This window comes from Gymnogyps californianus, chromosome 4 (assembly GCF_018139145.2).
Source record: "Gymnogyps californianus isolate 813 chromosome 4, ASM1813914v2, whole genome shotgun sequence".
Taxonomy (NCBI): Eukaryota; Metazoa; Chordata; class Aves; order Accipitriformes; family Cathartidae; genus Gymnogyps; species Gymnogyps californianus.
In genome coordinates, this window is record NC_059474.1 from 8,374,718 (window position 1) to 8,508,629 (window position 133,912).

The following is a 133,912-nucleotide window of genomic DNA, read 5'->3' on the forward strand; positions in this document are numbered from 1 at the left end:
CCATCTCCATAGGAATCAGTTACATTTTTAGATGGACTGCTTGCAAAAGGCATTAAAATTAGTCAGTAAAAGCTATTGTCAAGAACTAACATCAATAGAAGCACCGATTTTCTGGTGAGAGAGTGAGAAATGGAGAATGAGTCAGGTTTCAAACACCTGACAAGTCAAAAAGGGTCTTTCTGGGGAAAACACCTCCTCCCTGCAGATGACGATGAGGTTTTTCTTCATGGTTTGCCGCCGCCTCATTGGGTTGCTCCCCAGCAGGGCATAGAGAGGATCTGAAAGAAGCATCAAGTTACTCAAGCATTTAGGATGGGAAGACTATGGGAGAACAATGTTTGCCACACACCTAAAAGTGTTGCTACACACAGCCAATACTGCTGCCAAGTGCAGTAAGTTCCTCTGTGGGTTGCCCCGCTCAAACCTGGTTTCAACCTCTTAAAGGGTAACTCTCTTCCATTCATTTTATCCATGATCTGCTGTTTTCCTTTGGCTTTGGAAACCCACCTACCAACCTGCCCATCCAAGACAATCTTCCTCCCCCACAAACATCTCACCATGACGAGCAGCTTCCCCCCAGCCCCCCGTGAACCCCCAGTGCCTGTCGGTCCCTCCTGACCCCCCTGCCCCCAAACAATGCAGTTAAACATTCAAGAGCCCACCAATTTACATGACTAATTGCAGTTCAAAGTTTGCAGGGGTGGATTTCAACACTGCCTGAAGTCCCAGCCCCTGAAACTGTGCTCAGCCTTCAGCCAGATGAATTGCCGATCATATTTTTCCAGCCCCACTCCCACCTCTGCCCAAAACAAGGATGCAGGGGATCCATGTGACTGGTGCCCCAGCTGCACCGAGGGCAGAGCATCCCTGCATCCCACCCTTGGGCCACCTATAGCACTGCGCATTGGGGTTTTGATGGCAGCGGAGACACATGGTGTGCTTTCCAGGAACAGCTTTTATAGGAGCCATGTGTTTTGCAACCATGCAGGTGCGATGGCAAGGTGAGAGGTGCAGGTGCAGTGCATCCACCCACAGTATGCAGCTCCAGGGAGCTTTTGCCATTGGCTTCAAAGGGGAGCGCTCCTGGGCACCGATGCATGTTGGGCAAAGGACGAGACACTCAGCTGACATCTCCGCAATGACTGACAGGGAGCCAGCAAGCCCACAGCAGGGCCAGAGCCCAGCGGATGGGGTTAAAGGGAGACCAGCATGATCGCTGGGCTACAGGCGCTGCTTTTGCAGGTGCCCGTGCCAGCACGCAGCAGCGCATCGCTCTTGCACGGTCTCTTACTGCAGCACCCTGTGCTTCTCCCTGCCCCCTTGTTTCATAGGGGTCACTCCTGCTGCCCTCCTGCCTCTCAGCCCTGCATGACTGAGAAAGCCCTGGGAACAGGCAGGGAGGAGGGAAGGGACAGATGCCCTTCATGACTGCGAAAGCCCTGGGAACAGGCAGGGAGGAGGGAAGGGACAGATGCCCTTCATAAAAGGTCTATGGAGCATCCTGACCCTGTTTCAGCCCAGCCCAGGGCCATCAGTCCCTGCCCCAGCGATGCTGTAGGATGCCAGAGTGCAGCTCTGCCACAGCCCTCCCCACCATGGGCACCGTGGAGCCAGGACAGACATGCAGGCTGATGTCCCATCCCACCCCAAAGAGGGGCCCGACGCCCGGGGCTGCCCCACTCCCTCGCTGGGGGCACCCAGCCCTTGCTCCCCAACGTGCATCTCCAAACCTGAGACCCCATTTCACAGCCCAGCAGTGGGATGCAGCTGCCCCATGCTGGAAATCCCTATGTCCCCCGTGGGAGCTGGGCTGAAGCCAGCCGGCATCAGCTGCATTGCAACCCCCCCAGTTCTCTCCCAAACAAGGTGCGAACCTGGAGCTTTCCACTCCATTGCAGTACAAATCTGACACCAGGGCAGTAAGGACAGGCAGGTACACCACCCCACGAAGCCCAGCACGTTGTCAGAGGCATTAAAATGGCGGCAACAACACAGGACCAGCCAGCCTGCTGTGGTGGAGCCTGGATGCTTGTTGAAACATCACTAGTTTTTATACCTCCGTACCCAGTTTCGGACAAAGCCTTCCTCATTGCACTAAAGAGATGAGGGAGGAGGAGCGGGGCTGTGGGCAGGGGGAGTTACTCTGACTCCCTTACAAAGGCCATTTGCACTCACCTTGGGGATCCAGCATTTCCCCCCCTCCTTTTGTGCATGCCTCATCGTGGGGCCGAAGGTAAAGTTTTGGCTGGCAAATGGCAAGCCCCATCCCAAAGCATCGCAGGTACGTGCAACGGCCTGGCTAACGAGCAAGCCCATGTTACAAAGCCCAGCTTACCGCTTCGGTCGGTGGCCCAGCTGCCTTCCTGTGCCCCCCCCCTCCATCTGCATAACTATCCATGGGGGGAGCGGGGCAGCCCCGCAGCCGAACAGCTGGCCGTTCGCAAAATGGATTATATCACTCTTTTGTCCCCACGTCTGGCTCACTCTGCTTGCATATTCAAGCTTTTCCCCCGACCCGGGCATCTCCTGTGGTGGGGAGCCGCAGCGGCACTCGAGGTGCTCCCGGCTCAGCAATTCAGTTTGTTCAGGTATACAAGCACCCGGGTGAAGAAAATGCAAACAGATCAGTCGGGGCAGAGCCCTTAGTGTGAGGGAAGTTGAAAGGAGGGTGTGGAAATGAGGCTGGATGTTCCCATTTGCAAGTGGATTTAGGAACAGGTGTAACGCTGAATACTGGAGTGTGTGAAAACGCAGCATGAGACAAATTAACTAGCAAAAAAAAAAATACATTTAGGAGTCGCTCTTTTCCTGTCTGAGAGCCTCTAGGGTCACTGCTACCATTCTGAACAGCTCTTACGATGCAAGATACACATGTCTTCAGGAGTTCAAGGTCTAGATAGCTTTGTGTATGCACAAACAAGACTTACAGCCCCAGTCCTTTCCTGCTGATGGGCTAAAACCACATTCTTTTCCTGAACAGCAATAGTTTTAGGAAACTTTTCTTGCTGACTACTCGAAGAGACTGGTGTCTAAAGACTATCCCAGCTGTTCCCACTAGCCCTAAGGTAGACTGATAGAAATGCCTTCCTTTAGAAGGAATATGTTTCAGACCAAAAAAAAAATACAAGGTAGGACAACTTGCATTTGCTACAGTTCTGACATTGTGCCACAAGCTTTTTGGTTTAAATCATGATCTCCCATACTGGATTTTTTTTCTATTCAAGTTTCTCTATTTCTGTTGATTTCCATGGTTTTTCCCTCTTTGTTTCTGTCACCATTTTCTCATTTGCTCTAGATAGACTTCAATATAATGACATTTGAAAGCAGAACATTCACATTAGACAGACAAGTCAGACACACTCACCCTGCCCTACATGATGGAGAAGAGCTCCAAGATCAGGTCACCCAACATTTTCCGTTACAAGATCCTGATTTTAGACTTGTTTCCAATGACTTAAAGGTGTTCAGGCTGAAGTTCTTCCATGTCAGGTATTTGCTTTGGGTTGGTTCCTTCCATTTGTTCAAAAAAAGCTAAATTGGTTCAACACTCTTCATACAAAGATAAGGGGAAAAAAATACTATGCTTTGCTCAATTAAAAACAAAAAAACAAAACAAAACAAAACAAACCACCAATCATCTAGCTAAGAAGCCTTAGCATCTATAGGGACTTTGTCAGGGTTACCGTGATCATCACAAAGCTGGCGTCACAAATCAGCATTTGTGATTCCTGTAAAATTTCCTCCGATTTTGACCTTGCTTTAAGGGCTGGGAAAACACACCACTTTGTAAACTCTTATTTGAGATTTGAGACTTCAGCATCTCAACTCTAAATATTTCATACACGCTGGGCATGCGCCTGCCGTCCCAGCTCCCTGCTGCTGCCCGGACAACCCACACATCACCCAAACCTTTCCAACGAACCAGCTCTGGACATGATTTTCCAAACTGAGAGAGGATGATGGATGTAACTGAGCAGCATGGGGGACAGAACAACTTGATGGGGATGGGGAGGTGTTAGGGATGCTAATGAGTCAGAGGGAAAAAACAGAACTAGATCATCTTGTAATAGCCACACTTAAAAAATCCAGAGTAAAACCCAAGCTCCCTAGGAACGGACATTGTTTTCTTGGTAAGTAAAAAGCTATGAAGACATCTGAAACATGCATCTTACTTCCCTTCTGGTGGATCCATGTTATCAGACAATAAACAAAGTAGTAGGCTGTTAGCTCGCATAGTGAATGACTTTGTTGTGGGTCTTAAGATCATGACAATGCTGATGACCAAATCTGGAGAATTAGTATATTTTCATATCTTTTTTTCAGGGGAGGAGTTGTATCACGTAATGTTTTTAAAACTGTGTGTTAGAGGGAGATGAAAACTGCTAAGTCCCTCAGAATTAGCAAATAGCAGATGCAAGGCTGCCTACAGACTCGTAACTCGCTCTCATGCACCTTTCTGCATTATGCAAGATTCTCCATTCATGTAACGACCTGCTCCATCTTCCACGGGAACACGTCTCATTCAGTGCCTGGGAAGAGCCGTTGGGAGGATGAAGCAGGGTCACGCAGCAAAATCAGGTCGTCGTATGCTGGACCAAAGCCTCATTAGCTGCAACAAAGCAAAAGCTGCAGACAGTACAGGGCCACCCTCTGTCTCTCTTTTCCAAGATCTCCCTCTTCTTCTGCCTCAGAATTATATGAGAATGGATTTTGATGAATATCTGCTTCCCTGAGATGTGAGCAGCCCTGTATTTTGATGAGCAATCCCATTGCTACCGCACACGTCACGAGTAAGGGCTACAGCACTGACCTTTCCCTTGCTGGAGCTACCTAGCCATGAGCCACAGCTCTGACACTTCCAGAAACCCATTCAGACAGTGCCTCAAACCCCCACCTGACGCAGAGTAGCTGTAAGATGAAGCAAGGAAGAGCAAAGGAGAGAAAAAAAAAAAGAGAGAAGGCATCTGGGGCAGTTGAACATCACCTCAGTCCACAGCTGAGTGCTCTGGGAATATGTTCTCACTCCACGCTGCTGGAGGGAGGAGTTCAGCCAAGTCTGTTTTGGGAAGTGGGAGACAAGTTTTGAGTACTCAACGGAATAGCCCTCACTTTTTAAATTCACATCATCACTCACAGCAGGAGAGCTTACCTGAATCAGAACACCACAGCTCTTTGTCCAAACTGAGACATCATAAAACATTTAATCTTATGGTTTGGGTTTTAAAGAGTTTAAGAAGTGAAATGCTGCTCTAAGGAAGTTTTAAACTTGACTCCATAGAGTTCATGCAATACTTCCTTGGCTCAAATCGCTCACAGCATAGATCTCGAAGTCACTTTACAACAGCAAAAAACCATAAAAGCAGTACTGCCGGATGGGTCCAAGAAGCTGCAGATAGTGAAAGCACCCTCATTTTCCCCTACTAAATACCAGCTTTCGGCATACCGATGACTATTGTGCTGACCAGATGGTGGTGGGAGCAGTAACTTGGATGATGTTAATTACACACAAACTCCAAAACAACCGATGTCAAAACTCACTTTGAAAACAGACCAGAATGGGCTGCTAAGCATATGGCAGCAATGCTTCTCTAAAACTGTATTTTGTGCGCGTTAAACAACTAACAAGCTCCACCAAGGGGTCCAACGATAAGCAGCCACAGCAGCAGGGTCCCAGATCCCGACTATTTGATGCTCATCCCGTTATAACGCTGAGGAAAAGGTACAGAGATGTGGTGGAAGTGGCGGCCCACAGCTCCTGGACCAGGTCTTTTGCAGGGTGAGCACACGCAACACGTGCCACCAACTCAGCCAGCTCACCTCTTTTAAGGACAAGGCCTTGAAGGAAACATCCCAGGTGATCTGCTGAGCAGCACTGGATGATTTCTAATGAGAGGATGAGCCCTGCTGTGAAAGCCCACTCTGTGCAAGCACACGGATCTATACTCCGGTACTTTTAAAAACAAACACTGTATAGTTTGCAAAATAAACACAGTGAACAGATTGAGAAAAATTAGTCTGGCATCTGCCAACCACCAACGAGGACTTTCCAACAAACCTGTGTGTTTTCAGAGGTTCTGCAGAGGCTAGCTTTACACCAACGCATAATCAGCATCTTTACTTGCAATTTGAAAGTAAATGTAAATTCATGAGGCACCACCCCACCAGAATGGACTTGGATACAGACAAATACATACTTATGTTTTTCAGAAAGATGATTTAGCCCAAGCTTACAACATAGGGGCCTATATTCTAGCAAATGTCGACTCTGAATAGGATCTATAGATTACAGTTGAACCATGCACTGGGAGCTCCTACCTCTGCTCCAGAGGGCTTTCCTTGCCATGTTATTCTCAGCTCCTCTTCCTCTAGCAGTTATTTACCTTTTAACTTTTAGGCTTGCTTGGAGATGCAAGTCGCACAGATCCAAAGGAAAATCAGATGGGAAAGGACTGTGGGAAGTCAGCCAGCCTTTTCCCCCACCCCAAAGCAAGCTGAAATGTAACTATTGCTCCTGACAGATGCGTGCTCTTAACAGATCTCCTTTTGTGGAAGAGCTACTACCATCTCCCCACACATCTGTTCAGTGATTCCCTATCCTTATTTTTATTATATTTGGCCTTAGAAGAAACTATCGCTCATCCTACCTGCAATTTAAACCCAGTCTACCATATGATTTCAAGCTCAGTTCTTTCAGTGCATCCTCGCAAGTGCATTTTCCCACATTTTCAAGATACCAGTCACGCCACTCTCCGCTGCACTCTCTAGTCCTAAGTGCACCGTCTCAAGTTGCGTACTTACAGGTGCTCCTGTGAAGCGCAGGATTATCTTGAGTCTCACCAAATATATCGCCATTTGTGAACCTTAGCCTGAAGCTTGCTTTTCTACCACCATCAGGACAAACTGCCAGATCGTTCATCTGAAATAATGCTAACTAATTGGTGGGACTCTGAATTTGTGCAGTTTAACCCTACCTAAATTTAGTGCCTTGCTGAAAAGGATTTTGTCTTTCCTCACCATCTCCTCCCTGCCACAACTATTTCTATAAGTTGCCAAGACTATTTTGAATTCTAATGCTATCTTATCTTTCACATCTGTCCAGCTTCCTGTTGACTGCAAATTTAACATACGTACTACTTTGTTATCCAGGTTGCTAATAAAAAAGAAAGAGAAGTGACCTAGAGCAACTCCCACAACCCCATGCAAGACGGTCTTCCGTTCTGACACTGGGTGCAAGACAGAAGGAAACCACTCCCAGAGCAGAGCTGCTTACAGCCTAGCTCAGCCCACTTCCAAATACAATTCAATCTCTGAAACCACGCTTTCCCTTTTTGCAAACCGCCTTCTGTATTTGCCCAACAGCCACTACAGATTTTATCCTATAATCGAGTGCAACAAAGGTGCCAAATGCATCATCCGTGAATTTCTTTTGGAGTAGGATCTTGTGGGGGATGCCTGCCCCATCTGAAGCAAGTTTCAACCAATAACTTTTTACTCTTGGTTCTCAGGGGGGATTACATTAGCATCTGTAGATGAAGTGCACAGATTCCTTTCAGCAGATTTCTTCATTTGCCAGTGTTACTGCACAGCTGTTCAACTACTTATTTTCCTGTCATCCACTAATAAGAGCCTAAACTAGATAATTACTGCTTCCTACTTTCATGAAACTTGTTCTTCAGTATCTAAAACCACTCCTTTCTGTTTGTTCCACAAAAGGGCTATTGAGAGTTTTAACAGCCGGCTTACCAGGAGGGCAAGTCCTGTGTTACTATAAACAAATGTATCTGTACCTTCACTTGGGAAACCCCTTCCTACCCTAAGCGTGTGGGTGGGAATGTGGCTTTGTGTTGACTGAAAACAGCACACCTACAGAAGGGAACTGGAGAACCTTGCCTTTGAGGCTAGAGAAGTCAATTCACTGAGATCACAGCCAGACCATATTTCAGAGCTAGAACAAATATTATCTGGTCTTCTACTCTTGCCTTTGCTCTATCACCGTCTTCTTATTCATAGCTTCAGTTCTTGTTACTTTTTTCTTCTTGGCAAAAAATTATGCCTCCTTTCATTCATGTCTTCTGAGGTATTTCCTTCTTTTACTTCTTCCTTGGGGGAGGAAGAGCCAAATGGATTGCCACATTAGCTTTCTCATTCCATGCCATTACACTTTTAACTAGAGTGCTTTCAAATAGGTAAATTAGCTTTTAAGTGATCCCAGTTGTACTATTGGCCTTTGCTACAATCCTGCATTAAAGCTGATTCAATTTCACTTACCCCTATTACTCAATTAAGAAGAATACACAAAGAGAAGTGTAGTTCTGCAACTAGTAATTGCAGTCCAGGAGGGAGCTGAGTTGTTCCATTACCCACGATGACTGATTATCACACTATAGTGCATTGCCCATCCACCCACGAGGGGAACTGGCTGTACCTCACTTGCTACTTCTTGAAGTAGCTGTTTCTTGAAGAAGTACCAAGAATAGTGATCCTCAGTTGCATACGATTATTTCAAATAGCTTTGTATGTGTGTGTATGCCACCATCTGTATGCTCTGTGCTACACCAGAGCAAATACCTGTGGGGCAAGATGCACACTGTTAACAGGAGCTTCTGAAGGAACTGAAGCCTTTGCTCCAACAGCAACTCCTTTATTTACTCATCTAGAAAAAGGAGAATGATTTTTGTGGGAGACAGTGAAGCTGCTCACTGACACAATATAACATATCAAGAACCCAACAAGTCCTTGCAGTGTTCTTGCACCTTACTATGCATGTATACCAGTATCAATATCACAAACCATTGCCACTCGTAGTTGTATATGCAGTAAGAGTCATAAAAGCAAGAAAAAAAAGTTTAGAGCTTCTTACCAGCCACCCAAACTTCTAAAATTTTGTATAGATACTGAGTTATGTAAGCTGGTTCAGTAATTAAAGGCCAATTCTCTTTATGATCAAAGGCTGACCCTAATCACAAGGCTGGAGCCTGTGTCATACCTTGCCACAGCCTTCATCATATGCCTCAAGATATTTACTACTTATTTTAATCACATTCTATTAGCTGACTTAAAATATGTTGCTGTATTTTGGTTTTATGGCACAAGTTACAGTAGGAGTTGGCTCATTTAAGCAGACTAACATGATGCACTGAAACGCCATAATCTAAGCATCCCCATTTCTATCCAATTTAAAACCATTTCAAGATTAATTTCCCCCTTGTTCAGGAAAATCCTTATTGTAGCTGAACTAACAAAATAAGTGTGTGTTGCAATAGTCTGCAATGAATACAGTATTACGTTGAGGCTATTACAGTGTATGTAATTACTGAGACACACTTTTGGGATGCAGCATGAGTTATTCCCCAGCTCCCCAGACTAACTTGATGTCATTTTCTTTTCAGATGACCAGAAATCTGCCCGCCCCCTCCACCCAATTCTGCACATAAGAACCATATTACAGAATCTGCCACAGACTACACATTTTCCACTAGTAAAATTCATAAGCAGACACAAGTGCAAAGCAAAATGTCATTTTATTTAATTCAAGGACTATTTTCCTTCTAGTATTGCTGAAGGGATCACCTCCTGGGGAATTGATCATTACAAAGTCCCTGTCTAAAAGTTCAAGTGCTCTTGTTGTACATTCTTTTGAACCACAGAAAACATAATGACCAAGTAGGTGGGCAGCTACTTGCAGTTTTATCCCACCTAAATTAGCATTGCTTCAGGCTAGAAAACAATTCAAGTAGTAAAATAATGGAAAATGTTAACCTTTAAGGTCATTACCATATTTTGATCAAGAAGTCCTGAATGTATGAAAAGAACATTTGTACATGTTATGAAGGTTGTTTTTTTTTTAATCAGACACTGTCAAAGATGGCAGTTAAGTATTTTGGACCAGTTGTCAACCAGATATTTAAGAGTTCTATCTGAAGGTTTATTACCAATTTCGTTATGCAATTCACTTTTCACATTAAGCTCTTTAACAAAAGCAACATATACCCGCACCAGAATCACTGTAGACAGATTTAGTTTTATAGAATGCCCTTCTGAAAATTCATTTCAAAATAGAGATGCTTTTTCTCCAGAACTGTAAAAGCCATAAAAATGCAAAATATCTGTTAGGAAATTTTTACTCAAAATTATTCCTTAATGTTCAAAATAACATTTAACCTCCTACTTTTTCGTTGTCATCCACGTATCGATCAATAGACTAAACAGGTAACAATGGTTCACGTTTTTCCCCCACCTGAAACATTTCTTCTAACACAGGCCCAAGATAGGCAATACAGAGATTCAGGGACATGGATTATGCATGGCAAAGGTAATCCTCTATCATTTTAATTTAGAACAACTCTGATTCTAGCACATAACTTTGAGTCTCAGTTGTTTTCAATCTGCTCTAGGTCCAAGTCCCCACAGTCTAGAGGAAAGATGCCTTCTTCGGTGCTCTCACAATCACTTGTGTCCTCATCGCTTTCACATACTGCAGCTGCTTTCTTATAATCCCTTGTTTTGAAGCTACCTTGGCATGACCCATGATGCCTTACTTCATCCAGCTGTTCTTTCATCGGACTGGAACCAGGGGTGATGATGTTCATAAGATCATTTGAGTCACATGGGGATGACACAATTGTCTTCATTTGTGTGTCATCATCATCATCATCTTCATAGTCAAGGGAGCAAAGACTTTTGGAATTTTTTAAAGTCTGCAATCAAAAAAATACATGAACATATTAACAATGACTGTACAGGAGGAGCAGAAGAAATTCCTTAAATTTTTGAATGGATTGAGAGTATGAACTCAAAATCAGAGTGCCACATGTTTAAAGTAATCCTGGAAACGAGAGGCATGAAGAAAAAGGAAGAACAGGATTTACTTAGTATGCAGTCTGGTTTTGCACAGATATTTTGCCTATGTAGATTCCCATTAGTGAGAAAAACTACCAGTCCCCTTTTTTATGCAGAAAGATCCAAAAACCTAGTTTTAGTCAACTAAATGAGGAACTACAGACACCCAGTTTGATGTATTAGCTTTCTGGCAAATCCAGAGCATAGCATTTGGTAACATCAGCATTTAGGTCAAACAGCTGCACTGCAGCTTAGTCAACAATTAATTTCTCAAAGTTCCCAAGCATGCAGACAATGAGCCCTCAGGCGTCACCTCAGCGAGAGTCTGCAAGGCAACTGGCACATTTGGGTAACCTCAAAACAGGAGAAAACCAAGCTTCTCCTGGAAGTGTCTTGCTCCAGAGTCAGCTTAGTTTGTCTTGCATTTGGGTACCGTTTGAACAAGAACTCAGGAATTTGAACAATTCTGTTCAAATGAAAAGTATATTAAAAACAGAGGGGCACTCACCTTTATTTAGACAAAGGAAAAAGAAAAAACCTCAGTAAATGTGCTGCCTCTGTCCCTCAGAAAAAGGAATAAAATGCCTAAGCTCCTCATGTAACTGTAAGGGATGCTTGACTAGAATCCAGAAGCAGCATTTAAGAAAAAACAGAACCATACAGACAGCTGAACTTAGATTTTAATAAGTGAGAAACTTCTAAATTCTGCCTCATACAAGCACACAGTGAGAGGAGGGTGAAATAGTCAGGGCTCCTCTCAGAGGTGGTATAAAGGAGAATAAAGTTGTGCTAGCTTTCAATATCTTACTGGTTAAGTGACTCCAGTCTCTCATACACACGGCAACTGTTCCCTGTGGATCTACTTGTAATAGAACAAGACCAAACTTTCACACCCATTTTCAGCTTCCTCCCCCCATTTGTCATTTCTTAAGTATTTTATATTTGTTGATACATTCAGATGAAATAGGAACATTGCAACATTCCCAGTACGCTATATTCCAGATGCTGTTCCAGAGCACTGGATAATATTTCTACTTCACCAATGCACATCAGCAGCCACATGAGCAGCTTACCAATATCTTTGGGTGTTTTTTAAACAAGACTTCACAAATTCAGAAGAAATCTGAATTAGTCAACCTTGCCTGTATACAGCTGGATGAAGGCAAGTGAGAAAACCTCATTGAGGTGAAGTGATTTGCCTGATCTCTTAGAGTCAATGTTACATATGGAACATCTTGGAGACAAGCCCCCTGCCACTCCAAGTTCATACAGTTCCTTGGACACCCCTACATCAAATCTACATAGAAAGTTTATTTGAGGGAAAGCTCAGGTAAAGGTAAAAAGCAAAACATTTGAGTTTTGGAGTTCAGTCACAGCACAACTAGGCTGAGGAGTGAACAGCAGTACTGGTACGGGATGGTGGGTCACCATCATTGTAGAGTGGTATCTCTCCACAGGTAAGATACTGCAGCAGTATTCCCCAAGCCTGCACCACATGAAAACACTTCAGTGTGACACTCTTCACTACTGATCAGAGGTTTGTTATGCCTGTATCACACACAGCTCTTCTCTTGCTCAAACAACTTTCATATCTTATAATATACATTAGATGATTAGTCAGCAAGTCATAGGTTTCAGGCCAGAAGGATCTATAAGGGATAATCTAGTTTGCTTGGACAGACACAAACAAGACTTCATTTAGGGGCTGATTTATGCAACTCCAAGACCTGCATCCAAAGATCATTTTTCAGAAAAAAAAAAAAAAGACTGTTGACCACAGTTCTGTCAGGGGGAATTCACCAAAGTCTTTGTTAGCCATGGTTAAAACCCACATCCAATTTTGCATGTGACTAACATCAACAGAATTGATAACCCTGCATGATCAAAAAGCTTTCTAGTTCCAAATTTCACTCCCCTATGAAAACAGTTTTGGTATAAAATACATTCCTGTTTTCAAAACATTTCCATATAGGTCACTTACAGCTTATTCAAGCACAAACATTTGAGCTCCTTTTTATAACTAAGAGGTGTGAATTTCTCTCATATTTACTTAAAAGCAAAACGGTATATTTTTGAAGTAGAAAGTGTTAAAGGATATTTTAATCCTAATTCTATCTCATTGCTTTGAAAAAGAACACATTTCCTGTTGTGTATCTCCATATAGGGGACAATATTTTCAGTTCTTTAAATCTTATAGTAGGCACTGGGAAGGAAAGGGATCAAGTAAAGGAAAGCTTTGAAAGTTCTGCTTTCAATGTTTTAGAAAGGAATTCCCAAGTCCCCCTTCAAAATATCTTTCATTCAATTTACGGCTAGAAATTAATCCAACCACACAGCTGTCTTTCTAGAAGGTTTGTGTACATAAATGGAAAATTGCCTGTTAGCTGTACTGTGCTGAAACCACTTGAATGGGAACTTTTAGCTGGTTTCAACACAACAGCAAGTGCATTCAACTGGTTCTTTGTTCACCCACTTGTCACAACCGCACCGAACTAAAAATAGGTGGATTTATTATATCTCACAGCACAATCCCACTTCTTTCACAAGGCAAAAGGTAGAAATTGCAATGCATTCAAGCCCTCTGAACTGCAGCTTTACATGTTACACTGGTACAGTACCACACCTTTCAAGCACAATTGTGCTCAGTGGGGAGCCTGCGAGTACTTGCTCAATGGTCCTCATTTTATAAAGGATGCTGGACTAACAAGACAAAAGAGTCCACAGTTGGCAATGGATAGAACTCAATCAGCTAAAAGTATTCTTTTGTGTGATAGAAAAAAAAAAGAAACTCAGAGTTTTAAAAGAAGTGAGGCGATAAAATGTCTGAATATTAAGAAAAAAAAAAAACTTTGTACCGAAAACAATGGCGGGGAAGGAAATAAAAGAAATCTCTCTAGACCCTTGCCATACAAAGCAAACAAGAAAGGCCCAGAGTAGCCTGAAAGGAAGCTAATGTCTGTACTCTTTACTAAACCTCCAGTTCAGAAACCTGTAATACATCACTTTCCAAATATAAAAAGCAATAAAAAGGTTGTTTTTGTTTTACTAACAAAACTAGAGCATTTGCTACAGTAGTCAAGGGAAAAATAAGTCATTTATGTGCATGAAAACCTAGTATATAAAGGGAGCAGCAGTTCTCATGCTTCTTCCCCATGCCCCCATCATACACCGAGTCCACCCATTTTCCCCCTCAGTGTTGAATGGGGGTGGAAGATACAGCTGCTCTGAAGAGGTGCAGCTGCAGCAGCTGGCACAAAGCAAGGAGCAGAGGAAGCCTGAAACCACCAGAAGGCCTAAGCCCATCCTACTGCTTCTCAGCACTAGTCATCACAACAGGATGGGCTGCTCCCTGAAGCCATAGGCTTAGGAAGAGAAGGAATTCATCAGACCAATTAGACTAGTTGTCTGGCTTGCTTTCTGTCCCATCCTAAGACTTCTGCCTATGACTGCACAACACAAGATACACTGCTTTAAGAGATACCGACACAGAGGGTTTCTTGCCTGTTAAGGTCTCTACTGGGGATATAAAAGATGTAGGTCATGCAGTGGTCCTCGTGATGAGGAGATCCTGGAATAACAGCAACCAATCCAAGTGTAGAACACTGAAGAGGCAGTCCAAGCATGGGGCAACACATGGCTTTTTCTGTTGCTTCCCTGTACCTAGGCAGTTGATGGAGACGGGGAAGGAGCAAGTTAGATGGGCTGCATTTCTCCCTTTGAGGGCTTCACAGGTCCTTATTTCACTTCCTGGACTTATGTTTCCTATAGATTAGTCAGACTGGCTGAAAACCAAATGCCTTTAACTGATGGTAACTCATGCCACAGTTAAGTTTTAGATCAGAAGCACCACACAGCGCATGATGCATTCACATCTCAGACACTAACCTATTCCCAAAGAGGTTACAGTTTAGCCTCAGCAATAATGAAGTCCAACCATGGTACAAATTCATTACATTGAAGAGACTTCATTTCATGAAGTTAAGAGGGAGACTTAAGGAAGGATTTTAAATTACAAGAACAAACTGTCACAAAAGACTGGTCCTAAACAGCTCACTGAATCATGCTGAAAACTGCCTTCTCAACATACCATCACCTGACTGACGTCACATCCTACCACAAATAGAGGTGAACAGTGTCCCTCCTGTAAACTGAATTTTCACTTCGTGCATCTAATTACTTGCATTAATATCATTACCTGTGACAATTTAAGCTGGAGACATGTACAGTGCTTATTGTAAATCATTAGAAATGTCAGCTGGTTGTATAGATTAAAAAATATCCCATCACAGTGCTAATACCTGCATCTTCTACTATGCATAAAGTGAAAAATAGTAAGAAAAATGCTGTGTTTGTGTGACAAACTGTTAACCTTTCTGTGGAGTACAGCTCTTGACATTTGACTAACTTTTCTGTCTTAAATAGCACTGAGCATTTTGTGAACACTTCAGCATTCACAGATAACCTTAGCTTTAAGAAGCTTGCAGCTGAGAAGAAATACTGCTTCATCGGTCTGAAGTAGTGCTGACAGGAGGAAACAATATAGTATTCTTCATGATGTTGTATGCTTGAGGCTTGCTAATACACTCTAAAAGTTAAAAAACAAAGTTAACTGGGAAAGAATTTCTCCCTGCTCAAATGAGAAATCTAAACTGTAGAAATACATTAAGTTTTTAAATTCTCTAAAAAAATACTTCAGGTCAAAAACCACTGCAGATTTTTAAACTATGCATTTGAAATAAACCAAAAGAAAAGTAGGTTTTTTTCCTTGCATTGAGCTACAAACCAAGTAGTTAAAAATATTTCTATTTTTGTATTTTGTGGAAACAGAATCAAATCCCTAGATAATTTCTGACACCTTCACGGGCAAAATCTAATCTCTAATCAAATTCACTTTGGGAACCAAACATGCTGTTCACTTTTTGTAGCTCTGCAGTCATCCTTCATTTTCCTGGAAATTTGACATGTATTTTTATATTAAAAAATGCAATGCTTATTTCATCATCTATAACTAGGAAGCAGAAAAAACATGGAACACTAGATATGAATGAATAAGAGCAAACAACCTCTACCATTTTGCCATGTAATTAGACACTTAACTATAATAACCATTCCTTACATCAGAGATAAAATTACTGCTGCAGTTCTTGTAGTCAAATAAGGTAAATCCTATTTGCAAAGCCAAAGACCTAGTTAAAAATCAATACAAGCTGACACGCAGCAATATGGCTATGACTTGAAACGAAAGTTGTTCACAACTTTGTCTTTGCTGTATCTTCAAAGGTTATTTTAATTTTTTAGATGTAGGTGCCCAGGAAGAGAAGTTAACTGACATCAACTCATTTCACATCAGATGCTAAACAGAATCATGAAGTAACAGGCTTTCATCTTCCACTAGCTAGACTGTTCTAGATTTAAGCATGCAGTTTTCTGGTGTAGTCTACCACGAAAGTTGATCTATTTATTGGCCTAGATTTTTATGCTTACATTCTAAATTGTGCCACAGTATCCTTATAAGTTTTGTTTATAAGCTGTAAGAACTTGTGATTTAATTTGGCTTTTTATTTAGTGCTGTTAGTTGAAAAAATACTATGGCTTAATGACATAGAAATATTTAAGCAAAATGCTGAATTAGTCTAATTATACTCACATATGCAAGAATACAAAGCTGCATCAAATGAGATAACTGACAGAAACCATTGGAATAAAGTCTACAAATGAGAAAAACAAAATGCACAAAGACTGGGGGGGACTGAGGGTCCAGTTTTCTGCCTGAGCACCACTGCAGTCCACACACATTGGTCACCCGCACTGGTGGGGACATTTTGGGAACTCATGTACTGCAGTCTTCAGACCTGTACAGCAGCCTACTCGTTCAGCTAGGAAACTTTGTAGGACCCAATCAAAATCATTGCTATCACACCAAATTCCAAATAGCCACTTGTGAAGTCACAGGCAGAGCAGATCCCAAATACAGCAGGGATTACAACCACCATGGATTACGTTCAACCTGAACACCTACTTCCCCCTTGCCCCCGAGTCAGACAAAAATTATTCATGATAGGCACTCCACATATGAAATTAAATTTCAGACTCAAACTAAATATCCTCTCCACATCTTTTCCTTGTAGTGGTTTGCAAAGATCATCTGAACAACTGAGGAGAAAATCCACAGGCCCCCTTCAGAGCTATTAGCTCACCCTCTCATGTGCTTAGTGTGTACATGTGCTCAATTAAGTTCCAACATTAAGAAACTAAGGAATTTAAGCAGATTAAACAAAAGTTTGTCAGTCTAAAAGTGTTCCTCTAAACTGAATGTAAGCAGACAAGACACTACTGCCATTTTTTATTCATTCCTTTCTAAATTAAATTTTGGTCACATAGGGGCAGTTTAGTGCAGGAAACTCAGGTGCTGGGGGTTAGCAGTTTCTACAAGTCCAGGACTATTCATCACAGGGGTTAACTTGTTTGTTTGTTTTTAAAGACAAATTGGAAGCTAAGTGAGTTAATACAGTACTTCATGTAATACAGTCAATAATATGATTCAACACCAATACTAACATGAAGAGGGTGAACACATACAGCAATTTTCCCCTTACATAAAACCCAGGCCAACATTAAACTGCATTTTTAAAAGTTTACAGTATGGAATTTTAATTAAGATGTTGGCATCTTACATTTTCTAATTCAGTGGATTTGTGAACTGCAACCTTTTACCTTTCCTGTTTGAGTAAATATAAATCATGCAGGCTTTTATTATAAGAATGTGGAATTACATTCTACAAACATCAGGCCTACCTATTTCACCTGCATGTAATTAAGGAGAAAAAGTTTCAACTATTCTTAGTACCAGTCCAGCAAGCATAAATACCTACAGATGCTATGAATTATTCCATTAACTAAAACAGAAGAGGCTCACACAGTAGATTTAACTGTTCTGAACTGGCTGATAATCAATATAGTGTCAAACAAAGTGGAACATAATGACATTTGCTTTGTTCAGCTGAATAATACAGTACAAGACTTTGGCCAGGGAGAAAGAAGACTAAGCCAAACAAGACAGCTACTAGATACAGCAGCAGTGTTCATCTGAAATGCACTAATGCATTAGAACAGAGATTTCCTCAAAGGGAAAGCACCACCACAGAGAAAAGACTCAAAAGGGCATTGAAATAGCAGAAATAGTGGCCGGGAAGACACGTTCTAGCTCTGTTCTTGCTTAGGCAGCAGCTGCAGTCAGGGGTCTCTCGCAGGACCAAAGCAATTGCTCTCCCTTAAGGGAAACAACTGTCTTTGCACACCTTCATCTAGTTATTTCCCTACTCCCTAAGCACATCTCTAATACAGATAGTGGATTTATCCACCTTCTGGATAAGCTGAAGAGCTGGACAATGTGGAACTGGGCTTCTACTGTGCTTGAGCTGCACAAGCTACAGAGGCTTCAATCTGGCAAATTCACATCAGCCAACTGCATTAATGAGTGATGTGCGATGAACAAACAGCTGCACTGTTTGTGTTCATACAGGGATGACAAACACATCTGGTTTTGTAGAAGGGCACAGAGGGAAACAATGTAAGTACGTGCTCTCTCCCAGCAGAAATGATTCATGTTTTGCCAGAGTTGTTCCATCTTTTCCGATTCAAGAACTTTTACCTTTCCTTTTAGAAAAGAAACACAGGCTCTGAAAACAAGAAACAACATAAAGCGCATATTACCACCTTCATTAATAACATGAAAAAAATATTTTAGAGACTCAGTTTAAATAATGTCTAATTCATACAGATTTCAGAAAGATGCATCTAGTTTTCTGCATTTTAAACTGGGAAATAAGGAAGCACGCTCACATCATTAACAGGAGCTACACAGGCATCCCTTCATAGACATATACTAACACACTTCACAGTTGCTCAAAATGTTGATATCCCTGAACAGTACAAGAATATGACTGCTTGCAATATCACCTCTCAGTGTTCAGCATTCAGGATCCAAAACCAAACTCTGGGTAGCCAAAGCCTTCTAATGTATTATTCCTCTGACAGGGGAATTAACAGACTTGCATACTACAATCAGCTCTAAAACAACATAAACAAAGTTACCTCCAAATCCAGGAGTTTTACTAGGTTTCTAGATTTGTAACTAGATTCGTTCAAACAAGAAGAGAAAAAGCTGTAGCTGTGCTTCCACAAAACTCCTAATAAGCAGTCACATTTTGAAGTTCACTTTACCATGCCAAACTCTGTTCTCAAGTAACAAGGTTTAAGTTGACTGATTATGCACCAGAGTAACACAGGACAGGATTTGACCCTTTGTGGCTTCAAAACATGACCATATTGGCTTCATTTCCTGCCATTTATGTGTCATCTATTTTTATAGAGAACTTCTATTCCTGAGCAGTTTAGCCAAGGTCTTATTCCTTCATGACTTTGCTATGAGCTGCAAACAATTACTTTCACAACTGAATCACATATGCACCGATTTTTGCAGAGTACACCCATGTACCAACTTCTCTTAAAATCCTAGTATGTTCATTTTTTTTATCCTCAGGTCAAATACAAGTTGATACAATGGGTCAAATTTATAAGAAATTAGAGGAGTAAACTCCAAATCCTGATTCTAAGGCTGCCCTCATTAGTTACTGACAGATGTCAGCCTCACCTATATTATTGGGTTATGCTGGCACTCCATCATAACTACCATTTTAAGGGATTCTATAATTGGGCCATAAAGTTCACTTCTGCCAGGGAGGGGGGATGGGAGACAAAGGGAAACACGACCTCAGCTTGGGAACAGTTCCCCCTTCTTCACACCAATTTTCCACTACAGAAATACTGGTCCAAAACAAAGCCTTAAGATCTTGTTATACAAGTGCACATAGGCACGCATGGGTATATACCCATGCAGACAAAGTACAAGTGCTGGTACGAATCTTTTGCTCAACTCAACACCCACAATTTAACAATAAATTCTTGTAGGAGCATTAATTCAAACTGTAGGTGGACTCTCGCCACTAATTATTTCCAGAGACAAGTTAAGTTGAACACATTTGTTTAGAAAGAACAGAATTAGCACTGTTCACCTTCAATCTCTAATATGTGTACTACATTTTTCTAGCTTAGTATATGATTTTGGACCATTTTGAACATTTCTGAAATTATGTGGCTCGGGAAGTGCTCTTCACATCAAGTGGCAAGCCTACTATAGATTTTTTAATACTGAGTCAACTTGTGCTAAAACTTCTGTTTGGTAGATATGATTTGGACAAATTTGTTTATTGGTTCAAATACCAAAGCTGACAACACTTCAGCAGTAGATGCTTAATATGTTTTTTTAAAAAGGTTAAGTCAGGAAAACACATATGTGGTCCTTTATCCTTCAGCTGCACTGAAAAACAATACATGTTTTAAAATACATCATACCAAGTCAGAAGAGAAGCAAAGTATAAGCAACTTCTGTGTAAGACAGCCAACATTCAAAATCCTAAAGCACTGTGGTAACACTAAAACTGAGCTCTACTTCTCATTGTATGGCCACTTCAGTTTTCCTCTTTTTTGTAATAAAATCAGAGTTTGCATGAAAAAGATACACATTCAAGTATTACACACACTTTGTTTTAAAGACTGAAATTTGTTTATACTGCCACAACTCACAAGCTTCCTAGTGCACCATAAAAGCCTTTTAAGTTTTAGTCACATGATTACTACTGTAATGAAAACTGAAATCAGGAAACTCTTCAGAAGTCTCATTTGTTTAAAATTCAGTTTCTGGTAATACTTAAGTTTTATTGCAGAAGCATGTGTCATCATCAGCATACAAAGAACTGAGTACTTTCAAGTATATGAACAGATCAGCTATTTGATTATCTGCAGCTAACTTTAACACCAAACCATCACCTCCCAGATCACTTATGCAGAAAACATCTGCTTATACTGTACTCCATTAAAAGCTGCATCTAACAGCAACTTAAAAGAACCCAAACAAACTTCTCTTCAGTTTGTATATACTTGAAGAAGAGCACGTAAACAAGTATTTCCCATCCCAATGGAAGAACAAATTGACACTACTAATTCATGTAGATAAATTCAAATCAGTTCATTTTCACATGCTTGAGACATCTGTTTTGCTTTTATCACACCTATGTACCAGTATATACATGCAGCAGGAACTGATCTATGCAATGCAAGACTAACAAAAGACAAAGTGACAGTTAAACTTGAGACTTTCCAAAGTGTTTTTAATAAACCTCCCTGTAGAGAAAAACCTCAGGTGAATCAATTTGATTTAGGCCTCTTTCAGAAGATGATGCATCAAGTCAGAAAGTGACTGTCAAAAAGCAAGGGAAGTTTCACAACAGAAAATATTCAGAGTATGGAAGACCAAAGCCTAGTTTCAGAATGAAAAAAGTTCTTCCAATCTGGTACTATAAAGATGCACTAACCAATCTATTTACCATGTTGTTACAAGAATACTGAGTATTAAGAGAACCCCCTCTCCCAAAATTACCCTAAGTTAAACTCAAAGAGGTATAACTCATTTTCTAATATATTTTAAAAAACTGAGATTTCATTTTTTGCCAAGAGAGCTGGAAAAAAGTTCCCATATCAGTGATTAAATACTACTCAACTCTGCTGCTGCCACCCTCTTGCAATTTAGAGCAAGGAAAAAACCTAATGCCCTGCCACCTGCCAAAACCCAGATGGTAAAACCTGAGAAAAGTGCTCTCACCTCTCTTTAAACCCTCTGGTGCAGCTTAGGCACATTAACTATAAGTACCCTATATATAACACTGAATCATAGCTCTTAACTCAATATTGTATTGTATTCCAAACAACATCACCAATAATTTTAGCATAATCCAATTTTATGACAGGCTAAGTAATAATTAAAAAAGAAAATATCCACAGCTGGCTGAAACCTGGCTTGTGAGTTAATAGATGGCCCCTTTTCTCATAATGTCAAATGCAGCTGGTCTGGTACTCATTAGCTCTTTCAACAACGAATACTTACTTGTACATACAGGACCTTGCCAGAAAGGAAAAGCAAATCTGCAGCAGACATTAAGCTGCCCCCCCTCCTCTTACTAGCACACTGCTTACAGAAAAGTACCAAACATACAAAGCTAGTCTCAGGTATGACAAAGCAACACAGTGCTGAACAGCTCTGAGAAGCTCCAGCTATTTGCAAGACATTTGTTACAGAGCGCCATTTACAAAAGAGGGGGGAAAACCTCTATCCTTAATGAGATTTCCTTTCCTTCACTATCCTCAAGGCTTATACTCCCTCGCTGTCAGAGCACAGGGAACCTCCAGCACAAGGGCTCACTTCATTACATGCCATTTCGGGCCTAATTTCACATTGTGACCCACTCTGCTGATGCAAAGAAAGCAAAACGCCAGATGCTCTCTGCGCCTGCTACCTCAGTAGCATTTCATTCACTAGTCCAAAAAACTTCCAGGCATCCATTCAAAAACCAAGTACCCCCAGCCTGGTCTGTCCTGTCACAGGACAAAATGCTGGCTTGTCTTCAGCTCACTGTTGATGCTTGCCTATCATCTCCCAGCCCAGCCTACTCCTATCTCCTTTCCTTCTTCCCAAGCCTGCTGGAATCTGAACTTTAAATGGACGCCCTCCATGGCAACAATAGATAAAAAAGGAGCCTTTGATTGTTCATGCATTGCAGAAAAGAAAGGAGGAGATTCATCCTGGCTGCGACCTAGCAGGAACTCATCAAGCACAGCTCCCCTTCCATTGCAATGGGATGCCTTAGCCTGTTGCTACTCATTCAAGCTCCCTGCATCTATGTTTCCCATTCAAAGAGGATGAATTCTTCAGGTTTCCCCTGCTAAGGAATTAAATGTTGATCCTATGAATGAAGGGCAGCACCAAGCTTGGAAAGCTGCCAAAAGGTTCTGTAACACTTAGCAGTTTGGAGTTAATTTAACACTTATTGATATCTATCAGGATTTATAGCTGCATTATTTATAAGGGAAAAAATCAGAGCCATATTTAGACCTTGGTAATAAACTATTTTTAGCATCATCTGTTTTTCTAGTTTGTTCCCCTGCTTAGGCAAGAGCATACTTTTACCCAGTTCCCTCTTCCTTGCCTGTTTAAAAGAATCCACAGAGCCTAAACCAAAGCACAAGTAAGGATTACACCGAATATTTATTGTGCAGCAGTCCTCCTAATCATGTTTTGGAAATCAAAATTGCTGACTAAGGACAGTCTTGGGCTGATGCAACAGTATATGTTGTCATCAGTTACAAAACCGAGCAGATTTTTTTAATGCAAGGGGCAATGTGTTTCACACAAAGAAGGTTACTATCTGGAAAGAAACAACTCATCATTAACTGCATTAAGCCATCTGAAAAGTGTTCACACTCCTGGCAGTGCTTTTCTGGGCAATAGTTGCCAAGTTTCACCCTCATTAAACCCATAGATATTTTGTCACAAGTACATTCTGCCAGGCCAGGCTGCTATTAGAGGGGGAGACACAAATCATAAGCAGCTGCTGCAGGCACCTTGCCTCTGCAAGATGAGGTGTTTCAAGCTGCAGCTGCCACCCAGTCAAAAGCTCCCCCAAACCTCAGATTACCTCTTCAAGCTTACATTTATATTCTGCTTTTGGTATGGGACACAACACTGGTGGCCTCTGTAGCATGACAAGAGGGACAGAGTTGAAGGGGTTGCCAGTTCCTTGGATTCCAAGGGAAGCAAGTCTTTGGGTACTTGCATACTGATTAAGTTCTCAGAAATGCACTTGATCACAGCAATATATTTATCTTGTCTTCCTGACTCAAAGTTTCCTTTTTACCCAAAATAGTAGCACAAATATTTGAAAGCTTTACTGTTAATTGTGTCAGATTAAGTTTTACTTTAGAAAAAGGCAGAAAACTCATCTAGAATATGAGCTCATGGAGTTCTTACTCTTTGCAAAGGGCAGCAGTAGTAAGGGTTGCAAGCTAGTTTACTAGGGTTTGCAGCACAAGTCAAGCATTCCTGGGAAGCAGAAGACATGCAGCGAAAAACCAAGAATACATCTCAGCATGTAGAACATAGGTCAAAATTAAATTCTACAAATGCACAACAGACAAACATACAGCCATTTTAATGGGTTCCAACAAAGAGTCCTGAGGACTTTGAAACTTTCAAGCAATCAATATTATTGATTAATGTAACATTCATTTGGCACTGGCATTACACGACAATAGTTTTAGAGCGTGAAGGAAATATAACAGTACTGTCCAACTAGCAGCCCTTGGGATGCTTCCTTCCGCTTTACCACTTTTTTCAGTGGAGAAAACAGGGCACAGCACTTCTAACAGCAAGTACAACAAACTGCCAGGTAGATGGAAGGGCTACTTCGCAGTGTGATACAGAGTCAGGCCATTCGCAGGATCAGAGCCAGGATGCTGAAGCCTGCTCCTGGTGAGAAGCATCTCCATATGCCCTAGCAGCAACCGCTGCGCCCCATCTGCCAGACAAAGCTCAGTGGCTGCTACCAACTGATGTGCCGAGCGGTCTGTCCCTCTCACCGGGAGAAAGCTCCAAATCTGTGCTACTTTGACAGGACACATTTCAAAGGACAGTCTGCCTCAACTGAGAGGAGTTCAATAAAAACCGTTCAAAGGAGAGAATCAAAAGTCTGCAGTACTTTCAGTGGCCATATAAAGCACATGGACAGAAGCCAACATATACAGTAACTGTCACAGTAAATTTAAGAGCTATTGCCAAGTATGTTTAAGAGTAAAAAACTAAACTTGCAACTTGTAGTTCAATTCCCTAAGGCTGTTGCATAACCTGCAAATACATTACAACATGAGAACAAATACTGGTGATTAACCAGGAATGTAATCGGAGGATCTGGAAGTCTTCAAAATGCAGCTTGTTGCAAGCATTGTACCAAAACATCTAACTTTCACATGGGCAAGGATGCTCACTTGTTTGCACTCAATATCGGTCTTACATATAACCATGCACTTTGACACAGATTTGAAAGGTGTAACCTACCTTACTCCTTTTACAAAGTTTACACCTTATTAGCTAGCACATATGCATATTCAGTATGATTATACATGAAGACAGGACTACAGGGACACATGAATTAGAGTCTCAGAAAGTTAAGTGGAGAAGATGATGGCAAAAAGAGCCAGGATAAGGTTTGTTAGGATCTGCCCATCCACCCTTCCCTTACACACCAGATGGCCACGGAAAGACAACAGTTATCTGTCCCTAAAAATCAGTGATCACAAAGAAAGGACTTTATGATTAACTCTCAAGTCCATGCCCTTTTGAGAGATGGCTGGATGCCAGTGAAGGGAACTGTGGCAAGTCAGAAGAGTCTGTACAAACTCCATTTATATCCTAATCTATACAGTGATCTCTCCCCTCCACCGCAGTGCCTGGAAGCGGTCTAAGCAATTGTGATCCACAACTCCAACACTGAAACCCTTTCTCAGCCAATATTCTTACATAGCAAGCCTATGCTAAAGTGATCTACATCTGGTTCTAGCTCTATCAAATCATATATTGGCAAAAATCAGAAACCATTAGGAGATTTGCAATTTAACCTAGTTAAGTAGCTAATAATCTATAAGTGAAGTCTGAGTTTCTCTTCAACCCCTGATTTTAAAAATAATGCTCCAAAAGCATCAAGGTGGTTTTAACTAAGAACATGACTGAAAAAAAAAAGGGTCATACAATAGAAGTATTTAACCTCAATAAGCTTGTTACCGCTAGTTAGCATTTTGAACAGTATTACTTCAGTCATGATGATCACCATTCAGCAACATGCTTCCATGTCAAGGCCTCCAAAAGCAGAGCACAGGGGAAAAAGGTACATAAGCCTTTTCATATTTATTTATATATATAGAAAAAAAATGTGCTCTTTAAACAGTCACAAACAAATCACTGTCTCCTGAAGCTAGTTAGAATAAACATATCAATACTAGCCTACAAGGTCACTTACATTAACTCATTCAGTGTTAACTCCTCCTAACTTGGAGTGGTATCACCCTTGATAAAATGCTTCTGCTAGGAACATGACGTACACAAACTTCCTTCACCGTTTACCAATAGTTCACCATTTTCTACAATTGCTCTATTTTCAGAAGAACATGCTGGCTTATGTCCACTACAAACATTTGGAGGCCATTTGACAAGTTTGTATTATGCTTTAGTCAAGCTAAAGGTGGGATTCAAAGTCTTTAGCTAAGATTTAAGAAGTGGATGCATACTTCAGGTATTGCAAGTATGCATTTACATAAGGATTCCTCCTACCCCCCTTAAACAGTCAAGAGTATGACATTCTTACTAGATCTAAGTGTACCCTAAAGTTTAATCAAATTGTTTTTGAATCAGACTGTATCACTACAAGATGCAACAAAAACATTTCACTTGACATCCAGCTACCCTGTTGGCTTGAGGAGTTCATTTATCTTAAAACAACCGAATTCTTTCTGCTGTCCGCTCTTCCAGGGAGAGGACGCCTCCTTCAGAGCTCAAAACACCACAGCGAAGAGGTAAGCTAACCTGAATTTGGAACAGTTTTTTTTTCCAGGGATAAGGTAGCAACCAAACAGTTTGGATCTCAATGAAGAATTTGATAGCTCCTCAAAAGATGGGGATCAATTAAGTTCTTTCCAGTGTACTCAAGCCACTTAAGATCATTAATCACTACTTAACTACGTAGGGTCTATGCTTTCTGCAGTTAAAGTAGCTTGGGCTCAATAACAGAGAGGACAGAAAATTCTTACTTCTTCACACAGTTATTTTAACTCTCCAGGAGGTGTGCCCTCTACCCAGGAGAAGGGACAGCAGAAGGAATTCAGTTATTTTAGAATATGAATAGCAGAAGATAGTATTTTTCAACATAGAGTGTATATATTTAGTTATAAATTTGAGGTGAGCCTAGAAGTTAAACACACTCCACTGCAAAGTTAAGTATTTCTGTATCATATTAAATCCCATTAATCCATTCCTACTCACCTGACTTAATACACAAGTACAAAGTACTTAAATTTAACAAGCTTAAGAGCCATTTACCAATCCAACTGCACACTTGCATGCCCTGAAAACACACCTTCCTGTGCCAACTACATGAGCTTTAGAAAATTAAAAAAGCAAGGTTTTTGCTCTGGGACATGCAATACTAACAAGCCTTGGAAATTCAACTTAAAGTGATTTCTGGTTCTATAGTAACACACAAGTTACAAGGGCTACCCTATCCAAATAATATTTTTAAATGCTTAACACAATGACCACTTACAGCAATATACAATCACTTAGAAGTCTTGAAGCCCTTATCTTGATTCAGGTAAGTATCCTTAGAACAAGTACGGTGAATAACATCCTCAAACAAACCTGCTTAGGCAAGCTATTATGCAAAAGTAAACTCTAATTAAAAGCTGAAAGGGAAGGGAAAAAACTACACACTAAGTTTACATTTTAAAGATTTAGAGCACATTAGGAGACAGCCTCTGGATCAATTTTATTATTGTGCACTAATGAATTTCCAGTGAGGCTTTATGTTGACGATGCTTCAAGCACATCCAATTTCTGCCACTCTAAGCACACACTATAGCAGTTACAAGTAACCTTGAAACTCTACAAAATAGGACATGACAGTTAAGCCACAAGGCACCTGTCATATGCGTTTTAAGATCTTAAATAAGATCTTTCATACTACTTGTACATCATAACACTACTTTATCTTGCTTAATTTTTTTTAACATACTATTTCAATCTAAATACCCTTATAACATATATCTTTTTAAAAGGACAAGTTTTAACACACTGGCTGAAATTCAGTTGCCCAGCATTAGCTGAAGTTCAGAAAAATTTTACTCCTGCTAAACAATTTACACCACAGTATTCTTGTTGGAATACTGCAAAGATTGCAAAGTTCTCCTGCTTCTTACCGTTAACGTGCATTAGTCTAGAAGACAGCCAAAGTGCATACTGATCAACATAAAACAGAACTGAAAGCCGAGATAGTTAAAATATAACCAGACAAAGAAGAAAAAAAAAAAGCAGCTTCATACAGTATCAACAACCTAGCCTGAATACCTGGAATCTGCAAAACCCTTTCCCAGAAGGGCAGTAGCTTTGCAGGGCTTAAATTGCTCAACCCCTGATCTCAAAGGCTCTATTAAATTCTGTATTCATAAAATGTGTCAGTGTATTTGGTGGCCTAAGCAATCACATGTGGAAGTTTTGAGCTGTGACAAACTAGTCTACCTCTTGCATGAGAAAAGGGACCGTGTAGGCTACCTGCCTTCTAGTTCTACTATTCAGGCTAGGCTGAGACAAGGCAGTTTTAGTAATTTGTTTCTAGCTTCCGACCTGCTAAGTGTGGTATTGGAGCCTCTTGCTACATACATCCTTCCTGGGTAAGGGCAAGGTGGAAGGAGAAGAGACTCACACCCATGACCCAGAGCAGATAACCAGCGACTTCAGTGAAGCGCTAGAGCATCCAGAAGAGGGGACACATTGAGCCAGGCCCCAGTACGGAGGCAGACCTGAGTATCCACCAAAGCATGAGATCTACCATTCCTCCTTCCCCTTACACTGACATGTACAGCATGTTCTTTTCCTACTGCACTGAATCCTGTGCAAGAAGCGTCATGTCCTTTTGGAAATGAAATAAAATAAAAGCTAACCCTTTTTACTGATATAGGCAGTTACACAAAAAAAGCAGTTATACACAAAATTCTGCACGTAAAATTTCAACACTGATATTTCTGATCAAGGCAAACTATGTAATGATACCTAGAGCACTGGGGTACCGCAAATACTGAAAGAAGTTAACAATTTTCAACAGGCCTCCAAAATACAACTGAACATTTTATCCCACTGCATCATGAAAACAAACAGGCCCACCTTTGTGCTAGAAATACTTCACATTCAAACATGCTACTGATGTGAGCAAGAGGCCCCTTTTTTGCACCCCCCGAGATACTAAGACATGTTCCTTCTCCATTTTTAGAGAAAAATGGACATTACTAAGGGTTTACACCTACAGAGGAAGAACTGGAAAAAGGCACTAAGAGAAGAGTGCTTGCCTTCAGCTATTCTACTCATTGTCATTGTCCTTCAAAACTCACACCCTTCCTCACTTGATAAGTGTGCTACATAGGCAAGCCTCAATTTATTTGTATATATGTGGGGCCTCGCTACAACTTGTCCACTTAAAATAATGAGTTGTCAAACTGATGGTATGATTAGGGGAAAACACATTTTTAAAGACCAAGTTTCCTTTGGTGATACTGCAAAATAATTTGTGTGACAGAATGTTAGTGCTGTTTTCAAATTAAAACCAGAGGGTGTTTCCCTACTACAGGAGAAAGATGTTTGACAGTCTAAAGATCTACTTTGTCAAATTGTCCTGTATACCTTGTATTAAGCACAATTCAATTAAACACAAGTTCAGTTCAGATGAGTTTGCTGGCTTTCATGCAGCTGGAAGCAATAGTCCTAAGTCAGAAGAAGACAAATTTGTTCAAGAAGCTGCAAAAAAGTGAAATAAATTGATCTTCTCTCCCAGTTTCTGAAGTATTCTGCATTTTTGCTTCCCCTATTATCCTTCTTTAGAATGCCCTGAAGAAACAATTTTGGATCAAAAAAATAAAATGAACTAGCAAGAAGATTAGCTCTAAAATGTTTTAGTTACATTTAACAAAGTATTCATTGAAATTATGTTTTAGTTTAGATCAGTTTATCAGTTTTTATATATAATTTGAGCACTTCAGTACTTAGACATTTGGTTGAAGTTTACAAGCTTGCCACGTTAATAATGAAGTTATCAGCACACAGAACCTGTGTTGGCTGCTTAGTTTGCAGTTGGAGCAAGCAGAAACAGTTCCATCTTAAGAACTGAGGATGTCTTTGCTGTTTTCTCAAAGCTATGTGAAGGCAGTTAAAAAACTGGAAGTACTATTAAGCAAACATCCAGATTGATAGAACAGTCATTTCAAAGAGCACTGAATGAGCTAAGTTAATTTTTTTTTTTTTAATTACTGCAAGTTCAAGATTCTTAAAAAAAAAAGGACTATTAGGTGGATGAAGTGTGTCATACCAGTATTGCAACTTAAAACTAATGGAAAGCTACTTAGGCTTATGTTTCATACAGGGTGCTGCAGTTGAGACTTCAAAAAGCTTGGGCTAAGACAAGCTCTTCATATTTTTGCAGTTTTACTGTTAAAAGTCAAAGTACCAGTTTAGTCATTACAGGTTTATCAAAAATACACTGTCAGCAAGATACATCTTTTGACCTAGTAAAATTAAGCTTAATACAGAAAGACATATCTACTACTTATCCTGTTGATTGCTTGTACTAGAAATTATATTTCATCTCAGACTACCTTCTACTGCACTTCAGAGTTAAGAACTCCTGTTCAGGAGCTGCATTTTGTTCTCCATCACTTCATTATTACCACAGACCTAATCTCCAAGGTACCATCTTATTTGCTAGTTAATGCAAATATTTACTTGAACTATTTAATTACATATTTAAACTAGACAGGTGATGCCTGATCAAAGTATTTTCCTGAAAGTCAGATACACAACATAGCAGATGTGTTCACGTGGCAATGCAACCTCAAAATCTATGGTGTGATCTCCAATACTGGGAACAGTGCAGAGAAACTACGAACATGACAACAGCTAGTCACCTAGAAAAAAGCTGCAACACCTCCTGGTACCAAAACAACACGAGTCCTAACTTCATACTATGTTGCCCAAATACAAGCAGTATTTTTTTCCCCAAACTGATACTTTTAATCTTGATCTCTGAAGAGCAAATTTGAAACCAGCTCCTTCTGCTATGCGTACATAAAAAGGAATCAGATTAAGAGAATTATTCAAGAACTAAGAAAACCAAAGACTCCAGGACCTAAAGAAAAGCATGTTAAAATAACTAATTTTTTGGTCTCTGCCTGCACAGTAAGGTGGACAACTCCAAACATCTAGATAGGAAGAAACTAGCAAGATTTGAAAGAATTTTAGTCTCATTTACTCCTCTTCATTTTCTTTTATATAGACTTGGCTGGAAGTGACCATATTGACTTCTGCCATAAAGAACTTTAACAAAAATTATTTAAGCCTTTGCTTCAAAATGCACAGTAAAAACCTCATTCATCTGACCACTTGATTACTCTGAAATCCCCACATAGATTCCAGAAACACTCAAAATCCTAACCAATGGACTGCACGCTAGCATTGAGTGTCCTTCCTGCCGCTCTCTCCCTTCCACCGCACCAAAAAAGCCCCCAGACTTTAGAGGTCGTCTTGATACTGTCTACTCCCAGATAATTATTCTAAAATACTGAACAGATTTCCCTTGCTTTTTGCAAGTTTAAAACATTCGCATTTTAAAATGGAAATCCCCCTCCACACATACACACAAGTCTTCACCCTTGTAATTTTAGCAACAAAAACTCATTTCATATCAGACTGCAGCTGCATTTTTTGTAAGCCAATTTTATTCTTCCACCAAAAATCCACAGCAGTCATTTATACTAAAGTAGTCTTACAGATACAAGTTTGAAACAAGTTATTTTCTCCAGTATGTTTACATACCACACTGAATTCAGAAAGTCTTTCTGAACATCAAAAACCCCACAAAAGATGAGTTTTCTGCACTAATCCAGCTAAAATCTAGGACCTCCTTATCTTCTTTCTGTGTGTACTGATCTCACAGGAAGTTTCTTGGGTGGAGACCCGAAAAAGTTTTAAAAATCCTCTGAACTGTATCTGAATTACTAGTACTAGTTTGGTTTTCTTGCACATGCCCATTTCTGCTGTCCAAAGAAAAAAGACCTAAACCAGAATACAGTTCCAGAGAAAAACCTCAGCCCTGGCACGTCTTCAGCCCCTTAGAGCTGAAGAGATCACACACCCTGCTCAGCACTGCAATTAATTGCAACTCTTAACATATTCTACTTACCCTTGTTGACATAATCAAAACAGATTAAAACACTTTTCCATAAGCAAGATAGGCAAGGCAGCTAAACGACCAGACTTCAGTCCAAGGGGGCCCATAACAGCATGACACAACTAGTCTTGGAAGTTACGCCTTATCCCAAAAGGAAAAGGGTTAGTTCTTCAAAGCCATGCTATGACATATCGCTTGGCATAAAAAGTCAAAATATAGTCTGTATTAAAAACCCTAATAGCAACAAACTTGAGCTGCCTACAAAAAATAAACTAAGTGTTGAACCTCAATTACTTACTCTACGGAACTATGTAGAAAAACAAGTCCAGAAGAGAATAATTGTTTCTTAAATACTCTCCTCAACATCCATCCAGAGGTCATCATGATCAGATAGTGTTATAAGAACTATAGCTCTTCCAGTTTAACAGCACCGGCATGTTTACCTCAAGTGTGGCACACAAACCTGCTCTCAACTCTTATGCTATCTACCTCAACGACCACCTAAAACATCATACATTAGTTTTGCCAGTCATAGTGCAGCAACACCAAGAACCTCATATAGAACTGAGACCTAATCAACACAAAGCAACTGCATAAAGATGGAGGTGGCCACCTGTAGATGATGCATCCGAAGACTGGTTAAAAGGGGGAAAAAAATGCCCCAAAGAGTACATTATACTAACACACTTCACTAGTTAAAGTTGAGTGGCATCAGCCACATAAGGGAAGGCTGGAATACTCAAGAACTTGACTGAAGTGATATCATGGGCACATTTATAGAAAAGCACAAGGTCACACTATCAAACTGCATCATGAGGAATTCATCAGTTGGAAGGGTCAGAGCAGGACAAGAAAAACAAGTGACTGCAGTCACCAACACAATACAGCCGTAAAAGGAGACAGAATAAAGCAAAAGCAGACCCAAAGCAGAAAAAAATTGCAGTGTTTCAAGAAAGGAGTCGGAAGTAGGAAAGGTTCACAGAAAGGCTACTTCAGAAGAGCCTGGTTTACTTAGCATAGGGAAAAGGACAATCAGCAATAACTGTTCTCTAAATGTGTATACTGTAGAGGGATCAATGGAGAGGAAGAGCTAAAGAACCAGCTCCAGAGAACACACTCACAGAAGGACAAGTGATATAATCAGCCATGAATAAGTTTAAGGGATCACTCAAAACCTTATTCTTCGCACCAGTTTTCTAATATAAGCAACCATGTTGGGAATGAACAATAAAATCCAGTTTCAGTTAAAACCCATGTTAGTTGGTGCTCACGTGCTAATCAAAGGAAAACAAAAACACATCAACTTCTGCTTTATTCACTTGCCTTTTGCAGTAAGTTGAAGCCTAGGAACCTGTGTAATCTCTTTCAACAACAGAATTAAGCTTGGCTATATATCTGACAGCTATTACTTTTTGGAGATTTTGATGTTTCTACAGTATTTAAGCCTAACCAAGAAGGTTGCGGAAGAGAAACTAGTAGGGTGGGGAGTGTTACACAAGAACAAGCTTATCATAAATCTCAGAATATATTTAAATAGATCACAAAAATATATTTTGAACACAAGTTGGTCAGTGAAGGGTGAAAGCAGCCTAGTATGAAAAAAATATTCTGAGAGCTGTATCTTAAATACAGTAAAATAACAAGGAACCAACATTTAAACAGCCTTTGTGACAGACTAGCACTCCTAGGCAAGATTTCTTTTCAGAAAAAATATGAATGGAAACATTTATAAAAGGAACCTGTCCCAAGTTCTCTACAACTGTATGGAGTACAGCAAGAGGAGAAAACTAATAACTTAAATGAAATAACTAGGAACTAGTGTGTTTAGTTGATCAATGAGCTTCCTAAAGGAAACAAAATGCACATTAAAACCAGAAAATACAAGGGGAGAAAAGGTTATCACTAAAAGTCATTCATGCATACTCAGCTCTGAGAAACAGTCCAGAATGTCTTGCTTATTGGTTTTCAGGCTTCTAACACCTAAAATTTAAATTGGAGAAGTAAATAAACCAGACACTACAATCTAATTTTTTTTAGAAAACACCACTTTTAAATTTGTTAGTGATACTCAAGCCCTTTACCTTACTTGTTAGGGAAAGGAGTATCATCCTATGCCTTACTCTATGTACACAAAGCCCTTTCAGATGGAGAAAAAAAAAAAATCAAAGTAGGTATGAATCACATTAAACAATTTAGATATGACTGATCTGGAATTGATGTGTAGAAGGGGAAGGAGCTTTAATGCAGAGGGAGTTAACAGCATTCATAGTTCACTAACAGTTCCACTGAGGTTTGTTCTTACAGATTAGAGGTTATTACAAATATGACTGTTTGCTAAAAATGCATTTCAACATCCTGCCATTCCTCTTCATTTCCTTCTTTGTAATCCTTAGTTTTACAGTTTCCAAGTATGAACTTCAAGGATCAAGTTATTTCTGCCGTAACTTAAGGTAAAACTACTAATATGCATTACAAACTATATTATCACCACAAAACTGGACTTGACCCCCACTCTGAAAGAATATAGATCAAATGATCCCCCACAGAAGGCACGATATGAAGTCTGTTTTGTAATAAGGGAAGGACTTTACCACAAGAAAAAAAAAAATACCAAGTATGACAGCAGCTAAAGAGGCCAAGCAATACTGTTTGCAATATTTCCCGTAAGATATCAAAGCAAAAAAAGGTCTTTTTTTTTTTTAAATAAACAGAGGAGAAATTCAAAGTGTCCCAAACCTGTCACTCGTTATGCTCTGCAGACAATATCTTGTAGCCTTAGTTTGAATCTCTTTCCTATTTAGGTCACAGTTCCTGGTACTCCCACAAGTTACTGTGGTGCTCTGACTGGGACAGAGAAACACCTTACACTGCCACTATTAGTCGCAGTGAATGTGGCAGTATATTGATTTTTGCTTTGTATGACTGGCAACTGCTTTTGCCACTACTCAGGAGAACAAGAATCTGAACTGAAGTTATTTCACAGGTGCACGAGGAACTCCCAAGGTAGAAGATCCAGCGTGTATCAGTAGACTCATACCTGAAGAAGAAATACCATTTATGCTTAAAAAGACATTTGAAACCAAAGGCCGTCTCAAGAGCATCAGTTTTACAAATAGTGCCGCTCAGGGAAATAATAATTGGAAGAGACAGGCATTGAGAGCTATTCATAGACCTAGAGCATAAACTAAAAAGGCTGCAGAGGACAGATTCCTTCCTTCCCCCCTCAAATGCCAGTACCCCCTCCTGAAGTAGAAAAGTATGGTTTTCTTAACCCATAGCTTTAAGGCACTAACTTCCAGATTGTCAAACTGCTGACAGGGGTAAAGAAAGAAGATATCCCCAAATTCTGTTTGGGAACAGAACTTTTGGGAAGTTTTTACCCTTTTGCCACCATCATCTGGTTGCTGACTGTGCCATACATCCTACTTGTGAGACTTATATCATGGCTCCCCATAGGTCTTCATATTTTTCAGAACATGCATTAATACAGAAAAAGCCAGAACCACACTAAGTGGATTACAAGTTAATAGAGTAATGTTAAAGATTCAGAACCACAGTCATAGTGGAAATGGGTTCACTAAAAAAATACAAGTACAAGCCATAACAAGTGCTGTTTCAATAAATGATGATCACATTTCAATAAAGATAATCACATTTGAGCCAATTTGGATACTGGAAGGATGACTCTTGTTACAACAGTAGTGTCCAGCAGGGAATTGTGGGTGGGGATGTGGAGGGAGTGCACATGGCTTCACAGATGCTTGATACTCTCAGGCCTGGCCCTCAAACACGCTATGGCTACGCTTGAGCCATCCCGCAATGTCAGGGTCACTAGATCCCAAGCCTAACTAGTCAGGGAACATCTCAGTAATTTGCATAAGGCAGCTTCTACAGTAGCCCAACATGAGCTCAGTGTATTTACACAGGAACTGCAGCTACTACCATCAGTTGGTCATGCCACCACACAATAGAGGATCAAAGAGAACTCAGTCCTACTGGATCTTTCTGGTAGAAGGTACAGAATACTTCTTACTGCCATAATGAAAATGGAGCAGGATTTAGCAATGTTCAACACCAGGAGGCACAGCTGGTTTTCTGGACAGTTATTCTCTACAAAGGAATCTAAACAGGATTTTGACACCAGACCAAAGAACTTGAAAAATCCCTAAACAGAAAGCAGCAAAGCAAGGCAGAGCAGCAAAGATAACTCAGAGCAAAGCCAAAAAGGGACTTACAGAACAGTAATATACAAGAAGCAGAACCTGAAGAGTGGCAAGCTGTGTAAACTACTTAATTCAGCACATGCCCTGGTCTCATACAGTAATATAAGAAGAATTACTCCTGCTTCCAACATTCAATTCTCTTGTCCTCCCTCCAAAGGAAAGAGAACTTACAGCAGCAAATAATGGTCCATAACTTCTTATAAAACATAAGCACATGCAGGCACACACAGATCCAGTAATGGGGAAAGAAGCTGGCAACACTTTGGAGGAAAAAAGTTTTTAGACCATGTGGAATTAGTCAGGAGACATCATGCTGGCTTGCCAATTTCCAATAAACACAGACATGTATTTTGTAAGGATGCTTAACTGCCATTTGACAAAAATGTTGATTCCTAGTAGAACAGTTCCATACTTCAGCCTTACGTGACTACAGAAAGGTTTGCTTTCTCAAGGCAGCTTTTCAAGTACCTACATTTTTTTATTTTTATTTTAAAACACAGCTGGGCAGAATAGCATCCAAATTCAACAGTAACAGAGGCAAAGACTAGAGGCTCTACAAACCATGTGTCAAACCATCAGACTAACCTCTTCAGGCAACAATGTTCAAGGTAAGAAAACTGTAATCTCTCTTTGAAAATAACTAGGTCAAGAAAATGCTCTGCTGCAGTTAGAAAAAAGCACAAGGCCACTTCTTAAACTTTATGACCTGTACAACTCTGGTTTTTAACGCAGTTATCAGTTATGTTTCAGCACAGAAAACTTAAATCTGTTCTTGACAGCAAGATCATTTAAGGTGCAAAATTGGAAAAAGCGTTCCCCTCTAATATTGCTCAACCTAAAAAGCTATTTCTAACAAATTAAGGATTTCATTAATTAGCAATTAGAGCTATAAGCAAAGGAGCTTTTTCCTCATAATGAAGGGGGAATTACACAAGATCTAGATTTTCCAAGCTCTGACACATCTGAAATGGAGCCCTAGATGGACAGCAATCCCCCCCCCCTTTTTTTTGTTGTTTTTTTTTTTTTTAAGCTATATAGGTAATTCATCTTGTTCGTGGCAGGAAGAGGTAAAAGCATCAAATTTAAGACTTGCATTATCTCCAAAAACTTGGCAAACTGCAGATTCATCCTCAGATATTTGTACTGACACCACAGTGAAACAAGTCTCAGTTAACTGGGCCTGTTTATTAAAACAGGATTAGAAAAAATAAGAGCAAGTTAAATTCAAGCCTGGTAGAGGCTGAAGGTGTTGGGACAACACCTGCTGGTTCTGCCTGAAGGATCTGTCATTGAAACCAACACTTGCTCCCATAAGTCTGAGACTACACAACAAGCCGCAGATGTGCCCTGGAGCTCTTAGGAAAAGCTTTCCTGCTCTAAGACACCTAGACACCTATTTTGAAAGGCCTTCCTTCTCAAAACGGCTGTTCCTTGGAAAAGTTATCAAAATTAACAGCTTTGGTGTCAAAACATCTTCATCAGTAACAGAAGACCACCAAGGAATTTTACTAGTTTTATACCAACTGCAGAGCTATACATGAACAACATCAGATGCACTAAAATAGCATGGATTCAGAATACCACTCATGTTCAGTAGAGCCATTTAGTGCTATGGGCAAGACTCTCCCATTTAATAGAAGGTGTGAGCTCTGATGATGAAGCACCCCACGCTACTCAAAAGCAGCCCAATACTGCCAACTGGAAACTTCTAGCTTGCTGAAGTAATTATTTGCAATACATTTAAACTAAGCTAAAGCTACATAAAGTTAATTATCTAAAAAATAATTAGGTGACCCTAACTCTACTTCAAGTTTAAAATAATATTTAATATATCAAGGATACTTCTCCTGCTCATCTAAATCAAATACGAAGCTAGTGTTACATGCACACCAATACAGGCAAAATATATCACTTGTCTCCCAAACTATAACAACGATTATTTTTTAATAGATTAACCTTTAATCGCTGCTGCCCTAGAATAAACTCACAAGAACTAAGTGAACAAAAAAACCCCAACGGGTAACCCTGTGAGAGCAATTCACATTGCTATTGTACCATGATATAAAAAGTTGGCACTTAAAGGCTTCATATATTAGATCAAATTATAAACTGGGTAGAAAATGTTTCTCTAAACTATCCCACTAAAAGGCAAAATACCTGTCAGATACCAAAGCTTAGCAGGACACTAGTGATCTATTACTCATTAGCCATCCTATAAATCTGTTATTTCTTCCTCATATGGAAAGTTCTTAAGGACTGTCATATTCTGAAGCTTGGCAGTCAGAAGATGACTGACTCACTTGCTCCGAGACAAAACGTTATTACCAAAATATAATGCCTGTTTCATACAGACATTGTGATCACCTTTGTATTTGAAAGAGGAAAACAAGGAAAAGGAATTCAGCTTCCCTTCCTCTGAGTCCTCCTCATACAAAACTCAAACCACAGGGGTGGCAAGGGGAGGGGAGTGAGGAAGGGGAAAAACAAATACTGAGGTGGTTTCTATACCCCAAAACTCCATAATTTCAAAGCAGATTAAATGACTGCACAACACTAACATGCTACAGGATGATCAAAGGAAAGCACAGCTTCAGAGAAGATAATGAATTATCACCAATGCCTTGCACACTGGCATTTGCTTAAGAACATCATTAAAATACCAATAACAAGAATTCAAGTATTTGAAGAATCCAAACTTAAAGTTACACAAGAGTGGATGTGAAAAGAATGAAGTGTTTTACCACTAGCACATCTTCATCTACATAACAAAATAAACAGAATAAAACTAAAGCAAGTGATGAAGGAGGACTTGTAATTCAGAACAAGGAAAGACACAGTTTAACACAGTTTAACTTTTTTTTTCTATAGAACTTTTTGGAAAAAGTTAATTCAAGTTCCCAATAAGCACTTTGAAGAATGGGGCACGGGGGAGTCTCAATCTCAGTTATATCCCAGATTCAAAAGGAATTTGGACAAAGTTGACAAGAAGTAGTTTCAACATCTCATTTTGTATTTGATTAAGGATGCCTTTTTTCCAGCTGTATTCGACTGTATAACTATCTGAACTATAAAGTTCAAGAAATTGATATAGTAAACATTAATTGCTATCAGAGATGCTTCTACTTTATGAAAAATCACTATTTTTTTTTAAAGGAAAAGAACAAATACTGAAAGCCTTGAAAACCAGGCATCCTTCCCAGTTTAATTTGTTGGACTCAACATGTATCATCAAGCAAAGAGGATCCAAACTCATCAACCCAGTCTCCCACTAAACAGTCTCCCACATCTTGCTTTTGTAATAATTGCACTCAAGTTAGCATTGTTCTGCCAGGAAACCCGTACAGCTTACACAATCAACTACATGTATTGCAAGCATAAAGGTTCACATAGACTGCTCAAAAGCAAAGTTAATTCCACAGGGCAGTGTCTCTGACAATTAAATCCACAGCATTTTTTCCCCCCATTTTGAGCTGAGTGACATGTTACTTATATGCACTTGGATAAAGCCCACAGGTTTTACGTGAAAAGCTCAGACAAGTCAGTTCAGTAGCAACACACCACAGCACCATCTGGTATCCTAAGCCTTATGGAGATTCATTGTCAAATTAAGTTATAACCTGACCTGCCTTTCTTATAGCCAAATTTTGGAAAGGTTTACACAATGTTTACCTCCCCCTGAAAGAATGGTATAATCCAGTATCTTACTTCATTTTAGGAACCTACACTCTTCTCACTTCCACAAGAATTCATCACAGCACACTGAAGAACTAAAAACCACGCTTAAGTCTCTGCACCTCCCCATCAACAGTAAAAGCTCCCAACATTTGCTCCCCCAACCCACCCTCTGAAGTTAGTCATGGCACAAAGGCTGTCTTCAGGCAATGCTGCTACACACATTTTGCTGAAAGACTCAGCTCTTTTGTACAAGAGTAATCCTGATTTCACCTGGTACAGTGTCTAAACTTCTTTTAGTAAGTTAAAACTTAACATTGCTTTGTTAGTTATTAAGCATAATACCCAGATTTAAAAAAATAAAATACATAACTCAAGATTTTCAAGCACTTCACATTAAAAACCATCTGGGAAGGGATGGGGGTAACCTTGCTTATAGAAAACGAACATCAGTTTTCAAACACTACAAGTGTTAATAAGAACTATGTAATTATAGATAAGCCTTTTAACTGATGTTAACAAAGTCACTCCTGAAATAGAAAAATTTAGAGACTTCCTACATTACTTTCACACAACAGATGTGCAGTTCATCTATTTAGGTTTAGAAGGATGAAAGAGCCATACAACTATTCCTGAAATGACAAAATCCAAACTCATAACACACTGTCAGATAGTAACATAAAGCCCAGTGGAAAATACAGATTTCTAACAAGGTTAAAAAGCTGTCTTTAAACTTAAGTGAACTACTTATGCCACAAATGCATACTCTAAAAATAGCCATAGTATTTTCAGGGAGGTATTAAACTATTTAAGCAAGTTCCTGCTCAAACAATGAGCACTGCAAGAGAGAAGCACTGGATGCTACACATGATTAAGAAGTTTAGAAGAATGCTAACAAGTACAGGTATATTTAAGCTACATGAATTCAAATATGGGAACAAATTCCTAGTTCAACAGGCCCAACATATCACATCCGAAGTGGAAGCATAGAGCTAGCAGAGGGAATGGCTTGCTTTCCTCAAGTCAGAAATCAGCATTGGCTTTTCTGTGTCAAGTTACTGCTCATCCCCCTTGGGGAATCTTGTTTGAGAAGGAAAACACCATTTGAACTAGACACATCCTCGTATAACCTCCCCCCTATTGATTTATAACAGCATAAAGTTGTGTTTGTTTGGGTTTGGTTTTTTTAAAATATGTTTGGAGTTTAAGTCCGCTTACTAGTTATGCACATCTTCACTGCAGATCACAGGAATAAAGGCTTTTTGTTCTGATGCAGTATACGTTAAGGAATTTTTTTTTTTTTTGCTGTTTTAAGTTTTGAAAACAGCAGTTGATTTTTTTTTTTTTACGTAAGAACTTCAACATAGGAAGCAGCATCCGTATAACACTTCACAAAGAAGAGTAAATAAAACTTAAGATGACTGAAAAGGTTCATCACTTTCTACAAGATATTCATTTTGATTAACCTATTTTACTGGAGTACTTTGAAGAGCTTTAAATTATTAAGAGACATAACTAATAGTGAAAGGAATAGTCTAAATGTTTGACTGGAAATGGAGATCTAGCTGAACACTTTAGCTGGTCCTACTCGAGTCCTCAGAAAGCTCTGCAAGAAGTCCATAAGTCCTTGACTATTATTTCTTAAAGCAAAAACTACTGGTCATGTGTAATTCCTCTATCTCTCATGAAAAAATATTCCAGGCAAAAAGCACAATCATTCCTCACATTTTCACAAAACAGAGAGGAATAACGGGATCCAGACTCCTAGTCTCCAGATACCATACTTAATATTTGTTATCCCCCTCTCACTCCTGCAGAAGTTGCTTTCACATAGAGACTAAGAGAGCTCATAAGTTTTCATTAACCAGAGGACCAGGAAGCTTAAAGTTTTATTTCCATAAAATATTATCATGACAGTAGGAAAGAGATCCAAAAATACATGCCACTATCTTAAGTGAGTCTGAATGAATTTTATAGCTTAAGCGAAACTGCCTTTGCTTCCCACAAAAGACTCTTTATCTGCTAAGGAAACCACATCCCTGGAGGCATTTAAAAGGCTACAGCAGACCAAATACTAGAAAAATATATATTGTGGGAAGTAATCATGCATCAAAGAAGAATTAGACAGGATGATTTATAATATCTTTCCTCACTCATGATTTCCACAATTGGTTTTTACAGATTAATAGTAAGCCAAATGTAAATAGTCACTCACACAAACTTCAGCTCAAACTGCTGTACGTTATTTTTCATTTAATTTGAGGATATGGGAGGCATAATCACACTACACAGTAGATGCATATTGCTCAGCTTTGACGAAGCCAGTTTAACCTACAATCCAAGCCAAAATACTTGGAAGTTTACTAGACATCTGTTATCCAGAGACAGGTGCAAAGAGTTCAAGAATATCTGTGCTGTTTCACCGATGGCAGTGGTGCTGGGACTGTCACTGGCCATCACTGCAGTTCACTCAAAGTCTCTCCCTTTCGTAAATGCCACAGGAGAGCATGCATCTCAAGAAACCGTTCCAACCTTCCACATATCTGTTCCTCTCCAAAGAGGAGTCCTTCCCGATCTCACCAATTCTCTAGCTTCTAAACTAGTTTGCAATGAATAAATATAATAGCTTGACCAACCTCTAGCAGATTGAAGTTGACTTGCATTTCATTACTCAAAGTCCTGCAGCCATAGCAGTAGTTTATGTTCACTCTGCTGAAGCCCAGAAAACCTACAAGTATCTTATTGTATCCATTTCCATTCAGACATTTGTCCTCCAAGTCATACGGTTGCCCTTAAAGAAAAAAAAACACTTGCCCTTTGGAAATGCTGAAGTCTTTGGCCTCTTGCATGTAGGGGTACATTGTATAGGCAAACAGCAGAAACATATTCCTTGAGGTCCATTGCTGACTATTTCTTTTCAGCTATAAATTAAGTTTATGCCTAGAATTACACGAAGTGGATTTCAACCACTGATTTACTTAGCCAGACAATTTTGATACCCAGCTCCCTTCCTCTGAACAAGACCACTGACCACTGAGCTTAAATTACTGCATGCCTTTTGAAATACAAATCGTGTTATCTTTTGCTTTCTTGGTTTATGATCACTTACAGAAATTACTATCACGGGAAGGGGAAAAAAAAAAAAAGGCCCCAGAACTGTTTTTCAAAGCAAAGGTAGGCCAGAATTAGCTCTATTTTTCAAATGGGAAGTTAAAGGCTCCCCTAGGAATAGGTATTAAATTTTCAAACAAGAACCAAAATTCTGTCCCTGGCTCAATTGCTTCATTCATAGCTGTTCTTTTTGGTCCTTAAACTTGCACAAAGGGAAACTACTAGTAAATTAACTAGCGTTGCATATTTACATTTGCTACCATTTTACTGATCCCAATCAACTCAGTCCAATTCTTCACTACATATAGCTTATCTGTACTGTATTTTCCACAAACCATATTCCAAAAGCCAAGGGCATCAAGGGTGCCCTAAAGCAGAAGATACCCCCATACAGTGCAAGGACATCTATCATCTATTTTATCTGAGAAGCAGCGGTGCACATCAATGCATCACTGAATTGCAAAGTGTCATCCACAGGCAGAAAAAAAAAAAACAGACCTATATTCTGACCAAGAGATGCTGTACTACATCTTCTTGCAAGAGTACCACAAGAGCTTAAGTGATTAAGACTTGGAATTGTATTAAATATCTTCCCCAAATCACACTACACAAGTGTAGTGTGCTAGGCAGAGAACAGCCTTTGCTGACTTAAATGTATCCACAAGGAGAAAATACATCCACCCCAAATAACCTGTTTGTTCCCATTTTGACAGGAGACTATAAGAGACAAGCTTTACATAAGCATCTCAAACTCTTTAAAGCAACATGCTTACTATTTAGAGAACACAATCTGAATGAACTTCATGAGCAAGTACTTAACCTACTTTAGCTGGTCCAGGTTACCCTGATATCAAGGGACTCTTGCTATCACTTCATCTTGCATATGCTAAAACAGCAGCCTGGGAGAAAGCCTAACACAAGTTAGCAGCTACTTCACTACACTACTCATGCATGATACTGTCTTTTCCATGTCCATACTTGAGTTCTACTTACAGCAGTGGCACTGCTTGTGCAGCTTGGGAACATTAATCCACTTTGTTGTAGCATAATCAAAGTGAACAAATCTACTGTAACTATGCCTAACAGGGCATACCTGGAAATTTTCTAGACAACAAGAATACAAAGAATCAAGGAGAATGCTTCAGAGCTTATTTTGCTTAAACTTAGTGAGGCCACAGTATGTCTAATTCATTTACCTGTCCGCATAGTGACCATTATAGCGACCTCAAAGAGCAACAAAACAAAATTAATGCCTAATAGTTCTCAGATCGCAACCACAGGTTTTGTTACCCTGGTTTAGATACTTAAATAAAATAGTTAGTATCACATCTCACCTTTGTATCTATTCACATTGGCTTCTGCAAACTGGCCCACACAAAGTAAAATTCAAGCAAGCAGATGCAGAGATTCCACAAAAGAGATCAGGAGTTACTAAGAAAGTCTCCGCAGGAAAAGTAGCAGTCATCTGATCTAAGATCAGTCGCAGCACTCCTGATGTGTTCTGCCCTTCATAGAATACTGCCTCCTCATCATACCCTTCAGGGAAATACATCCACCCCCACCATTTATCCCTACGTTGTATACGTTTTTGAACTGCTGTGGAAATCACTATCAACTAGTCCCTCTGCTTATCCTCATACCTAAGTGATACTAGTCTTGCTGTTTCGGCCAGAGTTGACAAGTCTTTGACTCAGATGCTATCTTCTGTGAGAAGCCCTCATTGATATATAGATCCACAAAGCCACTATGTCACTGTGACCTGAGGCATAAAGTCAATAATCATAAAGCAGAGACAATTTAAGCTCAGTTTACTTTAAGGATCAAAGTTATCCAAGTGTTTTGCTGATTCAAGACCTTAAACCCCAAGAAAGAAAATAAATCAAGCATTCGGGTGTTTGAAGAAGGTGATGATGAACAGTTTACAAAAATTAAACTGTTGTGGAGGTCCAAGATAACGGGTTAAAAAACAGATCATCAACAGAAGATAAATCTATCAGTAGTTGTCAGAGTTTGAACCACTGATACACGCTTTGAAGCCCCCAAGATGCACACTGGCAGAAGCCGGGCCATCATGCCGGAGGAAGTATCACACTGCACGTTCATCATTCCTGCATGCCTCAAAGCAGCTGTTCTGTCAGGCAGGGTGCCAGGCTACACAGAGTTTGGCCTGACCTGCCGTGGCACTTAGCATCTCTCTCAGTACCAGGAAAATCCACACGACTTTAAAGCACTTCTAAGAAGGCAGAAGCACCCTGTGCTAGGAAGTCACAACTTCAGTCCCCAAGTTCCTTCACTGTTTAGAGACCATTAAAACTTTTCATTGTGTTATCTAGTCTAATATTAATGCATGAGATGCCATAGCACTGAGTAGTTGAAACTACTCCTTACTTGGATAAAGCCACCTATTTTGTATTAGCTATTTAAACAGACCAAAGACCACTTCAGAGAACATGTTAAAGAAATTTGGGGTTTTTTTTAAACACTATATCAATAATTTTTTCTTTTTTTTCTTTTTTTTTTCCCTTTTTTTTTTTTTGCAACTCCATGCCACAGCATTGGGGGAAGAGTAGCACAAGAATGTTAAACACCAGAAAGACTTCAAACTACTGTGTGTTGTTTGATCTGAAACAGAATTAAATCTCACTGTCACAATAGAACTTGCTTACACACTGAAAAACATGTGCAACCTCTTGGCTGTTCTTTACTTGTCACACCTCAGGATCAACTGGTGTAATTCATGAAGCAGAACATTTGAGAAAGCTCAGCAGTTTCCTCCTCTCTTCAGTACAGAAACATTTCTAGCCTCCTACTGCAGTTACCAGTCTAAATGCCACCTTTACTTATTCTGTGGCAGCCTCTGTAATAGAGCTTATTAGCTGCCGAAGAGCGCAAGGCCAAAGAGGCCCTTTGCCATGCACAGTCATCTTGAAATACCAGGGTGATCAGATGCCTGCTGCAGTGAAGGAAGACCAACACTCCTCACTGGAGCCAGCTTCTTATTTGGGTGATTGTGAACAATACCAAGTAGGCATAGATACTGTATTCTGCTGTTGTACAACTCACACAGCTATTCTTGCATACATAACTGAACAGAGAAAGTAATTTTGAGTCCTTAGGGGCTGAAAACAGCTATCATATTTTGTTATCTTTTCCTACAGTCTTTTCCACTTGTTTTTACAGCTGTCTTCATGTTCTAGAAGGTCTGAAGTTTCACAAGTTTGTATTTTCAGCTTCGAGTCCAGAAAAAGATCCTTCCAGAATTTAGCACTATGAGAGCTAAACAGTGGTGTACACCACCTGATCATTTCAGTCTATTTCTACATATGTGAATTACTCATTTTACTAAATATTAATGTCTTGTTTTCCATGAGAATTGAAGATATGATATATTCTTTTCCAAGAGGGCATAATCTAAAACAGAGGGGGAGTAGAGTGAAGTAAAGCGTGAAGGTCTGCGGAAGAAGAAAATAAAATCAAAGTAAATAGAAAGAAACAGTTTATGGTGTTAAGAGCTGCCCAGTTTCTTTCCTTCTTTTAAATAAAGGCACAAATTAGAATATTAAAGAGGCAACAATAGAAGGAGCAAGCCATGAACAAGTACAGAAACTAAGGACAGATTAATAATCTGAATTTACTCACCTGTGAACTCTAAGCTCAAAAAGCAACGACAATGGGAACTTTGCTTTCAGAATTAGACTTTTGATTTTCTAGCATTTATATTTAGCAAATTAGTAGGGACTGAAGCAGCAACTACCAAGTACATCTTCCAGAACTCAGCTAGCAAAAAACAGTTCACTAATGCAAAAAAAAAAACCCCAACCTAACCCCAAAACACTAACCAAAACCATCTTTCATCCCCTTCTCCCTCCAAAGCTTCACCCAACCACAGCTATTCACCATCTTCATTCAGATACAACCGCACTTGCTTCAGGTTAAAGTAAATAAATCATTTAGTTCTGATAATTATTGTTTTGAGAGAATTCCTAGCTGAGAAACCTCGAGCAACTTTGGCAGGTGTCTCAATGCTGACCTCTCAGGACTCCAGAGCATTGGCAGAAATGGCTGCAGACCCAAAACTCCCCTCTTCACGCAGCTGTGGCTCCAATATACCACTGCAATGTAAAGTAAGAACTCTCCCTTCCCAGCACCTTCAGATCTATCATAACATGGGTCAGCTATGACTTAAGTTCTCTACCAGCAATACTAATTATCTAATTACTGACGTGGTTTTGAGCAACTATTTGATAAGTTTAGCTTTTTAGGAAGATTTGAGGACATCAAAATATTCGCAGTAAAGCTTAGAACAAAAATCCTTAAAAGCACTTGTTTTTAAACACAGGTCTTTCATAAACTGACTTAGAAGTGAATTTGAAATCAGAGAAAAAGTATTTTTGGAAACAATAAGGAGCCATCAAGATACATGAAAGAGAGGTCTTACTGAACTTCCCCTTATCGTAGTCCTGATCTTCACTGAGCTATATGCAGATATAGGACATATCCATATCTCCTTGTATGACACTTCAAAACAAGTCTTCTGTAGTATTAGCTTGTAATATTTTGCACAGCAGTAATTTTGTTTAGGTTTAGAGAGGAATGCTTAAGACCACAATATAAGCTTCAAAGCATGTACCTCTGCCAGGATTTGGGGCATGGGGAGAAGGTAGGCTATGAAGAAATATAAGACTTCTAACAATGTAATGGGTAAGCAAGCTGTCATTCTAAAAAAACCCCAACATTTCTTGAAAACTTAATTCAATTTTTACTTCAAATGTTTTCAGTACTTGCCTAGTTTTTAAACAGATGTTTTCATTAAAGTTTAGCATGTTTGGAAACTGATGTGTTTCCAAACTATATTTTTTGCCTTTGATTAAATACACAGTAGTATCTTTATAGGAAGATTCTACTGAAACAGCTGGAAAAACCCATCAGGCCTTGACACCGTAGAATGAACTTTGTTGCATAAACTACTCAGCTCATCACAAAAACATCATTTCAAAATAGGTCTTACAGAAAAAAGTGATCAAGACTGGCTGAATTGAATATTGGTCTCATGTACTCTTCAATTCAGCAGCAAATCTAAATAGCCAAAAATATTTCTACAGACATAGGCTATATCAGGTCTTCTCCATACACACTATTATATGGATTATTTAGAAGGTATAACATCTGAGCAGCTGAAACTATTCTGCCAGTCTGAAATACTGCATCTCACCTCTAGAGCCTGAAGAATGCAAACAGCAAGTCTAGCCAAAAAAGGAGCAAGTTTTAAATTTTACATTCAGTTTAAATAAAGAAACCTGCATTAGGCCACACAGGCAGTTGAAAGGCAAACCCACTAATATTTCTGGAGTAGATTAGCAAACTAATCTCAGCAGTGATTAACACAGAGAAACAGGTAAGAGCTGATTAGCTAACTAGTAAACTTGCATCTTAACCAAAACTCAGAACAGTGTCTAGTCATAGCTAGAACAGAACGGGTTACTAATCTTGTCAATAAGCAAACAGATCATCCTGTATGGCTTGCTAACCCCACAGCTTCATCAAAAAAGCCATATTTTAAAAGAAGAAAATCCTTTAAGCTATAAGTAAGTTGTCTCACAAAGGTATAAGAGAAGGACAGATGCCATCATACAGACTTTTAGCTATGCAAAGTGGACAAACTAGTTAACTCAGTGAATATCCCACAGTAGACAGTTCAGTTCCAATATCTTACTAGTATTTTTCCCATGCATTTCTATGTAAAGCCTACGAATACCAAGGTACCACAGACTGGACATTTTAGCCAGCATCCCATTCTATTCAGCTTTTCTTTTGCACAGTGCATCAAATGCAGAGACACTGGTGCAGAACTATTTCCTTTCCTTACATTTTTATTGCTACATCTGCAAACTGCCTCCTCCCCACTACTTGTAACAGATCTGCTCACACAAACCTCCCGTGGCTGGTATCTACTGAAGGCAGTAGGGTTATATTCTCACAAACATAAAGTGTTCTGTGACCATAACATAACTCAATTTTACATCTACAGAAACTAAATTAGCATCTTCACTTTTAAACTGTAGCAGTTGCCTCTGTGGACACAGAAGCTTTGAAAAATGAGCTGTGTACATGCATTTGTATTACGTGCAAAGTATAGGCATGAACTGAAGTTCACTAGTTTCTAAATTAACACCTTTACTCTCACATGAGGAGGGACGTAGAATTCTGAATAACTGGAGTAAAACAGCTCTCCATTGAGCTGGAGCATCTGCAGTTGCCATATTAGAACACTATTTCTATCTCTGCTTATTAGCAGTTTCTTTAGTTAATTCATTTATATAGGGGTTTGCTTACTCTTTTTTAGCTTTATGGAATTATTCAAACTCTAAGAGGAGGCTTAACCAAACAGATTTGCACCAGGATGACTTAGAAATCATTGTGTGCTGTTCTCTGGGAACACAGCGGCATAACTTTTTTGCTACCCTGTCTACCCCCCCCTTCCCCATGGATTCCTTGCATTTTAAAAACAAGCCATTTTTCTTTGGCCTCTGCTTCAAGCAGCTTTTCATAGCTCTTTGTACTCTATATCAAGTAGACTGGACTTCAAGAACTGGGCTTTGGGAACCAAAAGTAAGTTGCTATAGGGTATAGCATTGGCAAGTATAAGAAGCCTGCTATACTGCTGAAGGTGATGTATATCAGTACACGAACACAAGCGAACCTGTAACAACTACAAATTAGTTCAGTTTATCTAGAAATAGCCTTTCTGCAAGAGTTCCTTTCACACACTGAGGAAAGTAAAATCTCACCCGTGTCATTTTAAAAAAGTCTAACGATGGTCTGTTCCATCGTACATCCTCCTCCCGTCTGCGCTTTAGCCGGCTTTTCTTTTCATTCAGAACGCAAGGCTGAGAGCGGCATCTCAACAAGCCCTGACGCCGGCTGAGCTCGGGTGTGGAGGTGGGAGTGCTGTTGGCTGAAGGCAAGAGATTTCCCGTCTCAGTGATGTGCTCCTGGGAGAGGGAGAGGCGGCGCCTTGGGTTAAAGTCACAAGGGCCTCCAGAATTCCAGCGGGTACTTGAGCTTGTGCTGCCCTCGCTACTGTCCACAAACCCGCTGCTGGCAGAGGAAGGTCTGGGTACTGGTGATGTGTTGAAGCTGGTGATAGTGAAGACGTTATTTAGCGACAGTATGTTTTGTGGCAGACTGATACTTGTGCTTCTCTGTAAGGTTGCACTTCCATGACTGTTGCAGCGTTGCAAAGTAGCACTACCGCCACTATTACACCGTCTCTTCGACACGGGAGTCCAAACCTTTGAATTGCCAGGCTTCCACGGTGACCGACAGCGAGCCAGCTCATCTGGCTCAGAGAGGGACCTACAATGGCGTTTCGTTGGTGGTGCCAAGGGTTGACCGGAGTTTTCGTTAAGGTTTAATTCACTTATCCATCCTGACACCATAGACGTACTGGAAGATTCCTGCTGCCACTGCAGACTACCATTACTGGCAGTGCCGGTGCTGAATGGGCACAGTGGGAAAGGGTAAGCTGAATTCCTTGTTGTGTCAGTCTGGATTGGGCATCCCCCACTTAAAGCTTTCCAAGGACTCTCTTCTGAAAACAAAAGAAAGATACAGGTGAAAGATGCAAAGGAAAAAGACACTTGGTTTTAAACCTAGTTTAATGTAAAACCATGAATCAAACTCAAGCTTAGGAGGATGAGCCGTAAATACCCAGCTCTTACTCAAAATTTCACACTATAGTTACATATTCATTTCAAAAAAGGTAGGAAATTCTGAAAACATGAAGACCAAAGTATTTCAGGAGCCAATCCAGAGATTCCAGTATATATGTACCTTGTTAATGCTTCCTGTATACTGAAAGATCACTGCACTGTGTTTCTTAGCAAGCAGCACAGACAGCCTCCTTACCTGCTTCCTAGTGCACAGCATATACCACAATTAAAACCTGTAACAGTGAACAACCTAAGGTACAACCAAAATGGATTAACAAGTAATGTGAGAACCCACCAGGGAAATTTTTTTTTTTTTAAATAAAAGAGCAGGATAATCTCTTCATAGACTGCTGTCCTTCATTTGGCTGTTATGCTTTTCTATTAAGAATACCTCACTAAAGAAAAGTTTCAAACAGATGGGCGTTCACATTCTGTGGTGTGAAAAGCTTTACTTTAAATTAGAAACAGTATAAAGTTAAATCAGACTGCAGATTGTTTCCTTCTTTTGCTCATATTCAAAGTGTAAGGGGGGGGAAATCTTAATTCAATGCATAAAATAAAGTGAGTATCCCTTAAGCACCTCCTGCAAGTTTTACTGTGAATACAGACATAACCCATAGCGCACAACTTCTCATCTGAAGTGGCAATGCTGGGTTAAAAGCAGTCTGCCAGCGAAGCCTCTCACTCTTTTGTAAAGCATTTCTTTGAGAACATTCTGCACATTTTACAGCTGTTCCTCCACATTATACAATGAAGTGTAAGAACTACAGCAGACTTTGGATTTGCAAATTGAAAAGCAGCAAAACTGTTGGCCAGTTAACAGTGCTTCATGCTTGGTTAGAAAATTTGCTAATTTAAACCAATTAGCCAAGTGTTTCACTTATCCCAGCTTTAAAGAAAGAATATTTAAAATAGCAAGTTTTTCCCCTACGCCTATTTTAAGAACCTAGATATAGCCTAAACATTAAATACTTGTATATTCTTACAGTTGGCTGTCTAAACTAAGTTTTAGAGTAATCAACAGATAAAAGATTTGCTGAGTAGCTTTAAAAGTTGCAAACCCAAATAGTTGTACATGTTCCATGCCCAAAGTATGTCATGGATTATCCTGTTTATTTGGATCTTATTTAAAGGACACCCTATTGTCTCAAAATCATTTAACTGTGCAGACAGCTGGCCTATTCAAACAACATGTTTTATTAGAATTCCTCTGTCCTTCCTCCTCCATTCTTTCAGATGGGTACAACCACATACTGTGCTTTGCCTTAAGCATGTAAGCTCTTCAAGGCAGGGACCATCCATAATTCAATGCAAGTAAAATAGCCAACACAATGGGATCCAGATAATGTTTGAAACTCCTAGCATCACTGTAGGACAATTTGCTAGCTTGGACTGGCCTGATTTTTAAAAATCCTTAGGAAGCTTTCTCCCAGGCTGGGAGGCTGGTTTAAAGTTTACTGTAAAAAACAAAAGTCAAGAGTTGCACATGTGTTTTAATTGTTTACATGGTAGTAGTATATAAGATAAAATACCATTTCCCTTTGAAACCTCACACAAACCAAGATTCACATTTTACAGGGAATCCCACTGAGCAAATAAAAATCCTCCATGCTTAAAGACACGACAGAACATGCAAAATTTCAAGTCCATCCCTTAATAAAGCAGTACAATGTTTACATATCAATAAGTGGCATTTTTGTTTTTGCTAGATACAACTTACTCTTCTTCTAATAGGACCAAGAGTGGAAAAGCAAATAACACTTGTATGAAAGCACTGGACTTCAACTTGTGGTTTGCATCATGCTGGATATTCTATGTGGCAACATATGTAAGAAGGTGTGTAAAGATGTGAGAGCTTTCTGCTAGCTGAGGAACCTGAAGATATGTTTAGCATGAAAAACAGCATTGCTGTGCTTCTGTACACCATAGCAGATATTGAACCAAAAAAAAAAAGTGTGTTACAAGGGCTTTTACTATGCAAAGCAGATCACAAGTACAAAACTAACAACCAGCTATTCCCAGTATTGTTCAAAGACCAGCTTAAACCAGCAGGCTCTACAACAGCATGCTCCATCCCCCTCACCTTATTTACAAAAGAAAGGCTGCTTGCTATACCAATTACCTCAGTAAAACACAGCTAAGGTTTCTGAAGAACTTACCGTTGATTTCGAAAGGGAACAAGCTGCCACTTTTGTTCAGCTTCTCAGATGAGTACTGAAATTAATCAGAAAAGAAGTTTTAACTGTGTGAAAGAGCATACACCTCAAGGAAACTGCATGCATTTTTCAGTTTCCCTATATGTGCATTTAACAACGTCTTTAAAAGGACAGGGTTTTGCTGGGTATCTTGAAGAAATTCCTGAACAGCTGATCTTTCTAAACAAAACCTCTGGCATTGAACTATTTGTAATGTTTTCTGATATATTGCTAAGTATCAAGCTATTTCAAGAGTTTCAATGTTACCCCATGTGAATAAACGGCAAAATTAAGAGTGATAATTCACCCTTAATGAAAAAGCTTTGATCCAATTCACATTTCAGTGGAGAGGAAATTAGTCAGACAATCGGGTTTCCATTTTCAATCTTAAGGGTAAAAAGCAAAACACTTCATCTTAAATTAAGAGTCAGGAATAGCTTTATCTAAATGAAGTACACAAACTCTTAAGGGTCCCCAGAATGAACATTGCCCAAACCAGGCTTTACTAGTATTTTACATTTTCTTAAGAATCAGTGTAGCAAAATGTCTTCTTATTTCCTAAAGTACAAAAGCCATCAAAAAAATCTTTCCTATCCAAAAGTCACCTTTTGCAGACTGACAGTTTTTGAAATCACAGTTTACTGGTGATGGTTCACTACTCAAACAATGCAAAAGCCATGCTTAAAACAAAGTTTGTGTGTTAAGGGCTTCAGAATTTATGATCAAGCTTCATCAGTAGCATCTGCACAGTAAGACAAGTTCATATGTAGAACGTCTTCCATTTTCTTAACTAATTTTACCTAGAAAATATTACTACAAAGGCATTCTTAAATAGTCTACATTTTTCAGACAAAGAACAGAGCTTGCTATCCAGCCTCCTAAAGAGGAGTTATAAATAAATGGCTTAAGGCTCCATCAGAGCCCAAGGGCCATTATTTATTCCCCCATCACCACCTCAGGATGGCGAGCAAGATTGCTTTAAAAAGAGCGACATGTTTCATGTGAACATTGTTTTTTGTGTATAGCCAGAGAACATAGCATTGTACATACACTTCCTTTCCAGATACAAAGTAAATTTTTAAACAAACATCCTTGGGCTACAAAGCTTTTCTTTCTTGCTGTATAGCAACACATGGAGCGCTAGTGACAACTTTTCATCCTTGAGCTCCACATATACAATACAAATCCTAAGTTATGGTAATATTCCCTTGGTGTTATTATTTTAGAGGTAGGAAATAATGGAACTCATGAAAGGACAGGACAGCAATCAGATTTTTAATCTTATTTTTTTAATCAACATCTGGATATGAGACATGCCATTTGATTTTACTTTATGCTTGCATCTGTAGATGCATTTATAACTTCCTTAAGAAGGCTAAGTTTTAAGTAAACAGCAGAACCCCAAGTTTGAGTCTCCATCGGATTTGCAGTTAATTAGCCCTATTCAAACCATCTGAAGTCTGCAACTTGACAGCAGGAGCAGCAGTCACTTTTACTAGTTTGCTTTTCATAACTGCAGTTGCCAGTTATATGGTATACACATATTAAAAGCTAGTATCAATTGTTTACTCTAAACAGCTACTAAGGTATCACATAGAACACAAGAGCACATTAAGATAACAGTAATAGTCACATTTCAGCTGTCCCTGAAGGAGAAACAAACAAACTACAGAGACTTAAAGATAAGGTTTTTCAGCAAATCCCTCCCTCTTCAGTTTTCCCCAAATGAAAGGCAATACCAGCCTATTCAACTATCAGATAGTAGCAAGGAAAATACATTTTTGGAACAGAATTCCATGTCAAAAAGTCTTAAAGCTAATGTATCTTGAATCACATGGAAAAGGGCAATAAGAATGACTTAATCCTAACACAGTAATTAGGGATGTTTAAAAGACTATTCACACAGGCTAAGATCTTGGATGCTTAGAAGGAACAGAACCTCAAGGACAACCGCATGTGGCAATTAGATTTATATTTAGTTTTTACAAATAGTTTTCAGCCAAATGCATCTTTAACAAGGTTCTCTTCATGAATGCCTTAGTTACTTGATTACCTGCACTGTAACCACCTTAAAAAGCCTTGTCCACCCGGTAGAGACTAAACTACTACATCTGAAAGCTGCAAAGTACTGAAAGCATTTTTCAAGGGGGGTATGTAAAAAGTGGGATCATACACACACGGACTATCTGTACTACAGAGAACGACTACAACGTTCTCTAACACAGACAGCAACCCCTATCACAAATAGAGCTATTTGTGATCAGCTTCTAGTGAAGTCAGTGCTCGGTGCTATGACAAAGCAGACATATTACAACCAAAACTTGTTTCCTTAAGTGATCATTTATACAGAATCCTGTTAAGTTACAGAAAAGTGCTAATTCTTTGGAGATTCAGACCAAAAACCCTCACTGAGAATGTCACACATGACATCATATGCAGAAAAGGGACAGTAAGCTGCACTATTTCCAGTAAAAGCTCAAGGCACTGAAATAAGGGGTGACTAAGGGGAGAATAAGTAAAGAATCTCCTTTACGATATATACTTGGCTTTCTATAACTGAAACTAAAAATACTTGGAAACACTATCTGGTAGTATATTTTAGCGGTCTGGAAGTCCAAACTTGAGTAGACTATCAAGCTGTAAATTGTTTATAGGAGGGAAGATCTTTTTATCTATACAGCACATGGCAGAAGTCCCACTAGATATTAGTGTAACAGGGCACTGAACCAGTTTATCAGCTCTCCTGGGTTGGCTACGCTCCACCCTCCTCCATTCATTCCCTTTGTGCTATGATCTACCTGAAGCTTCCTGAATGAAGAGCTCTTTTTTTATGACTATGCTTGCGAAGAGATTGCAATTGCTAAGAACCTTGACAGGGAAGTCTGCTACCCTGTGTGAAGGAAATCTTCCTTAGAATAAGGCCAAATTATTCAACAAGGTCATTTTCCTGAAGAGGAAACTGAAGAGGTCATGCACTTCCATCTTCCAACTACTGCTTTTTGAATAGATGTTAAACAAAACCACCAAGATCTGATGCCTCTTGAGAACGTTCCAGGGGAAAAAAAAAGCAGCACATTTTAAGATAGAGACACACAAAACAATGAAACAACAAGTTTCACCTAAGGTTGGAATTGTTTGCTTCAGGCAAGAAAGTGGATCTATTTTGAAACACTTGTTCAAAGTAGAACCTCTTTTGTGCATTTGGAGAGACTATGCTCAAAAGGAAAGGAATTGCATGGTATGACATTTAGGACAGCGCTGCAAGTTTCAGTTGGTTTACTGAGTCTTAACAGCTTTTCTTTTGTTAAAATATTCACTTAAAGAGACACCTAGTCTTGAACTGAGTAAATGGAACAGGCATGCAAGTGAGACTGACAATGAATTATAATTTACATCACTAATTTAAAAAGTGTTCTTTGCTAGCGAAAACCCAACTGTAACAAAAATAATTCTGGCTATTCTTCTATGTACACTCCAATCTACTACATTAAGAACTTCACAGCCTGTGTTATCTTCCTCGTTATTCTCAGAATGACTTCTTGCTCTTTATAATTTTAAAATTAATTTATTTAATTTCAAGGCATTTTCTCCAGTTTCCAAGTGTATCTGAGTTCCTCCAATTTATCAGCATTCTTCCCAAACCACAGAAAAGCCAGTGTTTATTATTCAAGTACTAATTTAACCACCACCACACAGATGTGACTTTCATTGTTTGAATAGGCTATGCCAGACCTCCCCATCTCTCTACCAAATACCCTCCAAATATGACTAGATAGGAAGGAGTGAGGAGAAGCATTTGGCCTTTTCTCAGAATGTGACAAAGTGATTAAGTCAAGTCACATCTTAGACTCAGCCCTCAAGTCTTTCGGCTAGTGGTTTTCCACCCAAGGAAGTCAGCCCAATTCCAAGTCTTTCAAACACAAGTCAGTTTCATAAAAATTAAAAATAATGGAAACCCACATGCACAGAAGGGGTTTATAGTAGAGCTTCTTCCTTCCACAAACGCTTGTCTGGAGATGCTCACATTTCCTTCTTAATACCACACCTTGAAGTCTTGCATCTCACACACTGTTACTTCACAAACCAATACTAGCTTCTACACAAATACCAAAAAAGTACAAGCTTAACCAGAACATACAGAAACACCCTCAAGACTCTTAAGTTAAGATTCAAGAGATCTATGTTCACGGAAATAGAGACCAACTATTTGATTTAATGATGCTGTCAACTCATGAAAGCCATAATAATCTTGCAGAACACCTCACTTGTGAGGCAGAGTCAACCAACCAGGGATACTATTCTACCTTGTGAGCTACAGTGTCCACTTGAGATAAAAGCTTGGGACAACCTTCCTGCTTCTACAGCAGGAAACCCAATCATTTGGTTTTTTCTGAAGCCAGGTGAAGCACAAGACTGTACAACATAACTGAGCATGCACCGGCCAAACGAATTACACCAGCTTGGAAAATTAGCATGTCGTTTAACAGAGCAGTAAAAGAAGCTACAGCCAGTATTTTACAACACTCACGCAACAGGTAAAGAAAGGTACTTGGTCATCATACAGCTTACACAAATGAAAAAGCTTACTATGTCCTATACATGTTGTCTTTACGCCCAGCTTGGCTAGCTGGAAGGTAAATAGCTTTGAAAGAGCTATTCTTTCTTTCATAACCCTCATTTATGAGCTGTATTACAGAATAGCTTTTCCCCAGCTATTTTATCTACTTATGCCAAGACAAACACTTGTACAGATGCACTGTGAAAGGTATCATGAAACTGATAAGGGTTAACATTAACCCAGGCAAGAAAGGTCAGTCTTAATCCTCAATCCGCTCACAAGATGATTCACCACATGGTCCCACAGAACTTTGTGCCAGCACAAGTAGTGAAAGGTGCAGGCAAGACCATTTCAGAATTTCTCTAAATTGCTGTTGCTATTAGAAGAAACTACAGCATTAACCTGAACTTCTTGCCAAAGAGGCTAAATGTGCTAGAGCTGATTCAGGATCCCCACTAGCAGTCTTTTTCCCTTATTAAAATTTAGCAGTTGTCTTTACTAGTGGAAAAAGCTTACTTTTTATTATCTTAGGTTCATGTTTTAGTCAAGAAGCCATCATTTGCTCCGATGAATTCTTTTTAGTAGGGAGCAACCTAGTTGCACACTTTTATTCACACTTGCTTCTCCATTTCCACACCTCACTTTGCCATTTCTGCACTTTTTCAAGCTGCCGTTGTGTACAAACAGAACCTGTTCCTGGCTGCAGAACCTATCTTCTGCAATAACTAAAGCATTTACAAAACCAATTGATGGATTAAAGGAGAAGAGGAGCAGGACAAGGGTGAGGACGAAACCACTGATGAGACATCTGCCATTTTCCACTCCACTCATTCTTTTTCATGCGTTATTTTAAGTACAGGTAAGGACAGGAATAAAAACAACCAACGTACAACACATTACAGCACGCCAACACACTCTTGTATAGACTCCACACAGTGTAAAAGCAGTAATACATCCTTGTCTGCTCTTACAAGTCTCTGGTCCAAAACCTACACTGACTATCAGTAAAAGGACAGCTCAGTTTCCAAATTTATGCAAACTTCAGTGCCTCAAAAACTAGAAATTACATGATGCCACTACAAGTTTAGAGGCAAGCACTGCTACTGGTTACAGGTCATCATTGGCACACATCTAGGCCCAGAGTTTACTTAACAAGTGCTGAGTTCGCCAGTTCAAGAACACAGCAGATTCCCCCACAAACTCCATATCCCAAGTGCTTCATCAAGCTAGCTGAAAGAAATGCAAGCTGAGTAAGCACTTCTATTCTAAGAGAGTTAACGTCATTCCAAGACCATATATATGCCTTTCAAGAAAAGCACATATTTAACGGAAAGATAGTAAAAACAAGTAAGTCATCAGAAGAACTCTAAATGGACCTGTTACAGTTTTAAAAATAAAACCATTTGATTAATGTCTACTATTAGACATCCTTAGTGGGCAAAGTACTGGGCAAAGGGTCAAGCACTTCACATATGAGAACTGCAGGTGCTTGTGCACAAACTCCACTGCATTCAGGATACGCTTCACCTGGTTTGGGCTTGTGGAGTAAATAAGGAAGCAGTTCAGCTACTTAAGTACAAGTTACAACAGAGGCAGAATCTTACTCCTAAAGTAACTGAACATGCTTCAGGTTCAATACTTGCATTATTTACTATTTTAAAAAATAATAGAACTAGAGCTGAACAATGCTGACATTCAGTCAAATTAATTTTTTTTGGTGTCCCATTGGTACCCTAAAGTTTGATCTACAGAAGGGTGCCACTGCAATTAAAGTCAGTGAAACAAGGCTAGTGCATTACATGAAGAATATGGTCTCAGGGTTCTCAGGTGGGCACCCAAAATTGACAGGAGACAATTTTGCATTACTTACTCTGCAGTAGATAATATCTCATTTCACAAGCAAGATGTGAAAAGAATAGATGCCTTAGCATCTGAATAGCATGCTTGAACCACACCACAGATCCACAGATTAAACCAGCAGAAAATAACCCAGTAAATATTACAAAACTTTTCAGAGCACCAGGCATCTGACACACTGATAAAGCAAGGATCTACTAGCATCAACGACAGTCTGGTAGTCAGTAACCTGACTTTCAGTTCAACCATATTTACCTGATGACCTGTTCTTCTGCCCAGTGCTGATAGTTACCTACATGGTGGTCACTGACTTTTGTAAGTAAATACTGTTGTCAGACATCAAGCATTTGGCTATACGAAGTGAAGAAAACTTCACCACATACCAGTACTTGTGTTTTTTGTTAGGGAAAAAGGAATCCCGAGAAGTTAATAACTCTTTTCAGTCATTAGAACACTATTTTGTTAAGAGAACAGGCTTTTCACTAACTGTTTAAAATGAAGCTGTAAGGTTAAAAAGATCATTAAAGTAAGAAAGCATCACTTCAAGAAGGACCATACACTGAAGTTTCACTTTCTTCCCTTACAACTCTCATCCACCTTGCAAACCAGTCCTAACTTAAATGGCTGAATTCTGGCTGATCGACATTCTTGAATTTGTTATGTAGTTTTGAGTTACTTTTAATCTGCTTTGCATTTCACATTTACATGTTATTTTGGTAGATCCTTACCAGATTAATATTGTATGTTTTACACCTCAGATCATCCAAGCTCTGGTTCTGCAGCTTTTCTGTTATTAGTGTTACCATGGTAGTTGTTCCTTTTCCACTGCTCACACGGAAGTGTTGGAGGCTCTTCGGTCTCTTGTTTCAGTACTCATGAGCCATTTCTGTTTTGGTTTAAAGTCTTGAGATTTATGCTTCCATCTTATTGCCAAAGTTTATTTCCAAATGCTGTCAGTGTATCATGTCTGATTTTCTGTAAAATTGGGACAGAAAAAGGAAAAAGTCAGAAAAATTCTTGTGTACATCATAATTAGTGTTGTAATAACAGGAGTCGTGTTTGGACCATTCATTCGTGCAAGTATACCACTCTGTGACCAATACTATCGCCTGGCCTTTCAAATTACATGTCTATTCATGAAAGAATACTCCCATTGAGATTTCATTGATTACAACTTCAGAAGGGAGATGAGACTCATACACAGTAAAGATCAGGATATTATTTGGCCATTTCCTACTATTACACCGATTCTATCTAGAATTTTTATCCAAGGCAGAAGGAAAGACTTAAGCTTTCCCTCATTTAAACTACTACTGAAGTCTTAGCCAGGTATACTAGAACAGCATATGAAACATTCAGGTACTTACCATACTGTTCTGTATGTTTAACACTATTTGCCATTTTAAGACATTCTACCATATTGTTTCATCACTAAACCCTTCTTAAAAGAAGAGTAGAGCAGTGGGTAGCTCTAATACTATATCCACTTCCCAAACTCTCAGCTACTTTTAAGTATATTCACTGTGCTTTTTCTGTTTTAAAGGTTATGTAATTGCTACCTGTCAAACACCAGATCTTAAACTTGTAAGCAGGACAGATTACCATACACATAAAAGTATCACTGACAAAAGCTTAGATATCTTTGTTCTGTGAGCAGTCACCTAAATCAAAAGCACTGGGTTCACCGGCTGCCTCTTTCTATCCTAAACATCCTCTACATAATTTCTTCCCCTCTCTCTCTTCCCTCAACATCAGTAAGTCTTAACTGCTGCAATATCATTCCTCACTGTCTTCCAAAAGTCTTTATTAGCTGGTTATTTTTACCACAGCAAATGGACCTCTGTACTTTCCTCAATTCCAGCTCATTCTTCCAGTTCTCAAGAACCAGGAAAAAAAACACAGGACTTCAGCTTCTTCATTTTCCTTCTATCATCAAATCTTGCAGGCTCACCACAGTCCTTAAATTCACTTCCAATTTTCAAAACCAAGTCTACATGAGTATTAATTGTAATTTCTTCACGCTACCTTCAACGAACTCCTCTTCCCATAACTTTGCCTTACTGTGTTAAAGACATCTTTCCTCAACTCATGCAGATGATCCATTAATGACATGCATTAGCCATTCTTGTTTATGATTTAAGTTGGTTGAACATATTCAGTGACTCTTATGGAATTAAAAAAAGGGGGGGAAGAGACCCACACACAGGTATTTCCAAATTTAAACACAGCAACATGAGCCTTGGGGAAGGAACACTGCTTCTGCTAGGACCAGAAGTTTACTTCCATTTGCTAGGTTTTAAAGTCTACAGTAAAAAAGAGAATAACAGAAAATAATAATTTTAAATGAATGTTTCCATAAAATATTGCCTCTCTTCCACACTGGTACTTATCAGTTGTTTAAATAACCATTAGTAGCAAGAAAAAAAGCCACTGGAGTCCATGACCCAAGTTAAACCCATCTAAAACTAAGATATTAATAGTATTAATGGTAATGTTAGATTATCTTTTAAATCTGTTGCCTTTGAGTACATCCTCAAATATGATTTTCATATGCTAACCATACACTATTTCACCTTCACAGAAGTCTGCTACATAACAGCCTCCCTTAGCCTGAGAGCTGTCCCACAATCATAACTTCTGCCCATCTTTTGGCTTCATTCTCATATGTACTTTTATTTGCTACATGATACGATGCTTACAAGTGCTCCTCAACCATAAATAATGCTACCTAGGTATCTGGAAATTCCACTGGTCTATTTTTACTGAATGCGTCCTATCTTTCAGGAAAGCACCCAACTACTTGAAATATTTACCACGTCTTGTTCTGAAATGACACCAAGTAAAATATCAAAACCACTCAAGTTCATATACTCAATGGTAAAAGTTGCATATACCCTTTTCAATGTAAGCATCTGTCAAAGCAAAGTGCGGTTCATGAAGTGCTATGCAAGTTTAAGGGCAAGTGTGTAAACATAGCAGTATTTAGAGTAGCACAATCAAACATTGTAATGTCCCTTTTAAACCTCATAAAGTTTAAACTAGATCTAGAAATCCAGAATAGAAGTCAAAAGAAAGGCTGACTAAGGTCAGAAATTGTCCATATACACACTGAAAATATACTGAAGCTGAGGAGCTTAGTAACTGGCACAAAGACTTTCAGACTCATTTTAAGGATTAAGATTTCCACAGCTAAGAGGCTACTATTAAGAACCAGCTGAAAAGTTCAGCAGGTGTTTAATTACATTTCTGTTTGGAAGGGCCATAAGAATTTGTGTGGTTTTTTCCTCAAGGAAAAAAGCAAATCCAGTAAAACTACCAAAGACAGGGGAGGAACAACATTTTGGTCTGTAATCATTTAACTATGATGTAGTTATATTTTGCTTAGTTCTCCTAATCTTTAAATGTTTCACTGAAATTTTAAGTCAGCATAATAGAAGCTAGAATAAGGAGACAATAGACAGAAGGATATTAGTCTTTAGCTAATGAACCAACACATTCAGTTGCATGAAAGGATAAAGGGGAGGCAAATGAAATCACAGAAGCTGAATTGTACAGTTATCCACATTCTTAAATCCTACCAGCTACCGAAAGTAATACTTGAGAGTTGCAACCATTCAGGCCCTTTCTGACAGTGTGCAACCCAATCAGTTCTGAAACACAAGCAAAGTGGAAATTCCAAAAAAAAGTTTCTAAGACTAATGCTGGTCCAAAGCAAGCCACCAGGCTAGGCATATGTGTGGACATCAGTACTAACTGTTTTACACTACAAGTCTGTTCCTACTGGGCAGTCCTTATTGCTAATGATGACATAACGAATGTTTAAGTGGAAAAAGTGTTACCATCATCATGCTTCTACCAATGAAAGCCATTCTAGGTTGCAGCTTGATAACACCTCAGCCGCTATCACAACTGCCAACACATTTTCTTCTCTGGCTATTTGTTGCCCACAGCAGTATGCCAGCACAAGTGTTTTTGCTACTACACAGAGAACTAGATCAAGGCATTTTTATAGTTGGATAAAAACAAAACACTTCCTTTTGTTTCTGGGAAAGGTTGTTTTCCAGCTGGATCAGTTCCCCAGTCTGGTTTGCCGTGAACTGGACACAAACGCTTGTGTGGGCACACTGTGGGATGCTGACGCTGCTTATCGAGGTACACATCCAACTACAGCATCAGGAAAAAAAAAGAAAAAAGCCACACAAGAAAGCCAGTTGTCATCAGCATTTCTCACACTGAGCCATGCAGATTCTTCTATAATTAAGAATTAGTTGTCCCCTTCCAAAGCATGGTTTGAGCATGTTTTGCTCCTATTTTCCTTTTCCAATTCATACTGCTTTGACTAGTCAAACTTACCAGCTCAAAGTGATCTGGAATTGCCCCTGCAGCCTCAGCACCTTAACTCAAAGTGACCAAAGTCCTGGTTCACTCTAGTTGAGCTATTTATACTCTACCAGGAATTGCTTCCCTCATCTTTGCTAATTAATATTGGCTGTTAGGAGACAAGAGATTCTTAAGAGTCACTCTAGCTTCACTGTGGTGGTGTCATTTTAAAACTTCATCAATATACATTTTCAAGCCTTACAAGCTTTTATCCCTCGATACCTCCTAGAAGGAAGTTCCTTACACTTCAGAAAACTCCTCATGGTATTTTCACATTTTTGGGTTTGTTTGTTTGTTTCAAGATCCTCTGCTGTGGTATGTATTTAATGTACCCACAGAGACAGTAAGCTGTTTGTTTTATGTACTTTTTCCACCATGCTCTCCTTCCAGAGCTGGTTAAAGGCAGCTAACTTTTTCAGTCTCTCCTTATCATGCCCTTTATGCTTATCAGGCTGAATCCCTCTCAAACTGCTCAGCACTTCAAACTAATTGGATTTTCAGTAATAGGAACCATTTGACCATCCTTGTTAGGGCAACGTGGATCCTGCTGAATTTGCATTTCTTCAGCTGCCTCACAGCACAGTTCTTAGCACAATCAAGTTCTGCCTACCATTGCGAGTACATGCCCCACTTTCTATACAACATGTAAGCGTACCCCAAAGATACACACCTCTGCTGTCACCAAGTCTCTACAGGTAGCAGCTGAGCCAGGCATGCAAGTTCAAACACTAAGATCCTCCAAGCCTTGAGGTAATAATAATAGCCCTTGGAGCTCCAAGTTGGATGAAGTCCTAAAAGATTATGGCCATCTCTCCCTTAGCACACCATCCTTTATGGAGCCTGATTAGGTAGAAGAGTGAGAAAGCTGAGCCATCCAAGGTAAACACATATAACAAAAGATGTTAGTCAGTCTCTGTCCTGGGAGAGACTTAATCTTACTAGGATCTCCTTAAGCTGGGGGGTAGAGAAGCTATTTTTATTGCTGAAAGGTAGACTAATGAAAAGGAATAAGATAAATGGAATATTAAAAATCAAACTCCAAATGCAAGCCAAAGCTAACATTCCTCACAGTTGCAGAATGAGCTGTGATGGAATCAGTATCACCATTATCTCTGATTTAGAACTCTGTTCTATGACACATTCTGAAGTCTGAGAAAAGTAAAGATTTATTGTTCTACCTCTATAGTACTACTAAAGAATAGATGTTTTATTTCTTTAAAAAGTTTAGACACAAGTAGTAATGAGTTGTAAAATCTCTGCCAAAATTAAGGGTGGCGATAGAAGAAAAGAAGCGCTCGTGTCACAATTCTGTATCTTCTCAGTGACGTCACTGGGGTCTTTTTTGGGAAGACTGCTAAAAATATGGATTACCCAACACCCCAGTCAATTAAAGGATGTCAGAGGCTCATCCAATTTGACAACCTGCTTTCAAAGAGATGAAGAGTCCTGATGAAGAACATAAAGCCAATTCAAAAAAATCTCTTCTTGGCTCTAAGAAAGTAAGGCAGCCAGACTCATTTCCAACCCACTCCTCCTCCTCTGCATCCTGCAGGACAAAATGTTCCAGTAACAGCTCATCTCACTGGGAAAATTTACATTTGTTTGAAACACTTCTAACAATTTCTCCTCTGTCTCTGGAAGTTCCATCTTGGATAAAGAAGAAAAGATCACAAGATTTTAGATGATATCCCCACAACACAAATGTAGGTGTTTCTTGATGATCGCATTTCCATTTTTTCTGCCTATGGGACTAAAATTACCCAGTGAGAACACAGAAGGTTGTTCTCTCTTTTCTGTTCCTTCACATTGTTTCCTACTCTTCACTCAGCTACACGGAACCCTTATTACCAACAATCCCATAAAGACATGCTTAGCCAGCTCCCAGCAGAAGAAAAGGATTAACTAGAGTCAAAATTCCAATTCGGATAAGTAGGTCCTTTAAAATATTATCTCTGCTTCAGCAAGCCAAAGCAGCTAATCACCCCAGCACTACTAACTCCAGATCTAGATGATTTTGCTACTAGACTCTAGATGAAAGATGTGATTTTTTGCCTCCTGGCACTTTCTGCAGCGTCCAATAAGAATTTCAAAATTGAAACATCACACAAAACTGATCAAGTTTTAACACAGCATTGTCTGTCCCATCCTGGTTATGCTTGAAGCAAGACTAAGTTGGAAGACCAGCTTTTTAGAAACTGCTAAACTAATACTTTATGCTATCTGAAAAGAGCTACATAGTGTCTAGTTTCTTGTAATGCAAAATTCCAGCTTCCAAATGGAAAGAGAACATTCTACTCCTAAAACTACACATTATTTACCACAGTGCTAAGAAGTTCACAGGGAGGCTAAGCATTCTTTGTAACATAAGTCTATTATTAATAACATTTAGCCCAGAAAGGTTCTTGATAGCAGGCATTTAAAGAGAATTATTTGGACTCTATCCTTTTCAGCACTAATCTGCAGAGTGGTTATTCTGCAACCTTCCAAAATTCCACATCACGTCTTAAAAAAAAAAAAAAAAAAATCAGAGTTTTAATTAAAAAGTTTCCTGCAGCTATAGCATTATCCATCAATGTTTTGGGGGATAGGTACTAGAGGGGGACACCTCAGTTTCCAGCATGTTATACTTCAGGGGTCCTCTCAATGCACAATTAACTAGCGCTTCTATTTTCTGAGGTTCTCTCCAGAAAGTTTAAAAACAGTGTATTAGAACAAGTGTTTCTGACCAAAAGGGTTCAAAGAAAGAACAGAGTTTATAACCCTGGTTTGTATTCTGTAGAAATTGTTTCACAACCATCTAGCAAACCCTGTTTAAATAGTAGTTCCTCTCCCTGAAGAGTTCATCTGTGACAAAATAAGGTAAGGCTGAACGACACTCTCTACACATGCTAGAACTCAAAATGAAGCCAAAGAAGTTAGTTCCAACATTTGCAGTTCAGAGTTTCTTTTAAAGACTGAAGAGATATTTCTTGAGCTACAGAATCTCTTGGCTTTCTCCATGCAGTGCTTTCATAAGCCAGTTTTTATTAGAAGGAAGCCTCAATATTATGAGGTGTTCAAGCCTGGATTAAGGTTGCCACAACTCCAGCACAAAACTGCAAAAAAGGACAAGAAAAATACGCTAGACGGCATCCTTTATATTAACTCATGGCCACTGCAGTCAAGTTTCTCAGATATTCCACGGGCTCCGGAAGCACAAGCAATATCAAGAGCTCAAAACTCTGCTGAAGAACATACCTCACTTAATGTGCAAGACAGGACTGTATTTCACCATTCTAAGGTTGAAAAGCTAGGATTTGGGTTGTTATTGCCTCCAGAGATAGATGCGAATAAATATTAGGTCCACTTGCCTCAAATGCAGAAAATCACTATGGAGCCCAGAATTTCACTGTTTTGACCCTAAAGCATCATCATTCTAACACCAACTGGTCACTGAGACAGCTGTAACAAAATATAAACTGTTACTAAAATAAGGCTGCATCCTACACACTCATTTCTACTCCATCTCCCACACTTCAGGTGTGAGAGCTCCTATGAGAAGGAAGCAAAGCCTCAACCATCACATACAGCCTTTGGACTCCATTTTACTTAAAATGCAACACATTTCAGCAAATCCCTTGAACTCAAAGGGACCAAGTAGTACTCAGAGTTTTCTGATTGAAAAAACAGACCTTGTTCAAAGCCTCCCGTGTGAGACGGAGAAAACCTGCAAGCAGAAGCACCAGAAGTAAACTAAGAGAATATCCTGGCTTAAGATGGTGGTTTCCAGTTCGCAAAATTCACAGCCAGATGATGTGCTGGAAAGAGGTTAAAGGTAATACTTTGGTGTACAGATTTCTCATTCTTCAGATGCAGAATTCATCCAGCTTGGCTGAGAAACACATACAAAATAAAGACCTAAAATTGTTTAATAAAATTTGAATTGGAAACGGAAGATTTTACTCTGTTACACGATGAACTGTTGTCTGTAACAAATACACTACCCTTTATTTCTCAAGTTACCATCAGGTGGTTTGGGGTTTTTTTTAAACCAAGAGGAAAGTCTCCTTCCAGAAAGGCAAAGGAAGGGTGGAGACAGGGGATGTTAAAGCCTTTGTCACAGCAACAGAAGTGGTGGAGAAGTAAGCTCAAAAGACTTTTTCCAGGTCATACCTAATTAAAGCAGGGAATGTATTGCCACAGAAAACTAAGGCTAAGAACTCAACCCAGCCAGAGGTTAAAGCATTTATTATTGCCAGCTCATATCAGTAAGAAGTCTCATCAGTCTCCCAGGTTTAAACCTGGCTTTCAGACTTGAGGAAGACCTAACATTCACATCACAGCCAAGTCATCCTGCATCTTTTAAAGTATCTTTGTCAGACAGGACAACAGATGAGCTGTGCCTTGTCTCTGATCCTGTACAAAGATGCGTTACTTACATTCTCTTTCCTAAAATAATCTACCACTATTTAAATGTCAGACAAGGATGTCATTAATTTTGCTGAAGGATATTTACATCTACCATGTTTGGAGTTCCATTTGAATTAGCCATCAGCGCTGGCCGGTGGCGAGTCGTCTCCCTGCAGCATGCGATTTGGGCTCTCTTTCCTCCTCAGCGTTACTGCAGAAAGCACAAGACTACGATGCACAGTGCTGAGGAACAGGAAGTCTGGTCTGCTGAGGCTTTTATACATGAACGCCAAGCCCTTTGCTTTTGCCAGAATTATGAACGAAATGTGCTAACAGTCATTATTTCAAGAATACGCTAGCTCAAACTAAGAATTACTGCCTGTTTAAGTAGTTCAGAACAAAACCTAGGGGGCAATCACCACTTAAGAGTATTACTGCAACTTTCAGTCTATGATATTACTGAAAGCTTGGAGCTCAGGTCCTACACAAATTATTTCCACCTCCACATACTGTTTTTATAAATATTCTATTTAAAACCAATGGAAGTATTTATTTCGTATACAAAGCCTCCAGTAAGATACAAAATTCAGACTCACTGTAAATAATAATTTATACAGAGAATATTAGTGTTTGAAGAAATATATATACCACCAGCCTAAGCCTACCACACTCCCACTAAAGCAAGTGATCCAGATTATACAAGACCCACAAGATTTTATTTTACTCTAAAGCTTGTGAAAAAAACCCACATAGATGAAGATTAACTGGCCCTACTAGTGAGGTATTTGCTTCACTCCATCAGTTAGAGAAAAGCCAGGGGAAAAAATAAAGATAAGCAGTAGTATCACCTACTTCCTCTTAGTGTTTGCCCTGAAAAATGAGAAGAGTCAAACATGCACATATACATGCTTTAAAAATACTCAGGCCTGAAAAACACGTAGGACTGACCCTTAACTTGTATGGCAGTAACAATGATGATTACTCCATGCACATCCTGCTCCCCCATGACAGACTGAAATAATATCAGTACTGAAGTACTGTTCTATTACCAAACCCTATGGGCTTGGAGCTGAGGGATTATACAAATCTCTTCCATACATCCTGCTCCCAAAACACAAACAGCTAATAAACCTCCTCCTATTTGCCTTCAGGTTCATTCTGAAGAGTTTCAGACATCTGGTTGGCTTGTTTAAAATAAAAAGCTCAACTAGTAGGTTTGTTTTTATGATCCCGAGTGTGAAATGTTCTTGCTGGAGGCCTGAGGCCAGGTGAAAAACACTTGTGTTAAGATGCTACTTCACAGCATTTCAGGGATCTAATGAGCTATACAATCTGCACACAGGGAAGTCTCCCCAACATTAGCTTGCATACAACTATGGAAATTAAAAACAAGGAACCTATGGTAGTCCAAATATTTTTCATTGAATAGTACAGCTGGTGAACTGCAGATACTACTAAATTTAGAACTCAAGCACTTAGCAGTATTCCATAAATATCCATACATCTCAATGCTTACAGTAACATGAAATAAACTTCTCCGAGCCTTACTGTCCTAATTCTTCATACTACGAGTAATATTTCCCTCTCATGACAAAGTACTATGCCCATTTTAGTGGCATAAGAAAAGTTTCAGTCTTTGTCTCAAAATTATAACTCTGCAGAAGATCGTGGTGCAACTGTACTGAATGAGCACATGTATGTGCGTACCCTTATTTTAGCAGTTTATGACAAATACACTGTTTACATATTTTCACATAAAACCCAAAAGTCTAAAAAAGAAAGCAAATTACAGGAAGAGCTATACAAGAGTAAAGTTCTTTGCAGGCTTGCGTACAGTAGTTAAAGCTTTCTGCTATATTATCTATCTTGAAAGAGCACGGAAATGCTTTGAACAGATACGAGATATGGTGCGTAACAGACAAACAAGTTCCCTCTCGTGGCCCAAACGTGGCTGACCATCCATAATTTGTTACTCAAGAAACTTGAATTCATCTGGCAGGAGACACCACCTCAAGAGGTGGCACACTCAAAGACCACCTCAAGTTTTACAATACCCATCTAGTTACACGATCCATTAGAATTCAGAAAAAAAAGCCTAAATACCACACAGCTTTCAAGTAGCAAGAATTTTCTTTAACATAAAGAGGTCTCAGATATCACACTACAAATACCAAAATTGAATGCTAGTTTGAAGAATTTGTTATTGTTGCTCTTTACTTTGCCAAACTACAGTTCATATCAATTTTATTATTTGTTGGTTTCCAACATTTTGCACATCCCATGAGTTTTCAAATGGTGAAGTCTCTGAAAAGATCTGCACTACATATATGCTGCTCTATTACATGTGAGCCCTCAGTAACAGTCCATAAATGCTCCAAGTATGAGCAGACCACAAATTAAAGTCCATTAAAATAATGGAATGAAATACAAAGACAAAAACAGTACATATGTCAATATTGTGCTTTCAGCATTCGATTCAGATATTACTTCAAGAGTCACCAGGGACATCCCTCTTGCCAGACTTAAGGTACTTCAATAAAATTAGTTCAGTTGAGCTATGCAGGTCTTACTAGTTCAGTAGACCATTCCAAAAGCAAGATAACTACTTTCTCTGTCCATGCATTCAGCCTTCAACAGCACACCGAACAGCTGGATTCAGGAAACACTGTGCTAGAGGTCAAAACACAAACCAAGGAGTACACAATTGCAGTAGATATTTAGAAAAAGCATTTGTAACAATTACATGAACTAAAAGAAATCTCATGAGACAAACAGTTACACCATGTAAGAGAAGACAACTATGTTAAGTCAGAAAAAAAACCAGTGAACTCTATTTTAACTACATCCTGTGATTTTTTTTTTCTTTCAGTATTTAAAGAAAGACCTTCTGCTCGATGAAAAAGCTCAGTATTTTCACTGTGTACTACCTCAACACTATCAGATGTTTAATGAATGAGTCATTAATTCTACAAGCAAGTTCTGTGGAAAGATTCATTTGCCAAAGTGGATTCATAGAAGTCTCTAGGACTCCAAATCATGAAGTTTACACACACACACAGTACAGGCTATGAAGCCTTAATGCAAAACCATACTCCTGTATGGGAAGCAAATGGGCACAACGTGCCAATCAGTACACAAGTATTATGGACCACACTTCAGTTAGTATAGGGCAGAATAACTCAATTTTATTTGAGCACAAAAATGCCAGGTAAAAAAATGAAAGTTGAGGAAGGGGAAGAGCCTTTAGTTTTAATCTTCACTGATTGGGACAGAAATTTAGCAGCTTTAAATTGCAGCAGGTGAGTCACTTGACTAGCAAGTCAAGCACCTAACATCTGCAGACAACAATGACAGTGCAAGAGAAGACAGGACCATGAGTGTTTGGAAGGGAAATCTGTGTCCTCCCACTTGGGTAATCATCTTTACAGATGACTGCATTCTGACAAGATCAGCTTATGGTAACCAAGTTGAAGGACAAAACAGTAAAGATTTATCTGATAAAGTCAACAGTAAAAGAGATGCAAGCATGTCCTTTCAGCTCCTCACCTGAAAACTCTCAATCTTCCAAATGATCTTTCAATACTGATAAAAACTGTGCTTTATCTAAACACACTTTAAAATAAGCCTCTGAAATTACATCTGGGTTTCTGGCATCTTCACTCATGCAAAGGTTAAGCATACTATAGTCTGCATAAAGCAATAACATCTTTTCTGCTGAAGATCTGAAACATCAAACCACTGTGTTAGGGGAAGTCACTGGCTGAGCACCTGGACCCAAGAAGTACTGAAGTGATAAACAACCTTTTGACAGCTGCAGCCTTTTCTGCAGGTGCAAGAGGCATTTACTTCATTTCAGTTTGGCTCAGTTTAACAATTAGTTCAATAACTAGTTTAGAATTTAGAAATAGGTTTGGTTTTATTTGATACTCTCAGATCTTGTGCTCAACTGAGAAAAGGGTGAGGGGAAGGGAACGTCCCCCCGAACCAGTTCCAAAGTTTAAGACTGTAGATTTAACAGGACTATAAAGTTTAGTCTCAAGGATACATGGTATTTTGCAACTGATTATATTACTAAAATTTGAGCACCACACTTAATACAGACACACCTCCCACAACCAAGCATTAGCCCACCTTGAAAGAGCCTTGCTGAACACAGTTCCCCCTGTACCACTCTCACTTGCAGCTTCCACAGCCAAGCTTGCTCTGCAGCATCACTGACGGCAGGATGCATCTAACTAAAGCCTGAAAAAAGCATCCTAACAACAAAATCCCCATTTCTGTTGACTATTATGAGCTTGGAACAGTTAATTCAGCTGAAAGTGTTAGAAGCTAAGCAAGTAAATTCCACCCCAAATATCCAACCTGAGGGCAGGAACTGGGATATGCCTTGCTGTACAAGTGAGCGCACAGAACAAGCACAACATTAATCCCCACCTTACCCACACCCCCAATCCATGCCAGCCACCACCTCTTCAAGGATATTATGGGGGATACTTCTCAATCTACTATTCCACAGCAAAAATTGAAGTTTTGGCTAACAGTATGAAGCTAGTTATATCTTAACAGTTTGAAGAGGAACTGTAGTGATTTTATTTCAAGGTGTTACACAAATATAACTTAAAAAGCCCTTTTACTTTTTCATAACATTAAAAATAAGCAACTATACTTCATCTTGTGTATCAAAATACAAACAAGTATTAACATCCTAAAATACACTCAAGACACATTTCACCAGCCACATTGCCTTTAACTTCTCAACACCAGGAGATGCTGCCTTACTTTTTTGGCAACATATTGTGGGTTAAAAATGGTCACTGAAGTAATCTCAGCTAACAAACTTTCAACATCTTTAGAGAAGGATTATCAGACTTTCTAAACCTCTGCTCAATTTAAGACTGCAGCATGATTCCAAAGGATAGATGTCCGTCTCCTTAGAGCACACAGTGGAAAGAATGGTTAGGAGATTAATTATTCCAGCTCGTAGTCAACTGCATCAAAACTTTACACTCAAATATAGCTGGGTGATGAGACTAAACTGCTACATATGCAGGGACTATAAACAGGGCAATGATTAGAGCAAGACTGAGGAAATTACTGGAAGGTGGAGATGCAAAGTAGTTTGAAAGTCTACAGGGAGATGCTGGAGAAGCAACAATGAAGACTACTTACAGAACTGTGTCAAACACTCCCAACAGAGACAGGGCTCAGAGAAACCCACTTCTATAAAGCATAGGATTCGTTATGTGAATCAAGTTTGGCAGGGGAGATACCATGAGAACTAAGATTTCAAAGAGAGAAAGTTGCACCCATAGAGATGTCAACAAATACTTCCAAAAACAAATCCAAGAAAAGTACCATAAAGAAACGTTAGCCCCAAGTAGTGGGGCTTATTCTTCAATGCCTAGCTTGCGATGCAAGAGAAATTCCATCTCAAGAATGGAGAGCTTAAAACAACCCTAACTACAGATGACTTCAGAGTCACTCTACAACACCTGGAATTATTTGCAAGGTACCAGATTTAGGCTGTTACGTGATATATTTGAGTACAGCTAGGAACAGACCACGCCTTTTTTAAAAAAGTTTTGGACATCAGTTTCTGAAGCTAGGCCTGCCTTCATTCCATGTCCGTCTTCAGAAAAAGATCAAAATTCATGTGACTGGTCTCCAATTCCCTACATTCCAGCAGAATCCCAGGGGAAGCAGGGAACCTTTTGTGAGCACTAAAAGGCAACAGGAGGTGAGTAGCACCTACCAGGTCACTTTGACATCAGAGTAACAGGGTTTAGGGACAGGAGAGAACCTATTGAGGTCATACACCTAGGTTTAAAGACTTTGCTGTTGGAAGGCAAGCAAAGGCTGTATAGCGAATGCAACACTTGGTGGACAACCATACCCACAGAGCAGTTATCAGTGGTGCACGGGAGAACACACCAAACAAACTCAGCTCAGTTCACCCATTTCTTTGTTTCCTGTCATCTGTTGCTGGCAGAATAGGCTTGTTACAAGTAGGAGAAAGGCAGGAAGAACTGCAAGACAGTATTAAAATTCTGTGTAACTAACTCTGACAAATTGGAAAACTGTTCTGCAAGAAACAGGATACAGTTCAGTATCTGAAAGGTATGCTCAGGCAGGATTAACCAAGCAAACAGGAAGGCAAGTTCTTCAGAAGAAAGCTGTGGGCTAGGATGGATCAACAAACTGACCTTGAAACAAGTGTTAAGCTGTTGTAAGAAAGTCAAATGTATGGGGATGCATAAACAGGAATATCACCCCCAGGGCACATGAAACAGTCTTTTTACTCCACTCAGCACAGGAAAGCCTCGGCTGTAGTACAAATCTGGGCTTTAAGCACCACACTCGGAGACCAATGCAAACTAACTTGAGAGAAGAACAAGAATGATTAGAGCTGAAAAAACACGACCTCTCAGGAAGAACTGAATACGCTAGCTTTATTTAGGCCAAAAGTATCACAAGGCTGCAGGGTGGAGGGCAAGACACAAGGAAACAGGAACATGACAAAGAACAGTTCAAATATTTTTAAAAGACTACTTACTGCAGGGTAAGGAACAGCCGTCCCTCATGCCCAGGGAATTAGGCAATAAGGTTGACCTGCAGTGAGGAAGATGTCTAGTTCCATATTCAGAACAAGTTTTAATGCTGAGGACAGCAAAGTGCTGGACTCAGGAGAAAGAGCTGCTCAAGCTTCTTTTATGAATCACATTAGATGCATACACTGGTATGGGGCAGGGGACTCACAACCAGCCTACACCTTTTTCAGCCCTACTTTTTTTTTTTAAATTACTACTTCAGTTTCAAGCCACTGTAATGTCTTTGCTTATCCTCCTACAGTGTATGTTTAGTTTCAATGAGCTAGAAGTTACTTTCCTGATTTTTCAAATTAAAACTTCAGGATTTGAATGTTCAGGTTATTTTACTACAGAACAAAAGAAAAGTCACACTTGCCTTATACTTTCTTCACGCAGAAATAAGTCAACTCCAGTCATCTCCCGTAGCAGTACGCAAATTTCAGCAATATTGCAGTATCCTGTTGTATCCTTCTCCTCTGACCAACAGAAACCAGAATCTGATTACTTAACACGCGTGTGCTTAGCCTTCTAACAACTTAGAACAGTGATGTAATAGCTTTCATTGATGTGGTGTCACAAAGCACCGTCACAAACATACGCACGCACCTTTTACTACAACTATAGCCTTAGGCTTGGTTAGGACTTCCTGAGGATGGAAAATACTGCACACAAACCATATACTCCAAAATAAAAACTAAGATATGCAGGATTTTACAGATGGAGAGTTGAAGCAGACAGCATTAGTTACAGCCAGTCAGAGGAAATCTGTGCCTGAGATAAGTTACATGTTCACATTTAAACTGCAAAATCTAAAGTCACTAAGTCGGAGAAGAATTAACTCATAACCTCAAGCACAAATAGAACACCCAAGAAGCATACAACAAAGACAAAATACTATCCTTTTTGATCCTCTGTAATAGTTTTGGTACTACAAGTATTTATCCAGTTATTTGCTTTGTTTAAATGCCATCCTTCTGATTTGTGAAACATGAAAATGAGAGAGCAGCAACAGTCCATCTTACCCTCCAGGAGTTCAGCAATTTCTTACCCAAATATTGAACCAGACAGGTCTGGTCAGGATGGAATCCTAATGGAAGAAGATGATGAGGTAAGCAAGCACACACATAGCCAAGCTCAAGTGGACTACCACACGTACTGAGACGTGATCAGGCTAAGCTTCACACGTGTTCCAGTGCCAGCAGTATCTTCTTCTAACCAGCAACTCTGCTATTGTATCTTAACCTTAGAGCAGGCAACAGCACTTTAATTTAGCCTCCGAGTTACTCACACTTCTCAAATTCATCAGGTTTCACCTTTGTTGTTCCATTTAATTACTTTTAAAAAATGAAGAGACGAGGTCCTAGGTACCCAGTCCTTCCCCCTTTCCCACTAGAAGAAATATATATCATATTTTAGCCAATTCAAGTAAGTAGTTATTGAATGCTGTTTTCATTACTGCTCTCTCCTCCTCACTTACTAAATACTGCATCAAATTACACTCTGGAGCACAGAAGTAGTCTTGAGGCATGCTTACACACCACTACACTCCATTCCAAATAGGACATAATGAACAATTATTTGCCACTACTATTAGACTAGGATAATTGAGCAAAAAGTTTTTTTGTTTTTTTAAACTAGGATTGTAATTCTAACTGTCAGTTCATCAAAAAACTAGACAGCCATACAAATAGATCCTAGGTATCTAGAGACCATCACTTAAAAAAAAAGACTCACCACACCCTCAAACAGTCCATAGAACAGAAGTCTCCTATGTTATAAAAACAAAGCTGCTTCATACCATGATACAAAAACCACCTGCAACCTCAGTGGCCATCTACATGTTGACTAAGAAATGCTGAGCTGCAAGAGACAGAACCCAGCGGATCCAGACCCATCCAGCCTCAAGCACATTTCCACAACTCTGTGTTGATTCACATTCTACATCACACCTGAGGCTTCAAACTTCAACCTTTTTCATATTCTGCATGCCACTTTCGGACCGTGGAAGTTGATAAAGCAACAGGGTTTGTCAGATCCTAATGACATGCAGCTTTTTGTCACTTGCATCCTTCCTTAAATATGATAAATTTTCATCCCTCTAAAACCAAAAGAGGTCAAATCAACAGAAACCTTGAAGGAAGGCAGAAAAGTGCATTTGTCATTGGGAAAGTAGGGGGAGTTAAAGGAAGCAGTACCTTTAAAACAAGAATTTTCCCTATTAAAAAAAACTTTGGAGGGTAGAATAAAGAACACAAACATCACACAGTATCCAGTAGTAACTGTATGAAATGGAGGAATACTTTACTACAACAAAATCCAAAGCTACAATTAAGAAGGTGAAACATAATACATGTGCACAGCACTGAAGGAATGATTTAGTGCCACTGACATCAACACGAACTGCACAGAGCAAAAATTAAATATGCTGCAATAATAATTTGAACTGCCCAATTAGGTTAAAAAACACATTTACCCTACAAATTAAAAAACCTCCCAAACCCCTCAAAGGCATTAATGCTGTTCACAATGTTATTTGAGATGCAAATTAGAGACCTAAAGTTAATATAACACCAACAGAAGTTCCTATTATTCCTATTCATGGCTCAAGGGGAGGCGACAGTAGTAGAGAAGCCACGGCCTTGCTGTATGAGGTCTTATTAGCACAGCAAAGGGTTTTCTTCATTTTTAAAGCTAACCCACCTTAACTTCAGTGTAGAAATTGCCAAATTATAAATGTGATCTTTCATAAACCCAGAAAACTTAAGTTGCATTAACAAATAAACAAGCCAGCTGCCAAGGCTGGTTGGATGAGGGGGGTGTTAAGGAGAAACAAGTATTCTTCAGAAAAAAGGAATTCCGATCCCATCTTCCAACATCACATATCTCAGTCTAAAGCACAAAAGTAAAGGTATAGAGAGTGGTGCTGCAGTCATTTCTTCAACTATTTCCTGTACCAGCTGGGTTCCAATTTTAAAGCTCAGCAAATTCAGAAACAGCTTTCTTCCATCTCAAATGCCTTTCCCACAATGACACGTAGGTCTTAGCATACCGAGTCAGTTTTGCAAATGACACTTCTAATGACAGCTCTAGGCAAAATCGTGTTTGATTTCACACTCTTAGCTCTATCTGTACAGACAGACCTACACGCATTGAAGAGCGATTGCCACCACTGGCACTGTACGTCCAAAGCTCTAGGCCTGCAATTTGATATATCATTGACAGTATTCTTCCCTGTACTCTAGAGTTTGATTTTCACAGGAACTTAAACCAATGTTGTCACACCAAATTCAGAGCAATGATGCTAACATTAGGTAATCAGAACTTGTGATCTTACTGATAACACCCAACAAGCAAAACGTGACAGCCTGCATTTCACTAAAATATAATCAAGTTCAAACAGTGGAAACCCAATTATATTAGTTTTGGTTTTATAACTCAGTAAGTTTCCTAATCGAAACATTTCATGTTTTCTAAAGCATGATATTCAACTGCTTGCTTAAAAAAATAGTGCTGTCAGTAAACTGAGAGCCATAACCCAGATAATGCATTTAGTAACAACCCTGCCTACTTCCTCCCTTCCACCTAAAAATTAGCAGAAACATGGCCTTCAGAAGTTCTTTGTGCCCACTACAAAACATTAGAAGTTAGCCAAGGCGTTTCTTGCCAGGTTGTTGATGACATTATTTCCCAAACTGACCAAACAGAAACGCCAAAACAGCACAAAAAGTAGAAATGACAATGTTAAAGAGTTGACAGTTACCTTGATTTCAGGTTTTTCTATACTCAACAGTACTGTAATATCCATCTGGGTCAACACAGAAAAATTTGTAAAACAGCGTAGAAAGGAGTTAAAAATATGCCTTTTTTTTTTTTTACAGGCCTCCTTTTGAGGGGGAAAGAAAATCTTTAAAATAATTTTCTGAAGATATGACTGTCTCAATCCTCCTAGCAGAGTGTTTACAGTTAAGAGAAACCAATAAAGCACAGATTTTTTTTTTTTAATACAGATTCTCTTTCATCACTGGATTGCAATACTTCACTGTCAGCTAAGATCTTGTTAACCCCACAAACTTCACGACTCACCAAAAAAACGTGTTGTCAACATAAATGGCTACCTCTCAGGTATACACAGTCAATAGATTAAAACAACTTAACTACCAAGAAAGTATCAGCCACTAGGCTGAGTTCAAGTAGCTGTTTTCCTAGCCATGAATTTCTTCCCTAGAATTAATGAACAGGGCTGCCTTCTGCTCATTAACCCTTCCTTCAGGAGTGCTCAGAAAGCCCTTCACAGGTTCCTGTGTGTAGTTTCACCCCCCCAGTAAGCTTATGTTACTTACAGTATCTAGAATAAAAGTTGCAGCTACTTACACAATGGACAGGAATCTCTTACATGTTCTACCATAATATATTTCAAAATTTAAGTTTATATGTAGCTTGTGTAGGACTAAAGGCAAGGTCTTATGAACATTTACCTGCAAGATCATTCTTACATGACTATCAGATCTCAAGAATGTAGTAATCTAAAAATAGCCCAAAAAGTTTATTTTACTAAAAAAAAAAAGAAAGTTTAAAGCAAGCAAAGTTTTCTCTAAAAAGAAAGCAGAAAACTTGTGAGCTTGCAGGGGAGAGGGAAATTCACTGTTGCCAAAAGGCAAAGTTTCTGTTTATATTATGACCATCAAAACACACAAAAAGAAATGTAACTCATAATATAAATACTAATATTTTCCACTAAAGGTTTAATGAGATTTCTTACTAGTATTTAAGAAAACTCAAAACAGAACCAGAAAGGACAAATTCTTAGAACAAAACTCAAAACCAGCATCCAAAAAAGTGTAGGAGCAGGAAAGAATTGTGTTTGGAAAGTTTTAAGTACACCATGTTTCTAAAGGGAATAATCTATCAAACCACAGGAGGTGACTAGAACTGCCATCATCACTGCTAACACAAAGGAATGTAGATTGGAGGGAGGCAACAGAGGAAGGGGGAGAAAGAACAGGGAAGGGAAAAGGAGAAGGAACTAAGAAAGGGAGCTACAGTAATGGCTACCAGACTCTCAAGGAATTCCTATAGGAAAGAATAAATCCTTCATGGTTTTTTTTTTTAATAAAGCAATCCATGCAATAAATTGCAGTCATCTCAATAACGTTAAGCTTTCAGTTTATCTGCCTACCTTATTTTCATAAATATAGTTTTATGCCTATACTAAACTTCCAAAGCTTAACACAATGGTTGCGAATACAAATAATATTTCTTTCAGCCTCCTCATTCTTCTGAATCATAGTACCCTGCAGAAAAACAGCTCTCCAAGAGGAAGTAGGGACGTTTAACTACACCAAATTTAAAATATCTCTTTACAATTATTTAATCAACTTTAATTCTCAAGTTAAAGAGACAATAACTATGGGTTACACACTGGCAGGTAAAGGCCACTAGAGGACAGCCAGATTACCACAGCATGGAACGTCCTGAAAGGATATAATTAGGGGGATGATCTTGCAGATCAGTATTTTAAGTTTATGTCTAATAGGCAGCATGTACTTCCATATGATGAAGAGTAGCATCTTGTTACTGACAAAAAAAAAGGATGATTAAAAATAACAGACATATTAATACAAATAGTATTTCCCAGAAATTCAAAATGAGTGAGTAGTAAACCCATTTTCTAGTTAGAAGTTCCATCAGCTTATGTAGCACTACTTGAAATGTATGTTTTAGCTCCCTACACATACTGATCTGCCTCTGAGTGCAATTCTTCCAGGCATTTTCAGAAGCACAATAATTGTAAAGATACAAGCTCTTTGGGCTCGATCATGTACACTGCATCTCCAGTAAAACCAGATCAAGTCACATGCTTCATTAGGAAAGTTTCTGCTATTTGGCAAACACTGTACTCCAGATTTCATAAGCCCGACTAGAAGCAAACAGACTATTCACAATTAAAACACATCCAGAAACATTTCAGCTTGCCACAAGATACACAAACTTACTGGTCCTTGCCAAAAATGGCTTTGACAAAAATATTTTCTAGCAGTCAGGCATATGAATGGGAGGCAATGTAACAGTAAAGGCTGTAATAACTGTTCTCAGGAGCTAATTTTAATGTAAGCACAGTGAACCAGAAAATAGATTTGACCAGCTGGCTCAACTCATCCCGAGGCCTAGAACTCAGCACGCACATTAAAAGCCAGTGTCTTATCTGGTCTGAATCACCAAGCCACTCTCAACCCTGCAACCTGAAAGTTAGAGTGCTACTACAAAGCACTATTTCTGTAACAGCTGTCTTCTGAACACTTATGATGGCTATATCATTTACCTAAACAGAAAACGCCTTAACTTTCTTCTCTACCAGAAGAGTTCGGATAACTAACGCAACGCTAAGCCAGAGGATCATCTACAACGGCCAGCCTCTCTGTCTCACATAGACCTAAAGCAACCTCCTTAAATAGCACCCAAAATTTCAAGAACACATTTCTATTTAGCCTCTGCACAAGCAAGAAGACTTTTACTAAGCCAAATGATCAGAACAAAGCCATGTTACTGCCCTTAGAAAAGCCAGAATAACACAAAGAGCCTATTCACTCGCTGATCTCGGACTTTTGAACCCAACTGGTCGTTACACTTACGAGCCATAAATTAGAAATCAACTTTCCTATTGCTGAGAGAGGGGAAGGAAGAAAATAATCACCGTTTTCACCCAGGAATCCTTGTGGAAGGCAGCTATTGTGGAAAAGCATGCACCTACTCTGACGTAACTCTATCCTGGAGCAACCGAAGGGAGAATCGCCTCAAAAACCCCGGGGTATGTGCCCGCAGACATGTGTCCTGCAGGGCAGCGGCACAAAGGAATGCCCGCGCCCAGCCGAGCCCCGCCGGGGCCGGGGACCTCGTCCCTTCCCCTCCCCGCACCGCGCCGCCGAGGCAGGCCGGAGCCCCCGCCTGGAGCGGCCCCGCTGCGCGGTGGGAGACCCAGCACCGCCGCGCAGCCAACCTCATTCCCATCCCGAGCGGCAGCTATTAATGCCAATAAGTTGTTTTTTTGGGGGTTTGTTTTTTCTTTCTTCTGCCAGGGCTGCGGGCAGCCGCCGTTTCGCTTCCGCACGAAGTCTTCAGCTAATGGCAGGGCGAAAGGCAGCTAACCTTTACCTCCAGCTGTGATGAAGGAGCGCGGCCCCCAGTCTGAATACCAATAATAAAAAATATAATAACTATGCCTGTTTATCTATCTACCTAATTAAAGAGACGAGCAGCCCGCAGCTCTGCGGCAGCAGGAGGCTGCTGCCGCGGGGAAGGGCAGCTTCGTGGTGACACCCCCACCCCGCAGGGTCGTCGTCTCCCCCCCGGGGCGGCAGCCCGGGCGGCGCTCGCTCCCCCGCCCGCCGAGAGCTGTCCGGTCCCCAAAGCCGCCCGGGCTCTGTCGAAGGGGTCCGGGCCTGGCCGCCTTCCCTCCGCCCGGCGCTGCCGCCGGCTGCCTGAACGGCTGTTACCTGCCGGCTGCGCTCGCCCTCCGCCGGCGGGCGCTGCCCCCGCGGTCTCCCCGCCCCCCCTCACCGCAGCGCCGGGCACCGGTACCTGCGCCCGCCCGGGCCGCCTCCCCTCCGCGTATGGACCGGGCTCCTCAATGGCAATTGAACAAAACACAGCCGGCTCCGCCCCCTCCGGGCACCCGCCTGCTCCCATTGGCTGGACCGCCCGCTCGCCGAACTTTAACCCGCTCTGCCATAGGACGGAGGGTAGAGCTGGCCCGGCCCACAAGGGGCGGGGGGCGGGCCCGTTCCCGGCAGGGGCGCATAGCTGTGGTGCCGGGTGGGGCGGGGAGGACGCGCCGGACTACAGTCCCCAGAAGGCTTTGCGGCGGCGCGGAACCCTTCTCTCATTGGCTAGCCAGGGAGCGTGCGGAGGGGCGCTGCGGGGGTGGGGGGCGCAGAGCTGCGCTCCTCGCCCGGGGGGCGATTACGTCATCGCGTCCCCGGATGGAGCCGCAAGAAGGACGCGGGTGCGCGTGTGGCGCAGCGAGAGGGGCACGGTGGAGCCTGGCTGGTCGGTCGGACTGGGCATGCGTGCGCCCTGCTGCGTGCGCATGCGCACTGGGCAATGGTCCCCTCAGCGGCTGGGTGGTGGTCGTGGCGGTGATGGTTGTGGTGGTTCTCCTCCTCAGGGTGATGGGGCCTGGGGTCTGGTGGGGCGGGGAGGGTGCGGGGTTGCCCCTCGCCTGGAGCGGGGCCTGAGCATGCCAGTTAAGGCTGCCCTGCTGGGTTCGGGCCTTGTCTGTCTGTGGGCGACCTGTCGTAAGGCCTGGCCCGGCCCAGCTGGTTGGACCAAGCCTGGCAACAGTGGCAGAGCCTCTCTGCAGAAGGGCTGAGGTGTGGGCACACGGGCCTGTGGCAGTCCCAGAGGAAGCAGGAATGGTACCCGGGGCTTCCCCCAGAAGCCATTGCCATGGCTTGCCCTAACCAGCTACCGCTGCTTATGTTACTTTCCCCATCGCTGGTTCTTCCCAGCTTCCTGCGTGGATGTGCTGCTCTGCGCTGTGTAACGGCGTGGTTACACTGCCCTCTGCTTGCCTGCTCCGTGCTTCCCTCAGCTGGCAGCTTCCAGACCAACCTGCTGGAAATACCTCAGCTTCATCTCCCACAGGGGTCCCGCATGGACCTGAACTGGTGCCATCTTCTCTTGTCTCAAAATGGAGGCCAGAAAAGAAACAACATCTGCTTCTTACTCTGCAAGAAACGTTCCTATGGGAGTTTTTCAAAAGCAGTTGTGAGTCAGCCGTAGTGAGGAAGTGGGATGTGTTTGGACAACAATTACATTGTACACTTGTCAGGGCAGAGACTGCTTTATGTGGATGCATAACCCTTAACTTGAGAAACCAAACCCTGATTTACTGTTGCCTACAGGCCTAACTAATAAAAAATACCTGTACCTCAGTAATGGTAACTATTAGCAAGCTCTTCTCATCCCTTTAATAAGCATCTGTTATTTCAACCTTCTGCAACCTGTTCTTCAGTGTTTGCACATGGAGTTGTATTTCTCTCCCTCACCTTTCCTTTGACCCAGAAGTTTTTCAGCTGACTTTACCTTATTATCCTGTAAGATTTTGCTGAATTACAAGACAATGCTGCAATAGATACCCGAGTTACCGTTGCAATGCAAAGTCCAAACCAAAATTGTGTTCCTGGGAAACCCTTACTTTGGCTTGCTTAATTTCTAGGCTTTCAAATTTTAACCTTAAGAGGCCAATAACTTAAAACCAATTTTTTAACTTCAAACAGCATTACCAGGTTTTGCTGCTTGTTCTTCATCACTGTCCTCTCATCTTTTGCACTCTGTACAACCCTACAGTACCCAGTTTCTTGAAAAAGTTTGCATGTTTATTTTATTTTTATAAATCTTAGGCTGGATTTTTTTCAAATAGTCTTCCAAGATACCTTTCCCAAATTACACAATGAATATTTAAATTAGCGTACTAGTTCTCTGTAAGATCAACACCTACCTCTCTTTAGAAAGATCTTGCAAGTGATTAAAGGTACACAGAGAAAAGTACACAGCTTTCTCCCATAGCTCAGTCCTGGCTCCTGAAATACTTTCTGGTTGTGCTCATTTTGCTCCTGGCCTTATTGTGAATTCTAGTGCATGGGAAATTGTAGTTCATCTGCTTTCATGATCCTACCCATATCCTTGGCAGGGATTTGGCTCCATCCTGTAATCAGGCTTGTACACAGAATTCCCCGGTGAAAACAAGTTATCCCTGAAGCATTTCATTGCTAAATCCTTATCCAAACATAGAATTAACAATTTAGTTTTTAAAAAAATGAAGTCATAATATAATTTTATCTTTCACAACCGTTCTATCTAAGTATTCCACTGGAGTTTAGCAGCTCAGGCGTGAGATTTTGATGTAAAACTGGTTTTCCCTCACCTACAAGTTCAACAATTTTCATAGTTTTGAAACATTAATGTTTCTCTCAGTTAAACCACAATACTTTCCTCCAGCCTCCTGCACTACTTCTGCTGCAAGTAAAGGTAAAACCAGAGGGAACTTTGTGCTTCTGAAACTGAACTGTTTCTTGATTGCAACTGCTTACTTACAGCCATGGCTGCAGAGATGGGGGAGGCATGTGAAAGGAGCTACAGCCGCACTCCCCCAGCAGTCAGTGCTGCTGCTCTCAACTTCCGCAGGCTGGATATTTCCAGCTAGGGTAAAAACTTTGTGGTAATTAAATTATCTTACGGATTAGATAGATAACTCTTAAATCTCTTTCTCTTCTTCTGTAATGCTCCCCTGTAATTTCTCCCCTGATTTCTTTTATCACTTTCCATTCTTTTCTCCAACTTTATCAGCTTTTTTTTCCATTGCAACAATGGCTGATACTCTTTTCTTTTGGGGTGGAGCTGCTTTTACCTGTCTGTAGTCCAAAAACAGGTGGGAAGCTGAGCCCTAAACTAGTGATGTTACAGAGGTGGTAACTCTTATGATCAGCTGGTTGCATCCCATAAGTTATCACACGGGCAAATCACATACAACAGTCAACAAAAACTAAAGGACTGGGGCGGGAGATAGGAGTGAGTGATCATATCTGAGGCAGGGCAGGTGGTAGCTTTAATCAGTGTCATTCAGTATTCAACCATAGTCGACTTTTATTTTATACCCAAGAGTAAAGCTCTGGCAGGGATCCAGTTTATAATTCAGATCTTGGTAAACACAGACCTAAATTTCCCTCATGACAAGGTTCGATAGTAATTGTCTAGCACTTTAAATATCTAATTACAAACATGCTACCACATGTTAAAGTGGTCGGTGTCTGTTCACTCAACTGTGTGTCTCCAGGAAGGGCCATCTGTTTCTAACAAAACAGTGCGACATGAATGCAGACAGGTTGCTAAATTTAAAAAAAAAGAAAAAAAATACTAAAGAGAGACACAAAGCTGTCTTTACAGTAAAGCACAGGCTGAAATAGGTGCAATCAGAATGAACCTCAGGAGAAAGTTTTCAACTAGGGGAACTGATGCATGGCATGATTGCTCTAAGATACCCTTCTGGGGATGATTTTATGCACCTAAACTACTGGAGTAAGCATATAGAAGTCTTCATATACAGATGATGTGTTCGGTTTGGTCCATCTTGACCCCTATTTTCCATAAAGAAATAGCAGTTCCTCTTACATCCCATCTCAACACCTAGGTTCTAGAACCAGTTATTCAGGAAAGACAATGTTTTCCCCTCCTTAGTCAGAACATGGTAGATGATAGGCATGAGTGACACGCTGGCTTTGCCTCTCACGCAGAAACAACAGACAGACCTTAACGCTACATGTGTGTTACTACTAAGCTGCTGCCAATCTAGGCAAATTACCACCTAAGATCAAGAAGGGAAACAGAGGAGACTATGCAACTCAGTTCTTTTTTTGTTATTATTTTCATACTGTTTGTAGATAAGGAGCCCAGCAGCTATTTGATGTAGTTAAAGAAATAAAGTGCAAAAATAGTTCAGACACTCTGTAACATGCACAGCTGCTCGTAAGGTTCAGATGAGCATTTCCGACACTACTTCAAATTGGTTGAAAGGTATTTTGCTGTGTATACCGATCACTTTTTACTTAGCACAGCATTAGTAAGCCAAAAGTTAGTGTATTTACTACATACTGTGGTCCTCTTACAATGAGTTACAGCAGCAAGACAAGTAAGCGAGTTGGGATATTGATAGCAAATCTCAGGTGAATTTACCCCAAATCATGGTATTTCTCTTCTTATAGCAATCACTGTTAGTCTTTTCGTCTGTTTCCCCATAAAATACGTATAATGGAAAAGGGGCCTCTGTTTTGAAAGACAAATTTATGAAGGCCTGTCAGAAAGATTCCAGATCCAATAAAATCCTTCATTGATCCTGTTTCCCTCAGGGTCACTTCGCACTCGCCCTCGGGAGCAAGGGGGCAATGTGGATTCCACCTCCTGGCCCAGGGAGTCCGCGCACAAGGGCATGAAGAAAGAAACTGGACTGACTGTGGAGTCCGACACAGAGCAGGTACAGGAGACACTGCTTAGGTATTGAGGGGTCCTGTGATATCCTGTGTGTTTTGAGGGGATGTTTGAGCATGGCTGAGCCTCATGAAAGATGCTTTTCACACTTCTCCATTCTCTCTGTTTAGCAGTTTCACAGCTGAGCATACAGGTTCTGGGCACAAGAGGAAGTTCTGCCACTAATTATATGTATCAGTTGATGGTTTTAATGTAAACCTTGCTCAGACTGCTCAAACAGATGAGTTTTCTGTATAATGTACTTTTCCTTACTTACGTTCAAGGGCTTGTTACGAATGAGATAAAGCAATAAGAATGCTAAATAAATAAGCTGGAATTGAGAAGCAAAGTAGTGTTTAGCATCAAAATCTGAAACAAGTAGGAGGCTGACATCCTGGGATATTAGAGTCAGGGGTCTCTCGTATACCACTACAAGTTGGCTAGACATTATGTTCTTTGTGAACTCTTAAAAGGATTTTGAAAATGTTGAGTTAATCATGACCAGATCAGGTTTTATTGGATTTCATGGAAGGGTGACTCCATCCCATGCCCCCTGTACGCAGCTGACTTTTCCTACACCCAGCCTTTCACCTCCATTACCTGCTATTCCAGCTACACAGTTGCCTGCTTCTTAAATTGAGCCATCTGGCCAGGATATACTTCATTTTTCAGGGTATGAATTAGCCACAGGATTTCAAAAGGGGCAAATGAAGCTCCAAGTGCTGAGCCAATACAGCATTGTTCGGCTTTTCACTGCAGTCCCCTAGGAACAGTCCCACTCATGAGAACTCTAAATTGCTAAGAGTTCAGCCAAAGCATCTTCTGCCTACTCAAGTTTCTAGTCCTTCCTACATACGTTTCCAAGTGCCTTGTTCTTTTTGCAGTATACAGCACTTCCTTCCTAGACCTTCCCTACGCTTGCCTGCTTTACCAAATGACTTGTTTACCTCCCGAGTGAGCCTTTTCTCAGCTCACAACTTTTCCCCAACTTGTCTTTCCTGGAAAAAAGCCAGGGACAGCGAAGGCGCATCAGTTACCTGCATCCTGGTGCAGCCAGGAGGGCTGCTTGAGTTCTCAGGTTTGCATTTTTTCTGCCAGGACAGGGCTTACAGAGCTCTTCCAAACTCCTCTAGTGATTTCCAAAACAAGGCATAGGAAAGACAGATCACTAACAAATAAATTTGATTAATAAGCACTGTTACTTAAAGCACGCTCTGCACAACATACCACACTTGTTATGTTTCACCATCCTTAATATAGAATTTCTGTATGAGCCATTTCATCTGCTTCTCATTTTTTATGAGTTGGGGGTTTTTTTTGGTTTTGTTTTTGGTTGGTTTTGTTTCTGGTTGGTTTTGTTTCATTTTGTTTTGTTTTTTTGTTTTAAGGAGATAGTGGTTAGCACTGTTCTGGTACTTTTCTGTTACTACTTATCCAGAAATTGAGGGAGCAAGAAACAAATTAATTTTCCTGTGGAAACACACTGGATAAGTACTTTCTTAGTGTAAGAATTGTTTATACCTGCATAGATATTATTTTCTTCTATTCTACTTCAAAATCTGCTGAGAAGTGGTGAAAGATGTGCAGGGAGCAGTGGCATTGTGTCAGGCCTTAATATCTTTTACCAGTTTCCAGGAAACAGAGATCTTTCAAACATGAAACTTTACTGGAAAACAAAGTGATTGCAAACCAGTAATATCTGTATTTCACTTCATCTCATTTCTAAATTGACTGTGGTTAGATAAAGAAGGAACTATTTTAGTCATCAGATCAAAACAGGGATTTAAGGATGAATTTTCATTTGCATTTCAGCCGAGCGGAATGATATATACCCGATTTTAAACATTAATTCTTCACATAGATTTGTACATACTAATCATCAGGTATATTCAAGTATTGAAGGGTTTTCTTTTACATCTTATATTTCTAGATAATTTCCCCTGCAGAAGCCAATTCAAATGCCATATTTCTACTCATGCTCCCAGACCTGCCTCCTCTGCTCAAACTAAAATTGCAGCCTGTCTCTCAGAAACCCCATCCCAGATACGTAACTGATAGATCGAGCCTATTGTGACTCAAATAGAACTTTTAATTTTCTCTCACTTTTCTGCTCCACTAATACAATCTCATCTCATTCATATCCATTCAAACTGCTGCTGCAATGGTTGTCTAGCCATGTCCTTTAGCCACACTAGCCTTCTCCTTCTAACTCTCCACTGGCTTTATTTTTGTTGCATCAACCACACGCTCCCTGTCTTCCATTGAAAGCCCTTCATAGCCTATTCTACCTCTGTCTACCTTTCACTAAAGCAAAGGCAGCTTCTGCCTCTTGAGCCCCCCAGACACTATGAACTGCACCTTAAGATCACCTACTGTGACCTCTACTTACCTCAGGCCTTCACATTTAGCAAGGATACTCATATATTAAACCCGAAGGTTTCAGTTAACTAAAGCATTTTAATTCCTAGGAGACTAACCTGTGTTTCACAAGCAGAAAACAAGAGTGATCACCGTTGCCTGAGGCTTTTACGATGGCCCGAATGATTCGGGAGGTCAGCCAGGCCGTTGGCTGTAGAGGAAGGGGATAAAAAAAGACAAATGAACCTTCATGTCCTTGCTCCCCTGACTGGGAGGGAAATGTCTTCCTGACCCCCAGTCAACCCTGTGCAAGGGAGCAAGAGACAGCCATCAGTCCTGTAGAAAGAGAGGTTTCCTCGTCACTTCAAAGCACCCACTGAAACTGTTCTGTGTTTTGAGCTCTGAGACGGATGTCTGTGAAGAAGGGAGGAGATAATATTGGAGCTAATAAATTTTTAAAATCTGTTTTAATGAAACCTGGTGTCTTTTGGATGTGTTTCAAGGCAAGTCCTGACTGAATCTTTTTCTGCAGTTGGGGTAGGTGAAAGCTCACAAGTTTCGGGTTTTTTCTGTGTTCTCTGTTGTCTAAGACTGCAGGAGCTGATTAAGTGGCTTTGTCTTCAGTGGGAACACTTGTAGGCTGTCTTCTATTCAGTTGGCTACTTCCATAAATTGTGTGCAACCTCCAAAAGGTCTCTAAACCTTTACCAAGTTCAGTTGAAGTTGTCCAACTGGTTTTAAATGTATTACATCGTATACAGATATGCATGGACAGGCACAGATGACATGCACTGGTGGCTATGCGTTGGGAAGAGGGAAGTGTGGGAACAATAATTTCTCCCTCATGTCTGATATTGTTGGCTAAAGACAGGAGATTTGATTATAGCCATTATTTTAATACTGAACCAGCATTGTTGCAAGTATGTTGAAGGCTGTGCACAAAGCCTTACTCCCAGAAAGAAGGAAGTGAGCAGGAAGACTATGATACAGGTACTGGGTTCAGGAAGAACCAGTGAGACCCTCCAGCCCCAAACCTATCACCCACAGAGGCTCCATGGTTTCTTCTTGAAGCTAATGAAGCATCTCATGGTTTAGTGAAAATCAACGGGAAGCGCAGTGCATTGCTAAGTAAGCAGCAATGCATATTTACAATCACAGTTAAGAAACTGTATGTGATTTCAAACTCCAATGTATCTAACACAATGAGGGCCACCAGAATCCATAATAAAGATCAGCCATGGAACCTCTGTCTTCTTATTAAACTACCGATGGGCACCTCTTGGCTTTCTCCTGTGCCAGTCTTCAGGCTTTGGAGAAACTCCCTCTAGGTATCTGCAAGGTTATATCGTTACCTCTTCTCATATACCCTCGCAAGCTCTGACTCTGCTCTCAGATCTACAGAAGCTTGACAAAGCCTGCCAGTGGTGTGCTGAAGATGCTGCTAACCAGGCTGACTACCACGCACATACTCTTTTCCCTTAACTCTGGTGGCTGCCTGCTTCTCTCCTCTTGTCTCATCCTTCCTTTGGCAATTCTTCAGGCAAGGACTGTATACTTATTCTGCGTTGGTGCAGTGCCCACAGGGCCCTGGACTATCACTAGAGTTCCTAGGTACTTTGGATTGATAAATAATAATGGTAATCTGCAAGCAAGAAATTGCTTTGAGGATTTGGGGGGGGGGGTGGTGGTGTGTGTTTTCTGTGAGCCAAAAATTGTAGCTTGCCCCCCGCCAAATCAGTTAAAGTATTCTGCATACAGATCTGCAGAACCCAAATGCAGAGAGGCCACTGTAAACAGCTAAAAGAATTTCCCTCCCTGCTGCCCCGAGAGCTATCATCAAATATGTTTTTTGAGGAAGAAGTGCAATCTTTGAGTGTATGTTTCCTGTTTCAGTTCATTTTTAATGTTCTAAAGCCAGCGGGTACTTCATGTATAGAGCATCTCTAACTTTGTCATCAAGATAGCTGTTCTAATTTTTTTACAAGTGGTGCATTTTTAAACTCATTATATATATATGTATGTCTGTATGCTAAGGCCTTATGTGAAAAAAATTAAAAGCAAACTTCACAACAGCAATGTAAGGCTCTGCCTGTTTTTTTCCTGATTACCAACCTTGTACAAATTAAAAGCACATTAGCCACTTTGAAAGTAAATCTGACTGCAGTTCAACCTCTTCTCTTTGGAGTTTTAGTTTGAAGATAGCAGTGGCATTCCACTGGCTAAGCCACTTGAGTGAATTTCCTGATTTTGCTTGGTTGCTTAATTTCCTGTTGGGCTCGCATTTTGCCTAATTCAAGACAAAAAGACCCCTATAAATGGGATGAATGATTGAAGTTGCAGAGCTGGACATAGCAATTTGAGTGCAGTTCAGCATGTGCCTCTCTAAACAGAGGTAGAATTTCTGAGACATGCATGTAAGTAACTCTAAAAATGTCTTTAATTCAGCATTTTCTCCCCTTATTGAATTACCCATCTATGTATCCAAATATCTGTTATCAAAGGTCTTCTCCTTGCGTTCAGGTTTTAATGTGTGTCCATGACAAGTTTCCCCCTGTTATGACATCACTGTTAAGTCTCTAAAACAGGATAGAATATAAAACAATAGGAAGTGCTACAGTCTGTTATTCATAAAAGCTCTCTAGCAGTACTTAGGAGTACATTTAAAGCAGATCTCCTTCTCTGCATCGTTTTTCCAGTGATAGGCTTTACATTCAACTTTTAAATACTCAGGACTGTGAATGGGACTAAATAATGCTTTAGCAAAAGCCTATAAATAATGGATACATAATACATATAATTTAAGACTCTAACCTGATTGTTCCACATGTCTTTCCTTTATATATCGCCTATCGTGCTGTACAAAATTACTAAGCTATAAAAGCCTAAAGTAAAACTGTTGTCTTTTTTCTGAGGTTCCTTCCTCAGTGAAGAATACTAGCTATATGGGTTTATGTATCGGTTAGATCAGCGGAAGACTTTATGAATTAAAAGATGCACTTTGCGGTTTTATCTGAACACCATCAGCCTGGGCTCAGCCCGATCTTTTCTGGGAAGGATTTCCAGGGCAGCTCTGTCTGAGAACGTGGTCCTTCCACAGCACTAGCTGTGGGCCAGGAGCTACCCAGCGTATCACCTGTACAGGGCTGGGAGCTTTAAGGATTCAAACTCTGCATAGATTGAGGCTAAACTAAAATCATGACCAACACCCTGTTATAAGGTCAATTTCTGTAATATCTGTTATTCAAATATCTTTTCTGTCAAGAGCATGCTAGTGGAATGAGTAGCAAATTATTAATATAGGTGAACTGAACACCTATATTTGTTGAACTAAAACATTAGCTTGGCTTTGGATGCTTGGGCCTGATGATTCTGAAAGGGCTGTTGTGAACCACATTTCCAGCAGCCTGATTTGCTTCAGACGTGACAGACAGATCCTGCAGGAAATGAAAATGCTATGTCTTCTTTCCTGAAAAATATTATTATTATTCTTAAGCATTACTCTTGTATGTGTCTTTTTTTCAGATGGTCTGTTAGTGGCAGGGATCTTGCTATGTTGTACATCTGGTTAATGGCCTAGAACATCATCGCTGTTTACAGTTATTTCTAACAGGAACTGAAATCAAAGATCAAGTTAATGGAAGAAAGAACAATGAAAGACAAGAGCCAGTCCTCTGTTAGGAGGGACTATATTCTGCCCTTGCAGAGCTTTATCCAGTAAGTATTTTTCCATCTCTGATGACTATAAGCCAGATCCTGTGATCTTTATATTGACCAGCTTTGTATTTAAAACTACATCAATAAGATCGCATTTAATTTGGGCACATTTTTAATCCACTGCCCTTTCACTTCTTGAAAAATCCGATTTACCTAGCAAGAGCTATATAACACTGCCTCTAAAAATACTGTGCCTAGGCATCCTCAGGGCCATGAACCAAGCGTTCTAGCTTTTTCATGATTATGGACTTGATCTGAAGGTTGCATCATCTTCTGGGTTCTTGCAAATGGAAGAATACAGGTTGAGACAGGGAAAATAATTTTTCAGAAGAGCCAGGTACACGTGGATCCAACAGCCTCTTGAAACTTTACAAACTAGGTAGCTCAGTGGGCTTCAGTGGGCCCACTTTGCTAGTGGGCTTCAGATTTCCATCTGTATAGCAGCAAATTTAAAAATGTGTATGTAACATAAACATGGCCAAGATAGTATGACTGATTTGGGTGGCTCTATTTTTATGTTGTTTTATTTTTAAGCTAGCTAGGAGCAGCCATGGTTTAAATTAAACCCGTCACTTCCACATAATTGGAGAGGGATTTACAGAAGATGCAGACGCTTTTCATGCCAAATGTTGTGCATGTACAGAATGAGAACCAACAATTAGAATTAATTTCTGAGCCCATATTCCATACCCAGGAAGCAGCAATGTGCCTCCTTATCACCACGAATGCATGGGGGAAGGGGTTTTATAGGATTTTTGTGCATTTTTTTCAATGCTGTCAGAACCTGGAAGTTGTGAAATGCCTCGGATTTCTTTTGCGTGCATTTGTCCAGGCTGGCAAGAATTCTGGTGCTCTATCTAGCAAGGTCTACAGGCTGGGACAGCAAAGGGTCCGGCAGCATTTGAGAGCTTTAACTAAAAGTTATGGCAGAGAAAAGCAGCGACTGTTGCATTCCACCTGTTATCTCTGGGAGTCAGCAGCACTGCCTTCCCCCTCCAGCTTCCCTGCAAGTCTTGGCAGCGCTGAGATAACATTTCGTTCAAGATCTCCTCATGCCGGTTATCGATAAAGTTAGGAAAACGAATACCTTGAGGGAGCAAGGCTAGATTTTCAGTTTGCTGAATTTATGGGCCAAGTCTAGCCTGGTACAATGGAAGTCCAGCTGTCAGTGTTCTTTGTCACCCACCTTTTCGAGGGTGTCATTTTGCTATGGCAGGACATGAAAGAGGGTTTGAAGAACACTTTGCAGTGATGGTAGCTGACTACTGCATTTCTGGCTACAATTAACAGCACATTCTCACCAACTCTCTCCGATTCTGCTTGTTCACAGGCCCGGGGCAACTGGAATATCTTTATTTTGTCCCACACTCCTTCATCACCATGGCAACAAATGGGCAAATATTATAATTTTTTTTTTTTTTTTTCCAAGTAGACTGGTAACTTTTCAAGACCACACACACATGCAGAGTACGGGTAGTTCAAACTTGGGGATTAGCACATTAAAACCATGGGTTTAACCAGTAACTTGGGCATTGGCTCCATGCCAATGCCCACTGGAAAACATCCTCACAAAGTCACATAGCGCATCGGTGACTATGCAAGCATGTGGGCAATGCCCAATGCCAGCCTGTGGCTGTTGTCACCAGCAATTAAAGGGAGGTTGAGGGCCTCTCCAGGACCACCCTGAGTTCATCTGAATTGTGCCACTGGTGGAAACAAAGGTCAGCTCTTGTGCAGGGGTTTAAAAGTTGAACTTGCACTCTCAAGGGTACGCTGTAGCCCAGAGCCCCTCGGGACACCACAGTCACTAAGCACTATGGCCTGGGAAGCAAAGTCCACCCACTTTACTAAACACTGGCCCCAAATGGAGGGGCAAAAGGAGCAACATCAGTAGCTCGTCATACAGTGGGAATTGAGGGAGGGGATTCACCTCTACCTTTGTGCAAGTCGAAACCCTTGCATCACTGAGAACCCCACCAGGCAATGCTCTGCCGTGCAGCAGCGATTACAGCATCAGGGCTATAGGCAAACATGGACTTCTAATTTCTAGTTCGGAGTCTGGGAAGAGATCCTTGCCAGCTGCAGCTGCTGGAAGGTACAGTGTCTTGGCATGGTCATTAGACTGATGGATCGTCTGGCGTCAGACCCGAGGAAGCTTGAAGGCTCTCATCTGCAGCCTCTGGATCCAGAAGCTAGCCAGAAGGTCTTGAGTCTTTCCCTAACCTGTGGTTCGTTAAGCACCCTGCAACATCTCTATCACTAGGGTATTTCATGGGAAAGTTTTCTTTTTGTTGGTTACGTGTTGCTGCTTGCACATGTTTTTTTCCCCTGTATCTAGACAATCTATTCTTTTCAAGTGACAGATACTAGAAGTAGCAAGCTGTAAAAACATGTACCACCAGAGTTATAAAGAAAATCTCTTGGGAGACGGTAAAACAAACCCAGTCCCAAACACCCTCCCCTTGCCCACATTGCCAAACCACCTCCTTTTCTACCGCCCTGCCAACAACTCAATTCTTCCACAATACCTACAGGGAGGGAGGTGGTAGCAGATTAAAAAGCCAGGTTCCTCCCTCCTCGAGGTTTCCCAGCACGTATTGCCGGCCTGGGGAATACGGGTGAACGGGAGAGGAAAGTCTGGCTCTGCCCTACGCAGGACCAAGCAACTTTTCAGCTGCATAAAATATATTAAATTCCAATCTCGCTGAAGCCGGTGTTGAAAGATTTCGGCAAGGCCAACACTTGACCTTTAGCAGACAATAGCCCCGGCCCTAATTGGCAACTGCTCATTGTGCGTTTTCATGTGTTTTGAACAGGCGGGTTTCATGCTCATTCCCCTGTAGGCTCAGGTCTGGGGCTGCGAGCGGGAAGCGGCGAAGGTTTGATGATTTCTGATTGTTCTATAATGCCACCTGCTGACTCGAGGGCGACAGTAGCCAGTGTATCAAAAGTCCTTTCACGGAGCCCTGCTTTTAACTTTAGTGCTATTTATATTAATGGGATCATTCAATGCATTTCACTCATGTTCTGATTTAGAGTCCAAGGACAGACCCGAGTTACAAATCCTAAGTGAACACCGTAAGATATATTGGACACTAGCTATACTAGCTTATTGTGCTTCAGTTGGGTTGCAACTACAAAATATAATGAGGAGGTGATGGAAAAGGTCTTGATACTCAAAATATTAAAATGGCGTGTTTATAACGCACTATGCTTTTTCATGACTGATGCAAGCTGCAAGCATTTGTGTGCCAGCACTACAATGCGTCTTCACTAAGTGACCAAGATGATAGGAGGGAGGAAAACATAAGTGGCTACTTTACTTCCAAGGGAGGCCCAGATCTTACTCCCTCTACAAGCAAGGATGATTTCATCATCCACAGCAATTCATGCAAAGATGCATAGAATAGTAAAGAGGCCCCCGTCCAGAAAAAGTCTCCAAATCATCTACTTTGCAAAGCCTGGGAAAGTTCAAACACAGATCTGGAGTGAATGCCACACCGCTAATTTAATCTTTTAACAAACTGAAAAATCATGACCCTTTTATCTAGCAAAATTCTCACTTCCCAGACTCATCCCATTACACCAGTCGGTCCTTGTTCTTCACCACTTCCCTGTCTTGACCGAAATCCTGTTTTCACCCCCCATCCCTATCTGAACCCTTTTATTGAAATATCTCCCTTGCAGGGCTTACTTGCTCCCAGCACACCTCAGCTATTCCTGCTGCTCTGCCCATGCTCCGCTGGTCCCCTAACGTCCTCTCACATTCTTTTTCCCTTAGCTCTGGTTCTGCTTTTGCTCCCAGCACTGACCTTATTCATCAGCTCCTTAAATAACTATTCATTCAGGTCTCTACCAGCACCCCCAGCAAATCTTTGCGTCTTGCTTATGAGTTCCAGGTTGACGCTCAGGGTACATTTTTCAGAGGGCTTCTGACATGGGCAGCTTGATGCTCTCCAGCGCAGTGGAGACAGGCGCTGCAAAGCCTTTGCACCACTCTCCTCCTTCTGGCACCGTAATGGGGTCTAATTTTTGTGCTGGCCTCCCACGCACTTCATAAAAGACGCACATTCAAGCAGGCTTTGTGCCCAGAACGCAATTAAGCATCCAACTGTCCGATCTGTGTGGCCAAATCCTCAGCGTTCCCGGGGGTTCTCAGGTGCAGGTTCACACTGGTTCATCAGGTTTCCATAGGGGGGGAGGACATGTAATTTAGCTCTTCCAGTCTTAGTCATTGAAAATAAAAGGGGAGTAAGTGAGGCTTGTCTTTGGCCGTAGGAATGGCAAACAAACCAGGCATGATTCTTTATCTTAAAGTGAAATTTGCAAGTGAACAAGGCATTATAATTGATGCAGATCTAAAGATATAAGGTGAGGCTATTCTGTGTTTAGGTTTAAATGACAAACCTTATCTCACTTTTCCCATCCCCTCCCTTTTTCTTCCCTTGCACAGCAGAACGCTTAACAATAATTTCTTCAGACCCAGTCCTCAGAACTGCCATTCCCCACAACTCCAGCAATTTTTAGAGCAGCAGGAGATATTTAGCAACCCTGAAAAAATCCCCCCCACCAAACCTCTCTTTCAACACAAGCTGACCACAGAAATGTCATAATACCTGAGACGAGCAGTTTTGCTACGTGCTCTGGGTCAGTCTGTGCCACTAACAAAAATATTACATGTGATGAAAACAACCCAAAGCCACAACACAGAAAGTAGCTGGTGCATCAGCCCACATGAACATGTGGAGGGACACAAAGTCTGCCTGACTGATGTAAAGATATATGTACACTGAAGATACACCAAGTGTGTTTAATTCCAGAGCTGAATCAAACTCAAGCTCTGGACTATTAATTGTGCACCCTGCTAAATTGGCAATGCCTTTCATCATATAGCTGTGGCCTGTGCCCATAAGTACCTTCCCAGGGAATGTCTGGCATGGCTTGGGGGATAGCAGGCATTCCTAAAAGGCAGTATGGACAGTCCAGAGCCAGCTCTGGCTCCCTCCATGATCCAGCATTATCTCAGCAGGCTTTGCATCCTCAAGGATGTCTGGCCCCTCCTGATGCTGCACACCAGGGCTCACCAAACATATACACCCTCAGTTTCATGCTATGAAAACACCATCTTGATGGGATACAGCACAGCCATTGCATTGCTTTGGACACTTTGAACCTCAAAGTATGATGATCTGGTTGACGAGAAGCTCAACATGACCTGGCAATGTGTGTCTGCAGCCTGGAAAGCCAACCGTATCCTGGGCTGCATCAAAAGAAGCGTGACCAGCAGGCTCAGGGAGGTGGTTCTCCCCCTCTACTCTGCTCTTGTGAGACCCCACCTGCCGTACTGCATCCAGCTCTGGGGACCCCAACATAAGAAGGACATGGACCTGTTGGAGCCAGTCCAGAGGAGGGCCACGAAGATGATCAGGGGGTTGGAGCACCTCTCCTATGAAAACAGCCTGAGAGACTTGGGGTTGTTCAGCCTGGAGAAGCAAAGGCTCCGGGGAGATGTTATAGCAGCCTTCCAGTACCTAAAGGGAGCCTACAGGAAAGATGGGGAGGGACTTTTTGCAAGGGCATGTAGTGATAGGACAAGGGGTAATGGCTTTAAACTGAAAGAGGGTAGATTTAGATTAGATGGAAGGAAGAAATTCTTCACTGTGAGGGTGGTGAGGCGCTGGAACAGGTTGCTTAGAGAAGTTGTGGATGCCCCCTCCCTGGAAGTGTTCAAGGCCAGGTTGGATGGGGCTTTGAGCAACCTGGTCTAGTGGAAGGTGTCCCTGCCCATGGCAGGGGGGTTGGAACTAGATGGTCTTTAAGGTGCCTTCCAACCCAAATCATTCTCTGATTCTATGATTCTATGTCTTAGGCCTACAAGGCCACCACATGGGCCCAGAGAAGACCACAGCACCATAGACATACTACATGCAGCCAGGCTGTGCCACTTTTCTTTGAGCCAGAAAACACCACCTGCCCCTATTTTATTTAGCAACATAGATGTCACAGAGGAAGGGAACATTTCCACCTCCTAGGACTTACCGGGGGGCAAAGTCTTATACTAGAAGCTCTGTTATGTGTTTAACCGTGACTCTGAAACACTGTAAAACACAGTGGAAGACTTGGTCTCTTCCGTTTGTTGAAGCAGTGAGAACAGGGAGGTTAGAAGACAACAGGGAACGACTGATGCCAGAAAAATAGTCTAGGACGAATGGAAAAGTAAAGAAAAATTATTTTATAATGGTGTTACTAAATGACAGAGAGCCATTAGTATACTAATGCATTGCATACTTACTATGTGAGGGAGGATCTTCATCCATCCAGAGATGGATCCATCTAGAGATGGATTGTAACCTTTATCTATCTCTAGTCACACCAGCTTCCTTTGCATGTAGTTGGGCATTGCACTGATTTTGCCCCTCAGCTGTAACTAAGTAAGGAAAGATAAATTGTGTGAAGGAATAAAAGCTGCAAAAACACTCAGACTTCAATGCAAAGCAAGATGCCACAGGAGCTATAGGTCCTCACATTTTGATTTGCATTTTCCAACTATTGCAGAAGACCTTGAAAATGAGATATCATCTGACTGCAGACAACACTGTCCACTGAAATATTTGACTGCACAGAGGCAGATGACCCTCTGATGAATTAGCTAAGGTTTGAAAGAGGTGCACAAAGAGGGAAACAACACATTGGAGAACAAATGGAAGCTAAGCACACCTTGGCATCCTTAGCTCTAGGGTTGTGGGTTTTTTTGCTTATAACTAGGAACTGTTGAAATTGCTCTGGAATTGTTCTGTTGTATATAATAAAAGGACTACCTCAATAACTGAGTGGGTCAACCTTACTAGGTTACATACTCTAAGAGCAAGAAGAACCCAAGTCAGGTTGGGATAACAAGATTTAAAACAAGGTATCTAAGAAACGTGCTTATTTTTGGTCAGTGCCTTCGGTGAAAAACAGTTCCTGTTGCACAAAAGCAGGAGGAGGTGGGAGTGAAAGACAGTCGCACAACAAGGAAAGAGTGTTTCAGTATTGCATGGAAGCATTCGTTAGATTAGCATTTCTCTGCAGCCACCTCTGGCTCCATCCCTAATATTGCTACGTTCATGCAGGAAAAAAAGGATGTTGCCCTCAGAAGCCGGCCTGCAGGAGTGGGGAGGAGAGGGGAGCAGTGAGGATGCTGAGCAGGAGTTTTGCCCTAGCAGGTCTGATAGCGACAGAGGGAAGGGATACTTGGAAGGCACTGCGTGCTGCTGAGATACGATGGCGTGGCTGTCCTCTGCTGGAGTCACCAGGCTGGGCAGCAGTGACAGGGTGGGCTCCTTGGTCTTTTCACACTTTGAACTAACAATTGCAGAAGTTCTGCCCAGTCTTTTTGCTGCTAAGATTATTGGTGCAAATTAAAGCAATGCTGATATTTTCATCTAAGTTTGGAAATAAAGGCTGGATGAGGAATCACATTAGAGACCAAAACTAGCTACCTACTCTTTGCAGCAAACACTAGATGGGATATTTTTCAGAGAAAGGGGGAAGCACCAGTAAGCGACAGCCTGCTTACTTGTCTGGTTTAGAGCAATCTTAAGCCTTTGCACATTGGTAATCTTCCCAACCCAACTCCAGATGTTAAGTCTGGCTTGCTGGAGGGAGGAAGGGAAGATATGCAGAAGAAAATGCACCAGATATCCAAGATTAGAAGTTATGCAGTCTCAGGCATTCATAAAAGATGGGAGCTTGCCAGCTCTTCCACATATGGGATGGAGGTTTGAAAGTGGAAAACAGCTGCTGTTGTCCTGTGCTACCTCCCAGGCCACAGAGGTTATGCCACTGGCCCACCACAGCTGGACGTGGAGAAGGATCCTCGGCAGGGAAACCCAGCTAGCTGGTGGAGTTAGAGGTGACGTAGGACAATCTCATCATCTCATCCAGGAGAAACATCACTGGCTACCAGACTACAGCTGACCTGTGACAGTGACAGCTGGGCTCCTATTACACCCACATCCCTCACCTGGGACAAAGAGCAAGTAATGTAGTTAGAAACTTTGGGAAACAGCCTTGAAAACAGTCAGCAGTGATGGACAAGGCATCACTGTGACTTACACTGGGGAGAGCGCACAAGGCTTGCCCACAAGATTGAAAGGAGAGCAGCTCATAAGGCTGGAGAAGATAAGTGTGTGCGATAGGATCTCCTGTCTGTGGACCCGCCAGATAGGCGGTTCAGTTGCCACGGACATTGCCATGCCTTGGCATGGATGTTGACTTGCAGACTGAAGAGCCATGCTGAATTTGTCTCATGGATCATCCCCTAATAGCTGCAAGCATTAGGTGCTTCAGAACAAGAGGAGATAAACCAAGGAGCATCGGCGTAACAGGAGATGTTTGTTCATTTACAAACATGAGATTTATATCTCCTTTAAATTAAGGATATGAGCCACTGAGAGCAGCAAAATGAGACAGTATTAACCTCCCCAGAGTGTTCATAACCAGCCTTGCTTGATTTCCTTTATTTAAGAAGAGTTTCAATTGCAGTACTAGCTAGAGCTCAAGAGAGCTCTAAAAAAAACCCCTTATATCCTGATATTATTTAACAGGGCTATGGACAACTGATGCTTCATCTTCAGTTTCTCCAACTATCTTTAAAAGAAATGTTATCTGAAATGCTTCCCAGATGATTGATTCATGAAAACAGATGTATTAGGAAGAGTCATTATAAATGCCCTATTGCAACATGAAGGAAAGCAAGGAAAAAAACCAGTGCTCCAGCCACCCCAGAACCACGTTGTTTATACCTGGCAGAGAAAAAAAACCCCTTGGTCTGTGGTGCAAGTTACAATTCTTTTTTATTTATATTGTGGTATTAAAAGGAAGCATCTGTATTAGTTAGATATTTACTGCCTAAAGCAGAAGGTCATTTTTATCTTACAGATAAAGTACAAGGCAGAAGTGCAACAAGGGAAGCAGTCCCTGCCATGCCTCTAACCTCCTGTGTGACATCGGGCAAGTCGTTTCTCTTCTGTGCTTCAGCTTCCCCATCTGTAATTGGGGCTGATGTTAACCACCTTCTTGGGGAAGCACTGGTATGTAAAAACCATGTATGACTGTCACATGCACTTTCTCTGTACAGTAAGAGTTTCCTGAATCACTCCGTATGACTGATTAGATTTTACGTTTCCCCAAACATCTTCAAAAGAAACGTGAGCCTTTGTCCGGCTGCCGTCCCATGTCTCAGCTCATTTCACAGGCAGCTCAGGCTGTTACTGTCTGCTACCCTGGGATGCTGAAATCTTGCACCACACGCTGCACTTTGATGTGGCATTGGCACGAGGAGGGTGCTCCCCTCCAGCAATGCACAGAGTGAAACCATGCAGTGAGATGTCCAGGCAGGGTCAGGATGGATTCCATAGCTCTTGTGCTGCCGCCGCTGCCTCCTCTTTGCTTTTCCCTTCCTGTAGCAATTATTGCTCATCAGCACAGATTAACAATTGCACAAGCAAAGCCTCAGAATAAATGAATTCAGGGCCGAGGGCCAACCTTAGTCAGTGGAGCTTTGCCACCAACTTTAAATGGGATTGGGATTTAGCCCTGCAGCCTTCCCCTGTATTTCCTCTTTTCATCCATTCATGTGCTACACATGAGTAGCTTGCTGGCAGCTCCCCGGCTTTGGGATGAGGCACTCCCAGGTACAAGCTCCAGAAGTTGTGCCCGTAACCTCCTGGAGTTCTCCACCCACTCCCTGGCCCTGTCTTTCTGCTAGGAGTTGTTCCAGCCATTTTATGGTTTCTTTTAAAAGGTAGGAGAATAAAGACAAAAATAGATCTCGGTTCATTCATACAGGTTTCTGTTGGGCTGTGAAGAATTTAAAGGTCCTCTCACCTCATCTCTTGTTTATCTAGTAGCCTCAGGCCTCATCTACATGAAAGAGTTGCACCCATTCAACTAGATGTTAATTTAAACCAATTCATTAAACTAATACAAACCCCGGAGCAAGTGGAGGGATGGACGCTCCTGCACCGTATTAAAACCAGACTCCTATCGGTTTGCTTTAATCTGGTGAGAAACTAAACCAAAGTAAGGAGTGCCCATGGACAGGTTTGCTCTGGTTTTACTGAACATATGGAAAAGAGCAATGCAAATCACGCCAAGGAGTTCTCACTCAGCAGAGCTCTGCTGCTCATTCGCCTGCAGGGACCAAGTCATGACTTGAAACGAATGCCTTCCACTCCAACCCAGCTGTCTCTGGTGCAAGACTTGACTTTCCTTTCTTGCAGAAGAGAAGCAATCTGTCTCCATCTTAATGCTTTAGAGAGGATTCTTCAAGGCATTCGGATAAACCTGCTTCAGCAGACAAGCGCCAGCAGATCTAGGTGCACTGCTGAAAGTGCTGCTGCTCCCCGCTGCCCACTCCAGCCGCTCCTGGCAGGCAGCCCACGTGCCGGAGAGCAGGCGAGGGGGGAACACACATCCTGGGCTGCTCGGGTCACAGCCCGGCACCTTCGTGCAAACTGCCAAGGACAGGGTGGGAATGGAGGCAGCAGGTTTTGCAGGTTGGTTGGAAAGTCGGCACACAACCCTTGCTGGACGTGCTGTGACCTTCCACACAATGAGAAGCAGACAAGGAGGGAGGAGAAGCTTCTTGTCCCACCCCAGCAAAGTTCACCGGAGTTGATCTGTCCGTGCCCTCGATCCTGGCCTCAAGCTCAGCCGTTCAACAGAGATCTGGAACCAGCAAAAAAATGGCCGGGAGCCTTCAACATACACCGAGCTGCCGTAAGCCTCTCGCTTGCACTGGAGTGTGTTGTGGAGGTCTCATACCTCTTACCCGAGCCAGGGGCTCTGTTTCAGGTCTTTACTTCATGGCCAGTGTGGTAATAAAGTCATAATGGTGTTTCCATACCACAGTAATGGGGGCTAAATAAGAAGCCAGGTAGAGTGACGCTTACCTGAAAAAACTGTGATGTCAGTGGGAGCCAAAAAAAAGGAAAGAAGTGCAAGGAACATCACCCCAAAGTCCCAAGCAAAGTCACGATTCAATGAAAACAATCCCAAAAAGGAAAGAGGGGAGAGATGGGACTGGAGCATTTCTGCTTCACAGCTCTGCCCTCTTTTCAGTGAATGGAAAGGACTGAATCACCTGTTGTCAATATCTAAGGAGGATTATGGAGAACATGAAGCCAGACTCTTCTCACAGGTGCCTAGTGAGAGGATGAGAGGCAATAGATCCAAGCTGCATCAATGAAATTCCAATGGATATTAAGAAAAAATACTTCGTGATGAGAGTGGTTAAACACGGGGCCAGAGAGTTGGTGGTATCTCCATCCATGGAGATATTCATAACTAAACCAGACAAGACCCTGAGCAACCTGATCTAATGTTGAAGCTATCTGTCTTTTGAGTGGGGAGGAGGTTTGACCTGATGGTTTTCTTAAGTCCCTGCCAACCTAAATTACTCTGTTTTATTCAAGGAAAATAAGGCAGAAATTTCTTATCTGAAGCCAGCTTCCCCCATGTTCCAAAGACCGGGGCTGTCACACAGCTAGTAAATTCACCTGGCTATTACCCAGGTGTTCGCTCGTCCTGAAGAGAGACAGCAAAAAGAAAACTAAGAGACCCGGGTGTCTGCAAAATGGTGCCAACCGCTGCAGTACAATTCCACAGAGTAACACAGAAGATTTTCCATCGGGAAGGTGCAAGTGGGAAAGGGGAAGCCTATAGTGAAAGCTTCTCGGCAGCCACGTACCTGCTGAGCGGGCCACACCGAGATGTCCTGGCTCTGGGGGCCCCATCTAGGCTAGGGAAGTTGCTAAAATGTTTGCTGATGTTGATAGTATCGACTGGCCTTGGTAAGCCCTGGGAGTCTGGGTGTAGGTGGCTGCCGGCTGGTTCTGGCACTTCAAAGCTACGTCAGAGAGACATACTCTCAGCAGCACTACACCACCCTGTGTAGACCTCTAGCAGCAGCCACGACTCCTAAATTTCCATCATTGCGAGCACTCAAGGCAGGAAGAGTCACTGTTAATATGGGCAAAAACCCTTAGACCATGTCGGGGCAGTGTAAATATAACAAGATTCTCATTATTTAAGGGGAAGAAGAGAAAAACGGAGGAATGGTTTTGCAAAAGGTATATAGATTTTACCAATATTTGAATATTTGGGGGTTTGTTTTGATTTTTATATATATGTATTCCAGGAAAAACATTTGAAACTGTTGTTTACATGAATTTTTCATCATACTGGAGAAATCCTGGTGTTTTCTGCTAGATCTGTTTTTATATTACTATGGTTCTTTTCATCCAAGGATCTAAAATTATCATGCCAAAGTTTTCATGGATGGAAAGACACAACTAAATAAATTTTCAGGAGGAAGGCGTGCCAAGGTCCATGAAACACAAAAGCATGATCTCTAACTCAGGAAGCCTTTAAGCCACAGATATCTGGGAGCTAGGAGAGCGTACCAGAGAAATCTCGGAATGTGCTTCTGTCCTTACCTTCTTTTCTAGCATCCCACAGAGACAGGATACTGGCTACGTGCTGTCTTCATGTTCTTAACCAGCTCCTTACATCTTCGGTCAGAGGAAAGTGATGACGGATACTCCCTCAATTTCACTCATCCACTCACCCTCGGGATAGACTCTTGCGGTTTGTCCCTACTGCAGCACCTTCAGCTCGCACAGGCTGAGGGTACAACCTCCCCCTTTCTCCCCACCCCTCCCTCACATTGACCCTTTGCTGCATTGATTCAGTTCCCTTCGAGATGCAAACTCTTTTTTTATTCCCTGTGTGGTTTTCTGCCTGCTTAACGAGTTGATTCAACATGTGCCAGAGCTGGCCCAAGGGAGAGGAAGGGAAAGCACAGCTGGAAGCAGAAGGAAGAAGAGCAAGATTTTGCCTCACCATGACAAGCTGTTAAATTTGCTTTTGCCATAACAGAACTTCTGCCTTCGGGCACAGCTCCACCCGACCTGAAGATTTTTGGTGCATCTCCAGTGCACTCTCTCAGCCTCCTGGTCCTTCTCCATTTTTGCACTGGCTCTGGCTCTTTTTGTGACCTTCACTGAGCTAAATCAACCGGCTGATCTACCAGTTGTTTGGTTTACAAAGGGGTCTGACAACTACAAGAGATGGTACAAAATAAGTAGCAGGATCATGTGGTTGGCTGGAGATAAAAGGAGAGGGGGAAGAGTAGGAGAAAACCATGTCCTCCCTTACAGCAGCTGCGAATTGTTAAACTGCTCATACATAACTTCATCTCCATCAGTCTTTTGAGTATTTTCCCCTTTACAAGGGCCAGGATCTTAGCACAACAGCCCCAAATCACTTGCCATTAACAAAGCAGCACCAATCCTCACACAAAACTGCATCAAATCTTCCAGGCTTGAACATTTCTCACACAAGCTGGAGAAGAGAGGCCACATGTAATTCCTGCAGGCACAGGGCTGGTTTGAGTACCATTTAACACTTTCTCATTTGGTCAGGATGAGGGAAGCTGTCCCATAAAAGAGATGAGATGCACCAGGGAGGGGCTGGTGCATCACAAATGGACATTAAATCATAGCAGCATTGCCAACCTTAATACTCTTGAACTGCTACACTTGCAAGAACCTGAACCATAGCTCTGGCAAGAAAAGAAGAAAAACATTTCCTTGTATAATATATACTGCACAGAGATTTCAAGGGGCGAAGCACCAGCAGGAGGTTAATAAATAGGTTGCAGACTTCACATGCAAAGTCATCGGTTTGGTGCATCTGTTAGATGAGTTGGTGGTCTCAGTACAACTGCCCCATGATAAGGTGCTTACAGTGTTTTCCAATGTTCCATGCCCATGGTGGACTGAAGGAGAAGTAATTGGTTTAAAGTACCACGAGAAAGAAAAGCATCTTTAGGAAAAGTTTTCCTAATAGTAAAGATACTGAAGCACTGGAAATGATTCCCTGGAGAGGTTTCAGAACCTCAGTGATGCGTCTGGGGTTAGGAAGAGGTCTGGCAATGTGCTGGGTGAAGCTGATCCTACCTTGGGCAAGGACATCGTCTTGAAGTCTCTTCCAGTCTTAAATGATGTTGGGCATTACCTAGACCTTGTTTCAGCTGTTGAATTTGACTCACCTCCTCCACCCCACTCCACAAAACAGATGCGGTTATAAATCATAGCCAGATTAGAAGGATCAGTGAAGAGTGTAAGAGTGCAAGAGCAACTAACAGATTTTAAATTCTGTTGGGTTGTGACTTACGTAAACAATTTTCAAGTGGCTGTGACCTTCAGCACAACACAGTCCTCAGTGGCTGTGCAACATGAACAGAAAATGAGTATGCTCTGCTGCGTTTCTTTGACAATACAATATAACTGCAAAGGATGGAGGAGCAAGTTCCCAGCGATCTCACAGAGCCTTCCAAAAGTCTTTTGATAATTGCTGTGAGATGCCTCACAGACACCCTCATCTTGCCCCTACCTGTTCATGGAAGATGCTAAAGACTATCAAATTACAATTGTAGATGCAAGAATTCAAATCTGACCATCCAGATGAGCCAGCCGGGTGCCTGGGGAAGGCCCTATGTTCAGAAACCATATTCAGCAAGTCCACCAGAAAAGAAGGCCGGCACAATTAGCACACTGCTGTAACCTAGAATGAGAAATCGGACAGAGGCAGCAAACCTGATATAATACAACTGGAATTACTTCTGTATCACAGGTGGTGTTTGTGGCCTTCCCAAACACCTAATCTGGGAGCCATCTGAAGTCAGTGGGAGGTTTCCATTTACTGCAGCAGATCTTATATCAGACAAGTTATCTATAAAGCATTTAGATATGAGTATCTTTCAGTCCTCAAAGTCTATTGAACTAGCTACCTGGTCAAACTTGTACAAGTGCTGAAGTTATTTTCTAGTATGAGGTCTAGGCATAGTTGAGGGGAGAGGGTGCTTAGAGAGGGAGTCTTAATGAAATTATTTTTAAAAGTGTAGAAGTGATCCTCCTATTGCCAGGGAAACTTCATGATTTTTCATACTCCATTGGTCTGAAGGCCGGTTTCTGTTTGCTCAGGAAGTGTTGCAGAAAGTTGACAGAGGCTTTAAGAAATTATACTGAAACAGGTAGCATAGTTGTCACTGGGCTTGTCTTTTGTTTGGTTAAAGAGATTAGAACTCAGACAGTGGTAAGCTTTTGATGGTGAAGAGACACTTTTCTTCAGATTTCTACACACAAGAGACCTCTCAGTATTTTATGTCTGCTCCATTAAATATACCCACCTCAATACAAGAGATTAAATCCTTGGACACAGAAGATAAGATATATTTCAATTGTATTTAACATACGGTGCAGTTATTGCATACTAACAGCTGTAAAATAAAGAAAATAAGTGAGAATATAAACAGTTTCTTCCAGTCAGCCTACACATGCTGACAGAAGAAACAAGAACCTGTATCTCATCTTGTTTGGACAGCATGGGAAAGATGAGGAGGGGACAGCCAGAGCAGCTGCAAATAACTATGTCTGTTTCAAATTCAGAACAAATCATCTTCTTGCTGTAATTCCTGACAAATAATTTTCTTGTCCAACAATTTTTAGGTTGATCCCATAGGGCTGCTGGGATAATCATCCTGACACTGCAGATAACGGGATTGTGATCATAAATCTTAAGATTCAAGTACATTCACCATGGTTGAGTGACCACCAGGATTTTAAGAGAATGAGAATATTTTTCCCCTGAAAAGACGACGGCACGAAGGGCACACACGCAGGAAGTGAAGCCTCTGAATTACAGAACAATGCATCATTTTTATTTTCAATTTGCCATGCGCTCCTTATCATTTCACCCACATTCTGCCCACTAATCAAGGGAAGAAGGCTTGGCTGGTGCAACTGGTTCTGGGTAGGTCTATTTGTGGCTGTTGCTATTGCAGCAACAGCAAAAACGCCTTTTTTTATAGAAGAATCTAGGCTCTGTCCCAGAATGTAAGTGACTTATTCTGAGAACAATAATTTTTATCTACAGAGTGAAAGAGCCTTCACTGCAGACTAGTCTTGTGCGGAGCTATTCCAGTCATGTGTGCGTAAATGAGGAAGGGAAGCATGCCTGTTCTCATTATTTGGCCCTGGTTGGTACAATTCTGCCTTTTCCCCATGGAAGAGGAGAAATCAGGTACTTAAGCAATATTAATGTTACAGAACTACGGAGCTGTTGTTTTCTTTAGGCACAGTGAATTTTGCCTTTGGAAGCTAGTTTGTCTTCTGCAAGCAAAATGAGGAAAAATACAAAATATCACCGAGTTGTTTATCAATTAAAACACTCAGTTGATGAGATGCACTAATCCACAGCCAAACCCTGATAATGGCCCAGCTGACTCGTATATAAGTCACCACCTTACTCCACGGGTTTTATATGTGAATGCACTCAAATCCTTGACAATACCTACAATTTGAGCCAATTCTACAGTTAACCACAGTCCTACATATCCATGGCAATCAAAAAAATTATCACCTTCCAAAATGTGAGGAATTTGACATTAATAAAGGCATGCTACTCCCTGCTAGGCAATATACTAACCTAGCAGCCATGCCACATTATATCACTTGCAAACTAGCAGCAACACAGGGCAAGCACATTAACTGAGATACTGCTGTGCAAAGGAGAAGTGGCCATAAGTCTGGATTTACTTTCTGGACTTCTCCAGCAACCAGCATCTTCTCCTTAAATAATTGTCACGTATTGCGCATAATTCTCTTTTACTAGAAATACCTGATAGGTCTTGTAGTTTCTGTCCTAATCTTACAAAGTGCTCTCCCCTTCTGTACTCTGCATTCTCACATCACTGCTTGTCATTCTCGGGCCACACAAGATATCCTCTTTAAAAGAACACAAACAGCAAAGGAGCTAAAAACCAGAAGAGGTGGAAGTAAATGACGCCGCAAAAAAATAGAGCAAGGATATATGCTGTACTGCAATCTCAGCCAACGGGGTCTAACAAGGGCTCCCCTTCGCTTCCATTTTCCCTGTGCTGCAGGCAGCCTGGTAAAGCAAACAGACCTCTACAAACAAAGCGCCGCTGCTTCACAGGATGCCCAAGCCTTTCTGGAAAAAGTTGGTTAAGTCAGTGAGTAAACAGTTTTGTTCAGATTGCAACGGAAGTGACTTGGAGTACAGCGAAAGCTTCTTACCTTCTTTCTTTGCAATTGCAAAGCTCACGCGACAGGACCCTTACACTCTTGCTGCCTGGTTTATATATTCCGTGTGCGTGGGAGTGAGTGCTCAGGGATTTGGGAAGGGAGGGGGAAGGGGGAAGAGTCTAAACAAAACAGTTAAATGTAATTCCTTTGAGGGTCAGCTGTGAGAGGGCAACTATCTGAGACTATTTTGCTATGATATTTCAGAGGCTGCACGGTTTTACTGTCCTTTGTTAAATATGCTTCAGAAGCAGCATAGAAATCATGTTTCCATGAGGCCAGCCTCTCCTCAAGTCATCTCTCCTGTCTGCAGAGCGGACCTCCGTTCCACATTCGTACACAACACCAACCGATGCTTCATTTTCCCCCTTTCTTGTGACCCCATCTGTTTCCCACCTTCTCTCCCAAACATTGCATACAAGAGGTATTTCCTAACCAGTGCGAACAAAGAAGTACGAATGAGCCCTATCTGCTGTATGAGAAAACTGCACAGTAGCCCCCAAATGAGAAAGATGAGTCAGGGCGTTACCCCTGGGAATCGGGCGGCCTGCTTTCTGGTTCATTCCCAATTCCTTTAGGTGCTTGTACACTCCTCTGCGTTGCGCCTGACGGGTGCACCGCTTAATCCTGGTCTCCACAGCACAAGGAGCACAGAGCAGAGAGGTGCCAGCTACGGGTGATCCAGCAGCATCAGGAATTGTGGTAGCATAGCCGGATAATGCAGCCGTGCTGCTTCAGCCCCAGGCAGTTCCGTGCACGGCGCTAGGCTGAAGGACTCATCGAAGAGCACAGATCAGTGCTAGCTTCAACGTGCCTGCACCACGCTTCTGCACAGAGCAGGGATCTCCCTACCTGCCCTATCAAATAGGGTAGAAATACTGGCCCTGTCAGATAGGAACGATGGCAGTAAGTGACTTTACAGGGGATGTTTTCAGAACAAAACACACGGTAAGGCAGTTCTCTGTGCTTCAGTGTTCACTTCTGTGAAGCTGCAACCCCTAGCTCACGAACTATTCAACCCTTTGCCTCTAACGTTGGTTAAATCAGGAGCTAAGGTAACAAATGCAGAAGTGCTACAGCACCAGGCTGGTGTCAGTGGACTGCGGTTTCTCAGATAAATGAGCACAGGAAAGGCAAGGCATCAGCTACCTGCAGTGTTACACTGTTTTATTGCAATGGAAATGGCAGGAGGGAGGCAGGGGAGGTTTTGCAGTTCTCTTTTCAGTTTTACCCTCCGTATTCAATAACATACATGAAGGTTTTTCAAGCTGATGTGCAGAAATCACTCTTCTAGAATAGATACTATAGTTGAGCCTCTCCTGATAGGGCTAAACCATTCAGAAACGTAGCAAAGAAACGATGATGCAGCGCGCAAGTATCTCCTCAACTGCTAGCGCCTCTAAGAAGCAGTGGTGTGACATGCCTGACACGATTACAGAGTAAAATTTAAATGCCCTCCCTCCCAAACCATTCATTCTCATCTTCCTAGCCTAGCACCTGGCTCCCTGGCTAAGCTCCCCACTACCTCTGCGTACTTGCTGTTTGCATCATTACTGTCAGGTTTGCGAAAACAAGAAACTTCTGTCACACTCCAAACTGCATCTAATAGCATCTAGACAGGGGGAGGCGTGGGGAGGGAAAGTGTTACCTAGGAGCTTCAGGATTTTCTCCGATAGACTTGGTTCATTTTCTCTGAAGCTTCTGTGTTTTCTTTTTTCCCCTTTCGCCCCACTTCTCTCAATGGTCTGGTGCCCTCAGAGAGTCCAGGAGCAGACACCAGCTGGCCCTAGCAAAGGCCACATCCCCCACTGCCTGTGTTGTTCTCTCCAGCTCGGCTATATGGATCCCTTAATTGCATGCATGTCTTTCAGGCTATTCTCCATGCATGAGCTGTCAGCAAAACCTTGCTGGAAACACTGGAATTTCACATTTTTCATGGAGATTTTCCATATCAAATGGGCAGTTTTACATTTTCCATGAAATTCCTAATGACTACAAAAAAAAAATACAGCCACAGTGTTTGGAAGGGCTTGCTCAGCTTGCCTTCAGGCACCATTTGAGTGTTAAATGCATGTGTGTGAATTTACTTAGCATATCATTTCAGGGATAGGATTGGAATATTTTTTTTGTTGCAGATGACAGGAGAGAAGCTTGCATTCATCCATTCATTCATAAACTCAACTTGTGGCACGGCACACTGGGGAAGGGATCTTTCGCATCATTTTTAAAACAGAGAGAGTGCAAAGCCCTGTCAACTGACAATATCCATCCAAGCTGTCATTGCCAATCACTTGAATGGACTGCAGCAGAGAGTATTTTCCACAATGAGATACCAATGGGGGTGACCATTAGGTCAGGAATCTTATTTTCTCAGCTCACCAACCCCTGCAAATAAATTCTCACCAAAAGGAGAGAAAAGCCTCATTGATTTGACAAGTGATCAGACACTGCAGTTGTCATTTTCCCAGCAGTTGCTAGCATATTTTTTGCCTGGTGTGCGAGATATGAATTTCCCGACTTAACCTATCAAGCTCTTAAAGGGATCATCCCTTTTTCATCTGCATCCTTGTGAAAAGTAGAACTCACAGCAATAAGACTCTGAAAGCAAAATATTGTTCTCAGCTTTAATATATTATTAGTTGACTTACAACAAAGTTCACACAGGGGGTCTACTTTGTTGCTAATAGTCAGACATACTTATTCGACCCGCAAGAGTGTCTTTTTTCTCCATCAATAGCCCTTTTAATTTGTAAAACACATCTTTACAAAGTTCGTTTGTTTTTGCTTAGGAATGCATCAAAACCAAACCAAGAGAGGCTATGAAAGCAAGAAACACTGCATTCTTCCATGAAAGAAGTCACATTTTCAGGTCTCTTAGACACATACGTTGAGTTTTCATAACTTTTTAAAATACTGCACTAATGTAAAAAAAAAAAAAATCTTTATGCTGAATTCCAGCAAAGGGCCTAAATTCTACTTGTCGTTCTGGTGAAACAGATTGGTGCTGGAAGACAAAGTATATCTTACTCCATGCTACCCAAATCCACTTCACCTCTAAGAATTATAGCTTGAAAATTCATGTTAGATTTGTTTGGGAGTTTTTGGAGAGAACATCTTAGCACTATCCAAAGTTCATTTATTTAATGATATAAAAACATTGACTTCGCTGACATTTTTACAGGAAGGTTCTTCAGGAATATTTTCTGACCACAAAGGTTGCCTGGTCCCTCACTGAAGAACAGTTAAGAGCCTGCAGGGATGTGAGTCCTTGGTTTAACTGCCTTCTCCGCAGCAGGCACAGCAAGGATCTGAATCCGAGTTCCCCAGAGTGACATCTTCACTTTTTCCATTAAAAACAAAAGTTTGGTATACAGAACTTTTTCACATCATGAGAAGCCTGTCCCTGCCAAGCCTGTCCCTGCCACGTTCTGAAGAGCTCGCCGTCTGCTTGAACACAACTACTTCAACTAGCCCAGATTATGATTTGCAAAACCTGTAATTCCATCCAGCCATCCTTTATTTAGTTCCCAATAACAAAACTGCATTAGGTCTCGCTTAATCTATGGCATGATTATTATTCAGAGGAATAATGGTATCCATTAATACTGGAAGCACATTTCAGTAGCTTTTTAAAATATTAGGTATATAAAAAAATATTTTCATCCCAATAATTAATGCATCTATATTTACTATTGGGAGGAGAAACTGAGACCAAGTCAGAATGCTTCTTTATACGTATTCTAAAGAATTGTCAGAATGCCATTATAAATAGATCAAGAATCAGGTGAAGGCTCACCTCTGTGCTTTGCATTTCATGCCATACTTGGTCTAGCATAAAGATTGTCCCTGCCAATTCAGTTTATCCAATAAGAATGAGGGGAAGGAGTTTTATGGTCAAATGTCAGAAAAATTGTAATTGATTATTTTGGTAAATTGACAGTTTGCTAGGCTTAGTATCAAATGGTTTTAAGCATCTTCAGACCATTCTTTGTTAGCCAGTACTGTATATTTTCTTACTAGTCTTATCTTTGGAGCACATTGTTCCAGAAATTCTAGCAGCATATTGAGGCATGAGTCTGCTTCCAGACAAGCCTGGCTGACTTACAATTTCTTCTTTTTTCATTCCAGATAAGTGCTCAAGTGCAGGGGACCACCAGAATGTCATTTTATTCCTTACACATCTATTAATTCTAGCTTTGCCATGTCCTTGCATACAATGTTCAGCTACTCAGGCTATGAGCAGTCTCTAGATCGGACTGACTCTCTCTTGATTACTTTTTCTAGCTTTCTTTCCCCTGTGCACCATATGTGATAACCTTACCAACATACTCTTTTCAGTTGCTGCTAATTCCCTGCTTTGATTTCACATCCAACGCTCCAGCTACAATGTATAATTTTAATTCAGACAGCAATGCTTTTAGAGCACTGCCGATTTAGTAGGTATAAGAGACAAACACATTCTAACAAATGTCAAAGAATATGGACTCAATGTTCGGGAATAGTCTGAAAATAGTTAGCTGTGCATAAAATACTGAAATTAATTTTCCCTGGGAAATCTCAACCCTCAGGAAAAAAATTAGTTTTCTCTATTCTTTGCAAAAGTAAAAAAAAAAAAGCGTCTTCATCAAGCAGTTTAAATAAGCATTTTCAGATACTTCCACTGTATAGCACTAAAGATTTTGAATGCAAGCAGGCCAGTACTATCTGTCAGGAGGACTTTTTTCCCCCCTGAAGTCCATTTTTTCTCTGTCTGCTGTTAAGTTACTATTATCTTCCATTCCCTGTAATAATGGGCTTAAGATCAAGTGAAACTGGAAATGGAAAGAACAGTGAAAGATGACAGACTTGAAGGGGTTTTATTGGAACTATGGGTTGCTCCTAAGGTCAGAATCAGTAAGTATAATTAGATTCCTGGCATTTACAACAAGTGTAAAGCAACTCTGAGATCTCTTTTGTGTGCATGTAATTAAACATGCACTTTTACTGCCCTCTGCAGTACTGCAAAGTTACTTTGATTCTAGCACATGAAAGCTGATTGAAAGAGCAGGCGCAAATCTTCATCTCTATATTGCACTCATATTTCTGCAAACAAAGCATTTTTCAGAAGAAATGGAATAGCCCCTTGCTAAAGAAACACAAAAGGGAACATTATTTTTGCTAATAATTAGAGCCATTCCAGTACCTCCCAGGAACTTTCTCAATAGAAACTGGAATAGATAGAAAGCTCCCAGCATAGACAGCTCAACCCCAGTTTAACGCACAAAGCAAGTTCCAACTTTCCACTTAAAACTAAGTTATTTCTCAAGTGCACAAATCAGCACTTTTTGGATAAATTAGTTTGCTCTTGTGCTTAAACACAATCCAAGAGAGGTGAGAGGCAAGCTCAAAGAATGAATAGCGCTGGTAATCCAGAAATACAGTGGGGGCCAGAAGTGACAGATGCTAGATCTTGATTCCTCGCATGCTTTGTATTTAGGTGCTACCCAGATGCCACAAAATTAAATACTACATGTATAGAATAAATTCTGCTCAGCAATACTGCTTTCTCTCCTAACCAATTTAGGTATGCATGCTACATCCTAACTACGCTGTTTTCTTTGGAAATAAAATGGATTTTTGACGCTTCCCAAAGTAACTTCAATCTCTTAACTATTTATATAATATTTTGCCATAACTATCCCTATTTGTCAGGAAGCACTCAAAAAGTTATTCTTAAACAGTTAGTAACCAATCTTCTCACATTTTGAGAAACCATATTGAAGAAGAAGAAAACACAGAAGAGTAAGAACTTCCAGTAAATTCAAAATTCTTTCAAAAGGGCTCTTTTACCAGTCCAGTTTTGATAAAGAAATGCCTGATCCCGCAGCAGACTTCCACATAGATCCATACTCAAGCACACATAGTTGCTCTATGTATGCCCTGCCTCTGTACCAGGGGTTTTATCCGCCTTAGCAACACGACAAAGCAGATAATCCTGAAAATAACTTTAGTAAATACACGCGTGAAAAAAATGTTGTCTGAATGGTATTTTTGACTTAAAAATGGATTCATAGAACAAGATGGTTTTAGCTTGGCTTCCTTAAAGAGGCTTAAATCGTTGTACTGTCAAGTCTTTTTCAAAACATCTGTCCTGCCCCCTCTAATTTTTGAACTAGCTTTCCAGGTATTTAACAAAAAGGTACATATGTTCCTTTCAGCTTTACGTGACAACAGCTAAGTAATGAAGGAAGACCCCATTAACGCCCAAGTGAAGGAAAAGCTGGGACAGCTTAGCTCTTAAACGTTCTGCTTGCCATCCTATCAGCACACGTACACCAACTACCCAGTCAAAACAGATGGAGCTTTAAATTAGCCATAGCTAAGACTACTGTCAGTTAGCCAGGCACGGTATGAAGGATGCTGAAAGAGGACAAGACTTGGTGTGAAGGGAGTAAGAGAAACATAAAACAGAAGGCACAAATCTATAAAAAGCAGGGTTGACAGGTTCTGCTGCCTACGTAACCACCTGTTCATTTTTATTTTTAAAGGAATTTAACCTAATAAGTGTAAAGTTTGACAGCGGTACTTGCCAATTCTCCATCTGAAGCAAACTCCACTGTATGCAACTATGCACAAGTGAACATATGGATGTTATTTTTCCGTAAGATTAGTCTATTACCAGACTTTAACGTAAATGGATGAGGTTATCCCACATTTAACCACTAGAGGGCTTGATTCTAGTGGAAAAAAAGTTGTTTTCCAATTCGGTGTTCAGTACCTTTGAAAAAACATCCAAACTCAGACAACATGAGCGCTCTCTTTAAATGCAATCCATAAAAACCAAGTTCTCTAAGTAGTTGAAGCAAAGGGGAATAATTCGTAGGATTAAAGACGCTACTATGGATGCCCAGCCGCTTCAGGATAAATTAAAAAATCTGAGCCTGTTTCACAAACAGCTACTGAACATGGACCAGCTACATTTCTAGGCTGAAATGTTTTACCAACACATACCTAATTCTTGGGTAAGCGTGAATGCTGAACAGCACAGACCTGAAGAGCTGAACAGCACCTAAGGTTTGCTTTTCACAAAGCCAGCAGAATTAAGCTATCTGTAAGCTAGCTGGAGCACATTAGAGGAAAAGAAAACAAGGGATAAATTAGCAGAGAAAAAGGAACAGTAACATAGACCTTACACTCTGAAGCAGAAGTGACACAGCATAGCTCTGGAAGGTGAAAGATGGAACACAGATGGAACTGAGCGAGTGCTGCACAGTGAAAAGCAACACTCAGCGGGGCAGACAGTTGTGTGTGCAAGCGCAATGCTCAGAGGGCAGGCTGCATGCAATGCTGAGAGCAAGATGATCCCAAGGCCTATGCTGAAAATCTTGGCTGAGTAGTAACAGGTTAGTTGGATTCGTCTCAAATTATATATAAGTTTATGGACTAACCACTGAGAAATTCCTCTGCAGCAATTTAAAAGCATCTGAAGACATTTGCCAGAGTAGAAGTATTTGTTGTACATTTCATTATAACAGAAAAGTACTAGTCTCAGTTGTTTGCCTAGTATCTTTCTACACTGCATAGGTATTAGGGTTCTTCACAATGTTTTCCCCACATTCCCCCATACCTGAATCTTTTAGTCAGATTCCTACATTTCCTCCTCCAATGCAGATTCCAAAGAACACACATCACAAAACCATAAGGACTGTTACAGAGAACTCAAATTACTTAAAAAGATTGGGGGTTTTTTGTTTGGGTTTTTTTGGTTGGTTGGTTTTGTTTGTTTTGATAGTATTTGTTCATGTATTATCTTCTCACTAAGAACCACATTAAGAGTCCCAGATACCATACCTAGATGCCCTCTGGAATTAATATTTTTTGTGAAGTTATGGAAAAAGCTTAATAAAAATTGATTTTCAGAGACATGGACATTTTTCAGACTAGTAGAGCAACAAATTTTTGTACAGTAAGCTCTGAAATGTATGCATCTCCTCTAGCTACCTCAGTGGATAATTATTGGGTTCAATATAGAATCAGAGAATGGTTTGGGTTGGAAGGGACCTTACAGACCATCTAGTTCCAGCCCCCCTGCCATGGGCAGGGACACCTTCCACTAGACCAGGTTGCTCAAAGCCCCGTCCAGCCTGGCCTTGAACACTTCCAGGGAGGGGGCATCCACAACCTCTCTGGGCAACCTGTTCCAGTGCCTCATCACCCTCACAGTGAAGAACTTCTTCCTTTCATCTAATCCAAATCTACCCTCTTTCAGTTTAAAGCCATTACCCCTTGTCCTATCACTACATGCCCTTGCAAAAAGTCCCTCCCCAGCTTTCCTGTAGGCCCCCTTTAGGTACTGGAAGGCTGCTAGAAGGTCTCCCCAGAGCCCTCTCTTCTCCAGGCTGAACAACCCCAACTGTCTCAGGCTGTTTTCATAGGAAAGGAGCTCCAAGCCCCTGATCATCTTCATGGCCCTCCTCTGGACTGGCTCCAACAGGTCCATGTCCTTCTTATGGTGGGGTCCCCAGAGCTGGATGCAGTGCTGCAGGTGGGGTCTCACGAGAGCGGAGTAGAGGGGCAGAACCACCTCCCTCGACCTGCTGGTCACGCTTCTTTTGATACGGTTGGCCTTCTGGGCTGCAGATGCACATTGCCAGGTCATGCTGAGCTTCTTGTCAACCAACACCCCCAAGTCCTTCTCCTCAGGGCTGCTCTCAATCCACTCATCGCCCAACCTGTATCTGTGCTTGGGATTGCCCTGAGCCACGTGCATTCTTATTTAGAAACGAGGTGTAAGTTACCTTACCCTTTGGAAGCCTCTAAACAATCTTGTGAATATTCCACTGATCCAACCTGTCTGGCTAGCTACAGTGGTGTACAAAAACTTGTTTTAAAAAATCATTTTACACTCTGTTCTGATACTCAGGTACAGATTAACTCACCACCACCCCCTGCCCCCCCCCTTAAAAATCTCATCTAATTGTTTCTCTTCTAGCATAGGGACTCTGGTACTGCCTCATTCTGGTTCTCCACATAAAGGATTAAAGTTACTGATTTACTCCAGGATTATTTAAGGTGGTATTTTATGGCCCATGTTACTCAGGAGAGCAGATTACATGTATCTGTTAGTACCTCAGGACTTAAGTTCATTTAAGATATCCTGAACAGCCTGGGTGTACCCTTGAAAAGTTCTGCCACTTCATTTGTGCAAAATTTAGATATAGCCTGAGGTTAAGAATAGCATGAACAGAAGCCAATTCACTGATCGCCTAATTCACTGCATAGCCATTCCAGTGTAACACCACCGAACTAGACAGCTTGAGTATTACTACTCACTGCAGCAGGTGTATAAGCAGCATGAGCACCTGGTGTCTCCTGATAACAGGCAGACTGACACATCTAAGTGTCAACTACTAACCTGCACTTCAAGGTTATGAAGACAGAATCAAGTTGACACAAAATACTAGTTTCCAGGTATGCAATATGTAGTTTTCTACAGAAATCTTGCCTTACTCATTTCACACTGGGTAGAAACACATCATTTAACATTAAAACTTTATTCTAGACTGATATTCAGCTGCATGAACTATTTGTAGCTTAAGACATGAATGGTTTTGTTCTTGGCTTCATGTTACTCATTACTAACCTTTAAAACATTCAGAAGTAACACACATTCTCAAAAAAATCCTCTTATGAAAATAATTTAGTACCATCAGTTACTAACAGTCAAGTGGCACAGAGACAGAACTGCATTAAGCTTTAAGTGGCTGACTCAAATTAGATGCATTAACCATTAAAAAACCTAACAGTAAGTAGCCATGACTTGAAATAGTGTTCCCAAGTAGCTTCATATGCAATTGTCTGTCAGGCCTATCATCAAAGTTAAAAACCGAGACACCTGGAACAGTTACTGTGCTACCTGGGAAGTCTAGTTTAAACCTCGTTTAGCCATTATGCAGAAGCCTTAAGTAAAGGCATCAAATGATTCTAGTCAGACATGGAAGAGTTTGGCTTGACCTTAAGACCACTTTTATTGAAGGCGATATAGGAAAAAAGTTCCAAAGCAAAATGCGGCTCAAACTAAAATTAGGTATTACACAACAAAACCACTTAAGAACAACCAGGGACAGTGTGGCCAGAAAATGTGCCATAAGAAAAGCAATCTGGGGACGGCAGAGAGGGCTTACTCCAGTTAGTAAGCAAGACTGACTATCACTTTGCTGCCCTCTCTGGGAAAAAATACATGCTAGGAAGGCTGTCTCACTAATACCAGAGCGTAGCTCCAACCTTATCCCAGTGCCACCGCTTCCTCTTGGAAGTTTCCCATCAGATCTAGCTAACAGATTTTAAGAGCGCCTAACAAATTAGATAGCTAGTAATATTGCTTACAGCTAGGATACTCACTTGAGTTGAAAAGTTTAAGTGTCTCCGTTGAGCCTGATACCGTTGTAACACCAACACCCAGAAATTCCATTTTAGAGATAAAACCAGGTGAGGTGACTTTAACAAAAGTTCCTGTAGAGTAAACAAGACTGAAGCATCCACCTAGCTCTTCTAGCAGTTTTTCTGGAGAACAGAACTTGGTAAGCAGCTAATGGACATCTTCTAAACTAAACTGCTTCTAAGGAGTCTGCAAAAGGTCAACAGGCTTACGCATTACAATTAAGTCTTAAATTCACTCCAGTGGCCTGCACATGAATAAATGCTTTTTAAGGTCTTCCTCAAAATCAGAGGATGATGCTAACACACACATACCCTAGCCTAGTATCAATATCAGTCTCAGCTACACGGCTTTCAGTATTTTCCTGCATTTTGTTATCCATGGAACATCACTAGTAGGAAATGAAGTTGAAGAGTCATAAGTAAACGCAATTCCATTTATTTTCCAGCAACATCCCATACAAAAGCAATAGAAACATTAACTGCTTTCAGCAGAAAATCTGTACAGTGTTATCATTTACAACAGTTTTACATTTAAAATCAGCAAATTAAAAAGAATCAAGCACTTTTGCTAGACATTGTTTTCTTGACTGTATTAACAAATGACTCATGACTATTTACAAATTTCAAATTCAGGCTACTGCTTCTTAAAGCATTATCGCCTAGGCTTTACCATATTGACCTCCAATTTCTTGAGAGTATTTAATTTCCAGTTGTTTCTGAAGCATTTTTGCAAATAAAGAATTCTTTTTTTAAAGGTAAGGCAGTTAATCTTACAGTAAATAACTGCAGTAGATGAGTTTACTAGTACTAATCAGCAGTATGGTTCAGCTACCACTTGTATCACTTCAAGTCAGATCTTTGTAGAAGAGCCAGATGGAAAGGCAAGGTAACATACAGATGCTTAAAAATATCTGCCTACTTTGCTCTTGATCTGCAGGTGGACAACTGAAATTATGGACACAATGCGGGGGGCGGGGAATCAGTAAGATCTTGCTGAATTATTTATAATTACTTGAGGATAGCGCTGCCTTGGCTAGTTTTTCTATTGAAAGGTTTCATAAAAAATCTGATATACATAAATTAAAAGTTAAAAAGAAGTCACACAACTTAACTGTATTTTTACATAAGTTTGGTCCAGAGAATATGTAGACCAACCACAACTTAGAGAACAGTCTTCAACTTTGCTTAAGCTTTCTTACTATCAACAGTTTATGAATCAAGCTAACCTCTCAAATTTAAAAGAAACTTCCTCTAAAACAGTTTGCACAAGACTATTTAACTCACAGTATCGAAATCTTTAAGTGGTTCACTCAAACACACTTCCAAGTCAAATTCACCTTCTGCTTGATAGTCAACATGTCTAACTTTGGTGGGAGTGCCAGAACAGGTATCCTGGAATACAAAGTCAGTTAATAATTAGTTAAATACAGGTTTAGTTATGCAATAATTCATTTCACTTCTGTAATTCATTTAGACCACCCTATAACAGAGGCTTACAAACACTTTAAAGGCCATACAAAACCCCAAGGCTAGTCTTAAGATTAAAGAGATTTAAATGAAGGCTTCTGCCCATCCAACCACATTCTAAGATTTCTTGCAAATGTTTTAAGGATCTATATATGCATACATGAAAACACTATACAGATTCAATATTCATCAGAGAAACAAATCCAGTAAGAAAAACATTACTAGATCTTTACTGAAGGTTACTGCTCAGCGGTACTAAATGCTTTCTGGATATAAAAAGAGCCTACTTCAAAAAGTCTGAGTGTGCCAAGAAAACTACATTCTATTTTAACATTAGATATTGCAATCTAAAGTAGTATTTCCACTGTACATCACAGTTCATAACCGACATGCTTTGAACAGATAAATTTTCTTTTGCAGGCTATGAAAACTGAGATATTTGTCATGTGAGGTGGTCACTTAAGTTCTAACTCTCTAAACTCAGCCTACAGACAGATATTGGCTGTAGCTGGGAAAATGTCTGAATTTAAAGATCGCTCAGCTTTATAAACAATCCCTAAACACAACAGATAATGGAATTTCTCATGTATTCAGGCTACTCTGGATATAATTCTAAGGAATGGACCAATTATTAACAAATATTTATGCAAATGACAGATATGCTTACATCATTATCTTGACAGCTCGTTTGAGATTCAGTAGAATTGCTTCCAACAGATTCTGTCTCCATCTCACCAAGGTCAACAGGACTACTGTAAAATAATTAGAAAGAATAGAGCTTAAAACAAATTCAGTTTTTTAGTAGTAAGTTGCACTTTGTAGGTGCAGTTCTGAAAATGATGGCCAAACAAGAGCCAAGAGACCTACAGAGATTATAGGGACAGTGGTGGCAAACTGCAGAGACCAAACAGAATAGCACGTCAACTCAATACAGCCAAAACGGCCAAGGACTAAATTAAAGTCTTGAGACTGAATACCGCAACTTGTCAAATACCCAACACTCAAACAATGCCTCAATACAAATGATGACAAATGTTGTGGAAGAGCAACAATTTTTTTTTTTTTGGCAGACAAGGTTTTAATCAATTTGTTTTGCAACATAAGATTTAATATCCACTATACACAGAACTAGAGCCCAGCATCTGAAGACAGACCAGTATTTCAACACCAACATATACAGTAGGCTTCAGGCTGAAACACCAACTCCCCTCACGTTGATTACAAGTAAGAGAAAGCTAAAAGTAAGCCTTTGCTTTTAGATCCCATTGCTCCATATTGGTTTTAAAATCAACATCACTGTTAGGGAAAAACAGTAGTTTATTACCACAAAACTGTTTCCTGAGGAATTAGTTACATCTGCATCCCCTTCATTCTGTAGTTCCACAGTTTTATTTTGGATTTTCCCTGATCAACTTTATTGCTTTCTATAGAGGAAAATAACTAGTTGCATTATTCTACATCTTCTAGAACAGAGTACCACAGTAGCCTGGACTGTGAACACTTGTGGCCATGCTTTTAATTTAATGGTACCTTGAGATGATTTTACAAGTAATTCTTTCCTCCTCTCTGCTCAAGAAACAAGAATTTATACCAGTGTTCTTGAACTAGCAAGTGAGAAGGCTATGAGGCAGGTTCTCATACATTGTATCGGTCCAAGCTCAATATTCATGAGATGTGCCAATTAGTGAGAACTCTCCAGCACTGCTTCTACCACAGATTAATCTGCAGACTGCTCTGAAAGAATCAGCTTGCCTTGATGGTGTGGTATTTTCTTTTATAGAGCACTGCAGAACGAGCTCTGATTTCACCCAGTGGACACACATTAAAGAAGTGAGGGATATATATGTATGCCCTTGCAAGGACACTGGGTAAGTCTAGTCCCACCAACTAGGTCCAGAAAGCTATTAGATATTTTGACCGAGAAGGAACTGAATAGCACTAAATGTGGACAAGTAACTAATGAAAACATTCAGTAATCACTGACTTGGCTCAAAAAGGGCTATGCTGGTTTTTTTTGGTTTTTTTTAACATGAGATTTTATGTATTAATTTCTATAAAGGTATCTTGAATACTGTATACATACATTTCTTGCAGATCACATCCTTCTTCAGTAGGTGGATCCCAGGAATGCAATGCAACTTTCCATAGTTTAATTTGCTGGTCCCATGACCTACGGCTGTACTTCTTAAATTTATTTGGAGTTCTGGGGTGAACTCCTGGAATACGATGGCATCTATTCAGATATTGGACATGAAAAATTCATTAGTGTTTTTCACACATACATAACACATAGTTTTAAATGTTAAGACTGATTGCCTGCTACACAGACTCATTACAACGCAGAAAACTAAGTTATTATATTATTTATGGGAAAAGACTACTGTGCAATTCCAGCACTCAAGTGAAAAGTTGTCAGCTCCATATGAACTTTTTAGCTTTTCTGTCTTCGAGTCAAATGAAGAAAAAAAAAAAAAAGGTTTATCAATTATAGGTCTGAAAACCTCATTCCAAACTTAAGAGCAACTGTAGTCCATTTTGTCTTTTAGTTTACTAATGAGAAAATTGACTGCAAAAAGCAGTTTCATTTCCTCTAGTTGACAAGCACAACCAAAAGAACTTTCACTTCCATTTCTGCAGCCTGAGGAAGTTTGAAGGGATATTCCTCATGTACCGACTAGTAAAAAAAAAAAATCCACATCTCATTTGATTGTTAGTGTGACTTATCAGTTTAAAAACGTCTTAGAAAGTTTAATTTGTACATGCCTTCTATTTGAATGTGTCTCAAACATTAAGTTTAGTATGTTAATATGCTTATAAAGAACAGGTATGACTTACAATTGAACATTTAGTTTTCCAGAAACTCAAGCAGCTTACCTAGGAACTTCTTTAATGTATCTATCATATGCAATTGTGTTTTTTCCGTAATTTATCTGTTTTTGTCTTCTCATCAAAACTACTTCATCTGTCTCAAGTTCTACTGTCACAGTGGACTCCTTTGAATCAGAACTAAAAGAAAAAACATTGTAGATTTGAGACTACTAGAAAACAAGCGACACTCAAACAAACCCACGTGTAGAAGATTATAAAGAAACATGTTAAAACTTTTCAAATGAACGCTTGAGATGTTACCGAACTATGAGTTGGAGCAGACTTAAGATGAACTATTTCAAACTGAGCATTTTAAGAAGCAACGCGGTACCTGTGAAAATTCAGACCCATTGTCAGGATTTTCCCCAGCTAAGCTAGAAATTTAACCTACCTTCCAGAGGAGGACTTCCTTTCTCTTGAAAATTCATTTATCAGGAGTTTTCTTCTGTATCTGTAAGAGTTCAAATCAGTATTAAGAGTATAAGTACACAAAGAGAACATGTAAGGCTGCACTGTCACAGCTCTCAGTTGATTTTACTTCTCAGCTAAGCAGCAGTCTTGAAGAAGTCAACCCAGACACCATAAACGCCTTTCCACTATGGAACGGATGTTTCAGTTTTCCCCTAAACCCGCCCCCCCCCATCTGAGGACTTTCTTTTCCTAAGTCTTTCTCCTAAAACTCTTTTTATAGCAATGATATGCAAAAACACAGCAGTAATTAGTGAAAGGACATTCAAAGTAATTCAATCTAAGAGACTCAGGAAAGGTTTCTTCCAAAAGGGAGATATTTTGTGATGCACATCAACTCTCCAGAGAGTATGCTATGTCATTCCTGCAGGACTTAAGCCAAAGCTGACCTAAAAGCAGCAGACAAGAAGCTAAGGTCGGTCTGATTTTACTACAATGGTGAAGTTAAAAATAACAGTCAATACAGATTCTACAAGATAACTACCATTTCCCCTCCTTTCCCCACTTCATCTTGAACACCCCTGGGTACCTTGCAATTTCTTTGTTAACGCTGGTCCTCATTTCATCTTCTTCCACTGCAGTTCCCCAATCTGAACACCGGGAAAGGGGTCCAGGGCCTTCTGGTGTTGTAAAACTAGAAAGAAAAAAAAAAAAAAAAAAAAGGAAGAAAAAAGAAAAAAAAAAAAGCCTCTACGTTAAAATTTTATTTTATTGTATTTTCCACCCCACCCCCAGCATCTCCCCCACTCACAGCTTGATAGTTATTTAATGTATTCATTTATAGTACTCACAATGGCTGTGAAAATCTTGTATTGTTCTATTAAAATGTCATCATTGTAAAATTAACTTCAAGGTGGAACTCTCAACTGATGCTTGTGTGGTTTGGGGTTTGTAGTTTTCTTTTTTTTTTTCCTTAAAAAAAGTTTATGTAGACATCTATAGAAACATATCACTGTAGCATGTAACCTAGCCTACACTTTCAATAACTTTAAGCTGGTGTCCTTCAGAAAACGGTATGTGAAATACCAACTTTACTCATTTACTCACTTATTTTCACTCCACTAAATGAGTTAAAAAATATTTATTCTTTCATGATTGCAGACTCATTATCTATATAAGAGACAAAGTTAGAACACAGAATTAGACTGTACAGCTAATTAATTAAAATTACACGATAGCACCAGGAGTTTCTCCATGTGAAAATATACCTGGCAGAGAAGGCAAAAGGCACAAAAAAAAGCAGTCAATTTTTAGCTAGTAAACTGAGATTTGCTATGACTTCGCAAATTAGTATTTAACAACTTTATTGTAGACCATTAGCATCGCGTGCAGATTCAGACTGTTGCAGGGGAATAAGCTTATATCCCTTCCCAGCCAACAATAGCTGCATACATTCAGATAATTATACGTTTTCCAGTTTCTGTCCTCCTGATGACCAGTTTTCCTAAAGTACAAACTCAAAACCGTATCCTACAGACCAGAGCTTTTTCAGTAGATCTGGATATGCTCTAGAGACTTACCAGGATTCTGTGCAAAAAAGTCCCTTGAAGTCAGGGAATTAGATCCATCTGCACTAAAAACAGTTCCAACTCCCTCCCTGCTCCCAGCTCAGAAATTGGCTTGCGCTACTTTGAAGTTTTTGTTAAATTCAATCTAGAAGTTCTTTTTGGATGAAACCCAGTTACCAACTCAGAAAAATTAAAAATCCATAGCAAACAGTACAGGTCCCTCTGCAAATATCTGTTCAGCCTCCAAGGATTTTTAGCATTTGCTTATATTGATTTCTAACTTTGCAGAAAATGCAGGCCACATTCAATTATTGCTCTCCCATGGTAGAGAACAGCACAATCCCAGAAGTACCCGCTTAGTCCCACCATCTGAGACTTTTCCTCAACACACTGTCATACCTTTTTATACCTTATTTGATTCTGTACCTGTGCTGTGGATACAGAGAATTAGGGAGAATGTGGGAGGGTCCTACAGATGTTTCTCTTGATTAATTTGCTCTGGTGCCAGACATACTGAGCTTAGCCATCTTTCTCAAGACTCTCATCCCCACGTGCCCTTTCACACTTGGTGAGAAGCTCTGGTGCTGTGCTAGGATTGCAAATGGTGCTCAAACTCTGTCAGAGGGGCAGAAAAACAAGGCTATAACTGCCCCCCCCCCCCAGCTGAATCTGTTGTATGACCCAGCCTCCACCCCAATCCTCTTCCCATTTTAAAATTTTATTTTGACAATGTCGAATTGGCATAAACAAAAAGCAGTTTTAGCACAGGAAGAGAAGAACTTCAATCAGAGCTGAATCCAAACTGAACCAGAAAGTATGCCTGTTCAATTCAATATTGGAAGACACACAAAAGCATTGCTTATTTAGGTTGAAACTGATGAAGCAATCTGTAAAGTTTCATCCTTGTACTCCTATTCAAACATGCTTCCTGAAATTAATTTCATTTACTCTGGATATCGTAATTTGAGCCATTGACCAATGTCTTCCCTGCTTATTATCAGCAAAGAAAAATGGGTACAGGGCACAACCCATCTCATTCTAGATTAGAAATCTAGACTCAATCAACTGGGCTGCAGGCCACAACTCCCATCCACTGATAAAAGGGACTAAAGGGACTGCGGCATGAATAACTCAGATGTAGACAGCGATATAAAATAAGATACTTTCACTAAACTGAAGTTTACCTATGCTGGGAAATGGTAAGGAAGGCAGCGAGCAGCAGTATGAACAGAGAGCAGTATGAACAGTGACCTCAGAAGCGGACCCCACCACCCATGTGCTGACATACTTAGACACAACTTCTCAAGATTGTCTGTACTGCCTTCAGAAATATGAAGACAGATGACTCTTAAGACTTGAATTTTTAATTTTGTCATCTTGTTTAATTTTACCACAACAGTATGTACAGCCTATATCCACAAACATAATTGGCGCGTGCAGTTATTGCTTCATGATAAATAGCAGTAAGCAAGCATGAAACAGGACAGAAAATGATGAAGAAAATAATTCAAGGCATAAGAATGAAAAATGCTTATTCTTAAGAAGTGACTCCATGATAAAAACACTGCACTAGATTCTTTTCCCTCCTTTAAGACCAGCTATTTATAGTCAACGAGTGATTTATAAGTATGCAGGGCTTGAAAAACTGAGTACAATAGTCAATTCAACAGCTCCTGATGAGCAAAAGAGCAGAGAGTTGCTTCTATTGCAAGCACTGCCTACCTGTCCAGCCTGTTGTCAGAAGGCCTGTACTTGTTTTCATCAAAAACGGATGAATCTGATTCATTCTGTTTTCTCCGCTTTCCATCTGCACCGCGCTTCCTTCCTTGGGACCAGCGAGGCGGAGGCTGTGGGCTGGCAGCAGACAAGCCAAGACAACGTGAGCATGCTAGGTAGCTTTATTTTATTAACCTCTTTGAAACATCACCGCATGCAGACATCATCGTTTACTTATTAATTTTACTGCAACCAGTCAAGCTTAGCGACACAAGTAGGTGTGGGCTTTAAGAGTCCCTCAGAGGGAGGCTCTCCGCTATTAGTTAACGGCCCCACAGCCTGCCCCTCACCGCCCGCCCTTGCAGACAACGGGGGGCACAGGAGACCGGGGCATTTACATCCCTTCCCCCCCGCGGGAGCTTCAGCCCCGCTTCCCTCCAGGCGGCCCAGCCCAGCTTCGCTTTCGCTGGGGGGGACCCGCACCTCAGCGAGGGCCGGCCGGCTGCCCCGCGGGCGAACATGGCGGACCCCGGGCGGCGGCCGCGCAACGGCCGCCTTGGAGGTGGGGAGGCCACGCGCAGGTGCGCGCGGGCCGCGGCTCCCCTCCACCCCCGCCCCAGGGACGGGGAGCGAGGGCGGCTGGCCGCTGTCCGCCGCTCTGCGACCGGAGAGCGGGGAGAAGAAGGGGAAGGAGGAGTACCGGTACCGGCACCCCTCGCCTCAGCCCGCGGCGGCCCTACCTGCTCTTCGTGCCGCCGTGCGGGCTCCTCTGGCGGAAGGACATGGCGCGGGGTGTCCTCGGGAGGGCTGGAGGGAGAGCCGAGCGGCGAGGGGACCGGAGCGGACTAGCGAGGGAGCGGTGAGGGAGAGCAGCCTGCCTTCCCGCTCAGCCCCTTCGCAACTCCCGCCGGCGCTGACTGACACCGCTCGCCCCGCCTCCCCGCGGGGCGCCTGCGCCGGCCCCTCCATGGGGACAGGTACGCGGGGGGGGGGGGGGGGGGGGGAGAGAAGAGAGGAAGCGCAGCCGCCAACCCGTGTCCTCTCCCCGCCGAACCGAGCCCGCTGGTGGGCGCGCAGCAAACACGCTCCCCTGCCGCGGCGCCCCCGGCCTCGAGGACACTTACTGCCCCCCCCCCCCCCCGTGTAATGGTTTAGCCCGCTCCCACCGGCCCCGCCCGGCCCCGCCCCAGGGCGTGTTGGCGGGAGAATCAAGCGCAGCGGCGCGCGGTTTTGGCGCGCGCTGGCTGCGGGGCGGGGCCGCGGTGAGCGGCGGGGCCCACAACGCGGCGAACCTGCGGCCAGGGGCGTGGAAGCGAAGCGCTGCCCGTGTTAAACAACAAAAACCAGCCAAAACAAAAGGAAAAATACAGATCCCCGTGATTTAAAGATGAAGGATTGCAGTCATCAGCACGGCTCTTTAATCCATGAAGAGCACGTGGCATTTCAACAGCCAGTTCAAACCCTACGGCAGGCTGATATGACATGAATTTGTATTTCATAAAGTGACATGGCATTAAATAGTATTTTATATCAATATTGAATAAGGTTGGACAGTGCCATGAGGTTGCTATGCTTTAGTAAGTGGAGTTTTCCGGTGTTTTTAATCCCACATGCATGGTGTTTCCCCAGACACAGCGAGACCCTATTCATCTGTGAGATCTGGTATATACTGACATTTTACAGCAGTAATTGAGAAACAACCTGGAGAACTCCTACAGCAGAGCACAAGCACAGCTTTAAATAAAAATACCTTTGCAGCCCTTGTGGAGTGAAGGCTGCTGGGACACTTCACAGAGAGACACAGCCAAACTGGGCAGCGCTTTCTTCCTCTGACCTTAGAATCATAGAATCGTTTAAGTTGGAAAAGACCTTTAAGATCATCAGGTCCAACCATACACCTAGCACTGCCAAATCCACCACTAAACCATGTCCCTAAGCACCACATCTACACGTCTTTTAAATACCTCCAGGGATGGTGACTCCACCACTTCCCTGGGCAGCCCGTTCCAATGCTTGACAACCCTTTCGGTGAAGAAATTTTTCCTAATAACCGGTCTAAACCTCCCCTGGTGCAACTTGAGGCCATTTCCTCTTGTCCTATCGCTTGTTACTTGGGAAAAGAGACTGACACAGACCTCACAGAAGTCTCTCGATTGCCCTTAGACTTCTTGTTGCAACTTCATCGCTGCCTGCCTGAAAAATCAATAACGGATAATAATCTGAGGGCCGTACCAGGGTAGGAAGCTTTCTCTTCACATCTTTAACCCAGGCCCCATGGAGCAGCAGACTTCCCTAAGTAGTGGGTCCGGTCAGCATATTGGGCCTTCTGTTCCCTTCAGAAGGGAGTCTCGTATGACAATGACCCGTCTTTTTTTCTTTATGGAAGCAGTTCTGACGCAGGGCGTAGGCCGACTTAACCTCGGCGACACCTCCGAGCTAGATGAACCATCGTCCTCGTCATTGTTCGGTTCCACTTGCAGAGCCTCGTACCTATTACACAAGGGCACCTGGGAAGGTGGGGCAGTCACAGGGGAGACGCGCCTGCCGCGCCGGGCAGGAACTTGTCGCCATCCCCCTCTTTCCCTTAAGTCACCGCGTTCAGCCAGGCGGAGAGAGGACAGGGAATCCTCCGTACCATGCGTCCTGTCTGCCTGTCCCAGGGAAGGGAGGGTGCCTTGGTGCTTCTTCTTGGGACATAGCTATCACAGTAACAATGGCAAAGGTGGTAAAGTTACCTCTAGGTAAAGTGATTTTATCTCCACAAGCATTCATAGTTAAAAAGGCATTAGATTATTTTTGGAATGTAACATAACCTTCAGATTTCTGCAGGTTTGGTATCCAACATGTGATATGGTAGCAATGAGAATGGGATGTTTCTCTCATTGTAGAAGCAGATTAGAGTTTTCTTCCTTTTTTCAAGAGGCATTTTTCTTGCTTCTGACCAGCAAACATATCAACTGTTGTCAGATTAAGGTTAAAACGATCAGCAAAGAGATACAATATTCTTAATTTAATAAAATTTATTGACATTAGTAGGATATAAAGCAAAGGAAATAACATTGTTCTCAAAGTAAACTTTTTTTGTTCTAGAATTCAGTTTCTAAGGTATGCAGTTACCCCTGAGAGTGTTTAATTATGTATTATATTTCTGCTTGTCTGCATATTCTGATTCAGCTCTACAGGAAACAGTCTGTTTCCAGTATGCTACAACAATCCCTATCATGATGCCTCAGCTGAAACCTTAGAAATTACAAAAAAGTGCCTCCTTCTGCTTCAGTTCACAGGAGCAACATGCGGGAGGAGAAAGCCCACAGTCAGGATACTCATCCTTTTTTTCTCTAACAAGAGCCCCAGCCGATTTCATTAAATCCGTTTCTTCCCAGCACACTTAGGTAATACTCATTCATCCCATACTTTCTGGTCATAAACTTTCTGTTGTCAAAAGGCAAGTTCTCAAGAATTACAGGCTTTGTAAGAGGTATTGTCACCTATGGCCATAGGAGCTCTTGCTTGTCATAGAAGCTGGCACAATTTTGCATTAATTCTAATAATGCAGTTTCTTCTAACCACATCTCACCTGTGTGTCATGAACTGAATCATCTGTTGCACTGGCCCAGCTGGCCTCTTCATTACTGGTATTTGGTTACTGCCTGCAGCATCCAATTAACTTCTTTTCACTATCCCTATCTTCATTGCCTCTTCTTAAAAAAAAAAAATTACCACCATACAACAGCTATGATAAGAAAAGTTCAAAAAAAAAGAGCAGAATTGTAGTCATGGTATCAGGATACAGAAAATAGGACTTTAAACTTAATTTTAGCAAGCCTTCTTCTGGATCATACATGGTTTGCATGTCAGTCTACATTTTTACTGCGTTAGCCTCATGTTTCTCTCACAGGTAGCAGAAAGCCAGCAAACCTTGGCTCCGATTACTTGACAGAAATGCAGTTATACATTCATACCAAATCTAGCTCATACAAGGTAAATGCATGCAGTCAGTGTAAATAAGTTACTGAGCTCTGAAAACGCCACAAAAATTCTGCAGGTTTCACCAGTAAAGCTCTCTAGCGCAGATGTGGCCTTAGTCCAAAATACTTCTGATGATATTTTGGGATAGGAGACTATTTGAAAAGCTGCGATTTTTTTTTTTTTCCCCTTTAACTTGCGTATTTGTTCAATAAGGTTGCAACAACAACTGCAGTTCTCAAGAATCTCTGCTCTTTGGCTCAAAGACCAGACACTTAAAAGAGCAGTAAGGGAAAATTTAACTGTCAGCTGAGCAGGTGCAAAGCAGCCCTGGAGTAGGTATCTGACAGATTAAAGAGCATAAACATGTCTTCCAATGAATCTGGGTGAAGTTAACCTAATATTCATTACTACAACAGGCTGTATTTGAGTAACACTTACAAGATCAGCACTGAAACGTGTCTGATGGATGGCAGAAGTAGCAAACAAAAGTTGTTTTGTGTTTTTTATTTTGAGCAGCTTAACACAAAAGCAGCTACCAAAGCCCTGCAACATTTTTGGAGACTTTCTGAGCACATATTGACAGGTGGTGTTTTGTTTTGGTTTTTTTTGTTTGTTTGTTTGTTTTTTTTAAGGAAGATACTTCATGCGTAGCAAGGTTGAAGTGTATGTTGAGAGGGAGAATTTGCATCTCTACTGTAGAAATGAAGCATGGTTTTACAAACTACAACTCTCTCATGTAATTATTTACAGAAATGAAAGTGAAAGATGCCTGCTACTCTGACTTGTGTTTCCGGTCATCATTTACATAGAATTGGAGCTCTTGTTGTCCACAAGTTGAATAGAAAGGACATAGTCACCAAGCAGAGTGGGTGGCAGTGCACACCTTCATGTGCTAGGAAGAAGGAATTGCCTGAACAGCATAATTGCAGCTGAAACAAATGTGTTGCTTTGGATCCATATTATTGAAGTAATTAAGACAGTTGTCAAAGGAACAGCACCTGCAATAGGCAATACATATCTTAAGTCTTTCTGCCTCTTCTTCACCACGTGCTCCCATTAATTCCAGGTCTCTAGACTCAAAACTTGAGTAGTTCCAGGAACACGGTTGTTTCTTCCTGTTTCCCGATTGATCTTTTTTGGAGAGTTCAACAGAATGGCCTACAGGAACATCCCAGCTGAAGTGTGGTAAATAACCAGACAGCCCTTCTTAGCCCTTTTTTAGTTTGCAGATATAAAAAGGGGATTTCTTCAAGGCTGTGCAAAACCATACAGCACAGTACCTACAGCTGCTTTTAACTCTGGGCATAAGAGCAAGGGTAAGAAGGTAGAGGTCAGATAAGGGTCCCAGATCAGCACAGTAAAAACTGCTGCATTTTCTTCTACCAGAGATCCCTGCAGTATTATATATGTGGTCTTGAAAGCCAAGAGGAAGCACCTGCTCAGTGAAGCTCAGGATTGCTCAGATGTGTTGAAGGTCCTCTTCATGGTGAATTCACAAAGCTCACTGCACATCATCTTGTTAAAAGTGGGAGAAATTCACACTATTTTTTCCAAAAAGGCACAAATACTATTCAACCATTTGGCTGAATTTTTTTTTTTTTGCGAAGCTGTGCCAGACAAGGGATGGATGAATACACACAGAGACTCACACTAACTTCCCAGCAAAACTAACAGCTTCAGCAGTGGAAAGAAGATTGCTCCCTGCCAGCTTGCCTTGGGAACTGCACCACGCCAGACCAAGAGTCTTCAGACAATAATTTGCAATGGATTTTAGAAATTAAACAGTTTGAAATCTCAGCAGCTG

General features: G+C 41.0%; 2 protein-coding genes across 4 annotated transcripts; both read right to left on the minus strand.

Moving 5' to 3' along the window:
• Positions 1–9,504: 9,504 nt before the first annotated feature.
• Positions 9,505–82,041, minus strand: FAM53A (family with sequence similarity 53 member A). Of its 3 annotated transcripts, none has more exons than XM_050896267.1 (5): positions 82,026–82,041; positions 59,823–60,069; positions 52,644–52,698; positions 49,561–50,363; positions 9,505–10,697 (listed from the first exon to the last, which is right to left on the minus strand). In XM_050896267.1, exons 2-5 carry the CDS (start codon positions 59,898–59,900, stop codon positions 10,371–10,373), a joined length of 1,263 nt encoding a protein of 420 aa, XP_050752224.1. In that variant the 5' UTR covers positions 59,901–60,069; positions 82,026–82,041; the 3' UTR covers positions 9,505–10,370. The 3 variants fall into 3 exon arrangements, with proteins under 3 accessions (XP_050752224.1, XP_050752225.1, XP_050752223.1); XM_050896268.1 differs by lacking the exon at positions 82,026–82,041 and adding an exon at positions 81,684–81,723; XM_050896266.1 differs by lacking the exon at positions 82,026–82,041 and adding an exon at positions 81,142–81,162.
• A 38,499-nt stretch (positions 82,042–120,540) lies between these two features.
• Positions 120,541–129,007, minus strand: SLBP (stem-loop binding protein). Its single transcript, XM_050896080.1, has 8 exons — positions 128,880–129,007; positions 128,146–128,277; positions 125,445–125,549; positions 124,839–124,898; positions 124,454–124,585; positions 123,663–123,812; positions 122,247–122,331; positions 120,541–121,504 (listed from the first exon to the last, which is right to left on the minus strand). The coding sequence occupies exons 1-8, from the start codon at positions 128,921–128,923 to the stop codon at positions 121,388–121,390; spliced, it is 825 nt and encodes a 274-aa protein (XP_050752037.1). The 5' UTR covers positions 128,924–129,007; the 3' UTR covers positions 120,541–121,387.
• Between the last annotated feature and the right edge of the window lie 4,905 nt (positions 129,008–133,912).

Bases quoted from the DNA above. Each gene is read 5' to 3' on its own strand.
- FAM53A (XM_050896267.1), bottom strand. From the start codon at position 59,900: ATGGTAACACTAATAACAGAAAAGCTGCAGAACCAGAGCTTGGATGAT. The intron at 52,699-59,822 runs GTAAGGATCTAC...GATTAATTTCAG, and splicing joins AAACATACAATATTAATCTG to TACTCATCTGAGAAGCTGAA. The intron at 50,364-52,643 runs GTAAGTTCTTCA...TTTTGTTTTCAG, and splicing joins GTTCCCTTTCGAAATCAACG to AAGAGAGTCCTTGGAAAGCT.
- SLBP (XM_050896080.1), bottom strand. From the start codon at position 128,923: ATGTCCTTCCGCCAGAGGAGCCCGCACGGCGGCACGAAGAGCAG. The intron at 123,813-124,453 runs GTAAGCTGCTTG...ATATCTGAATAG, and splicing joins TACATTAAAGAAGTTCCTAG to ATGCCATCGTATTCCAGGAG. The intron at 122,332-123,662 runs GTATGTATACAG...ATTATTTTACAG, and splicing joins GGATGTGATCTGCAAGAAAT to TAGTCCTGTTGACCTTGGTG.